The sequence below is a fragment of the Mesoplodon densirostris genome, chromosome 5, assembly GCF_025265405.1.
Source record: "Mesoplodon densirostris isolate mMesDen1 chromosome 5, mMesDen1 primary haplotype, whole genome shotgun sequence".
In the NCBI taxonomy this organism is placed as follows: domain Eukaryota; kingdom Metazoa; phylum Chordata; class Mammalia; order Artiodactyla; family Ziphiidae; genus Mesoplodon; species Mesoplodon densirostris.
The window spans coordinates 11,910,521-12,049,242 of record NC_082665.1 but is presented as its reverse complement, the minus strand read 5'-3'; the positions used below and the strand labels follow the sequence as shown (position 1 = coordinate 12,049,242).

Genomic DNA, 138,722 nt, shown 5'->3' with positions numbered 1-138,722 from the left:
AGCAGATCCATCAAAAGTCCCCAGAATAGAAAAACCACTATTTGAAATAATTTGACATTTTTTAATAGAGACAACATGGGGGAAAAGATCAGAAGTTTGTTGAGCCGTTCAGTATTTTTAAGTTTCTTTCAATAATGTGAGGGAGAGATCACCATGTTTTGGGTTCTTAGCGCCCCTGATTGTAATCTGGGGCTAGTCTTATGACAAGGGAGAAATTAATTCTCTTCCCCAGTTCAGCTCTTCCTCCCTGAAGGAGGCGTGACAAGAGGGCTGTCAAGTTGTACACACGTAGATGCACCTGACTTGGGAGAGAAGGAAAGGAGATACCCCATTATTCATCCAGTCCCTGCCTAAACCCCTCTTCATATGTTTGAGGAATCTCCATCTTGGCAAGTGTGAAGGGACTCAAAATGCCACCTGCTCATTTCCAGCCCTTTTTAAGGGCTCAAAATGCCACCTGCTCTTTTCCAGCCCCCTTGCTGCTGGACTATAGGCATATAACCGGGGCTCCAGCCCAGCTTTCAGTTGGAAGATGGGGAGGTGGGTGCAGGGCAGCAGTAGAGGCAGGGGTTCTGGCAGAAGCATCCAGTAGCCAGGGAGAACTAGCATCAGCAACAGACTAGGTCTGATTTGGACATTGTTCCTGCCTGCGTCCTCCCGAGGCTGTTCCTCCAACCCTTCCTGAGATTCTGTGAGCTCCCCGAGGTCAGGTTGAGACCCTCGTTTCCTACTTCTATCAGCCAGAGTCAGTTTCCAGTGGTTGCAACTAAAACCCCGAGCAGGCCTCCAAAAGCAAAACAGAGTGGATGTGGATCTCCCAGTCCTAAAAGCCCACCCAGGCGGGCACAGGAGCTGACCCGAGGTGCTGCCCTGGCCTGCCCCATGTTTTGTGTTGTGGGAGTGGAATCAGAGGCATCTCAGCCACCAGGCTCTCTAGCCACACTGAGAGATGCACTGTCCACTGTCTGAGTGCCTCCGCCCTCCCCAGGCGTACATCCCCAACTCCCACCACTGATTGATGGATGTTTGCTGAGGTCTCCCGCGTATTCCATCCTCCTCATGACTCCGTGTGTCTCTTTTTTTTTTTTTTTTTTTTTTTTTTGCGGTACACGGGCCTCTCACTTGTGGCCTCTCCCGTTGCGGAGCACAGGCTCCGGACGCGCAGGCTCAGTGGCCATGGCTCACGGGCCCAGCTGCTCCGCGGCATATGGGATCTTCCTGCACCGGGGCACGAACCAGTGTCCCCTGCATCGGCAGGCGGACTGTCAACCACTGCGCCACCAGGGAAGCCCCCGTGTGTCTCTTGATCGCCTCTTTAATGATGAAATCTGCTCATGTCTCTGCACGATGAATAAGAAGGAGACATGTCTACCATTTGGCCCCCAAGATGTCAGCAGTCTCAGGGAACTACATCTAGACTTCCCTGTCCCGCAGGGTGGCAAGTTCCCTGACCCTCAGATGAAGTCAACTAAAATGCTGGATGTTATGTTTAAAAAACAACACTTCAGATGTTTCCTAGCAAGGAAGGAAGGAATATTCAGAGGCCGAAACCTAGAGAAGTTTGTCAAGTACCACCTTTCACCTTGAGGGCATTTGACAAACCCTGTAGATTTCAGCCCCTCACAAGGACTCAGGGGACAGAAGAGAAAGCTCTGGGCTCACTCAAGGTGGGGCGTAAAGGAGGCCTCCCCATAAATCTGAAATCCCAAAGAGCGTCCGCTACCCTGTAAAAGGTGAACCAGGAATAAGTGAATCCCATCCCACCCTTATATCAGTTTCCTGTGGCTGCCATAATAATGTGTCACAAAATTTGTGACTTAAAGCAACAGAAACTTATTCTCTTACAGTTCTGGACTTCAGAAGTCCAAAGTCAGTATCACTAGGCGGAATTTAATGTGTCGAAAAAGGCTTCAGAGTTTCTAGGGGACAACCTGTTCCTGCCTCTTCCAAATGCCGGCATTCCTTGGCTTGCAGCAGCATCAGCCCAATCTCTGCCCCATAATCATATCACCTGCTCTTCCTCTGCATGTATGTCTCCCTCTGCCTCTCTCTGATAGAGACACTTGTCGTTGCAGTTAAGGCCGCCCCAGATAATTATCCGGGATCACTTACCCAACTCAAGATCCTTAATTTAATCACATCTGCAAAGAGCCTTTTCCCAAATAAGGTCACATTCACAGACGCCAGAGACTCCGACCTGGTACCTTTGAGGGTCATTATTCAGCCTACTACACACCCTCCCCAGGGACTACAAGCGAACCTTTTTGGTTTCGGTTTTATTTCTGAGTGGAGAGGCAAGATAGTATCTTTCCTGAGAAGTTACAGTCTCAAAACTGTAGGTTTGTAGCCCCAAATCACACTTTCTGGGTGGTCAGATAAAACTTCAGCATTGGGCTTCCCTGGGGGCGCAGTGGTTGAGAGTCCGCCTGCCGATGCAGGGGACACAAGTTTGTGCCCCGGTCTGGGAAGATCCCATGTGCCGTGGAGCGGCTGGGCCCGTGAGCCATGGCCGCTGAGCCTGCGCATCTGGAGCCTGTGCTCCGCAATGGGAGAGGCCACAACAGTGAGAGGCCTGCGTACCACAAAAAAATAAAACAAGAAACTTCAGCATTAACTGTTAGAAATCACAAAACCCAAAAAGAAAACATCACAAGCAAGAGCCAGCAGAAACAACAGGCAGCTCAGCCAGATCCACCAACCCTTCAGGTACTGACATAAACACTCGAGAATAGACAGTGTGCTGGGTGCAGTCAAAGAAATGTAAGAAGACATTGATAACATCAGGACAGCACAAGAGGCTGAATGGTTCATAGGAACGCAAATCTCAGTAGCTTTGAGAACAAAGACTTCTTTCTCACTTATTTTGTGTATGGCTCTCAGTCAACTGAGGGTCTGTTCTTATCTCAGTGACGTCTTTATTCTAGGATCTAGGCTGAAGGACCTGCCAAATGGGGAGAGAACTGCCAGCCCCACAATAGTCCTTAGAGCTTCTGCTGGACATGGAGCATGCCACCGCTTTCCACTTCCTTTGGCCAAAGGCATGGCCAAGTGAAACGTCAGTGGAATGGGGAAGTGTACTACTCCCCAGGGAGGAACTGCAAGTCACACGGGAGCAGTCGGGACTGTATGACTCCCTCACAAGGAAGAGAGAGGATAGCTGGGAGCAATAATTACAATCCACCACAGACTAAGAAACGATCAAACAGATTTGGGGGGAGGGGGTTGGTTGGAGGGGGGAAGAAGTAGAGGTTGTGGTAAACAGACCTCTGGAAATGAAAAATATAATACAGTTGACCCTTGAACAGCACACGTTTGAACTGTGCAGATCCACTTATACGCAGATTGTTTCAATAAATACATACCACAGTGCTACACAATCTGTGGATGTGGAACCATGGCTCTGAGGGCCAACTGTAAAGTTATATTCGTGAATTTTTGACAGTGCAGGGTTTCAGTGTCCCTAACCCTCACATTGCTCAAGGGTCAACTGGAACTGATATATAAAAGTCAGAGGATGGGCTTAATAGCAGATTAGGAAATACTGAAGTGAAAATAAATAAATTGGACAGAAAGGGGAGCATATTAGTCAGGATTCAGAGAAACAGAGCCAATGGGATGTGTATGTTTGTGTGTGTGCACGCATGTGTATATATATAGAGAGAGAGCGCGAGAGAGAGAGAGAGAGAGAGAGAGAAAGAAAGAAGAGAGAAAGACAATTATATTAGGGAATTGGCTCATGCAATTATGGAGACCGGCAGGTCCAAAATATATAGGGCAGCCAGAGACCCAGGGAAGGGTTGACGTTTCAGCTGAGTCCAACGGGCAATCTGGAGACAGAATTACTCCTTCCCCTGGGGACCTCAGTATTTTCCCTTTCAAGGCCTTCAGCAGATTGGATGAGACCCACTGACATTACAGAGGGTAATCTGCTTTACTCAAAGTCTACTGATTGAAATGTTAATCTCATGTAAAAAAAATATCTTCAGAGCAACATTCAGACTGGTATTTGATCAAATATCTGAGTACTATGGCCTCACCAAGTTGACAAATAAAATTAACCATCACGGGCTTCCCTGGTGGCGCAGTGGTTAAGAGTCCGCCTGCCGATGCAGGGGACACGGGTTCGTGCCCCAGTCCGAGAAGATCCCACATGCCGCAGAGCGGCTGGGCCCGTGAGCCATGGCCGCTGAGCCTGCACGTCCAGAGCCTGTGCTCCACAATGGGAGAGGCCACGTCAGTGAGAGGCCCACATACCCGAAAATAAATAAATAATTAAATTAAATTAAATTAAATTAACCATCACTAGGATGGTAGATCTGAAGTGATTATCAAGGATGCATTACAGAGAAACATAAGAATGGAAAATATGAAGGTTAAAATATAATATATATGAGAATAGAGCGAGATGATCTATTACATGTCTAATCACAGTCTCAGGAGGAGAGGTGAGAAAAGATGAGGCAAAAGCAATGTTTGAAAAGATAATGACTGATGAAAGATACGAGGTTACAAGCTCAGGAATTCCAATAAATCTCTAGCTGGATGAAGAAGAAACCACATCAGGGTGAAACTTCAGGGCATCAAAAACAGAGAAGGCACATTACCTTCAAAGAAAGAACAATTAAATTATGGATGATTTCTTGATACAAATGAACTTATTTACAAAACAGAAACAGACTCACAGACTTAGAGAATGAACTTATGTTTACCAGCAGGGAAGGGTGGGGAGAAGGGATAGTTAGGGAGTTTGGGATTGACATGTACACACTGCTGTATTTAAAATTGATAACCAAAAAGGACCTACTATATAGCACAGGGAACTCTGCTCAGTATTATGTAACAACCTAAATGGGAAAAGAATTTGAAAAAGAATAGATACATGTATATGTATAACTGAACCACTTTGCTGTACACCTGAAACTAACACAATGTTGTTCATCAACTATACTCCAATATAAAATAAACAGCTTCAATAAATAAATAAATGATTTCTCAGCAGTAGTAAAAGCCAAAAAGTGATAGACTACCTTCCAAGTGCACCAAAATTTTTGTCAACTTTGGACTGTATATCCTGCAAAAAATCTTTCAGGAAAAGGGATAAAATAAAGACTCAGACAAACAAAAGTTGATGACATTTGACGTAAAAAGATCTTTTTGGATAAAGATCTAAGGGATATATTTCAGGCAGAAGGAAAATATTCCCAGATGGAAGTTATGTAAGAAGAAATACAGCAAAGAAACTGGTAAATATATGAGTAAATCTAAACGACTATTTTCTGTATAAAACAATAATTATATATTCTGGGTTTAAAAAACAACTAAAACACAGGGAGGAAAACAATTGAAGATGAAACATTTTAAGGTCCTGTTGTGTTTCAGAGGAGAATAAGATGAATCTGAGCCATGGATAAGTTAAGTATTAAAATTTCTAGAGTCACCTCATTACTAGAGAAGTGGTTCTTAATTGGGGAGGGGCAGTTTTGTCTCCCACAGGACATTTGACAATGTCTGGAAACACTTCTGATTGTCCCAACTGACATTAAGTGAGTAGAAGCCAGGCTTTGTGATACTTTACATTTATTATCTTACTTATTCTTTGTGGCTGAACCTTCCACAGGACCCTCTGAAGCCGTGTAACAAAAGCCCAAGGCAGGCTGTGGGACCTGCACTAAGAGTTCATCCCAGATGTGTGACAAGGACTGTGGCCTGGGCCTTGCTGGTGCTCAGGGTGGATTCTGTGGCCTTTCCAAGTCTCTAGAGCCTGGCTATCTTGAGGAGGATGTGGGCAACTGGCTGCTGAGGCTGCAAACTTTGCAGCTAGAAAGTGAAGAAGGAGGGGAGAATCTCACCAGTGAGAAAATGTCCAAGAACTCTGAGACTGGAAAGGGATGCAGCAGGTCATCTTGTGGGCCACCATGAAGACATTGTAGCAGAAACATATGTCCTGTTTGTTTGAAAGGCCCCCTGAGGGAAGCCAGCATGAGCCAACTTCCTGTCACTCCCAGCCCTCCCCTTGCTGTTTTCTTCTGGAAGCCCAGCCTTGTGAGAGAGGAGCTCACTGCACTTCCTCACGGGCACTTCCTACCCTGCCCTCCGACACCAGACCAGCCTCCAGGTCACCCTGTTCCTCCTCACCACTGTGGTTCTCAGCCACAGCTGCCAATGCAGCCACCTGGCGAGCTTTAGAAGCGTCAATGCCAGGTCTCACACTGACCAAACAATTCCGGTTCTCTGGGATGGGATTCAGGCATCCTAGGTTTTAAATCTCTCCCAGGTTATTCCAGGGAGTGTGCAACCAAGGTGCAGATTGCTGCTCTGTCAGAGCTGGTGTGAGAGGTTGTAAGTACTTGTTACCCTACACTCCCATCTGTCTTCCTGTTCTTTAGCCTTCAAAGGCATCACTCTTGCTTTTAATACCCAGCTAAAGGATCCACCACCCCTCTCCACTTTTACCTGAAGGTCAGAAGTTATTTGGGGTTGTGAACATCTCTGGGAAATATGTTCATGGCAGAAAACTTTCCCTCCCAGCACTGCTCCAGGCTTCTGAGCTGCTCACCACTGGCCATCTGGGAAGTAATTCTCCCTGTGGCTACCCCTTTCTCTGTGCTAGCACCTAACACAGTACCTAGTACTAAGAAGTGTCTGCTAAAATAATGGATAATAAGAAATGGTAAACTGAAGGCTTCTTGAATACCTGGTAACTACACTGAAGATCAAACAGAGACTCATTAACACATGCAGATGAAATAGAACTAATTATGTTTAAGTAAGTTAACAGAACACAAAACATATGCAAGAGAAAAATAAAATCAGTGAAAATATTCCAGATAAAAGAAAAAGGTTATATTCTATACAGTTGTCCTGACTACTTTTAAATTGAGTTGAAGTTGTTTGTCACCTTCAACTGTATATCAAAGGTCACTCAGAATTTTACAGCATCTCAATTCTATTCCCCATTTTTAATATTTTTATTTCTTGTTGCCAAAAGTGCAGCCCTTATTTTAGTTAGCAGCAGAAAAGTGGGTTAGAAATTATACCATCAGTAGCAAACTTTGTTTTAATGTTAAAAGTCATCTTTGAGCACAAGGACCAATGGTGGAGTATTTTCACCAAATGAGCTCTTTTTTTTTTTTTTTTTTTTTTTGTGGTATGCGGGCCTCTCACTGTTGTGGCCTCTCCCGTTGCGGAGCACAGGCTCCGGACGCGCAGGCCTAGCGGCCATGGCTCACGGGCCCAGCCGCTCCGCGGCATGTGGGATCTTCCTGGACTGGGGCACGAACTCGCGTCCCCTGCATCGGCAGGCGGACTCTCAACCACTGCGCCACCAGGGAAGTCCCAAATGAGCTTTTAAAATTTAGCTCTCTGAAAGAAAGAAATGGAGAACTGTAATAAGGATGGACCAAATACTGTGGAAGAAACTTAAGGGGTTTTTTTTAAAAGAAACTTAAGTTTTTTAGAAGTCCTGTTTCAAAGGACAGAGAAGGTAGCAAAGTAAAAAGACACTGAGGTCACCTCTTCCCATGGGCACACCCAAATTACAACTATTTACAGAGCAACTATCAATGAGAACAACCTGAAGACCAGCAGAAAAGATTTTCCACAACTAAAGATATAAAGATAGAACCACAGTGAGACAGGTAGGATGGGTGGAGACATTGTATAGTGAAGACACATACCCCACTATAGGCAATCTACAAATAGGAGGATAACAATTGTAGAGATTCTACCCAAGCAGGGAGGGGTCTGAGCTCCACATTGGGCTCCCCAGGCTGGGGGGTCCTGCACTGCAAAGATGAGCCCCCAGAATATCTGCTTTTGAAGGCCAGTGGGGCTTGCATACAGGAGAGGCAGAGGGCCATCAAAAACAGAGACTCTCTTCCTAAAGGGTGTGTGCAAGTTCTCACACTCTCCAAGACCCAGCACAGAGGCAGTGATTTGAAAGGAACCTGGGTGATACCAACTTGCTGATCTTGGAGAGCCTCCCAGAGAGGCAGGAGGACACTGGGATTCTCCACGGGGACATAAACACTTGTGGCAGCCATTTTTGGAACAGACACTGATATTGGCAAGCACCATTTTAGGGTCCTCCCTCTAGCCTATTAGTGTTGGGGGCTTACCCACCCACCAGCTGGTTGGCATCAGTCCCACAGCCACCCAGGCCAAGCAGCCAGTCACACCCACTTGTAGACCAGCCCTGCCCTGCATCCAGCTGCCCTAGAGCCTGGCCCCACCCACCAGGGGGTCCAGGACCAAGTCTCACTGACCAGAAGGCCAGCACTAGTCCTGGAACACCCTGGGATCCACAACCAGCTACCTCAGGACTCAGCTTCACCCACCAGCACATCAGCACCAGCCCCAGGACCCACAGCCAGCCACCCCAGAACCCAACTCCTCCCACCAGTGGGCTGGCAGCCACTGCATGAGGCAGGGCCTGGAAGCCCCAACTACCAGCTCACCCCCAGTAGTCAGCCCTGCCACAACAGAAGAACCCATGCGGCTCACATGGAGGACACCCCTAGAGCAACAGCTCTCATAACCAGAGGGGAGTGTGCTGCTGGGCCCCACAGGACATCTCCTATATAAGGCCACTTCTCCAAGATCAGGAAACATAGCCAAGCTACCTAACACATACAAATAAACAAAGAATTAGGCAAAACAAGGCAATGGAGGAATATGTTCCAAATGTAGGAACAAGATAAAAAGCTAGAAGAAGAAATGCGAATCAAAACTACAATGAGGGGCCTCCCTGGTGGCGCAAGTGGTTGAGAGTCCGCCTGCCGATGCAGGGGATACGGGTTCGTGCCCCGGTCTGGGAGGATCCCATATGCCGCGGAGCGGCTGGGCCCGTGAGCCATGGCCGCTGAGCCTGCGCATCCGGAGCCTGCGCGTCCGGAGCCTGTGCTCCGCAACGGGGGAGGCCATAACAGTGAGAGGCCCGCATACCGCAAAAAAAAAAAAAAAAAAAAAAAAAACTACAATGAGGTATCACCTCACACCTGTCAGAATGGTCATCATCAAAAAATCTATAAACAATAAATGCTGGAGAGGGTGTGGAGAAAAGGGAACCCTCTTGCACTGTTGGTGGAAATGTAAATTGATACAGCCACTATGGAGAACAGTATGGAGGTTCCTTAACAAACTAAAAATAGAACTACCATACGACCCAGCAATCCCACTCCTGGGCATATACCCTGAGAAAACCATAATTCAAAAAGATACATGCACCTGATGTTCATTGCAGTACTAGTTGCAATATTCAACAATAGCCAGGACATGGAAACAACTTAAATGTCCATCAACAAAGGAATGCATAAAGAAGATACGGTACATATATACAATGGAATATTACTCTGCCATAAAAAGGAATGAAATTGTGCCACTTGCAGAGACATGGATGGACCTAGAGACTGTCATACAGAGTGAAGTAAGTCAGAAAGAGAAAAACAAATATATATTAACGCATATATGTGGGATCTAGAAAAATGGTATAGATGAACTTATTTGCAAAGCAGAAATAGAGACACAGACATAGAGAACAAATGTATGGATACCAAGTGAAAGAAGGGGGGAAAGGGGGGGTGGGATGGATTGGGAGATTGGGATTAACATATATACATTACTATGTATAAAATAGATAACTAATGAGAAACAGCTGTATAGCACAGGGAACTCTACTCGGTGCTCTGTGGTGACCTAAATGGGAAGGAAATCCAAAAAAGAAGGGATATATGTATATGTACAGCTGATTCACTTTGCTATACAGCAGAAACTAACACAACATTGTAAAGCAACTATACTCCAATAAAAAAATAAATAAAAATTTAAAATTAAATTGAAAATAAATAAAATTTTTAAAAATTAAAAAAAGGGGCTTCCCTGGTGGTGCAGTGGTTGAGAATCTGTCTGCCAATGCAGGGGACACGGGTTCGAGCCCTGGTCTAGGAAGATCCCGCATGCTGCGGAGCAACTAGGCCCGTGAGCCACAACTACTGAGCCTGCACGTCTGGAGCCTGTGCTCTGCAACAAGAGAGGCTGCGATAGTGAGAGGCCCTGTGCACTGCAATGAAGAGTGGCCCCTGCTCTCCACAACTAGAGAAAGCCCTCGCATAGAAACGAAGACCCAACACAGCTAAAAATAAATAAATAAATAAATAAATAAATTTATTTTTAAAAAATTAAAAAAAAACAACCTAGAAGAATAAATAAGCAAAGTGGAAATACACAATCCCAATAAAGATTTCAAGGTAATGATCATAAAGATGATCAGCAAACCCTGGGGGACTTCCCTGGTGGTCCAGCAGTTAAGACTCTTCATTCCCAGTGCAGGGGGTCCGGGTTCAATCCCTGGTTGGGGAACTAGATCCTGCATGCCGCAACTAAGAGTCTGCATGCCACAACTAAAAGATCCCACATGCTGCAACTAAAGATCCCCCATTTGGCAACGAAGATCCCACTTGCTGTAAATAAGATCTGGAGCAGCCAAATAAATAAATAAATAAATAAATATTTTAAAAAAACAAACCTCTGGAGGAGAATGAGTGAACACAGTGAGAATTTTAACAAAGAGTTAGAAAATATAAAGAAGAACCAAACAGAGCTGAGGAACACAGTAACTGAAATAAAAAAATACACTAGAAGAAATCAACAGTAGATTAGATGATACAGAGGAATGGATCAGCAAACTGGAAGTAAGAGTAGTGGGAATAACCCAAGCTGAACAGAAAAAAAAAGAAGAAAAAGAATTTTTTAATTAGGATAGTTTAAGAGACCTCTGGGACAACATCAAGCATATTAACATTTGCATATTAAGGGTCCCAGAAGGAAAAGATAGAAGAAAGGGGCAGATAACTTATTTGAAGAAGTAGTAGCTGAAAAATTCCCTAACCTGGGAAAGGAAACAGACATCCAGGTCTAAGAAGCATACAGAGTCCCAAACAAGACGAACTCAAAGAGGTCCACACCAAGACACACTGTAAGTAAAATGGCAAAATAAAGAGAGAATCTTAAAAGCAGCAGGGGAAAAGCAACTAGTTACATATAAAGCAACTCTGGTAAGGCTATCAGCTGACTTTCAGCAGAAACTTTGCTAGCCAGAAGGAAGTAGCATGATATATTTAAAGTGATGAAAGGAAAAAACCTATAGCCAAGAATACTGTACTTGGTAAGGATATTATTCAGATTTGAAGGAAAGATAAAGAGTTTTATACACAAGTAAAACGAAAAGAGTTCAGCACCACTAAACTGGCTTTATAAGAAATGTTAAAGGGACTTCTCTAAGCAGAAAAGAAAAGCCCACAGCTAGAAATATAAAAATTATAAAAAGAAAAATCTCATTGGTAAAGGCAAATATACAGTAAAGATAGTAGATCAACCACTTATAAAGCTAGTAGGAGGTTAAAAGAAAAAAGTATTAAAACCATCTATATGCACAATAAATAGTTAAGGGATACACAAAACAAAAAGATGCAGTTTGAGGTCAAATACATTAAACGGGGGAGGAGGGAGTGAAAATGCAGGGTTTGGCGTGTATTCTGATTTAATAGAGCATCAAATTAAAATAATTTTATATATATCCTTATGGTAACCACAAACCAAAAACCTTTAATAGATACCCACAGAAAAAAAGAGGATGAAATGCAAACACAACACCAAAGATAGTCATCAAATCACAAGGGAAGAGAGCAAAAGAAGAAAGGAACAAAAAAGAACTACAAAAACAACCAGAAAACAATTAACAAAATGGCACTAAGTACATAGCTATCAATAATTACTTTAAATGTAAATGGACTTACTGCTCCAATCAAAAGACATGGAGTGGGGCTTCCCTGGTGGTGCAGTGGTTAGGAGTCCGCCTGCCGATGCAGGGGACACGGGTTCTTGTCCCGGTCTGGGAAGATCCCACATGCCGCGGAGCGGCTAGGCCCGTGAGCCATGGCCACTGAGCCTGCGCATCCGGAGCCTGTGCTCCGCAACGGGAGAGGCCACAACAGTGAGAGGCCCGCGTACCGCAAAAAAAAAAAAAAAAAGACATAGAGTGGCTGAACAGATACAAAAATAATATCCATCTATACGCTGCCTGCAAGAAACTCACTTCAGATCTAAAGACACACACAGACTGAAAATGAGGGATGAAAAAAGGTATTCCATGCAAATGGAAATGGAAAGAAAGCCAGGGTAGCAGTACTCATGTCAGAAAAAACAGACTTTAAAATAAAGACTGTAACAAGAGATAAGGACATTACATAACGATCAAGGGATCAATCCAACAAGAAGATATAACAACTGTAAATATATATGTACTCAACATAGGAGCACCTAAATACATAAAGCAAATATTAAAAGACATAAAGGGAGAAATTGACAGTAACACAATAATAGTAGGGGACTTCAATACCACATTTACATCAATGGACAGATCATTCAGGCAGAAAATCACTATGTAAACACTGGTCTTAAATGACACATTAAACCAAATGAGCTTAATATATAGAACATTCCATCCAAAAGCAGAATACACATTCTCTTCAAGTGCACATGAAACATTCTCCAGAATATATCATGTGCTAGGCCACAAAAGTCTCAGTAAATTTAAGAAGACTAAAATCATATCAAGAGTCTTTTCTGACCACAGTTCTATGAGACTAGAAATAAACTACAAGGAAAAAAATGCAAAAACCACAAGCACATGGAGGCTAAATAATATGCTATTAAACAACCAATGGGTCACTGAAGAAATCAAAGAGGAAATCAAAAATACCTGCAGACGAATGAAAATGGAAATACAATGATCCAAAATCTATGGAACATTGCAAAAGCCATTCTAAGAGGGAAGTTTATAGTACTAAACCCTACCTCAAGAAACAAGAAAAATCTCAAATAAACAACCTAAACTTACACCTAAAGGAACTAGAAAAAGAACAAACAAAACCCCAAAGTTAGTAGTAGGAAAGAAATCATAAAGATCATAGCAGAAATAAATTAAAGAGAGGCTAAAAAAAATAGAAAAGGTCAATGAAACTAAGAGCTGGTTATTTGAGAAAATAAACAAAATTCATAAACCATTAGTCAGACTCATCAAGAAAAAAAGAGAGGGCACAAAACAATAAACTCAGAAATGCAGTTACAACAAACACCACAGAAATAGAAAGCATCATAAGAGACTACTACAAACAATTTTACACCAATAAAATGGACAACCTAGAAAGAATACATAAATTCCTAGAAATGTATAGTCTCCCAAAACTGAATCAAGAAGAAATAGAAAATATGAACAGACTGATTACCAGTAATGGAACTGAGTCACTAATCAATAAACTCCCAACAAACAAAAGTCCAGGACCAGGTGGCTTCACATGTGAATTCTATCAAACATTTAAAGAAGAGTTGACGCCTATCCTTCTCAAACTACTCCATAAAATTGAAGAGGAAGGAATGCTTCCAAACTCATTCTCCAAAGCCAGGATCACCCTGATACCAAAACCAGACAAAGACACCACATGCAAAAAAAATTGCAGGCCAATATCCCTGATGAACATAGATGCAAAAATCCTCAAAAAATATTAGCAAATTGAATTCAACAATACATTAAAAGGATCACACACCATGATCAAGTGGGATTTATGCCAGGGATGCAGGGATGGTTCAATATCTGCAAATCAATCTATATGATACACTACATTAACAAATTGAAGAAGAATAATCATATGATCATTTCCATAGCTGCACAAAAAGCTTTGGCAAACTTCAACATCCATTCATGATAAAAATTGTCAACATAGTGGGTATAGAGGGAATATACCTCAACATAATAAAGGTCATATATGATAAGCCCACAGCTAACATCATACGTAATGGTGAAACGCTGAAAGCATTTCCTCTAAGATCAGGAACAAGACAAGTATGCCTACTGTCACCACTTTTATTCAATATATTATTGGAAGTCCTAACCACAGCAGTCAGACAGGAAAAAAATAAAAACAATGCAATTGGAGAGGAAGTAGTGAAACTGTGACTGTTTGCAGATGACATGATACCATACGTAGAAAATCCTCAAGTTGCCAACAAAGAACTACTAGAGCTTATCAATGAATTCAATACAGTACAAGGATGCAAAATTAATACATAAAAATCTGTTGCATTTCTATACACTAACAACAAACTTTCAGAAAGAGAAATTAAGAAAACAAACCCATTTAGAATCACAGCAAAAAGAATAAAATACCTAGGAATAAATTGAACTAAGGAGGTAAAAGACCTATACTCAAAAAACTATAAGACAGTGATGAACGAAATTGAAGACAACACAAACAGATGGAGGGGTATACCATGTTTATGGATTGGGAGAATCAGTATTGTTAAAATGACCATACCACCCAAGGCAATCTATAGATTCAATGCAATCTCCATCAAAATACCAATGGCATTTTTCACAGAAGTAGAACAAACAATTTTAAAGTTCGTATGAAAATATAAAAAACCCTGATTAGCCAAAACAATTTTGAGAAAGAAGAACAAAGCTGGAGATATCATGCTCCCTGATTTCAAAAGGCACTAGAGTCATCAAAACAGTATGGTTAAAAAAAACAAAAACAGGGCTTCCCTGGTGGCGCAGTGGTTGAGAGTCTGCCTGCCGATGCAGGGGACACGGGTTCGTGCCCCAGTGCGGGAAGATCCCACATGCCGCAGAGCGGCTAGACCCGTGAGCCATGGCCGCTGAGCCTGCACGTCCGGAGCCTGTGCTCTGCAATGGGAGAGGCCACAACAGTTAGAGGCCCACGTACCACAAAAAAAAAAAAAACAGTATGGTGCTGGCACAAAAACAGACACACAGATCAATGGAACAGAATAGAGAGCCCAGAAATGAACCCACACATACATGGGCGATTAAGGAGGCAAGAACATACAATGGGGAAAAGACACCCTCTTCAATGAATTGTGTTGGGAAAATTGAACAGCTACATGCAAAAGAATCAAACTAGACTACTTTCTCACACCATGCACAAAAAAAAAAATCAAAATGGATTAAAGACTTAAATGCAAGGCCTGAAACCACAAAACTCCTAGAAGAAAACATAGGCAGAATGTCCTTTGACATCAGTCTTAGCAATATTTTTTGGATCTGTCTCCACAGGCAAGGGAAACAAAAGCAAAAATAAACAACTGGGGCAACTTCAAACTAAAAAGCATTTTCACACTGAAGGAAACTATCAACAAAACAAAAAGGTTGCCTACTGAATGGAAGAAGTTATTTACAAATGTTATATCTGATAAGGAGTTAATATCCAAAATATACAAATAATTCATACAGTGCAACATCAAAAACAAACAAATAACCCAATTAAAAAATAAGCAGAGGACCTGAATAGACATTTTTCCAAAGAAGACATACAGATGGCCAATAGAAACATGAAAACATACTCAACATCACTTATCAGCAGGGAAGTGCAAATCAAAACCGTGAGATATCACCTCACACCTGTCAGAATGACTATTATCAAAAAGACAAGAAAAAACACTGTTGATGAGGATGTGGAGAGAAGGGAACCCTCATGCACTGTTGGTGAGAATGTAAATTGGTACAGACACTATGGAAAACAGCATGGAGCTTCTTCAAAAAATTAAAAATAGATCTACCATATAATACAGGAATTCCACTTCTGGATATTTTTCCAAAGAAAACAAAAACACTAATTTGAAAAGATATATGCACCCCTATGTTCATCACAGCATTATTTACAATAGCCAAGATATGGAAAAAACCTAAAGGTCCATTGATAGATGAATGGATAAAGATGATGTGGCATATATCCAATGGAATATTACTCATCCATACAAGGAATTAAATCTTATCATTTTTGACAACATGGATGGAACTAGAGGGTATTATGTTAAGTGAAATGAGTCAGACAAAGAAAGACCAATACCATATGATTTCACTTTGATATGGAATCTAAAAAACAAATGAACAAATATAACAAAACAGGAACAGACTCATAAATACAGAGAACAAACAGGTGGTTGCCAGAAGGAAGGAGGCATGGGGATGAATAAAATAAGTAGGGGAGATTGAGAGGTACCAACTTCCACTTACAAAATACATGAGTCTTGGGGATGAAATGCATAGTATGGGAAATATAGTCGGTAATATTATATTAACTTTACATAGTCATGGTAACTAGCTCTATCATGGTGATCACTTTGTAATCTATATTTGTAGAGAAATATAGAATCACTATGCTGTACACCTGGAACTAACATAGCATTGTAGGTCAATTATACTTCAATTTTTTTAATTAATATTTTCCCTTTCTTTTGCTAGCCTTCCAGAGATTCTATGTAGAACTCATGGCTAGAAAATATGGTCTTAAAGAATGACAACAGATTGCACTTGCCAAATAAAACAAGAGAACGACACACAGATGGTTTCTATTTTAAACCAGAGGAAGATTTTGTGGCTGATCACAATGCCAGCAGACTCCAGGAAGCTGTACAGAGAAGTGATGCTAGTGGTATTTGTGCAAAGAACACAGGAAGTTCCCAGCCAAACCCTAAGTCACATTAGTGGCCCTCCTCAGTCCTGCCCTAGCATCCTGTGTGTACTGCAACTTCAGCATTTAACAAAAAATAAGTAACAGCTTTACTGAGATACAATTCAGATACCATACAATTCACCCATCTAAAGTGTAGGGTCCGAATTTTTTTTGTATATTCACAAGGTTGTATGGCCATCATCCCTATTAATGCAGAACATTTCTATCACCCCCCAAAGAGGCCTCCTATCTGTTAGCAATCACTCCTTATTCCTCCCACCACCTCCCAGCCCTAGGAAACCACTAATCTACTCTCTGTGTCAATGGTTTTGCCTATTCTGGACAATTCATGTAAGTGGAATGATATCGTATGTGACCCTTTGTGACTGGCTTCTTTCACTTAGCATGTTTTCAAGGTTCTTCCATGCTGTAGCATGTAGCGATACTTCATTTCTTCTTATTGCTGTGTACTATTCCATTGTATGGATTTACCACATTTTGTTTATCCATTTATCAGCTGATGGACAGCTGGGTTGTTTCCACTTTTTGACTAGTATGAATAATACTGCTATGAACATTTGTGTAGAGCAGGTTTTTGTGTAAACATGTGTTTTCAGTTCCCTTGAGTGTATCACCAGGACTCGAATTGCTAGGTCTTTGGACAATTTTATGTTTAGCTCTTTGATGAACTGCCAGACTGTTTCCCCAAGCAGTTTAGCACCTTTTAACATTGTCTTTTCACAGCGTTGGTTTCACACGGTTAGCTATTAAAGTGGTGGCACCATATCCTTGTCTTCCCCAGCACTTAGAACAACAAAGGGGCTACTAGATGGTTGCTGAGACTTCTGCCGATTTAAAGTTCTCTATTCTTTAGGGCCCATCAATCCACTAATGACCTTTATACTCACGGTGAGACAGAGAAATATTTCTTGGTAAAGCTTTACATGCTTTTATTCCCCCTCCCCAAGCTAACTCGGCGTTACCTCTTCCTTAATTAGTCTCTTTCCTCTTATAATTTCTGCTGCCAGCCCTTGGCTGGTCCAGAGCTGTCAGGATTTCTTTTCATGGGCTCCATGGCTTCATCTGCCTCATTCGTACTCAGTGGGAAAAGTGATGGGGTGAGGGGAGTGTAGGCAACAGGATCTGTGTCTAGGCTGGGTGAGGGGATTAAGGGAGGGGGAAGGGAGGAGGGAATGCCCAAAAATTGAATCCAGTGGATTCGAGAGATATACACTATTGATTCTCCTTGAAGAGGACAGAGAATAAACATTCAAAGAGAGGATTGCCTGGTTAGCTGGCTGTATATATCAGTATTGGATAAAGTTCATTAGTACTTTTTCAACTAAATATCTCCAACTCCCCAAAATCTCCCTCAACTCAAATTATCCTCTGGGCCATGGTTAACCGATTCTCTACATTATGAGTCAAACTGGAGAATTTCATGATCTGAGGACCCTGATCTACTCATGGGCTCCTGGTGCTTCCTTCGCCCTCATTCCACTGGCGCCTCTCCAAGCCTCCCCACCCGTATTTCTCACTGGTTCACAGTGAAGTCGGCTAAGTCTTCTAGCCTTGGAGGCCAGAGCTCCTTCCAAAGGGCCCTTAACTATGCTCATCTCTGGCTTTGATTTGCCCAGCAGCACGTTGTCACCCCATCTGTGCTTTCCTGTCTGAGTCGCTTTGATGGTGGAGCCAGAAGCAAAAATAGCAGGTAAATAGTTTTGCTTCCTCTTGGTTCTCCATTTACAAAACCCCTTCTACCCAAAGCAGAAGGCGTGCCCCTCTTTGTTCTTCCTGCTGCAAATGTGGCTTCTCAGAAGCTCACGTCTCGAAGATACTTGGCTCATTCTGGTGCTGTAGTCGCGCTGGCACTCCCGTTAGCAGGTTCTAGTCACTAACACTTGCCTGAAGCTGTGTGCCCACCCTGCACCTTTAGAATGGATCCTCTTTGAGTCTGAGCTCAAAAAACATTAATGGGTGAACATTATTTAGTTACACTCCTCTTCACTTTCATGTATTGCCTCTTCCTCTACTGGGACTTGGTGACAGCCTTAATTTGTTCTAAAACATTTGGAAATGACCTTCTTGCGGTCTACGATTTCAGCATCTCTCAGCTTTCCCATGACTAGACCATCTTCTCCACTTTGTCCACTTGGGCATCATTCAATCATTCAATTGTGGAATTATTCAAGCAGCAGGATGGGGTAGGGTAGGGATGGGATAGACTGAAAAATAACCCCCTGAAAAGATATCCAGGTCCTTACCTCTGGAACCTGTGAATGTGACTTTATTTGGAAAAAGGGTCTTTGCAGATGGGATTAAGGTCAAGGTCTTGAGATAAAGACATTATCTTGGATTATCTGGGTGGGCCTTAAATGCCCCTACGAGTGTCCATATATGAGAGGCGAGGGGGGGGGATATTCTGTGGATAGGAGAGGAAGAGGTGATGTGAACACAGAGGCAGAGATTGGAGTGACGTGGCCACGAGTCAAGAAATGTCTGGAACCACCAGAGCTGGAAAGAACAGATTCTCTTTCAGAGCCTCTGGAAGAGTGGAACCCTACCAACACCTGGATTTCAGGCTTCTGGTCTCCAGAACTGTGGGAGACTGATTTTTGTTGTTTTAAACCACTCAGCTTATGGTAATTTGTCAAGGCAGCCACAGGAAACTAACAGAGTAGTGAATGGCTCCCTTGTTTTAATCTGACCAGTTATAACCTCTTTTTTTGTTTTGTTTTGTTTTTCTGTTTTTTGGGAGGTTTTTTGTTTTTTTAAACATCTTTATTGGAGTTTAATTGCTCTCCAATGGTGTGTTAGTTTCTGCTTTATAACAAAGTGAATCAGTTATACATATACATATGTCCCCATATCTCTTCCCTCTTGCATCTCCCTCCCTCCCACACTCCCTATCCCACCCCTCTAGGTGCTCACAAAGCACCGAGCTGATCTCCCTGTTCTATGTGGCTGCTTCCCACTAGCTATCTATTTTACATTTGGTAGTGTATATATGTCCATGCCACTCTCTCACTTTGTCCCAGCTTACCCTTCCCCCTCCCCATGTCCTCAAGTCCATTCTCTAGTAAGTCTGCCTCTTTAATCAAGACAGTATGGTACTGGCACAAAAACAGAAATATAGATCAATGGAACAGGATAGAAAGCCCAGAGATAAACCCACGCACCTGTGGTTACCTTATCTTTGATAAAGGAGGCAAGAATATACAATGGAGAAAAGACAGCCTCTTCAATAAGTGGTGCTGGGAAAACTGGACAGCTACATGTAAAAGAATGAAATTAGAACACACCCTAACACCATACACAAACATAAACTCAAAATGGATTAAAGACCTAAATGTAAGGCCAGACACTATCAAACTCTTAGAGGAAAACATAGGCAGAACACTCTATGACATAAATCACAGCAAGATCCTTTTTGACCCACCTCCTAGAGAAATGGAAATAAAAACAAAAATAAACAAATGGGACCTAATGAAACTTCAAAGCTTTTGCACAGCAAAGGAAACCATAAACAAGACCAAAAGACAGTCCTCAGAATGGGAGAAAATATTTGCAAATGAAGCAACTGACAAAGGATTAATCTCCAAAATTTACAAGCAGCTCATGCAGCTCAATCTCAAAAAAACCAACAACCCAATCCAAAAATGGGCACAGAAGACCTAAGTAGACATTTCTCCAAAGAAGATATACAGATTGCCAACAAACACATGAAAGAATGTTCAACATCATTAATCATTAGAGAAATGTAAATCAAAACTACAATGAGATATCATCTCACACCGGTCAGAATGGCCATCATCAAAAAATCTCCAATCAATAAATGCTGGAACCTCCATACTGTTCTCCATAGTGGCTGTACCAATTCACATTCCCACCAGCAGTGCAAGAGTGTTCCCTTTTCTCCACACCCTCTCCAGCATTTATTGTTTCTAGATTTCTTGATGATGGCCATCCTGACTGGTGAGAGGTTCCTTAAAAAACTAAAAATAGAACTACCATATGACCCAGCAATCCCACTACTAGGCATATACCCTGAGAAAACCATAATTCAAAATGAGACATGTACCAAAATGTTCATTGCAGCTCTATTCACAATAGCCCGGAGCTAGAGACAACCTAAGTGTCCATCATCGGATGAATGGATAAAGAAGATGTGGCACATATATACAATGGAATATTACTCAGCCATAAAAAGAAACGAAACTGAGCTATTTGTAATGAGGTGGATAGACCTAGAGTCTGTCATACAGAGTGAAGTAAGTCAGAAAGAGAAAGACAAATACCGTATGCTAATACATATATACGGAATTAAAAAAAAAATGTCCTGAAGAACCTAGGGGTAAAACGGGAATAAAGACACAGACCTACTTGAGAATGGACTTGAGGATATGGGGAGGGGGAAGGGTAAGCTGTGACAAAGCGAAAGAGAGGCATGGACATATATACACTACCAAACGTAAGGTAGATAGATAGTGGGAAGCAGCCGTATAGCACAGGGAGATCAGCTCGGTGCTTTGTGACCGCCTGGAGGGGTGGGATGGGGAGGGTGGGAGGGAGGGAGATGCATGAGGGAAGGGATGTGGGAACAGATGTATATGTATGAGTGATTCACTTTGTTATAAAGCAGAAACTAATAAAAAAAAAGAGAGAAAAAAATAAAATAAATAAAAAATAAATGCTGGAGAGGGTGTGGAGAAAAGGGAACCCTCTTGCACTGTTGGTGGGAATGTAAATTGATGCAGCCACTATGGAGAACAGTATGGAGGTTCCTTAAAAAACTAAACATAGATCTACCATATCACCCAGAAATCCCACTACTGGGCATATACCCTGAGAAAACCATAATTCAAAAAGAGGCATGTACCACAATGTTCATTGCAGCTCTATTTACAATAGCCAGGACATGGAAGCAACCTAAGCATCCATCGACAGATGAATGGATAAAGAAGATGTGGCACATATATACAATGGAATATTACTCAGCCATAAAAAGAAGGGAATAAAGACACAGACTTGGGCCTCCCTGGTGGCGCAGTGGTTGAGAGTCCGCCTGCCGATGCAGGGGATACGGGTTCGTGCCCCAGTCCGGGAGGATCCCATATGCTGCGGAGTGGCTGGGCCCGTGAGCCATGGCCGCTGAGCCTGCGCATCCGGAGCCTGTGCTCCGCAACGGGAGAGGCCACAACAGTGAGAGGCCCGCATACCGCAAAAAAAAAAAAAAAAAAAGACACAGACTTATAACCTCTTTTTAATGTTTAAAATGGGGAGGAGGACAAGCAGCTGATTGTATGGGAACCTGACAGGACCCTCTCCTCAGCAAGGTACTAACCTGAGGACTGACTGCCTGCTGTCTTGTATCCTGAACTCTAGTTCAGACAATGCTCAAGCCAATCCACTCCCTGGGGGGAAAAAATGGGAAAAAAAAAAGTCTGTTTCATGCAACAAAGACTCAGTGTGATTTTTCTCCCTGAGTCAAGTCCACGTTCTGTCTCCTGGCTACCTCACCACTCGTGTCTGGGCCAAGAAGACATCAAACACGGCCTTAGTTTCCACACCCATCAGAACTCTTCATTCAACAGCCACTAACGTACAGGCTGGCACTTTATGAGCTGGATTATTGCCCTGGGTTTGTGACTAAAAATATGCCCAGAAGGTTAAAACCATGGGGATAAAGTCTCTGAACAGGAGAAATCTGGGCAAAGACAGACTCTAGATTGGATTGAACAATTCTACAAAAAACAGGAAACCCAAGGCAGCTGAGACTTCCTTTCCTTTGAGGGTGACAGTGTGCACTTGCCCTGATGGAGCAGGAAGGAGTAACAGCCAATCCTGTGGGCAGGCCCTGTTCTAAGCCCTTCTGCATTTTTATTTAATTCCCACAACAGCCCTATGAAGCAGATGCTATTATTTGCCTCACTTTTCAAATGTTGAAACCAAAACACAGAGAGGTTAAGTAACTTACCTGAGGTCACACAGGGAAGAAGTGACAGAGAAGGGATTTGAAGCTAGGTGGTCTGGCTCCAGAGTCTGTGGTCTTACTCACCTGTGCCAGGCAGGCTCTGAGATGGTCACCCCTGTTCCCCATCTCTTGGTAGTCACACCTTTGAGTAATCCCCTCCTCTTGAGTATGGATGGTACCTATGAGTTAATAGAATGCGGCAAAGGGGACAGGATGCTCCTTCTGTATTTAGGTTCCCATCTTTCTGGCAGACTCTCTGTAGTGCCTTCTCAGCTTGCACCCTTTGAGGGTAGAAGAGCCCACATGGGGACTTCCCTAGTGATCCAGTGGTAAAGAATCCACCTTCCAATGCAGGAGACAAGGGTTCGATCCCTGGTCAGGGAACTAAGATCCCACATGCCGTGAGGCAACTAAGCCCGCACGCCACAACTACTGAGCTCGCGTGCCTCAACGAGAGAGCCCACATGCTCTGGAACCCGCAGGCCACAACTAGAGAGAAGCCCGCGCACCACAACAAAAGCCTGCACGCCTCAATGAAGATCTCACGTGCTGCAACTAAGACCCAACGCAGGCAAAAACAATTAAAATAAATAAATAAAATAAATATTTTTTTAAAAAAAGAAAAGCCCACATGACAAGGACCTGAGGCGGCCTCCAGTCACTAGCCAGCAAGGACTTGAGATCTTCAGTCTAACGGAGGTAGGAGGTAGATGGAGCCCTGGGCTGGACAGCTGGTGTTTGTCAAATGGAGTAAAATTGAAGCTTTGTTTTCCCTAGACACTCTAAGGACAAAGTTAGTGGCAAGAGCTGATCTCTGCTGAAGTAAAGAGATAAGATGACCACTACAGAGGTCAAGGAAAACTTCCCTGGCTGCACATGCTCAGCAAGGTTCCTTGGGGATCAAAAAGGGAGGGGTGCCACCCCATAATAGGTGATGTCAAGCCTCCCACAGGCCCCCACGCTGGAATCCATCTTGGCGGAAAGATGCACAGGCAGATGGGGGAGGACCCTAGGACAGGTCAGCGGTGGGAAAAGAAACAAGATAATTGGCCAAAGGTAAACAAAGACCCGGAAGCACCGCCCTATATAAATGATTTAACCGCCTCTTTACTGCACCCCTCATTCAGGATGTCCACACCCTTTCTCTCCATGTGTGTATTTCTGCCTTGCTTCTGACTTAAATATGTAAACTGTTTCTCTGTGTGCTCTCCCATATGTTGTGCTGTGTCTCTAATAATAAACTGTTTACCTGTTTTTACAGTTTTTGCCTCCTTGAAACTTTCTTGCTTTCAAACAGGGGCAAGAGCCAGGGCCACTTTGCTTCTAGCCTCTAGCCCCTGGTGGTCTAGCGGCTAAGATTCCTACTTTTTCATCCAAGCTACCCAGCTTCAATTCCTAGACAGGGAGATAAGATCTCTCTTCAGGACCACTCACTGCTCTCTCTCCAAGATCATAACAGCCCTAAAGAAACTAAATTCTGCCAACAACCCTGTGAACTTAAAAGTGGATTCTTCCCTTACAACACAGGGAATACAGCCAATATTTTAAAACAACTATAAGTGGAGTCTAACCTGTAAAAATTGTGAATCATGATAGTGAACACCTGAAACTTATATAATATTGTACGTCAACTATACTTCAATTAAAAAATAAAGAAAAAGTTGATTCTTCTCCAGTGGACCCTCATCCTGGCTGACACCTTGAGAGACCCTAAACAGAGGAGCCAGCCAAGCTCTGCCTGGATCCCTGACCCATAGAAATTGAGATAATAATGTTGTTTTAAGCTATTACGTTTGGGGTTATTTGTTATGCAGCCATAGATAACTGATACAGCCCCCTGGGTTTGAGTCCTACCTTAACCAGTCACAAGGCCACTGACCATGCACCATCCTGGGCCTCAAGTTCCTCATCTTCTCAGTGAGAGATGGGTTCGTTTCACTCATTCACTCAACAGATATTTACTGAGCAACTATCTGGTGCAGAACCAGAACCAGAACCAGATGCAGTTCTAGGTGCTGGAGATACAACACAGAAGGAAACGAGTCCCCTCCTTCTTAGGACTTATATTTTAGTGAAGGGAGATAGATGTGATAGTTAATTTTATGTGTCAACTTAACTGAGTCACAGGGTGCCCAGATATTTGGCTAAACATTGTTCTGAGTGTGTCTGTGAGGATTCTGGATGAGATCAACACTTGATTAGGTAGACTGAGTAAAGCAGGTCGCCTTCCCCAATGTGGAAGGGCCTCAGCTAATCCACTGGAGGCCTGAATAGAACAAAAGAGAGAATTGATTCTCTTTGCCTGACCGTTTTCAAGCTGGGTTATGGGTCTTTCCTCCTGTGCCTGGACTGGAACTTACATCATCAGCACTCCTGATTCTCGGGCCTTCAGGCTTGTATTGGAATTATACCGTGAGTTCTCCTGGGTCTCTAGCCTACAGACAGCAGATCGTGGGACTTCTCAGCCTCCGTAGTTGCATGAGACAATTCCTATAATAAATTTTTTTATGTATATATACATACATATATACACATGTATACAAATATACACACATACATATATATGTGTGTGTGTGTGTGTGTGTGTGTGTATTATATCCTATTGGTTCTGTTTCTCTAGAGAAATACAGTAGACAATGACAGACATGTAAATGAGTCATATGGCAGGTTGCTATGGGGAAAAGTAAAGCCAAGGATTGTGGACAAGGAAAGCTGGGAGGCAGGAGGGAGATCACAGATGACCTCAGTAAAGATGAGACATTTGAGGAAGAGACCTGAAGGAGGTGAGGGAGAAAGAGCTGCAGCTGTTTGGGGAAGAGCATTACCAATAGAGGAAACAGCAAGTGCAAAGGAGCATGCTTTTCATGAGCAAGGATGGGCAAGGGGGCCAGTGTGGCTACAATGGAGGGACCCGGGGTTGGGGGGGGGGAGAGAGGAGACACAGGAAGTCCTCCAGGTACCACAGCCAACAGGTAATGGACTGAGACCCGGAAGGTCTGAGTCCAGAGCCTGAGGTCTTAATCACCACCCTTCCCTGCTTCTCTTCCTGAGGATGCCCTTTTGCAATGCCTTGCAGGTAAGAGGTAGGCGATGATTATATTGCAGGAGTGGGAGGGAGATCCCAGTCTTTTTCTCTACACACACACACAGAAACTCTCTTCTCTTCCCTCCATTTAAGCCTCTATTAACTGACTGGCTCCAGACCACTATACAACTTACTTCCAGTGTCTGCTGGGAAGCTCAGAGTCAGTATTGGACTTTCAAGTTTCTTCCTCGCTGTGTGTTAAACAAGAGTCAGTTGCTATAGTGCCAAGTTGCCTCTCACATATCTTGATGTTTTTGCTCCGTTTGAAAGAAACAAACCTGGAAATCAAAAGTGATTTCTAGGATGGTGTGGTTTGTGCAAGAGTGACAATGTGAAACTCCACTCAGCAATTCCATGCTCGACAGAAAGGCCTCAGCCCCTCATCGTGAAACCCAGCCAGTTGGACATATTTATTTATCTCCATGCTTCCCCTAGGAGGGCAAGCAGACCTCAACTCAAATCCTAGCTGCGTCATTTTCCAACCAACCACCTTGAGGACGTAAGGTGTCAAGAGTCTGCTTCCAAGTGCAGAAAACCACAACCCAAGACACATTAACAGAATACAATAGCAGAAACCCACATGTACAATAGCGGAAGAAGAGAAAAAAGAGACAAAAGATGTTGACAGATATTTGGAATCTGGAAAGTCAATAAAGGAACAGCACCTAGCAGAGTAGAGAGACCTGAAAATTAAGTATCTCAGGAAAGGGCTGCCCATGAGAACCCAGCCGGTTAAGAACAAGGAGCCCCCAGAAAATTTCCAGAAACAGAAGTGCCAAGCACCCCAGAGACGGGACCATGGGACGAAGTTGGAAATGGGGGAGCTGGTCGTGTGTAGGGCAGTTTTTAGTCCCTCCAGGTCCCCTCCCAGCTTGCACATAGTCAGCCACCCTTCTTCAAATCCCCCTGGCTTATTCTCTTCAAAAAATTGAGAAGTTGGGGAAGTTAGGAGATATATATATGTATATATATATATATATATATATATATATATATATACATATATATATATATATATATATACATACATATATATATATACTTTTTTAGATTCTTTTCCACTATAAGATATCAAGTATAGTTCCCTGTGATATACAGTAGGTCCTTGGTTATTTATTTTCTATACATTAGTGTGTATATTTTCATCCCAAACTCCTAATTTATCCCCCTCACCTTTCCCCTTTGGTAACCATAAATTTGTTTTCTATGTCTGTGTGTTATTTCTGTTTTGTGAATAAGTTCATTTGTATCATTTTTCTAGATGTCACATGTAAGTGATATCATATGGTATTTGTCTTTCTCTGTCAGAGCTTTTTAGATTTGGAGGATCACACGTAAGTGCTATGGACAAGTATTTATTGCAGAGTTTTTGTAACAACCGTGTCAAGGTCATGACATTACAGTCACAGCTCTGATGGTCTTGGCTCATCATAGACTTTCTGAGGCACAAAATTGCTGTGCTTGTGATTTCAGTTAAGGTTCCAGTTAATTCTCCACACTTCTCAGGGCACCACAGAGATGCGTTTACCTGCTTTCCCCCCCGGGAAAGTGGTGCTTCAGTGATCAGAGAAACTCACATTAGTTGCTCTTGGTAGAGACCCAGGGAAAAAGTCCTCATTTAGACTCCATAATTGTGAATGAGTTGGCCAGGTATTTGGGAAGAAAAAAACTACTATTGCTTTTATTCTTTTTTCCTGGAATTATTAGATTATGGTGATGGAAGGAGACGTTTCTGAAAAGAGAATCTGCAACACTTAAAAAATACTGGAATAGCAATTAAAAGAATGTATTTGAAGAATTACTATGGAACGAAGCTTTAAATACATACACTGAAGATGAAATTTCCACTGAATAAGTGCTGCTATAAATATCTACTTCAAAGTCATTAACCGATACCTTAATATCGAAATTCAAGATAAACTTAAGTTCACAGCATAATTTTACACAAAGTAGTCCTATTGAGACAGGACTGTTTATTACACTATTTGTACTCCAAACACATCCCAAAATGAGTTAAAATTTCTCAAGAAAGGTCAAGGGATATATCAAGTACTTCCCATGTAAGAAATAACAAGTTTGGATTTTTTTCCAAGCTAGAAAACATATAGTTTTTTTTCTCAATAAGCAAATAATGGGACATAATTCAAAATCTGTATCTGATATTCCTAGATGATTCCATATTTAGTAATATCAGCAATGTGCACCACACCCACACACATACACATACAACAGAGAGTTTTTAGAAATCACAAAACATCTCTTTTACTGAACATCTAAATTTAATTTTGAGGTCGAGACTTTTTTGCAAAGTACCCTTATAAATCGAATTAAGGTTTTTCACAGCTTTTTGTATGTTTGTTTCTCTTTTTTTAAAATTTTTTTCTGTTTTTTTCTTCCAGTTTTGTTGAGATTATAAACAACATACAGCACTAAGTTTCAGGTGTACAGCATATATTTGACTTACATCATGAAATGATGATTTGACTTACATCATGAAATGATCACAATAAGTTTAGTGCACATCCATCATCTAAACACAAAGTAAAAGAAATAGAAAAAATATATATATTTTTTTCCTTGTGATGAGAATTCTTAAGATGTACTCTCTTAACTTTCATATATTGCATACGACAGTACTGTAAAATTCATCATGTTGCACATCACATCCCTAGGACTTATTTATCTTATAACTGGAAGTTTGTACCTTTACTCCTGCATCCAATTCCCCCTCCCCCATCACAGCTTTTCTCCCCCTGCAGCACTTCCCTTGGCTCAGTGTATATTATGTATCACTGTGCAGAGAGGTGCTCTTGAACCTGGGTGCCCCCTCTCCCTCAGTCTCTGCTCCCTGGCCCAGGCCGTCATGAAATCCGCTCTTCTTGGGCTGAAATACAGAGACCGACACAAACCAACAACTAAAGACAAAGTAACAGCACAACAGCACGTCAACCACAAGGAGGGAGAGGGGGAAGGCAGGGTGGAGGAACGGAGAAGGGAAAGACGGGGAAGGAGATGAATGGAGGAAGAGCAATTTTGTTTGGTCCATTGGTTTTCCCAGGTTGAAATTTCTGAAACTGTGGGGATTAAAACGGGGTAAACGTCATTAAAAAACAATGAACAGCCATATGATCCAGCAATCCCACTCCTTGGTATTTACCCAAAGGAGCTGAAAACTTATGATGTCCACACAAAACCCTGCACACCTATGTTTATAGTAGCTTTAGGCATAATTGCCCAAACTTAGAAGCAACCGAGACCTCCTTCAGTAGGTGAATGAATAAACAAGAAAATCCAGACAATGCAGTATTATTCAGTGCTAAAGAAATGGGCTATCAAGCCATGGAAAGACATGGAGGAAACTTAAACACGTATTACTTAGTGAAAGAAGCCAATCTAAAAGGCTACATACTACATGATTCCAACTGTATGACATTCTGAAAAAGACAAAACTATGGAGACAGTAAATGGATGAGTGGTTGCCCTGGTGGGGGAGGGGAGGGGGAGGAAAAGAGGAACAGGCAGAGCACAGATGATTTTTAGGGCAGTGAAACTATTCTGTCTGATACTATAATGGTGGATACGTATCACGATACATTTGTCAAAACCCGTCAATATACACCGAGTGAACTCTAATGTAAACTATGAACTTTGGGTGATAAGGATGTGTCAGCGTAGGCTTATCAGTTGTATCAAACGGACCCTCTGTGTGGGATGTTGGGGGGGAGAGGCTGTGCACGTGTGGGGACCGAGGGTACATGGGAACTTTGTATTTTCCAATCAGTTTTGCTGGGAACCTAAAACTGCTCTAAAAAATAAAGTTCATTAATTTTTTTAAAAATCAATGAACATCAGGAAATAAGTTTAAGGGGAAAAGGTAACTGCAGAATGACCTTAGTGAATCATCTCATATTCTTGCCTCTAGTGTAGGGTTTAATCAGAGCTCTAATTATCAGGGCAATTGGTGGACAAGGACTAGCTTGCTCATCATTGTATTTCTCCCATCCTCTAAAGGCTCTCAATACATGTTTGCTTTCTCCCATGTAACTGAGGAAGCTGAAGATTTGAGGGATGCTTTTGAGTCAAAAAGCCAATACGTGCTACTGTTCACCAGTCACTGGACTATCATTTAGACTTGGAATAAAGGTGTGTTACCTGCAGATGAGTTTAAAAACTGCCAAGGGGCTGGAGGGAGGCTGGCATGAGCCAAGGATGGCTTAATGCACACTGGCATTACCCAAGGACAGGTAGATAACATGACATTTCCTAGAGCCAGAACACCCATCCTTTTTAAGACTCTGGTGTTACCAGAGAACCCTGGTGAATGCAGCAGTAGTCAGAAGCCAGCTTACTTTGGATTTTAGGAAGTCAAGACTTAGCAGTCAAGAGGAGAAATTACTCTTAAGAAGGAGACAACCATTTCCAGTGTGTGACTATCCCCAGGCCCCTGTGGAAGTGCAAATTACTAACACAGAGAAATCAAAAGCACCAGCACAATAACTGAACATGCACTGTGAAAATTCTCTGCCACCTGCAGTGCCTTCAAGTGCTTATTGTAAGCTGTCCTGGGAGGGAGATCTGCCTGGCCAGGAGTGTTGCTGGCTGCTTTGTACATATCCTAGGGTACTCGTTGAGTAGACCTTGGTTTTCTTGGAAAACTAGAAGGCAGACCTCTGACCTCTAACCTCTAACCAGGTTATCCTTATAACTGATCTCAGTGGTATTTCTTTTTCAAAAAACATAAATTGTGGCAAATGAGTGATGTTCTCCATAGTACTAAACTTCAGCTGTCACTGATTGTGTCTACATGTACAGGATAAAATATTTATGTCCACTAGCAGCTCTGTGATAAATTGTCTAAGAGCCACAGCAAGAAACAGGAAAAGCTGATCATAAGAATTTCCCAGACAGGTACTTCCCTAGTGGTCCAGCGGTTAAGACTCCATGCTCCCAATGCAAGGGTCCTGGGTTTGATCCCTGGTCAGGGAACTAGATCCCACGTGCCGCAACTAAGACCAGGCGCAGGCAAATAAATAAATAAATAAATATTTTTTTTTAAAAAAAGAATTTCCCAGACAGAAAGGAAAAGGCCAGCAGGGAGGCTCCCCGTAGGCTGTCTTAGTCACTCAGTGACAGCAGTCAGACTCTCTCCTGTGGCTCAGCCCAATGACCAGCCCAGGGCCACCATCCTCTGATGCCTTCCTGCCAAGAGCACCCCAGACCCACGTTTGGTACTGAGCCTTAAAAACCAGATTTCCTTTGGGAAAAGCTGGTGACTCCCGCAGTAGAATATTCTTGAAATTAACTGAATTCGTTCTGACATCAGGAAGAGGTGACCCCACACACCCCACTCAGGTCTCTTCCACAACTCCACATCCTTAAAAAGGACGAGGGTGCAGCAGAGAGCAGCAGGGCTGAGGCTGGAGAGGAAAGCAGGATGGAGAGGGAACCCAGGGAAGAAGCCTGTGCCCAGCATGGAGGAGCTTGGGTTCTACCTGAGTCATCGTAGGTCCACATCCTGCAGGCGGTGGAGGGGCTGTGGGAGAAGCCAAGACTGGAATGGGAAAGGCAGCAGGAGGTCCTCACTGTAGCCAGGCTGGAGATAATGATGGCTTTTGGTGGAGGTGAGGGCAAGAAGGCAGGGGAGGGATATGAGGAGGCAGAAACAGCAGACTGAAAGGGAGAAATCTAGGCTACAGCCCAGGCTTCTGGCTTTAAACAGCTGGAAAGAAGCGGGTGCCATTTCTTTCTCTTCCTGCTACTGGGCAGCACCAGCTGATGGGGAATCGCTAAGGTTGTTCTACTGAAAACGTGAAATTGCCCCAAGCGGGCTGCCCTGAAAGGCCCCATTATCTTGACTGTACTCACTGCCCTGGAGGCCTTGGGTGTCCCTGAGGTCCTGAGCAGACACAGAGGTAGAGGCCTCATTATTGTAAGTCTTAATGGTTACTAAGAAATAAAAATCATTTTATAAAATAAAATCGCTTCCTTTCCAATCCCGGCTGGGCAGGATGGCTCCTGCAAAGAAGGTTGGCGAGAAGGGTCGATCCGCCATCAACGAGGTGGTGACCAGAGAACACACCACCTACATTCACAAGCGCATCCATGGAGTGGGTTTCAAGAAGTGTGCCCCTCGGGCACTCAAAGAAGTCTGGAAATTTGCCATGAAGGAGATGGGAACTCCAGATGTACGCATTGGCACCAGGCTCAACAAAGCTGTCTGAGCCAAAGGAATAGGGAATGTCCCATACCGTATCCATTTGCAGTTGTCCAGAAAACCGAATGAAGATGAAGATTCACCAAACAAGCTCTATATGTTGGTTACCTATGTACCTGTCACCACTTTCAAAAATCTACAGACAGTTAATGTGGATGAGAACTAACTGCTGATTGTCCAATAAAGTTATAGAACTGCCAAAAAAACCCCACAAAACTATCTCGGTCCATTGAATTGACTGTAATTATTCAACCCAAACCAGGTCCTTCCTAGGACACGCAGTTGCAAAATGGCTTATATTGATTGCATCGTAAACACTCACATAATTTGACATAGTCTTTTATCAGCCTCCACTTTCAAGATAAGACCTTCAAACAGCATTATTTTTCAAAGAATTACAAGACTGAGGACATTAAAAAAAATCACAAGCAAAACTGACTGTTTAGAGCCAATAACCTGGGCAGGGTCTCAATCAATGAACAAAGCCTATCCAAAAAAGATAAAGAACTTATTTTGCCTGGACAGGATCCCTTGGATGGCAGATCTAAATTTCCTGTTCCTGGTTCTGAGCTTTCAACTGATAAGCTGTATTGGTCATCCTAACAGCTTACTGAAGGTCACTCGGATTCTCCAGGTCAGGCAAAGGAAATTGTAATCTGATCTATCAGTCAGGGATCTAGCAGGAAAGAGATGGAACATTCCAATAGAGCGATTGAAGAGGGTACGATTGAAGGGACAATTTATAGTGGGGTGGGCAAGGGTAAGGGAAACCAACAAGAAAGAATACAGTAGCATAAGGCTAGCAATAGTGGGAAGAGTTTTGTGTTTTTTTGTTTGTTTGTTTGTTTTTTGGCTGCATTGGGTCTTCGATGCTGCTGCAGGCTTCCTCTAGTTGTGGCGAGCGGGGGCTACTCTTTGTTGCGGTGCGCGGGCTTTTCATTGTGGTGGCTTCTCTTGTTGCGGAGCACGGGTTCTAGGCACACGGGCTTCAGTAGTTGTGGCTCGTGGGCTCTAGAGCGCAGGCTCAGTAGTTGTGGCACACGGGCTTAGTTGCTCCGTGGCATGTGGGATCTTCCCGGACCAGGGCTCGAACCCGTGTCCCCTGCATTGGCAGGCTGATTCTTATCCCACTACTAGCTCTAGGCCTGGAGGGAAATGGGAGGAACCATGACCCCAGAGAGAGTACGGATGAGCAGCAGGGTCTATGGCCAACCCACAAACCCTCCAGGAAGGGATCCCACCTCAGTGTCCCCCACCCTCCAATCTCAGACTGATGTCTCCCACTGGCAGAACCCAACCAGAGTCAGAAGGTAAAGGGCTCCGTTGATGCATTTTATACAAAGTGTCTCCCAGGGAAAACAAGGAGCAGAGTGGATCTGGAGGGGCAAATGGAGGGCTCCAGCATCCCAGGGAAGCAATATGAAAAAGAGAAAGTAACATTAAGAACAGAGATCATGGAAGCAAATTTAGATCCATGGCATTGGCATTTTTGCCAAACAAAAGTTTTGATAGCTTTATATTGACAATTTTGTCATCATTGCTTTCATGTGTGTCAGATTATTAAGATGTTTAAAGCATTTTAAACTATCTCATAATTTGGCTTATAATTTTCAAGTTTTCATTTGGAACAGTTTAACTGACTGAGATCACTGTTAAAATGTTTGGGGAACTCTAATTTGTAAAATTCATGTTTTTTGATATAATAATTGTCTAAGCAGAATGTGAATATTTAGATAATTGTTAACTGTTAAAAAAAACAATTTAATGTGGGTTCGTATCAGTGTACAAAAACCCTTGGACATTAAAATTTTTTAATGGGGTAAGTGCAATGTCATTATGAGCCAGGAGGGAGGTAAGTGCCAGGTGACCTTGCAAATCTCCTTTCTGATTCTGTCTTGGGTCAGCCCCAGAGTCTTGTTCCAGAGCCCAGAACCTGAGGTCTTATTTGTATTGTTGTGGGTAGAAGAACTGGGGCTTTCAAGAACCTCAAAGGGAGTAAAAAGACAAATAATCCAATTTTAAAATGGGCAAAGAGGGGGACTTCCCTAGTGGTCCAGTGGTTAAGAATCCGCCATCCAATGCAGGGGACACAGGTTCGATCCCCGGTCAGGGAACTAAGTCCCAAATGCCTCAGGGCAACTAAGCCCACGCACCACAACTACTGGGCCCATGCGCTCTGGAGCCCGCACACCACAGCTAGAGAGAAGCCTGTGTGCTGCAATGAAGAGCTCGTGCTCCACAACAAAAGATCCCACATGCCGCAACTAAGACCGGACACAGCCTAATTAATTAATTGATTGATTAATTAATTAATTAATTAATTTTAAAAGCTGCTGCTCTAAAAAAAAATGGGCAAAGAATCTAAATAGACATTCCTCCAAAGAAGACACACAGTTGGACAAGATGTACATGAAAAGTTGCTCAATATTATTAACAATCAGAGAAATACAATTCAAACCACAATGAGATACCACTTCACATCCAATAGGGTGGCCATAATTAAAAAGACAGATAATAACAAGTGTTGGCAAAGATGTGGAGAAATCAGAACTCCTCTTCTCTGCTGTTAGGATTGTAAAATGATGCAGCTACTTCAGAAAGCAGTCTGGCAGTTCCCTAGACAGAATTACCATATGACCCAGCAATTCCACCTTAGTTATATACCCAAGAGAAATGAAAACATGGGCCCATTCAAAAACTTGTACATGAATGTTCACAGAACTGTTATTCATAATTGCCAAAATATAGATACAACCCCATATATCCATCAACACATGAATGGTAAATAAAATGTGGTATATGCATACAATGGAATATTAGTTGGCCACAAAAAGAAATGAGGTACTGATACAGGCTACAACACAGATGGACCTTAAAGCATGGGAAGAGATATGGGGATATATGTATAGCTGATTCACTTTGTTATAAAGCAGAAACTAACACACCACTGTAAAGCAATTATACTACAATAAAGATGTTAAAAAAAAGAACCAATAAAAAACAATTATAACAAACAAACAAACAAAAAAAGCATTATGCTAAGTGAAAGAGGCCAGTCACAAAAGACCACATTTGTATGATTCCATTTATATGAAATGTCCAGAACAGGCAAATCCATAGAGACAGAAAGTAGATTAGTGACTGCCTAGGGCTGGAAGTTGCAGGGGGAAATGGCAGATAATTGCCAAAGAGTATGGGGTTTTCTAGGGGAGAGAGGAAAGTGTTCTGGAATTAGGTAGTAGTGATGGCTACACAACTCTATGAGTATACTAAAAACCATTCAGTTGCACAAAGTGAAAAAAAAAAGTCTCAAAAGGGCTCAGGGTCACTGGTCTAAATAAGTTTGGGAGGTTCCCAAGCTGAAGAGCAGGGGTCACGTGCCCATAGGGCTGAGATCACATGGCGTAGTTGGGCCCATGAAGCTCTGCCTAAAGGTAATTTGCATTTTTGAAAAGCTAATGGACTTTTTTTTTAGAGCAGTTTTAGGTTCACAGCAAAATTGAGTGAGAATACAGAGTCCCCTCCCCCGCAACCACACACAGCCTTCCCCACCATCAACATCCCACACCAGTATGGCCCATTTGTTGCAATTGATGAACCAATATTCACCCATAGCTATTAACCAAAGGGTCCACTCTTGGTGTTGTCCATTCTATGGGTTTGAACAAATGTATAATGACAGGTATGAACCGTTATAGTATCATACATAGTTTCACTGCCCTAAGAATCCCCAGTGCTTCACCAATTCATCCATTCCTCCTCTCTCACCCCTGCAACCACTGATCTTTTTATTGTCTCCTGTAATGTGGCCTTTTCCAATATATCATATAGTCAGAATCACACAGTATGCAGCCTTTTCAGATTGGCTTTTCTCACTTAGTAACATGCATTTGTTTCCTCCATGTCTTCTCATAGCTTAATAGCTCATTAGCACTAATAATAATATTCCATTGTATAGATGGACCACAGTTTATTTATCCATTCATCTACTGACGGGTGTCTTGATTGCTTCAAATTTTGGCAATTATGAATAAAGCTGCTATACACATTCGTAGGCAGGTATTTGTGTGGACATAAGTTTTCATCAGTTTTAAGTAACACTCTACATGCCAAATACTTGGTTTGTTTTATAAAACTCACCCCTAGTTTGGAACCCCTTTCCCAGAGGCTTCAAGAACCTGGCACAGCTAGATAAGCTCACTCTTCAAAAAAAGGCAAGAAGCTAGTAATTATTTGACCCTCAGGGTACGCTAGTGTTACATATGACCTCACTTGCTCCTCACCACCGGCCTCAGATGGGTGCGTCTTACAGATGAGTAAACTGAGGTTTGGTCCTTCCATTTCTGTGTATTATCCAGTGTTCTCTTAGAGTCTTGGACTCTCGGTGCTGGAAGGAGCCTTAGACATTGCCTAGTCGAATCCCCCTCCCTTTATATATGAAGAACCAAAGGCTTACAGACTCAAGGACATGGCCAAAATCTTGGAGTAATCCTTTCCTCCTCTAGTTCTCTCTCACCCCAAAATACAATCCATCACCAAGACATGTATTATTTACCTTCAAAATAGATTCAACGTGCAGCACTTCTCCCTACCACCATTGCTTCTACCTCAATGAGGCCTCCCTCACCAATCACCTGGATTACTATAAGACCTTCTCAACAGGTTTCTTTCTTTCTTTCTTTCTTTTTTTTTTTTTGCGGTACGCGGGCCTCTCACTATTGTGGCCTCTCCTGTTGCAGAGCACAGGCTCCGGACACGCAGGCTCAGCGGCCATGGTTCACGGGCCCAGCACATGTGGGATCCTCCCGGACCGGGTCACGAACCTGCATCCCCTGCATCGGCAGGCGGACTCTCAACCACTGCGCCACCAGGGAAGTCCCCTCAACAGGTTTCTTTACTTCCTCTCTAGCCCCCCCATCCTATACTTGAATCTTTATACAGCAGCCAGAGGGAGCCTTTTGAGTCATAAATTCATTCCTCTGCTAAAATCTCCATAATGGCCTCCATTTACTCAGAATAAAGGCCAAACCCTTCCCGGAGCCTGCAGGCTCTACAGACTACCTCCCTGGCTCCTTTCCTCCGCACCCCTCCCTCTCCACACTCCAGCTCTCCCAACCTCCTTGCTATGCCTGCGACATGCCGAGCACATGTATGTCTCAGAGCCTTCACACGTGTTCTCTCTTATGCCCAGAACGCTCTCTGTTTACACAGCCCTCTCTTCATGTCATTGCATTTCTGCTGCAATGTCTCCCCTTTGGAAAGATCTTCCTTCTCACTGTCTCTTGTCCTGCTTTGTTCTTTTTCATAGCATGTATCATTACTTGACCTTACATTATTTCAATTCCGTTCAACAAATACTAGTTCACAGAGTTGTCTGTATCCACACTAGACTATAGGCTCCATGAGGGCAGAGACTTTGTGTGTCTTGTTCAGTGCTGGATCCCCAACCCTTAGAACAGTACCTAGTACCCAATAGGTGCTCAAGATCTATTTGTTGGATGCATGCATGAATGAATGAATGCATGCCCAGTAAATGAGTGGCAGACTCAGACCCAGAGCTGAGGTCTTCTGTGTCCCTTGACTGGTTGATTCCCATCTTTTGGATTCTTAGACATGATAGGTACACAATTTGGAGTCAGCACATGTAAACTTTCTTAAACTCTTCCATTTGTAGTTAAATTATATCTGTACCCATAACTAGGACTTGTACAGCATCTTTTTCCCCATGTGGAAATGTAAGCACCTTCACGTTGATTGTTTCTCATTCATTCTAAAATGCAGAATTTATGGCAGGAATTCTACCCCCTCATTGCTTTCTCTCTCCTTCCCATGACCCTATGCTCCTGTTTTTATCCTAGGAGTCTGCCTTGTATTGGGGTTCCTATTACATGAGTCAGACGTCCCTTCTCTATTGAGCTTAGAGGTGCTGCTGGAAGAAGCATCTGAGAAACTCAACCTCAGGGGCTCTGGGAGAGGGAAGGTGAGTGCCTGCTGTGGAAGGGCAAGCGTCACATTATAGTTGAATCTAATGCACCACATGCAATGTTTTTCTTTTTCTTTTTCCTCCAACTGAGGTGAAATTCACATAACATAAAATTAACCTTGTTGAAGTGTACACTTCAGTGCCATTTAGTACATTCACGATGTTGTGCCATCACCACCCATATCAAATTCCAAACCATTTTCATCGCCCACACCCAGTAAGTAATCACTCCCCATTCCCCCTTCCCCCAATCCCTGGCACCCACCAATCTGCTTTCTGTCTCTGTGGATTTACTTATTCTGGGTAGAGTTCATATAAATGGAGTTATACAGTATATGCCCTTTTATGTCTGGCTTCTTTCACTTAGCATGACATTTTAGAGGTTCATGTACATTATAGCATGTTTCAGTGCTTCATGCCTTTTTATGGCTGAATAATATTCATACATACGCACACACACACACACAGCATTTGTTCATTCATCCATTGATGAATATCTGGGTAGTTTCAGGCAATGTTTTTTGGAGCGTGTCTGTAAAGATAAAGCTAAGATGGGAATCTAGTGCTTTCTGACTAACAAAAGAACCTCCACCGCAGTGATGAATTGAAATAACACAACACTGTTTCGGTCGGTCAGTTGCTGCGGGAACAGATTACAGTGGTGGGTTAAGTATCATTAGTGTGTTTATTTACAATGTTCGAAGCACATACCATTTCCAAAAACAAACATACCTTATGTATTTGTCATCAAATAAATTACATTTCTCCACAAAGCCTTCTTTCTTTTTTTTTTTCATCTTAACTCAGTAAACCTAAGGAGAAGGTTTGTCATAAAGGCAACACGCAAGATGGCATTGTGTGGTATAAGCCAGAAGACCTTTGACCCTCCTGGTTAATGATGTTTCATATAAAACAGCCAATAACCTTTTTCGTATCTTGCTCTTTGATGGAGCAATTGAAGGTTACAGGGTTTCTTATTATAGAAAATTGTAACATGTTTTATGATTACGGTCCTTCAGAGACAATTTCTGCTTAAGACACATTGTAGGCGTTAACAAGCAGCTACACCTTTGCTGCTTCCAACTCAGGGAGTGTCTCCAGCACCTGCTCCTTGCTCCTCAGAGCTGCCTTGCCCCTGCTCTCTTGTTCGTCCTCTCCAACCTGCCTTGACCCTCTGGGTCTCCACCATGCACAGTTAAGCTCTGCTGGTGACCCTCCTGTTTGCTGGCCACACCTGCCATGACCTCTCGGCTGAGGTCTTTCCTCTTCTCTCTCCACCCCGTTCTGGCATCAATTTTCCACCTTCCGGAAACACTGCAGTCCACAAACTCCTTAGGGGACTTGATTCTTTATTCTGAGAAGCACAATGAAAATGCATCAGACTTAAGAGAGAGATCAAAGCTTTTCTTTCAAAGCCTATCACTTTATGCAGGTAAAAAAGCGTCCCGAAAAATTGGAAACCTTGTGACTTTTGACAGAAACTGAACTGCATTTGCAATATTTTTGGATATATTAATTGTTACACCTGAAAATAATGAGATTGCCGATTGCATTTAAAATTCAATGAAGTAGGTTAATATTTTACTGGGATAAAAGAACTGCTTGTGAAATATGCTAGCCTGATACAGAAGAAAATTCTGAATATCCTATCATCACTAATAAGAAACTTTGAGTCCTGTAGATACAAAGGACTACATACAATACTGAAGATTCCATAATCACATGGAAAACTACATAAATTGTGTTAGAAGATTCCGTGAAAGGAACAGAGATTAAGAAATATAATCATCTAAGCTAGGATGGGAAGAACATCAAAATTCCTTAAAGTAATGATTTTCAAAGTATGTTCTCTGGACAACAGCAAGCACCTGGAAACGTATCAGAAATGCAAACTCTCTGGTGCCACCCCCGACCTATTGGATCAGAAGCTCTAGGGGTGAGACCTGTATTTAAATCTGTGTTTTAACAAGCCCTTGGGTGATTCTGATGCACACAGAAGTTTGAGGACCACTCCCTTAAATGATACATAAATGGTTAATTTATTACAAAATTTGCAGATTTCTGTATTATTGTGACTTCTTATTTTGCAGGAGTCAGAAAGTACCCTACGGTGGTGGAGATGAATGGATGTGAAACTCCAACAAGAGCAGAAGAGATTCTTTATGACAGCTGAGGTCTATCCTCCAACCCATCTGGCAGGTTTGTGTTCTTTGTGGTTTAACAGTCTTAGAGACATATCTGCCACATTCTGGGTACCTGCATTCTTCCTGCCATTAGCAGGGGCAAATACATTCTAGGAAGCACAAGAGTAGAAATCTGTTCCTCCTCACGAGACTCTCTTAATGGACTTTTGGAGAGAGAAGAGTGGGGCTTTTGCTAGAAGTAGAAATGGGAAGGGTGTCAGCTTTTGGCTCACATTACAATCTATCTTAATTGGATTCCCTCCAGAAGAAGATCCTGAGGTGATGATTGAGAGCATGTAGTTTTCCTGGAAGGTGCAAAGACAAGAGCAGAGGGAAGATGATACAGGAAAAGGAAGACTTCCAACAAACCAGCTATCAAAGAAAATCTTAATCCCATGGAGAAGCTGAGGAAAGTGATGCAGAGCACATTCCTCAGAAGTATCCTAGCCAAGGAGTAAGGGAAGTGGGGTACATATACCGCTATATATATCATTCCCAAGAGCTTCTAGCCTGCATCCAACAAAGGTATAGGTGCTTGCCATTAGCAGATGCTGGCTGATGTACACAGACAAGTAAAGGGAATCCTAAGGGTCATGGATCACCAATAGCGTTGGTATATGCAAGGCCAGACAATAATGTCTGGTCCTGATTCTAGGATTGGAAAATGAGGACTCAGTCCCTGCTTAGGGTGGAGTTTTATTTTGGTTTATTCCTGAAGCAGCAAATAAGCTCTGCAAATGATCAAAACAAAATAAAAAACAGGTGGGTACACATGGCTCTCAACGGCCTCCCTTGTGACTCACTTTCACAATTCTGTGCTCTCAGCAGTTGTACTGAGAAGAGCCTACTGTTGTGGGTTCATAACATTTTATTACCTCTAACCCAGACACAACTTATTCTACTAAATAAGACATCAGTTATAATGCTCAAGAATCATGTTTTTTTTATAAATTTATTTATTTATTTTTGGCTGTGTTGGGTCTTCGTTTCTGTGCGAGGGCTTTCTCTAGTTGCGACGCACAGGGGCCACTCTTCATCGCGTGGCCTCTCACTGTCGCGGGCTTTCGTTGCGGAGCACAGGCTCCGGACGCGCAGACTCAATAGCTGTGGCTCACGGGCCTAGTTGCTCCCCGGCATGTGGGATCCTCCCAGACCAGGGCTCGAACCCGTGTCCCCTGCATTGGCAGGCAGATTCTTAACGACTGCGCCAACAGGGAAGCCCAAGAATCATGTTTTGTGCATCTTGAAAGAAAAAACCAACCTTTGACCTTTTAAATAAATAGATGCCTAAAGATTACCAGACGATGAGAAAACCAGCAGCATAAAAGAGAAAGACAAAGCTAAGCAAACAGAGCAAAGTGACTCTTGGAGAAATAGACTACTGGAACAGAAAAGAAGGTCACGAAAATCCAAGTTCTAAAAGATTTGAGGTGTTGGTGGATCCATAAAACAAGAACAGGGTGCTACTTTAAAAAAAATCAGAATAATAAAGTGCTTTTGAAAATTAAACACACAATTGCAGAAATAAAAATTTCAGTGGAAGTCAAATAAGTCCTCCAAAACCAAGGATAAAAGTACAAAGGGATAAAAAAAAAAAAAAAAAAAACAAGAGTGAACAGATTAAGAGACATCAAGGGTCAATGAAGAAAGTAAAACTTCCTACTGATAAGAAGAGAACAGAGAAAATGGAGAGGAGAAAGTATCTGGAAAGCAATACAATGATGGGACTCTTGGTTCTGGATCTATATCAATACGCAGCTCAGGACAGTGATCCTTGAAACAACCGAGATAAGCTCTGTGATTGCCCAGGCTGACTTTCTGGAGAGAACTGCCAGGAATCAGCACAGAGAGGAGGAACCCAGAGCCCTGTGGGTTGACTAGATGGAACTAGGAATCCACAAAGGCTGAAGCAGCTAGATTTCACAGGGCAGAAGTACAGGGTATAAAATCTGGATATCAGGAGAGAGATCTAAGTGGAAGACAATTTTGGGAACCACCGGCATAAATGACAGCCAATGAACTCATGGAGGGGAAGAGACCACGAGGGGAGATTGCTTAAAATGAGTAAAAAGAGGGGTTAGGACAAAACAGTGCGGGACACCAATATTAAGTAAAAAGCAGTGGTGTGGGTTTGCGATGGAGTTGAGAATGGCCAGAGAGACAGAAGGAACAGCAAATGAGTGTGAAATCATGAGACCCTGAGAACAAGGGAACAGGGAATGATGTGGTATATATATTCAATGGAATACTACTCAGCCATTAAAAAGAATTACATTTGCAACAACATGGGTAGACTTGGAGGGTATTATGCTTAGTAAGTCAGAGAAAGACAAATACTGTATGATATCACTTTAATGTGGAATCTAAGACACACAACAAACTAGTGAATATAACAAAAGGGAAACAGACTCACAGCTATAGAGAACAAACTAGTGGTTACCAGTGGGGAGAGAGAAGGGGGGAGGGGCAAGAAAGGGGTAAGGGATTAAGAGGTACAAACTGCTATGTAAAAAATAAATAAGCTACAAGGGTATATTGTACAGCACAGGGAATAGAGCTAATATTTTATAAGAACTATAAATGGAGTATAACATTTGAAAATTGTGAATCACTATATCAAAAAAGCAAACAACCCAGTCAAAAAATGGGTAGAAGACCTAAATAGACATTTCTCCAACAAAGACATACAGATGGCCAAAAAGCACATGAAAAGATGCTCAACTTCACTAATTATCAGAGAAATGCAAATCAAAACTACAGTGATGTATCACCTCACACTGGTCAGAATGGCCATCATCAAAAAGTCTACAGGGAATTCTCTGGCAAACCAGTGGTTAGCGCTCTGTGCAGCACAGGTTGGATCCCTGGTCGGGGAACTCCTGAAAGCCACATGGCACAGCCAAAAACAAAGTCTACAAACAATAAATACTGGAGAGGATGTGGAGAAAAGGGAACCCTCGTACACTGCTGGTGGGAATGTAAATTGATACAGCCACTATAGAGAAGAGTATGGAGGTTCCTTAAAAAACTAAAAATAGAACTACCATATGATCTAGCCATCCCACTCCTGGGCATATATCTGGAGAAAACCATAATTAGAAAAGATACATCACCCCCAATGTTCATTGCAGCACTATTTACAAAAGCCAAGACGTGGAAGCAACCAAAATGTCCATCAACAGAGGAATGGAAAAAGAAGATGTGGTACATATATACAATGGAATATTACTCAGCCATAAAAAAGAATGAAATAATGCCATTTGCAGCAACATGGATGGATCTAGAGATTGTCATACTGAGTGAAGTAAGTCAGACAGAGAAACAAATATACGATATTTCTTATACGTGGAACCTAAAATAATGGTACAAATGAACTTATTTACAAAACAGAGTCGCAAATGTAAAAAACAAACTTATGGTCACCAAAGGGGAAATGTGGTGCAGAGGGATAAATCAGGAGCTTGGGTTAACGTACACACACTATTATATATAAGATAGATAACCAACAAGGACCTACTGTATAGCACAGGGAACTCTACTCAGTATTCTGTGATAACCTACATGAGAAAAGAAATGAAAAAGAATGAATATATGTATACGTATAACTGACCTGAAACTAACACAACATTGTAAATCACCCCTACTCCAATAAAAACTTTTTTTTAATTGTAAATCACTATGTTGTACCTCTGAAACGTATAATACTGTACATCAGCTATACTGCAATTTTTAAAAAATTAATAAATAAAAAAGAAAAAGAAAGAAAGCCTGTGACACTCCCTTGGTTTCCCTTTTTTCTCTGGATGCCTCTTCTGGGACCCATTTGTAGATTCTTCTTTTCCTTCCTGAATTTATGTGCCTGTGTTCCTCAGTTCTCTATCATTCTCATTCTATACACTTTCCCTCTTAGGGACCTCATATGCATGCATGGATTCATTTAATAAAATATAAAGCTGATGACTACCAAATCTATTTTTCCAACTCAGACCTCTACATGAAACATTTACCCGCTAAAGCAGGTAATGTGTCTCAACATAAACTCATTGTCTTTTCCACTCTACTCTTCACTCCTCTTCTATTTTCTCTCTTGGTGATGGGTTCACTGTCAAGTCATTCTTTGAAGTGGAAACCTAGGAGTTATCCTTGTTGAAAGAAATAATCAATAAACAATCTATAACTTGAATAGAAAATAATTTCATTTGAGCCAAACTGAGGACTATAGCCTGGGAGACACAGATTCAAGAAGCACTTGAGGGCTTCCCTGGTCGTGCAGTGGTTGAGAATCTGCCTGCCAATGCAGGGGACACGGGTTTGAGCCCTGGTCTGGGAAGGTCCCACATGCCGCGGAGCAACTGGGCCCGTGAGCCACAACTACTGAGCCTGCGCGTCTGGAGCCTGTGCTCTGCAACAAGAGAGGCCGCAATAGTGAGAGGCCACGCGATGAAGAGTGGCCCCCGCTCGCCGCAACTAGAGAAAGCCCTCGCACAGAAACGAGGACCCAACACAGCCAAAAAATTAATTAATTAATTAATTTAAAAATAAAAAAGAAGCACTTGAATTGTGTTCTGCTGGACTACAGAAAAGGGGAGGCTTATAAAAGCAAAATTATATAAGTTTGTCAAGAATTATAATTGGAACTGGCAAGAAGTAAGGGTGCTTGTGAAGCAAGGATTGGTTGGGGTCTGAAATGGTTGCATAGTTACAAGGGGAGACCTCGAGACCAGAAGGTTGCAGCTGGCAGCCGCTAACAGATACTGTTTTGAGAATGGCTGTTGCTGTCCTTGAGTCTGATACAGTTCAGAAAATTCAAGTTCTCAGTAATGCAGGAACATGTCTGAAACCACATCCACAATGACCACCCAGTTCCATTTTGAATGGTTGAACTACAGCTACTCCATTTTGAGTTTTAAATGCATTCTCTTCTTTAATGGTTAAAGCAGATGTCCAGTGCATGTTTAATAAGCCACAAAACAGGCTGTTCTAGTTAGCATAAAGTTAAGCCAGAATGAGTTCCCCATATCTCAACATGTGAAAACGTCTTCCATCATCTTCAACTACAACCTCTTCCACAACTAATTAGCAAAAGATAGATGCTACTCCCTAGTATTCACTAGCTCCTTACCTTATTCATGACTCCAGTCCTACCTTAAAGGCCATCCCTTTTATCCTGGCCTAACCAACAACCCTATTTTAAGAAATATTTCAGCGGCGCGGTCTGCTTCGACCGGTCTCCCGCGGAGCCGATTAAGCGCGGACGCCAAGCCCAGCCCGCCTCTGAGCGCCTGCTGCGGGCGTGGCGACGCCATGGAGCGTTTTGATAAAGCGGCTCTGAACGCGCTGCAGCCGTGCGACTTCAGAAATGAAAGTTCATTAGCATCCACTCTGAAGACCCTCCTGTTCTTCACAGCTTTAATGATCACTGTACCTATTGGGTTATATTTCACGACTAAATCTTATGTTTTTGAAGGCGCCTTTGGGATGTCCAATAGGAACAGCTATTTTTATGCTGCTATTGTTGCAGTGGTCGCCGTCCATGTGGTGCTCGCCCTCTTTGTTTATGTGGCCTGGAATGAAGGCTCAAGGCAGTGGCTGAAGGTAAACAGGATTAAAATGAACATCACCTTTTGATAGCATTAAACTGATTTTTTTTAAATGGTAAATGCGTCTGGGGTATTGATGATTTTAATAAAGTTGAAAGAACATGTTAAAATCAATCTTATGGAATCACGTTTGACTAGTGTAAATTTTGATCCTTCTAAAACAATGGTTTGTATCATCAGTTTTAACTGTATGAGCCTCTCATTTGCAAATGAGAATTTGGAAAAGTTAAATTGGTTACAAATAAGTATGTGAAATTAGTTACACATTATTCTGGGAAGAATTTGATTATCTTACAACAAAACAAAATTTTATAGCATTTTGTCTTTTGGTTGGCTTTGAGTTTTACTCCTCTGGATATATTCAGATGTACGTAGTGGAGCAAATCTAAACTTTATTTTTCGCTGGAACAATTTTCCTGACTATCATGAAAATACCAGGTCATTGGATTTTGGGTTGTAAATGCGTATTGGAAATTGCTTAAATTGTGGACACTGGAATTAATCTGAATGTCACTGAGAAATTTTGCATAAAGTAATCCCTCGTCAATAGAAATCTTTCATGACTATTTCATGGGGAAACTAGGCTGAATCACACCCATTCATGTAAAAGGACGGGGTTTATTGAAGAATGCAGACAGCTAAGCAAAGAGAGCTACCTGCCTAGGCACCCAGCTTACTCCCTAAAGGCCCCTTGCAGGCCAGCCTCCTGCTTTCAGACAAACTCTGTAACGATCTGCTTTGCTCTGGTCATTCAACAATGAACTTATGCTTTAATTACAAGGTTGTGTAAACTCCCTTTAAATTTGTTTTTCCTACTTTTAAATAATGTATATGAGTGAATTTACATTTAAATGTGTTCATTTTTGCATACTTAGGGAGTATAAACTATCCTGAAAATAGATTATTTTTATCATCCAGGAAGTATTCTTGGAATTTCTAGTCTAGTCTTTTAAATCAGTGCCGTTATATCCCAGATACATCAATAGATAATGTATCTAAGTTAGATAATCCTTGAGGTCCTTTCTGATAGAAAAAGACCCTGTGGTTTTACTTTCGTATCCTTGGTCTGTGTTCTTTCTAGCCACTTGGTACTACTTGTGTGCAATCTAAAAACACACCCCAAAAAAGTGCATATTAAAACAGGAAGAAAATTTAAATTCCCTGTAATGTTGCCACCTGGAGATAACCACTATTTTGGTTTACATCCTGTGTGTATTTCTTAATGCTAGTTTGTTACACACGAGAAGTTTGGTTTAAGTTCAAATTCTGCCAATTTTACCTGGCGGCTATTTGCATTTTTTCAGATGAGTGATTATTGGCCATTTTCTTAAAAAGCACATTCTACCTTTACTCTTTTTTTCTTTTTAAATAGTAATAGCTTTCATTTATTGAGTCTTTTTTTTTTTTTTTTTTTGGCATCTTTGTTGGAGTGTGGTTGCCTTGCAGTAGTGTGTTGGTTTCTGCTTTGTAACGGAGTGAATCTGTTATACGTGTACATGTGTTCCCGTGTCTCTTCCCTCTTGCATCTCCCTCCCTCCCGCCCTCCCTATCCCACCCCTCTGGGTGGTCGCAGAGCGCCGAGCTGATCTCCCTGTGCTGTGCGGCTGCTTCCCACTATCTATTTTACGTTTGGTGGTGTGTGTATGTCCATGCCACTCTCTCACTTTGTCACAGCTTGCCCTTCCCCCTCCCCGTGTCCTCAGGTCCATTCTCTAGTAGGTTACTCTTTTAACTAGACATCTCCTTGTACAAATTTCCTGTCATTGATAATCCCTAATACAATGGCCCTTGTTGTGAGTGTTTGCCATCACTGGTTTTGTTTGTTCACCCCTACTTTTGATGTTGAACTGGACTAAAGGAGTAGAGAGGTAGGCATAAAAGCAAAGAAGGCATTTGTGTTTATTTAATTGTTGAGAAGAAATAAAAGATTATTGTAGGACTATTTTTTATTCTTGCTTATAGTTAAATGTTATCTACAGTTTAAATGTCTTAAGTAGTTATTCTAAATGTAAAATGTTTTCTTAAAAAGACTACAGTTTTGGTATAAAATTCTACAAATTTAATATGAAATTGTAGGATACTCCAGATTGAGTCTAGTGTACTGTATGGTAGATTTCTAGATGATCCCCTCTTTAGATGCCTTGTTGTACTAAAATTTGTCCACCTGATTTCTTTTTCTATAACGTCAAGGTTTTTCTTGTACTTTTGGGACTTATGCTATTTGTAAAACGTTAATGTCCAGTGTTGGATTGTTTTGTTTGATTTCAGATATGCTGAGTAGATAACATGGGTGTGTTTCTGCAAGTATTTAAACTGGGGATTCATGCAAAAGCAGATGTAATTTCCTCTTGGAAAAGGTACCCAGCATTTGAAAGTTAGAATCGGATGCTAAGGTTGATGTTTGGGGTTATTACAATATAGACTTGTTTTCACACCAGTTAATATTTTCTTAGGGTTTTAACTGTTAACTGAGTAGTTTGCTGCTGTTGAAATAACATGGTATTTGACAAATAGATTTATTTTTCAAGATGTCTCAGTGATTTCCTCTTGTACAATGTATATACTTCAGGGTGTATAGAAAGGAAAGCTACAATTGAGCCCTTATATAAATGTTATAAGGTAGGAATATGTTCACTATTGTTTGAAAACTGATTGTAAGAAGAACCTCAATTAGGGAGTGTAGCTTGAAGTGTCAGTACAGGCTACTGATTTAACACATGACCTTCTTCACCTCACCTCCCATTTTGCCCCCCAGAATATAATCTTTATTCTCATTGTGCTAAAAAATGAAAAGTCTGCTGTAGAATGCATCTGATGTCATTAGCTCTTCAAGTGGATACCATTTTACATGTGACAGCAGAATTCAGTTTTGAATTGCTGAAGAAATTTAAACCCTCCATAAAAAAGAAAAAAAACCAACCTGCGTTTCATGGGAATCTAACAGAAATACACTGTAAGATTATTTTCATCATAAAGATCTCATCAGCTTTGCCACCCCCCAAAAAAGAAATATTTCAGTCTCCCACTGTTCTCTCTAACTCACTCTCCACACTGATGCCAGAGTGTTTCTACTGGAAAATTGGATCAAGTTATTGCTCCTTTTAAAGAAATCCATTTAGATATTCTCCATAGCCTTCAATTTCAAAATTAAACCTCTCAACTTAAAAAGGGTCTAAAAAAAGAAAAGAAAGAAAGAAAAGGAAAGAAGAGCTGCAAGTTCAGATGCATGTGAGATTTTGGTGGTGAGAAACTAAAGTCTGATCTGTGGTTGCTTGAATTTTCCAAGAAAGTAGGAGTTGAATGGGACATCTGTTGAAAATGAGAAGTGGTGGGGCAGAGATTTGCAGTGAGTGCAGAAGGTTTTAAACGTCAGCCCAGTTGAGGTTAGACAAGAAAGTTTTGATTTTGGGGTCACATGATCCTTCAGAATAGCAGACCTAGATCTTCCCCCTGAGCCTTTCTGAAATAGAAAATACAATAACCACAATGGCCAGGGGAAAAATTAGCCAATATTTATTGAACACCTTGTGCCAGATTCTGGTGTTGGGGTTCAGGGAGGGTCACCCCAAAATATGCTGATGGCACGTTGATTATTTTGTATTGAAGTTGTTTGAGAAGCAGTGGATGCAAGAAGAAAATTGACCCTCCTCTGTCCCCGTGAAAGCAGGAAATAAATCTTCCATGTGAAAGGTGCACTCCCTTGCATCTGGAAGTAGGACACCCTTATCACAAGAGATAGGGAATTCAGGTCCAAGAAGCCTATATAAACCAACTTTGTTACTTCTTGAATTTACTACCCCAAACCCAAACTCTGTTTAATATTTATTTATTTATTTGGCTGTGCCAGGTCTTAGTTGCAGCAGGCAGGCTCTTAGTTGCAGCTTGCAGGATCTAATTCCCTGACCAGGGATCGAACCCAGGACCCCTGTATTGGGAGCACAGAGTCTTAACCACCAGACTACCAGGGAAGTCCCCCAAACTTTGTTTAGATTCTTCACTAATTAAGCACCCAAAACTAAGTTTCTTTGTCCTGACAATTCCTCACAAATTTATTATTTCTTTATCAAAAAAGTATAAAAGCTGCCTGCTTTGGCCACCTCTTAGGGCCCGTTTCTATGAGAACTCCATATATACAAGTTAAAATTTGTTTCTTTCCTCCTGTTAATCTCTCTAGTGTCAATTTTATTATTAGTCCAGCTGCAAGAACTTAAGAAGGGAGGGGAGGGGGAAATTCCCTCCTCCCTGACAGTTGGTAAGCCAGCCAAGAGACTGGCCAGACCCCTGCCACCCCAAGGCTGCTACAGCTGAGAGATCCTGAGACACCTGACAAAGGCCAGCAGAAGCTAAGATTTCTTATCACGTCAGCCTCCCAGATCTCTGCCTGCAGGGTCTGGTTGAAGAGAAAGTGGTGGGAGTCCCTTTTCTCTCTCTCTCTTTTTAGATTAGCAGGAGATTAGTTTTGGAGCTAGTTCCTTGTGACACAGAGCCTCTGGCATTTGGTAAATGAGTACTCTTGCTTTTTATTGATTCTGTCCTCCCAGATGGCCACTGTTTTTCTTTGTCTCTATCTGTTGTGTCATTTGTCAGAAGGAGGAAGAACGATAGGGCAGAACACATGCGTAGGCCCTATAAGCCTGCCGTTCAAGCAATAGTAGAAGTCTTCCCCCCAAGATTAATTGGTCTAAGGTCAAATTATATACTCAGAAGAATGGGGAACATCCAAAAGCCTTTGTTGAACGTTTTATACAAACTTTTCAAAGACACACCGCACTGAACCCAGAAGCCCCAAGAACACAGGAATCTCTTCATATCTGCTTTAGTGGGAAATTTTCTCCCTGTTATAAAAAACAGATTCAAAATAGTGCGGTCAGTTGGTCTGGGCAACCGCTAAGCTAATAATGGAAGCTGTAGCTCAATTCTTTGAAAATAGTTTGCAGGAATGTCGGCGGGGGGCGGCGGGGGGAACAGTTAAAAGCAAGAGTTCTTGCTTTGCAACTGGAATCTTTAGAAAAACAAAAGCATGATTCTAAGAGCAACTCCACACCCACTCAGAGCTCTTCCTATTTGCCTCCAGACAATTGCAGATACTGTAAGAAATCCAGACATTGGAGGAAAACCTGTCCTGCACTTAAGAGAAAGGAAAGTTTAAGAAACAACCTCTCTAGGTCCTATTACTCCCAGGTTCATGTTTCTCCTCCTGACAGACAATTCCCCCTCAAATGACAGTATCAGCGGATCCTTAGTTCAACCCCAAAAGCCTACCATTTTTTTAATAGATCCTTTTTGGAGTACAATTACTTCACAATACTGTGTTAGTTTCTGTTGCATAACAAAGTGAGTCAGCCATATGCATACACATGTCCCCATATCCCCTCCCTCTTGAGCCTCCCTCCCACCCTCCCATCTCACCCCTCTAGGTCATTGCAAAGCACCACCCAGGCTCTTTTAATTAACCCTTCCATCATCTTCCATTGTTGTAATACTGTAAATCCAGCTACTTCATGCCCCCTCCCTGGTGATGGAGAGCCTGATTCCATTCCACATGATTGCCTTGGAACTACAACAATGGTCTCAAAGCCACAGGAAGATCTCTCAGACATCCCTTCGGACAACCAAGACTAACTTCTATTTTGTGATGGCTCATAAATGAAATTTCGAGAGAAACATAATAACTAGTTATGCCATGGGTTCCCCACATGAAACACCTGAAGCATAATCTTTGCCCACTGTCAAACCAGCCCAAGCTGCTGAGCTTGTAGCTTTTACTAGAGTGTGTACATTAGAAAAAGGGAAAACCACTTCTCTTTTGGAGTCTGCCATGTTGTTGGCTCAATTTGGAAATCCCGTGGATTCTTAACCTCTGCAGGGACTCCTATTGCTAATGGGCATATAATTGCTGCCCTATTACAAGCTATCCACTTCCTTTCTAAAACTGCTATTGTTCACTGTTCAGCCCACACTGAGAAGACAGATTCTATAACTTTAGGGAACAATAGGGCTGGCAGAGCAAAACGGACCCCCTTATCCTTTCTTCAGCCAGTTTTTAAACCTGCCTTCATCCCTGACTGATAATAATTATCAGGCAAATGTCCCACAATCTGGAAAAAAAACAAATAAAACCAAAATGGTACCAGACAATTATGAGATGGATTAGACATTGAGCCAAACGAACTTCCCATAGCTCCTTTTCTTTTGACTTTTTGATTTGCACTTCTTTAATTAAAACAAAAGTTTTAGTGCCCCCATCTTGGTTTCTAAATACTATTTCCCACTAAAAGAAGCCTGGGCCCCTTGGAGAAATGGTTGATTTCAGGGCTGGGGCAGGAAAAATATAAAATGAGCCTAGAACATTTTATGCCCAAAGGTAAAGAAGTGCTCAAAAAAAAAAAAAAAGATGGGATGTATCGAAAGAAACAGGAGCCAGCTTGAAATGGCTCCCCCTGGCCAAGACTGGAACAATTTGAGCACTAAAATAAAAAGGGTGAATAGCTGGAGTACAGGGGATTTGGGGAGCAGTAAAACGATTCTTTTTTTAAAAATAAATTTAATTATTTATTTATTTTTGGCCGCATTGAGTCTTCGTTGCTGCGCGTGGGCTTTCTCTAGTTGCGGCGAGCGGGAGTTACTCTTCATTGTGGTGTATGGCCTTCTCATTGCAGTGGCTTCCCTTGTTGTGGAGCATAGGCTCTAGGTGTGCAGGCTTCAGTAGTTGTGGCACGTGGGGTCAGTAGTTGTGGCACACGGGCTTAGTTGCTCCGCAGCATGTGGGATCTTCCCAGACCAGGGCTCGAACCCATGTCCCCTGCATTGGCAGGCAGATTCTTAACCACTGGAGCAGTAAAACTATTCTGTGTGATACTGTAGTGGTAGGTTGATATTAACCATTTGGCAAAACCCATAGAACTATACAACACAAAGAGAGAACCCTAATGTAAACTATGCATCTTAGTTAATAATAATGTATCAGTATAGAATCATTAATTGTAACAAGTGTACCATACCATTGCAAGATATTAACAATAGGGGAAACGGGGTGGGGGGGATGGAAGGGAATATATGGGAACTGTCTATACTTTCTATAGAAAAGTATATTCTACAGTATATTCTAAAAGTATATCTGTCTATTTTTCTATAAATCTAAAACTGCTCTAAAAAGTGAAGTCTAATAATTTAAAAAGTTTTTAAATAAATAAGGATTGGGACTTCCCCGGTGGCTTAGTGGTTAAGAATCTGCCTACCGGGCCTCCCTGGTGGCGCAGTGGTTGAGAGTCCGCCTGCCGATGCAGGGGATACGGGTTCGTGCCCCGGTCTGGGAGGATCCCATATGCCGCGGAGCGGCTGGGCCCGTGAGCCGTGGCCGCTGGGCCTGCGCATCCGGAGCCTGTGCTCCGCAACGGGAGAGGCCACAACAGTGAGAGGCCCGCATACCGCAAAAAGAAAAAAAAAAAAAAAAAAAAAAGAATCTGCCTACCAATGTAGGGGACACGGGTTCGAGCCCTGGTCCAGGAAGATCCCACATGCCTTGGAGCAATTAAGCCCGTGTGCCAAAACTACTGAGCCTGCGTTCTAGACCCCTGATTCCAATCATGAAGAAACATCAGACAAGCCCAAATTGAAAAGCATTCTGTAAAATAATTAGCCTGTATAAAAAAAAAAAAAAAAGTCGGTGTTGTGAAAGACCAAGGCCAGGTAACTGCTCCAGATTAAAGAAAGCTAAAGTTCAGGGAAAAAGAAGTTTGTATGCATACTTGTATGTGTAGACAGAGATGACAAATACAACAAAGTATCATCAACTTGGTGAATCTGGGCAAAGGGTACGCAGGAGTCCTCTTACTATTTTTGTAACTTTTCTGTAAGTTTGAAATTATTTCAGAATAAAAAGTTTAAAAACATGTTTTATGGAAAAACTGCAAGTGTAACTGATGCTGAATTTCAGCCTCTGCACACTGGTGCTGGATGAAATCTTGGAGACAGGGTTTTGGGTGAAGTAGAAAGAAATAGCTTTATTGCTTTGCCTGACAAAGGGGACCACAGTGGGCTAAAGCCCTCAAGCCTGTGTGTTCCGCCCTGCAGGAGGTAGTGAAGAGTCTTATAGTGTTCAAGGAGCAGGGTGTGATCAGCTTGTGGACATTCTTCTGATTAGTTGGTGGTGAGGTAATTGGGAGTCAGCATTATCAACCTTCTGGTTCCAACCGGTCTGGGGTCTATGTGCTTGTGGGCAACATACAGTTAACTTCTTCCACCTGGTGGGGGTTTCAGTATCTGCAAAACAGCTCAAAGGATGTGGCTCAGCATATTATCTTTGGCCCTTGAGAAGGAACTAAAGGTCCCTGACTCTGTTTAATGACTAAACTATTATTATTTTGCCTTGCTTGACTTTCTTTCTGCATTTTCTCACTTCTCAGGTCAAATTTATTCTTTTTTTTTTTTTCTTTTTTTTTGGCGATACACGGGCCTCTCACTGTTGTGGCCTCTCCCGTTGCAGAGCACAGGCTCCGGACGTGCAGGCTCAGCGGCCATGGCTCACGGGCCCAGCCACTCCACGGCATATGGGATCTTCCCGGACCGGGGCACGAACCCGTGTCCCCTGCATCAGCAGGTGGACTCTCAATCACTGTGCCACCAGGGAAGCCCCAAATTTATTCTTTGACTAAAGTTTTTCTACAGACAAAAGTCAGGTGGAGGACATGGAGGGGCGGGAGTAGGGTCTATTCTGGGAAGGCCTGATAGGTTCCTGTTCAGTTACATAACCTCTGATGGATCATTTTGACTTGAATAAAGGGGGTGGAGGGGAAGTTCTAGGTTAAGGTTACAGAGCTAGCACCACACAGGAAATTAATTCATGTTTCATCCAGAGACAAACTATCACAGCAAACAAGTTGAAACTGAAGTGCACAAAGTACTACAGGGTGTCACGCCTGTGGTAATTTTTAAAAATTCAATCCAATTTTATTAAGATACAATCCAATCTTTACAATTATTGTATTAAGATGGGAAAAAATCATGAAAGTCTTCTGTGCCATTCAACTGGTTTTACAAAATATATTTACTGACCTTTCTTTAATAAGTTTAAAACATTAGCATGTCATGTAGCAATACTGAAAAACAAAACAAAGCATTAAATCCATTAAAATTGCTTTTATTGTGAACAAATGAAAATCAAAAGAAACTATACAGGTATTCACTAGATATAATTCTTGCATTTTAAAATAGATTTGGAGGACTTCCCTGATAGCACAGTGGTTAAGAATCCACCTGCCAATGCAGGGGACACGGGTTCGAGCCCTGGTCCGGGAAGATCCCACATGCTGCGAAGCAACTAAGCCTGTGCTCCACAACCACTGAGCCTGTGCTCTAGAGCCCACAAGCCACAACTACTGAGCCCGCATGCCCAAACTACTGAAGCCTGCATGGCTAGAGCCCGTGCTCCGCAACAAGAGAAGCCACCGCGATGAGAAACCCACGCAACCCAACGAAGAGTAGTCCCCCCCTCGCCGCAACTAGAGAAAGCCCGCACACAGCAACGAAGCCCCAATGCAGTCAAAAATAAATAAATAAATTTTAATAAAATAAAATAGATTTGGACATATTTCCACTTGAATGTGATTTGTGTTGCCAAAAATGCTATGTGCATCTCGAGCTGCCCACCAAAGTGGAGGGAAATTTTTCAACATATTTTTAAAATATTTCGAATGAAATGTTTCAGTCCATGAAATACTTTGGGCCCATTGTTCTATTCCAACTAGTTTGCAAGAACAACTTTTGGACGGCAGGAAATAAAAACTTTAATGAAAACCATAAGTCGTTGTCAAGGCTTTTAATGAGAGTATGATTAATAAGTTCAATCAGGAACTTCCTTCTTCCATGTACAGCCACATAGTCTCATCTGGTATTTTTCCATCTATGACCTCAATGGAAGCAAGACACTGACATACTCACAACCAAACCTAAAATTTTATGAATCACAAAGTAATAATCCAAGGTTTTTAAAAATGAGGGCTAACAACTGGACAGATTTACTAAAAATCATTGTTCACTTGAAATGGGTGAATTTCATGGTATTCAAATTACACCTCAGTTGTTTATAAGGCAATATTCAAGCGCATAGTTCTTTACCAAAACTCATTTTACTTTATAATTGAGCATTAAATTGTCTTGTTCTTATAATTAACAGTTACGCCTTTGACTACTTATTTCATCATTCGTCCTTTACATTCTCCCTTTTGTGTATTTTATAATGTACATAATCTATTATTAACGTACTTAAATAACCATTGAATAATGGACTCAAATTATTTACTGATAAGGGCGGATGATCAAAACAGCTTAGGGACCTCTGTTCCGGACACCACCCCCAAGGCCCAGACGCCGTCACGATCCTCTCCAAGGGACCCGTGCTGACCCGGGCCAGGTCGCTCAGAAAACGGGAGCTCAAAGTGTCTAGGCTTAACTCTGGACACGCCTACCCTTCGCGGCCTGACCCGCTCGGAAGCTTCCTCATTTCCTTCTCCCTTAATTCCCAAGCCTCCCCAACGCCGCTTTTCCAGGCTCCCTTGTCCGCTACCTGGGCCGGGGAGGGCGAGGGACGAGAGCGCCCGACAGTGGCCTCCGGCTGCTATTAGCGGGAAATGAGGGGGCAGGGAGGACGGAGGAGCGGACGCCAGGCCGCGAGGCTTGCGCAGACGCACTGGCAAAGTTCCGCGTTCCTGCCGGGGGGCAAGGCCTCCGCTTAGACACGGTCTTCCCGGAACCCGAGGGTGCACCGCGAGTGTGCAGTCTCGGGGCGGAAAGAGGGGTCGGGGGGAGGGCAGCGGAGGCTGGGCTGCCCACCGGTGTCCCACGCGCGTGCGCGGACGGTGGCACGCGCGCAGAAGGGACGGCGCGTGCACGGGAATCGGTGGGCAGCAGGGCGGGGCGACGCGGAAGTGGGCTCGGTGAGCTTGGGGCACAGGCCGGGGGACAGACAGTTCGCCCAACCTTCCTTCGCGCCGCCTCGTCCTACCTGCGGTGGCAGAAGATGTGACGGGAGGGCTGCCGGCGGCCCGCGGACGATGCTCGCGCTCCTGGGCGCGATGACCCTGATGCTGGTCGCTGGGGCGCCGTGGGTGTTGCCCGCAGCCTCAGGTGAGAGATAGGGTTCCCTGGGGGCGGGGGCTGGGCGCGAAGCTGGACAGCGGCGGCGTGGGAAACCTCGGACCCGGGAGGGACAGAGGTCCTCTCTGGGAGACCTCTGGTTGTCCGTGGTCGCAGCGCTCACATTGAAACCGACTTGGGCTCAAAAATTAAACGAGAGAAAGTGATGTTCAAGATCTTTCCACACCGCTTGCTTGGGGGCGCCCTGTGCCTGTTCCCTGGGCTCCTACCCCGCGGGGCTGGGTGTGGGAGAGCTTTGGTGTCGAGTTTGTTTTGAAAAATCCGGCAGCTCGACTGGACTTTTTAATAATAAACAAGGCTTTGGCCACGAGCTATGTGCTGCTGTTTCTTCAATTTAGTAAACTTTAGTTACTTGGTCCCATGTGGGAGGGGGATAAGGTTTGCAAGCATTTCTCTGCCCTCAGGATTCGTACAATCTAATAAAAAATAATAATAAAAGAAAAATACAAAGCCCAAATACAAAGGCTGGGAGCCACCAAGCTAATTTGCTGCCTTTCTTAACTTAGCTGGGATGCATGGAGGAATGGCACCTATCATACGGTTGACTTTGTAGCGAGAAGGGGGACTCGGTGTCCCCCCTTCGTCTTTGTAGGCCCAAAGACAAACAGGGCCTAGCAGCTGAGAGCAGGAATCCGGGAGTTGGTGAGGCTGCCTAGTGGGCTTAAAACACCTGTTTGTTTAGCAAAGCATATCCTTATTTTCTGGGGTACGTGGTATCCTATCTATCTTGTCCTAAAAAATAAAACAGCCAGTTAGTTATTTTACTAGCATAATGGGTTTCTTCCAGAATAGCAGAGGAATTGCAATTTGGGACAAGCAAGTTAGGTCAAAAACCTTAGGCAATTCCAGCAACAAAAAGAGAAGGTTACTTTATAGAGAAAAAGGAGGAAGTTGGGTGGGGCTGTTTTGAGAGAAAGTCCATTGGAGGAAAGCAAGAGTTCAGGATGGTGCTGCTTTTCCCATTGGCTGGGCTTGTTGCTGGCAGAGGAGAATTCTTCCTCCTGGGGTCTGGAATTGATGGTGAGTGAAAGTGCATGAAGGCTCCAGCTTCTGGCCTCCTGACTTCATTTTAAATGATGTTTCCTTTATTCTGTTTCACACCTATTTCTCAAACTCTTCCACATACATGATATATAGTATATGGGTACTAGGGTACTGGTATAACCCCTGGTAATTTCTTTGGAGTCTTTTGTTCATGGAAATTTTGCCTTAAACTCATGTTTGCTTCCATATAAAAAAACTTTCCCCAGAATTTTCATGTAAAATTAACATTCCAGGAGGGTGTTCATTAAGATCACAATTTTAATCTAGATTAGAGGAGAGCTAAAATAAACTTCATATACAACTGGCATTTATTGCCCTCTTAACTGTGTACCAGGCACTACTCTTAGTGTTTTAAAGGTATGAACTCATTTAGCTTTCAGAACAAAGCTAGGCACTGTTATCCTCATTTTACAGAGGAGTGGACTGAGGCCATATAGCTAGCCAGTGCTTTAGGAGGAAATCAAACCCTGAGAATCTGGCCTCAAAGCCCTGGGGCCTAAGGCTAGACTTTTTCTAAAGGTCACACAATTTAGTTCTTGATTATCCACCTATATGTTAAGGGCTTAGTTATCTTTCAATTAACTAATCTACTTTTTTCTCAAAGGAATAGCAATGTTGAAAACTAAATGAAATGTTAACCCTAACTTGAGATCATAATGTTGCTCTATGTTTCAAAATCATCAAACTGTTCCTACTTTCAAACCTAGTAAATGCAACTCCGGGATCCTAGTCTAAGAAAACTATCCAAAATATGGGAGGAAATTTATATCTGTATAGATGTATGTGTCTGGATTTATGTCAGACTTAAAAATATAGTAAACCATGGGACTTCTCTGGTGGCACAGTGGATAAGACTCCGCACTCCCAGTGCAGGGGGCCTGGGTTCGATCCCTGGTCAGGGAACTAGATCCCACATGCATGCCGCAACTAAGAGTTTGCATGCCACAACTAAGGAGCCTGTGTTCTGCAACTAAGGAGCCCATGTGCTGCAACTAAGGAGCTGGCGAGCCGCAACTAAGGAGCCCATGAGCCACAACTAAGGAGCCCACCTGCCGCAACTAAGACCCAGCGCAACCAAATAAATAAATAAATACTAAAAATGTATATATATAATAAACCATTTCTAGTCATCAATATGAATGTGAAGGGTTGAAGCAACCAATTGTATAAATAGAAATATTGGATTAAGTACCCTTTTATATATTTTACATGCTAAAGGTTGAAATAAACTATTATCAAAGGGATATTGCTAATACTAATAGAACAAAATCTATGAACTCTAAAATCCTATTTAATAACTATTTCCAAGTCCCTGTCCATTTATCAGTCAATTATTTGTTTGTCTTCCAAATGCCAAGATGCCTCTAACTCCAGGGTCTCCTTCCCTTAGTAGCAGAAGGATGTCATCTCTGAGGAAATACCTGGCTCTACCCCCGGTATCAAATTGCTGCATCCTATCTCAGGGCCCAGAATTACTAGAATTAGAATATTCTGGGCTGGAGACTACAAATGCCATCAGACCTTTTGTTAACCCCATAAACCCAGTCACTGTCCTTTGGCTGCATAGAATCTCTAAAATTCCAACAACTGCGATGGGGATTAAGTTTAGAGTGGGATACAGGGGAGTAATTCTATTCGGTGATGAAGTCTCAGAGAATAGGGGTGTAAAATAGAAAATGTGGGTGGGGAGACTCAATGAGTTCCTCCCCAAATTAAAAGGAAGAACCAGAAAATGTTTCCTCAGATGTCTCCCCTTTTGACTCCATACCGTAATATCTCTAACTGGAAAGTAGAGGCAGCAATCCCAATAAATAAAAGTTCTATACAAGGACCTCTTTAGTAGAAGGTCTGTGAGGAGATAACATCCTTGTCCTGAAGCAGAAGTAAAGGCTAGAAATATTGCAGGGAAAAGAGTAAACTTAAAAGCTGGTCTTTTAAAAATTGTAATTTATCATCATGAAAGATCAGTCCTTTGTGATATGGAAAAAGTTCCTGTGAACTCAGCATTAGTCCGAGGACTCTGAAGAATGCAGGTTAAGTGTGAAGCTGTATATACCTTGCCTTAAGGAACTTCCAGTCTGGTTGGAGGTTGTGTTTAACATAAAGAACCAATTTTTTAAAATAAATGTATTTATTTTATTTATTTATTTTTGGCTGCGTCGCATCTTCGTTGCTGTGCACGGGCTTTCTCTAGTTGCGGCGAGCAGGGGCTACTCTTCATTGTGGTGCGTGGGCTTTTCTCTAGTTGTGGCGAGCAGGGGCTACTCTTCATTGCGGTGCACGGGCCTCTCATTGCGGTGGCTTCTCTTGTTGTGGAGCACGGGCTCTAGGTGCGTAAGCTTCAGTAGTCGTGGCATGCGGGCTCAGTAGTTGTGGCTCGCGAGCTCTAGAGCGCAGGCTCAGTAGTTGTGGTGCACGGGCTTAGTTGCTCCGCAGCATGTGGGATCTTCCCGGACCAGGGCTCAAACCTGTGTGCCCTGCATTGGCAGGCGGATTCTTAACCACTGCGCCACCAGGGAAGTCCCAAAGAAGCAATTTTTTTAAAGACATCTTCAATCAGCAAGTTTTGAGAGCCTGTTAGATGTCGGGTACTGTGCTGAGTACATCTACTTTAGTGTGAAATTGAGTGGTGCAGATTCATGATGCAACGTGTAAAGAAAGAGCATGAGCTGCAGTATTTGAGGAAGGTTTTCTGTTAGGGGGCAAACTTGAGCTGGGTCTTGGAGGATTTGGGTGGTCAGAGAGGAAGAGAAACGCTATTTGGAGGGGCCAAAAAGGAAAAATCAGAAGAGAGGGCATCCAACTGGTGGAAGATTTGTACTAGAAGTATAAGAAATAAAGGGGGGGAAAAAAAGAAATGGCAAGGCGGGGTTATAAATTAGGAGTATGGGAGTAACTGATACAAACTACTATACATAAAATAAATAAGCAACAAGGATTTACTGTATAACACAGGGAACTATATTCAGTATCTTGTGATAACCTAAAATGGAAAATAATCTGCAACATGTTATATAAAACTGAATCACTTTGCTGTACACCTGAAGCTAACACAATATTGTAAATCAACTACACTTCAGTTTTTTAAAAAAGCATAAGAAATAAAATAGGTCTCTAGATGGAAGTCCTTAAAAATAAACAGAAGGGTTCAGACTTGATACATTCAGTGGTCAAGACCTTTTCAGATTCCTGTAGGGCTTGGGTGACGTGATAAACTTTTATATCTCTATCGATTTTGTTATGTGAATGTTTGGTTCCTATGAATAGTTGTCAGCTCTGAAACCACATCTGTTCAGCTCTCTATCGGAGTATATCCCTCTCTGAACATAGTATGCGAAACCAAATTGAGGCTGTTAAGCAGTCCAACCCTGTATCCTTTACATCAGTATCACTTCTAAGACCAAAGAAAAATACTATTTTTATACAGAGACTTTTTTTCCGAATTAAAAGACAATGCTTACCTTTTTATGATTTATTTTTTCTACCTTTATCGAGATATAATTGATATATAATATTTGCTTTTTATAGATTTTAAAAACTCAACCAACTCTCTCGAATGCAGAGATAGAAATAATTAGCACCCTCCCCATCCTGAGAGCAAGCACTAGGTTTTTTTAGATTTTTGTATATACTTAACTTTTATATTTTATATTTAAATGTATTCATTCTCCAATCAGTGATGTGAAGAATAACATTTTAAAATATATAAAATATCTATAGTATGTATATAAGTATATATGTATAACTATCTTCTTTCTTATTGCCTTGACAGGGGGAACAAATCTAAAATCTCCTGAAAATGGCAGGGTCTGCATCATTGATGACAGCTTTATCCTGAAGTGGAACAGCAGCAGTGAGTCTGTCAGGAATGTGACTTTTTCAGCAGAGTATAAAATGTACGTTACTCTACTTATTGATTTGCTGAATAATTTTTACCATTTTAACACCATAAATTTTTTTTTCAGATTTAGGAAACATTTGGTTTTTCCATTTTTTTAAAGAAAATATATGGCTATTTTGCATAATATTTATAACTTCATTTCTACAAATAGAGACTCAATCAAATTCATCTTTGGGTATTGAAGCAAGAGATTTTGGGGACGAGGCTAGCAGACAATTTCTGTAGTCCACAGCCATACCTTCTCTGTTCTGTATGCTCCAACTTCTTTAAATATAAATTAGGGGCTGACCTAAAGCATACCTTGAGGATATGGGAGAGTGCCCCTAAAGCCCTAGCCACTGTCTTGGAATAGGCTTCTGTGGTCAGGCTTTCCTCTTGTCTCCATCATACACAAAGTTTTAATTCTAGATACACTTTATAAACATCAGTATATTGGACCCTGCCTTCCCACAGACTCAGTGTTTCTGGTGTTTCTGCCTTTTCCCTAGTGCTAACTTTCTACTTAATGATTGCCAAGAGGATAGGCAGACAGAGAGTTGTGGACGAAGGGGTTATAGAAGGAAATACCACTCAGGAAGTATAGTACTTTGCTTTGGGTTCTGGGACCCTGTCTGCTAACCATGATCCCTGTCCAAGAAAGAGCAGGCAGGAAATCAGGCAGTGAAGAAACAGGGTGTAGGACCTCTAGAACCAGGATTCCACCACTTCAGCCACAGCCTGGTTGTTCTCCAGTTGATGGTTAGTAATTTGTGTGTGTATATACAGTTGACCCTTGAACAATGGCGTGGGTTAGGGATGGTCACCCCACCCCACCCCCATCCCATGCAGTCGGAAATCTGAGTATAACTTTACAGTAGGCCCTCCATATCTGCGGTTACGCATCTGTGGATTCAACCAACCCTAGATCGTGTAGTGCTGTAACGTGTATTTATTGAAAGAAATCTGCGTGTAAGTGGGCTCACACAGTTCAAACCCATGTTGCTCAAGGGTCAACCATATGTATGTATACACATACACACACACACACACATATGTGGCTTTTCTCAGAGCCGATAATTTAACAGTTTTCATCTTTAGAGATTTTCTTTAAATTGAACTTTGAGTTTTGTTACCAAATTTGTTCTTTGCCTTAGTTCAGAATGTTGTTATGAAACAACTATTTTAGGTATAATAGAGATTATTTCAGATTCCTTTATTTAAAATTACCCTTGTAGGGGCGTCCCTGGTGGCGCAGTGGTTAAGAATCCGCCTGCCAATGCAGGGGACATGGGTTCAAGCCCTGGTCCGGGAAGATCCCACATGCCGCGGAGCAACTGAGCCCATGCGCCACAACTACTGAAGCCTGCATGCCTAGAGCCTGTGCTCCACAAGAGAAGCCACCACAATGAGAAGCCCCACACCGCAACAAAGAGTAGCCTCCCGCTCGCCGCAACTAGAGAAAGCCTGCATGCAGCAACGAAGACCCAACGTAGCCACAAAAAAAAATTAAATTAAATTTTTAAAAAATAAATAAAAATAAATAAAATAAAATAAAATTACCCTAGTAATAAAGAACAGAGCCATAGACGGTGCTCTCGTGTTCTTGTTCCTTCACACGTTCTGTCACTTCTACTGAATTCTCCAGTTCATGATAATCTGTCGGTTCTGACTTTAGTATCCAATGCACTATTTCAGTGTGTTCTTTCTCTATTCTGTTCTCTATTGTTTATTCTGCTAGCCTTATAAACAATTGCCTTGTAAGAACATGCCAGGTCACAAGTTTGGGGAGCCAGTTTAGCGGTTAGTGTGGTGTAGTGTTATACGAACTTGATCCAGGGTACTTGGGTTTAAATCTATCCTCTGCTACTTATTCTCTCTGTCACAGTTTCCTTATCTGTTAAGTAAAGATAAAAAATTAGTATGATCATATGTAATTTATCATTCAAACCAGGATACTTCTGAGAGTGAACAGAAGCACTTGATTTTAGATAAAATGGAACAATAAGCTTAAACCAGGACAGTCCCCGGCAGACTGGCCTGGGACACCCCAGTGATGAAGCATCTAACTCGGAAGGCTATTATGAGCGTTACACAATTGTGTATCAAGTGTACATAACAGTGGTGCGGAGAACGTGATCAACCAAAGTGTAGTTAATATCAGCAGCAGACATATTTTTTTCCATATAGTGTTTCTCAGAACATTAGAAATATCACTGGTGATAAATGATACACAGACACATAAATAAGCTACTGGGATACCAGTGCCTGTAGAACATACGCTTATCTAAGACGTCAGTGTTTGTGACTTATATCTAAAATGTATTATGGGGACTTCCCTGGTGGCACAGTGGGTTAAGAATCCACCTGTCAATGTAGGGAACACAGGTTTGAGCCCTGGTCCGGGAAGATCCTACATGCCACAGAGCAACTAAGCCCACGCATCACAACTACTGAGCCTGCGCTCTAGAGCCCACGAGCCACAACTACTGAGCCCCCGTGCCACAACTACTGAAGCCCGCGTGCCTAGAGCCCGTGCTCTGCAACAAGAGAAGCCACCGTAATGGGAAGCCCGTGCACCGCAATGAAGAGTAGCCCTCGCTCGCTGCAACTAGAGAAAGCCCGCGCACAGCAACGAAGACCCAACACAGCCAAAAATGAAAATAAATTAATTAACTAAATAAATGAATGTATTTAGTTAAAATAAATAAAATGTATTATGACGTATGTAGTGTGCAGTCTTCATTCAACAAACACTGAATGCCTTTTATGCCAAACACTCTTCTGGGTACTTGGAATACATTAGTGAATAGGAGAGACAGATGGCATGAAGTTTTATTATGAAACTGGTTTTATGAAATGAATTTTCTATTGGTTACACATTTATTTTCAAGTTATATTTCTGTTGTGATCTAAACACTGTATAAGATAAAGTTTGTTTGTTCTTTTAAGAAAATATAAAAGTAGCTACCACTGTAGTAGCTCCCTTACATGCAAAAGCAGTTGTAATAGTGGGCAGCTGCATCTCCTGGAGCAGGGAAGACAGATGTAAAGAGTGAGGGTATGTTAAAACCATATCAAGGCTTAGTTTTAAATTTTTTATAAGGTTTTCTGTTGAGTATAATAAAAGTTCTCCATATAAATGGACCAGAAATGCTTTACTGGCTTTTTGCCTGGAGCTCATTTTATTTTGACCCTCTATGCACCTGATTTAAAGAGGTCTATGTACCGTACCCACTTCCCAGACTTCCTTAATCTCCTAATTTCTCTGGAATTATATTTTCTAATAAGTGACATTTGAGGGGAAAAAGAATCTGAATTTTTGGTTTAGATTTTTAAAGTCTGGATTTAAAAAAAATAGATTCTGTTGTGGAGGAGTTTCTCAGGAAGATTTGCATTTAAATCAAGGTATCATTAATGCCAACTCTAATCTCAAAGCTCAGATAGGTAAAGAAGGGGAAACTCGCCAGGAATGAAGTGTATATGGTAGTGTATATTATTGGTAACTTTTTTTTTTTTTTTTTTTGGCTGTGTTGGGTCTTTGTTGCTCCACGCAGGCTTTCTCTAGTTGCAGCGAGCGTGGGCTATTCTTCATTGCGGTGCGCGGGCTTCTCATTGCGGTGGCTTCTCTTGTTGCGGAGCACAGGCTCTAGGTGTGCGGGCTTCAGTAGTTGCAGCACTCAGGCTCAGTAGTTGTGGCTCGCGGGATTAGTTGCTCCATGGCATGTGGGATCTTCCCAGACCAGGGATAGAACCCTCGTCCCCTGCATGGGCAGGCGGATTCTTAACCACTGTGCCACCAGGGAAGTCCTGGTAACTTTTTTAAGATGTCTATTTTTTGAAAAATAAGGTAGACTTGAATTGGAGTCAGCACAAACATTATTTAGATATCATCCCTAATTTCTATTAGCTTTTAATAGAGAGCATCCTTAGCTTTTTATTAAAGATGCTTTAGGGACTTCCCTGATGGTCCAGTGGTTAAGACTACATGCTCCCAGTGCAGGGGGCCTGGGTTTGATCCCTGGTCAGGGAACTAGATGCCACACGCATGCCGCAACTAAGAGCCCGCATGCCACAACTAAAAACAAAAAAAAGATCCCGCATGCTGCAATGAAGATCCCCAGTGCCACAACTAAGACCCGGTGCAGCCAAATAAATAAATATTTTTAAAAATAAATTAATTTTAAAAAATAAGCATGCTTTAGCATCTTTAAAATGAGGTCTACAATATTACCCAAAAAATAAAAATCAGCTAGTGCTAGAACTATGAATTAGGCTTGACAAAAATGCCTTCTCAGAGGATAGTTTCTCTCTTTGGTTTAAGGCAGACAGGGCTTACCACAGGCAGAAATTTTGAAATCTAATGTTTGTTTTCTGTCCCTCACCTTCACTTCAGCCTCCTGTCCCCTTTGTAGCAACATGTCCTTTCTGTTTAAGGCACTCTGTGCCAACTTAATTTCTTCACATGCTTAAAAAAAATCTAATATCACTCAAACTTTTTTTTGTGTGTGGTATGTGGGCCTCTCACTGTTGTGGCCTCTCCCGTTGCGGAGCACAGGCTCCGGACACGCAGGCTCAGCGGCCATGGCTCACGGGCCCAGCCGCTCCGCGGCATGTGGGATCTTCCTGGACCAGGGCATGAACCCATGTCCCCTGCATCGGCAGGTGGACTCTCAACCACTGCGCCACCAGGGAAGCCCTCTACATTGAGAAGTTTGTTAGTTTATGTTAACATTTTAAGTTCTTTATTTCTAGTCATGTAACAAAGGAATTATAGAGATCAGTAGGCAGAAGGAATGGTTTGGTTTTGAGAAGAGCAGAGGAAATTCTCAAACCATACTGATTCTGAGGTCTTCCTTAGGGTTAGTAAATCTCTTCATAGGGAGAGGTCAGAAGGGAATCATCAAATCCACTTCCCAAATTTTCAGTAAGGAAGAGAGGATCCAGAATACAAAGTAGTTGGCCAAAAGTCACACAACTATCTTTAACAAAGCCAACAGTAAGTCCACTTTTATCTTATAGGTTCTTCCTTTCTCTGCTTCTTTGAAATCCTAATGCATTAGGATTTTTTACATTAAAAAGTTAACTATATGTCAGAATTATTCCATTGTATAAATAATAATTTGGTATATATGTATTGAAAAAGAGTAGAATGTTACACACAAAAATATTGTCAGGACATTAACTCAAGTAGAAGAAATAACTACTTACACTAGCTTTATAATGTTAATGTAAGTAGAAAACATGTTTGTCACTCTTGTATTTATAATGTTCGTTCATTCATTTGCTTTTTTATCTTGAAGACCAGGGATGGATAATTGGAAGAAATTGCCTGGGTGTCAGCATATTACTAGTACCGAATGCAACTTTTCTTCAGTCAAGCTTAAAAGTGTTTATGAAGAAATTGAATTGCGCATAAGAGCAGAAAAAGGAAACAACACTTCTCAATGGCATGAGGTTACGCCATTTATACCATTTCAAAAAGGTAAGAAGTTGCCAGCTGAATTACATTGTATTCTTTATTAAATATTGCCAGAACAACTCTCTTCCCAAGCCCATTCATTTGCATGATATAAAGTCTCCCATCTTTAAAAACAAACAAACAAACAAGGATTCCCTTAAACCCGTATCTCCTTCCTGCTATGGCATCATTTTCCTGCTTTCCCTACGGTGCAGGGGTCCCCAGACCACCCCTTCCACCCCGGGCTGCACAGCAGGAGGTGAGTGTCAAGAGTGTCGGGCGAGCGAGCGAAGCTTCATCTGCCGCTCCCCACCACTCCCCACCTCACCCCACCACTCCCTATCGCTCCTCACCGCTCCCCATCTCTCCCCACCGCTCCCCATCTCTCCCCACCGCTCCCCATCGCTCCCCACCGCTCCCCATCTCTCCCCACCGCTTCCCATCTCTCCTCACCACTCCCCACCGCTCCCCACCACTCCCCACTGCTCCCCACCACTCCCCATCTCTCCTTACCGCTTCCCATCTCCCCACCACTCCTCACCACTCCCCATCTCTCCCCACCACTTCCCATCTCTCCCCACCACTCCCCACCACTCCTCACCACTCCCCACCGCTCCCCATCTCTCCCCACCGCTTCCCATCTCTCCCCACCACTCCTCACCACTCCCCATCTCTCCTCACCGCTCCCCATCTCTCCCCACCACTTCCCATCTCTCCCCACCACTCCTCACCACTCCCCACCACTCCCCACCACTCCCCACCGCTCCCCACCACTCCCCACCGCTCCCCATCTCTCCCCACCGCTTCCCATCTCTCCCCACCACTCCCCACTGCTCCCCATCTCTCCCCACCGCTTCCCATCTCTCCCCACCACTCCTCACCGCTCCCCACCGCTCCCCATCTCTCCCCACCGCTTCCCATCTCTCCCCACCACTCCTCACCACTCCCCACCGCTCCCCACCTCTCCCCACCACTCCCCATCTCTCCCTACCACTCCCCATCGCTCCCCACCGCTCCCCATCTCTCCCCACCGCTTTCCATCTCTCCCCACCACTCCCCACCGCTCCCCATCTCTCCCCACCGCTTCCCATCTCTCCTCACCACTCCCCACCGCTCCCCATCTCTCCCCACCGCTTCCCATCTCTCCTCACCACTCCCCACCGCTCCCCATCTCTCCCCACCGCTCCCCACCGCTTCCCATCTCTCCCCACCACTCCCCACCACTCCCCACCGCTCCCCATCTCTCCCCACCGCTTCCCATCTCTCCCCACCACTCCTCACCACTCCCCACCGCTCCCCATCTCTCCCCACCGCTTCCCATCTCTCCCCTCCACTCCTCACCACTCCCCACCGCTCCCCATCTCTCCCCACCGCTTCCCATCTCTCCCCACCACTCCCCACCACTCCTCACCACTCCCCACCACTCCCCACCGCTCCCCACCACTCCCCACCACTCCCCATCTCTCCCCACCGCTTCCCATCTCTCCCCACCACTCCCCACCACTCCCCACCGCTCCCCATCTCTCCCCACCACTTCCCATCTCTCCCCACCGCTCCCCACCGCTCCCCATCTCTCCCCACCACTTCCCATCTCTCCCCACCACTCCTCACCACTCCCCACCACTCCCCATCTCTCCCCACCACTCCCCATCGCTCCCCACCGCTCCCCATCACTCCCCATTGCTCCCCACCATTCCTCACCACTCCCCATCGCTCCCCACCGCCCCCCATCACTCCCCATTGCTCCCCACCACTCCTCACCACTCCCCATCGCTCCCCACCACTCCCCATCACTCCCCATTACTCCCCACCACTCCTCACCACTCCCCATTGCTCCCCACCGCTCCCCATCACTCCCCATTGCTCCCCACCACTCCTCACCGCTCCCCACCGCTCCCCACCGCTCCCCACTGCTCCCCACTGCTTGCATTACCACCTGAACCATCCCCTCCCATCACCGCCGCCCCCACCAATCTGTGGAAATATTGTCTTCCACAAAACTGGTCCCTGGTGCCAAAAAGGTTGGGGACTGCTGCTATAGTGGTTGTTCTCAACGTGTGGTCTCCAAGACCCTTTCAGGAGGTCTATAAAGTCCAAACTATTTTCTTAATAATTCTAAGACTTACTTGTCTTTTTCATTTTGATTCTCTCGTGAGTGTACTCTGGAGTTTTCTAGAGGCTGTTTGATGTGAAATGGTGACTGACTGAATGCAGAAGTAGGTGTGACACACAGCTGCCTTCTTTATTAAGCCAGACATTAAAGAGATTGGAACAAAATGTGAAATAGCACCACTTTCCTCACTAAGCTTTTTGGCTTGTTTGTTTTGGGAAATATAGTCATTTTTTATCACAAATATTTTTTATCACGTAGTGGGTTTTATCATTACTATTTTTTAATGAATTGATATTTTAAATTTTTATCAATTTTAATGTTTAACATGCCAAATATTCAATGACATAGCCCATGTAGACAAAAGCTCTTTAGGACCCTCAGTTTCTCTAAGAGTGTAAAGGAGTCCCAAGACCAAACAGTTTGAGAACCACTGTCCTATACCAAAGCTCACACAAGAATGATCTGTACCCCCTCTCTGTACACTTTCCCTCCTACGCCCTCTTCAGCCCTCTCCATTTGAGCTTTGTTCCCCATCACTACCCTAAAACTACTCTGGCCAAGGTCACCGTGACCTCCACAATGCCTAGTGGATTCCCCGTCCTCTTCCGGCCCAGTTCCCCTGTGGCATCGGCGTGATCATCACTCCCTTCCTGGAGCCCTTCCATCTCTGATCTCTAGGGCGCTGCTCTTTCCTGGCTCTCCTCCTGCTCTTTGGTTGCTCCTTTGTCAGTTTCTTCTCATCCCCCAGACCTTTAAATGTTGCACAGCTGCAGGGCTCAGTCTGCAGGGCTTGGTCCTTGAAGCTCTTCTCCTACGCACCCTCCACCAGGAATCGTATGGCTTTCAACATCATCTGTGCTCTTGGCTCCCCAAATTGTATCTCTCCAGCCCCATTCCTTCCCCTTACCTTAGACTCATATCACCAGCTCTCTATTCAGCATCTCTACTTAGAGGTCTACAAGTCGTCTCAAATTTAAAATGGCCAAACAGAGCTCTTGATTTTCCCCCTCCAGACCTGCTCTTCTTGCAGTGTTTTTCATCTCGGTTAATGACATCACCTATTTATTTGCTCAGGCCAAGAGCCCTGGCATCACCTTTGACATCTCTTTCTCGCATGCAACATGCAGTCCATCAACAAATTCTGAGTCATCAACCTTCAAAGTATATCACGAATCGGATCCCTTCTCACTTCCACCCCTGCTACCAGCGTTCGCCAGGCCACTTCCGTTTGTCACTCCAACTGCTGCAGTAGCTTCTCTGCCTCCTCATACATCAACCAGGGTGATCTTTCCCGGATGTGAATCAGGTCTCAGCAGTCCTCCGGAGACTACAGGCTCAGACTACAGAGTTCTGCCTGTTACCTGGCTTCTAGCTGCCTCTCTGATCTCATTTTCTACCACTCAGCCATTCGAGCGCCCCCTCCTGTCTCTTGAAAATGGTGAGCACACTCCCATCTCAGGGGCTCTGCCCTTGGTACCCCCTCAGCTGGGGATGCTTTTCCCCTCGAGACCTGCATGACTGCCTCCCTCACCTTGTTCAGGTCTCAGCTCAGACGTCTCGGGGAGCCTCCTCCTCACGAACTTACCTAAGACAGCTCTTGCTGCCATTCTCTGTCCCTTTATGTTACTTCATTGTTTCTTATAGCACACGTGACCTTATAACATTATATGCATTTGTTTATTTGGGATTTTTGGCCACACCCCTCACTAAAGTGTAAGCTCCATGAGGGATTTTCTCTGTTTTATATGCCAGGCACATATTAAGTGCTTAGAATTGTTTGTTGTATGAATGTTTTGGCTTGTATTAGTGAACTTATATAGTAAATGTTTTTATTTTTACAGCTCAGATTGGTCCTCTAGATGTACATTTAGAAGCTGAAGATAAGGCAATAATAATAAACATCTCTCCTCCTGGGACAAAAGATAGTATCATGTGGGCTATGGATCATTCCAGCTTTATTTATACCTTAGTTATCTGGAAAAACTCGTCAAGTCTAGAAGTAAGCGTTATTTTTATCTTTGTTTGATGTGAGAGAAGAATGACATGAATTCATTCTAAAACTTGACTTTTTACTTTTTTAAAGAACAGACTTCTTTTTTTTTTAATTATAGGAAAGGACTGAAACTGTTTATTCCAGAGATAAAATTTACAAACTCTCACCAGAGACTACTTACTGTTTAAAAGTTAAAGCAGAACTACGTTCACCAAGAAGAGTTGGTTTCTATAGTCCAGTGTATTGTATAAACACCACAGGTAAGGAGGAAGTCTTGCTTCAGATTCAATACCTATGTATATAAATTGGCAACCTATCAATTTTGGCATTTTTCCAATAGTTGCTAAAGCTTATGTGATGGTTTAATAGACATTAAAACAAAAGCATTCTAACAGCATTTACGTAAGCAACAAATGTTATTTGGGATTTTTGTCTCAAGTAAATAGTAATGAAAATTTTGTGTAAAATCCAAGTATTTTCTAATGAAAAAAAACTGTTTTTATTCAGAATCCACAAGAAAGGGAGGTAGTTGCTAGAAGAACAGTTAGTCTTCCAAAACGTTTACCTTTATAGATGAAATGTCAAAATATGAAAGCATCCTGATACATTTAACCAGTGACATCTTGCCAACAATTAAGGTTTAAGGGCAGGAGCTTGGATTTATTACTTTAATTATAAGTTTAATATAAGTTTGTTTTTAAAATCAAACAGTATAGAAGGGTTTAAAGGTTTCCTCTCCTGCCTCCTGACCCCCTGGTAAATTCCATTTACCAGAGATAAGTATCACCATCAGTCTGTGTACAACCTTTCATACTTTTTTCGGGGCTTATATAAGTATATACTTGGACTTACAGTTTTGGGGGTTTTGTCTTTTAAATTAAAAAATAAGGTCCTGCCAGATATATTTTAAACTTGCTTGTTTAACCCAATATATTGAGGCTCTCTTTTTATGTCAGCACATATAGATCTATCACATTCTTTTAAATGGCTGCATAGTATTCCCTTGTGTGAATACACCATAACTTATTTAGCTGTTACATCATTATGATAAAACTCAAGCCTTTTATCTTCTTGCTCATGCTGTTAGGAATTCTAGCCATCTGTCATCTCACTAGAGAAAATGTGTGTGTTTTTTGTGTGCTCTTTGTCTTCTAGAGAAACATAAAGTGCCTTCACCAGAAAATATACAAATCGATGCTGAAAATCAGGTCTATGTTCTTAAATGGGATTACGCATATGAAAACACGACTTTTCGAGCTCAGTGGTCCCAGTAAGTTCTATTCCATAAATGTCCTTTTGCAGTTTATTTTGCCCAGTTTGTTAGGTTTCTTTTCACTCTGCTTCAGCCACCTGCTGCTCCGTGCACACGTGTGGCCTGATGGAAAGGTGGTTGTGATATACTGGAACTGGAGTGTTTAATTCTAGTCCCAGGATGTCATTGAGCTAATCACTTAACTTCTTTGGGCCTCAGTTTCTTCACTTGTTGTAAAATGGGTATATTCTAATAACATCTAGTGTTCTTACTGGCCCTCTTTTTTTTTTTTTTTTTTTTTAAGATGTGATTCTAGTTGCATGTGCTATTTCCTCAATCTGGAGTACTTGACACATGGCCATGATCTTTTCTTCAGAACCCACGTCTTCCATGAGTCCTTGAAATGATCTGAGTCCAGTCACTCTGTCTTGTTCAATTCAAGTTAGCCTTCCCATTGTCTTGATTATTTTAGTGGCTTTGGCAGATTTTTTAGTGATTACTTTAGTGGGAAATTAAGAAAGTTGGAGAGAACTGTGCTCTATGTGACTGAGTAGAGACCAGCCAAATATGAGTGAAGCTTAGCACCACATGAGTGGAAGAGGACTGCATATAGTTTATACTGGTTGGAAAACTGTAGGGGAGTAGAGAGGGAGAAGAGAAGAGGATAATCAAGTGGAAGGTGAGGTGGACTATGGGGAGAGAAGGGCCGGGAAAGAAAGAGATACTGAGGATCGAGGAATAGAGGGACCAAAGGCAAGTATAGGTAAAGCAGGAAGGGAAGAGTGAGAGGAAAGAGACTAGAAAGACACAGAAAACATGAGGGAAAAGGGAAGTCAATACTGCTGTGATTGACTACTTTCAACCCTTTGGTGTTAGTTCCGAAGCAATAACAGTTTGTATAATAAACGCTTTCATGTCATACACGCCCTTACAGATATACATATATACATACACACACACGCACACACTGATCAGGAAACTGTACAGGAGTCTTTTATGTATTCTTCACTTTCAAAAGCATGTTAAACAGTAGGGCCACAGACTAGACAGGGATGGGGGTTTCTGATGGCTGGTCTCTAAGTTTCTTTTGGGTACTTAGCACACTGTACAAAGCACTGAAGGAGTCGTAAAGGTACAGCAGAATAAAACACATGGTGCTAGAAATCCGAAGCAGTTATCTGCCTTTGCATAGCAAAATGTGATTTAGGACTGAGGAGTGGAGTACAGATTATAAGGGTTACAGAAGTCGGAAACGTAAAGGTGGATGGGGCTGGAGAGACCAAAGAAGCCCTCTGGAAGGAGATGCAGTGTGAACCAGGCCTTGATTGCTGAGTCACATATTTTTAAACGACAAGAGAGGGCATCCCAGGCAGGGGCTACACACAGGGGAAAGCTCAGGATAGGATGAGACAAAATTAGGTCGGGGTAACGAGGAGCTGTTCATTTCCCATTGCTCTGTAACAAACTACCACAAACTTAGCAGCTTACAACACACTGTTTATTATCTGTCCGTGACTTCGGGTCAGGAGTCCAGGCGTGGCATAGCTGGGTTCTCTGCTCGGGGTCTCGGAAGGCTGCAGTTCAGGTGTCAGCTGGGGTTCTGTCTAGTACAAGCTGTCTCGTGCCGTCTCCTTAGCTCATGTGGTGGTTGGCAGAATCCATTTCTTGCAGCTGCAGAACTCATGGTGACCTGCTTCTTGGAGGCCATCAGGAGAGAGAATCTCTGTCCTCTAGACCCTCTTTTAAAGGGCTCATCTGATCAGGTCAGGCCCACCCAGGATAGACTCTCATTTGATGAACTCAAAGTCAACTGGTTTGGGACCTTGATTTCATTTGTAAGATCCCTTCACCTTTGCCAACTAATGTAACCTAATGAAGAGTTCATGGATCCTGCCCACACTGAGGCGGAGGGGATCATGTAGGGCTTGTGCACCAGCGGGTAGGAATTTGGGGGGCCAGTTTGGAAATTTGCCGACAAGAAGGGAGGACCTGCTTTGAGAGTAGCAGAACATTTGGGCCTGGGAGAGCAATGAGAGGGAACATTGAATTAATAGGATGGCATAAGCTTAGGCTTAGCCTCAGACTGCCCTGGAGGCATTTGAGTGCCATTGGGAGTTTTGTGTTGAGGGATGGGTCACGTGAGGCCTGTGTTTGAGGAAGGTGAAGGTGGCCACATTGTGTGTGGTGCAGCGGGAATAAGGAGACAAGACAGACAAGGGGACAAGTCAGGAGGCTGTTACAGTTCCAGGCGTGAACTGAGATGCTTGGGGCTGTTGGTTTCCGAGCAGCTTACTTAACCTCTCCAGGCCCAGTCTTAATCTGTGCAGACTTGCTCTTAGGACACTGGTGTGTATCTCTGATACAGCACTTACCCACAGGTGTGCTGGTACATTTAGCAGCTGGCTTTCCAGAAGGGAAAAGCCTTATCTGTAGCATTTGCCAGTTTTTATAATATAACTACTCCTATTACGGCCACTGTCAAGCTCCCAACAGCATGTCACTGAACATGCATCTGGGAAGATGCACAGTAAGCCCTCCGTCATATAGCGTTTCCGCTGTATAGACACGATAGACGTAAATAGCCTTGAGCATAGATAATAAAATGTAGGAAAATAATTAGGACAAGATGAGTTTTGAGTATTTATTACTTTTGTTTTTAATACAATTTATTTATTTGTAAGTTTATGTAACTTAACTTTTAATAATGGCTGTATTTAACAACTAGCTGGCAGCATTCCCAACAACTTAGCAGTTGTTTCTGTGCACCGGTACGAGCCAACTCTAACTCACCAATACCTTATCACACTCTGGAGCAAGATCTTTGGTTTTCTTTTGTGAACATGTCTCTTCCACCATCCTGTGAGTTTCCTGAGGGTGAGGACCGTTTCTCTCTGTAACTTTAGCCCCTAACAGAGTGTCTAGTGTATTATAGGTATTCAGTAAATGTTTACTAAATTAACGTGTTTGGAATAAAAAACATTTATTTGTCTTAAAAGTGAGTTTTTAAAAAGGATCCCTGGGAGTCATTCAGACAAATGGAAACAAGTACCAAACTGTGAAGATGTCGCAACTACCCACTGTGTGATTCCTCAAAATGTTTTCCCAGAAGGAATTCACCGTATCCGTGTACAAGCATCTAATGGAAATAACACATCTTTCTGGTCTGAAGAGAAAATATTTAATACTGAAATGAAAAGTAAGCCAATAGTTTTTACTTTACATTGTAATTCTCCAATTTGGTGCGAACTCTTAAAATTGTTTTTTAGTCTAATTTGAACTTTGTGTCTTCACACATTTTTTCTAGCTATCATATTTCCTCCAGTCATTAGCATGAAATCCATTAATGACGACTCACTGCACGTCTCTATCGGTGCTCCAAAAGAGTCTGAAAACAAGTCTGTGAACCAGCCTTACCTGCTAATTTATGAAGTTATTTTTCGGGAAAACACTTCAAACGCTGAGGTAAAAAGACTATGTAGTATAGGTTTATAATTTAGAGTTATAACTGTGGTTTGGGTAAACAAAGCTTGCAGTTAAAATTCTAGGGAAATTTTTAAACTTTAAGACTATGTGATTAACTCAGATATTTACAATAGGAAGAAATGAGCATTTCCCATGTTTTACACAGTAAGAGTTACGATCCACCTGCATCTGGGCCCCAGTTAGTTGTTGTTGTTGTTATTGTTGTTTCTTTGGCCACGCCACCTGGCATGCAGGATCTTAGTTCCCCGACCAGGGATGGAACCTGTGCCTTCTGCAGTGGAAGCTCGGAGTCCTAACCACTAGACTGCCAGGGAAGTACCCCCTCCCCCCCAGTTAGTTTTTAAAATTCAGATCCTGAGTTTATTCCTACTCAGTTAGAATCTCTGGGGGTAGAACTCAGGAATTTGTATTTTTAACAGGATTCTCAGGTATTCGTGAACCAGGGTTTCTCAGCGCTATTGACATTTGGGTTGGCTGATTCTTTGTTGTGGAAGCTGCCTTGTGCATTATAGGATGGCTAGCAATACCGTTGGCCACTACCCACTAGATGCCTGTAGCGCTCCCTCCCGGTTCTGACAACCCCAAATACCTCCAGATACCGACAAATATCCCCTGGGGGTAGGGCACCTCCAAGAGGGCAAAAATTGGTTTTTAGGGCGCAAAAGAATCTTAGCTGTTACAGTGGTTCGTGACCCTCCAGGAGGAAAACCTGCCTCAAGTGTTCAACTTCGCCCAAAAAATCTTATTCAACTTTGTAAAGGGGGAGGGATTAGGAAAAAATGGTCTAAAAAGTCTCCTTAGGGGAGTAGTCATGACAAAAGGGTTGAGAAACACTTGTTTAAACCCTACAATTCAAAAACCACTGACAAAGCTCATATACATCAGATAATCCACATTATTCCTAGATCACTTTTCCCTGTGGAATTACAATCAAGGAATCAGCCTTTAAAAATCTTGTGCAAATAAGTTGGTAAATTCTGTAACTTCATTTTCTGTTGAAAATCTAAGAAAATTCCAGCGACTTGGCTAGTTTCATTTTAACTATCTGAACACTCTGTAACCATAGCAGAATTTAGCCCTATTGAGCACTATGGTTAGTTCTCAGTCATCCCTAGATCAGAAAGATCTAAATTTGTGTCTCAAGCCCCCAAATTGTGTAACCTTAGGCAAGGCGGTTAACTGCTAAAACTTTGTTTCCTCTCCTCTAAAGTGGTGGTGGTCATTGTAACTTAATTTTTTTTTGTTTTTCATTGGGGTATAGTTGTTTTACACTGTTGTGTTAGTTTCCACTGTACAGCGAAATGGAGTTCCCTGTGCTATACAGCAGGTTCTCATTAGTTATCCATTTTATACATATTACATTGTAACTTAATTTTTTTGAAAGGATGTTTATAAGGTTTAAAATGAGGTAAAATATATGAAAATACCACATTGCTTGACAAATAGTAGATTCAATAACTTTTTTTTTTTTTTTGGCCATCCTATGCTGGGTAACACATCAATAATTACAATCGTAATAACAAGTCAAATTTATTGAATACTCATTGTGTATCAGGTACTGAACTAAGTATTTTACATGAATCGTCTCAATCATTCTTCAACCCTGCCAGACAGTTTGATTGATTAAATTACTATTCAGCGAATACTTGGGATGGAATATTCGTTACTGCCGCCCTGATACTAGGCTGTAAACAGTGGAATGGGAGTGGATGTGGTGTGAGCAGAGGCCTTAAGTGCGCATGCATTCTTCTCCCATTTGTCAAGAGGAAAGCAAGCTCCACGTGGTCTCTGGCCCCAGGCGGATAGGAGACTGTGGAGCAGACCTAAACCTGATCCACGGCCTCAGTGAGTGTTCCCCCAGCACTTTGGGACACTCACGAGTAAGAAAAACAAATATCTTTTGAGCCACAGGCTGTTTTGTTACACAGCATTGCACAACATTATTTTGTTGGCCTTGTAATATTTTGTTATACAACATTATTGTGGCAATAGCTGACGAATACAAATAGGAGTAATAATTGTCCTCACTTTACAGATCTGGGAGTAGGGCCCAGGGAACTTAAATAACTTGCCTAAGCCCATGTAGCTGTGAGTGATATCTTGCTACAGGCAGTTTGAGGCCAGAACCTCTGCACTTAATTGTTCTGCCACTAAACAGAGATAACATGATGGTGATTAAACCAAACCAGTATGTACTTATAAAATAAATTAGAGTTGTCTTAGGAAAATATTCTTTTTTTGGCAGAAGCCATGTTTAACTTTTGAATTTGGTTATAATGTGTTGTCCAAAACAAATTTATATTTCTCAAACACATACCAAGTGTTTGGGAGAGGCCAATCTTAGCTTGACTATTTAAGGAATTCAGAAAATAGATATTCCCTATATGATTTCTTGGGGTTCTAAATTTTATCAATGATTTACTTATTTTTTTATAGAGAAAAGTTGTAGAGACAAGAACTGATTTTACTTTTCCTAACTTGAAACCGCTGACTGTATACTGTGTGAAAGCCAGAGCAGTCACTGAGAATGACAAGTGGAATAAAAGCAGTGTTTTTAGTGATACTGTGTGTGAGAAAACAAAACCAGGTCAGAACCTTTTATTGTATCTTTTCTTTTTTAATGTAACAAGACTTAATAAAAATAACCAATTCATTGAAACTTGTAAAATATTTTCTTTTCACCACAAACATATAGAGAATATTTTCTTCATGAACTGTGTGAGTACTTCATGCCGAGCCTTCCAGTTTTAGAAAATATTTTTAATACTCAACTTAGTTCAGTGGTTTTTGCATGCTTTATATTTCATGCATATCTGCATAATTAATTTCCTTTTATTATGACTCTTAGAATTTAATGAGACTATTTTAATTTTTTATAGAATCCTTAATATAATTATTATGTGGAAATCCCTTAATTAGTTCAGTTGTGAATTTTTTTATGTTATTGTTGGTATTATTTAATAGAATGTATATTTCCTTTCACGTGGCTGTATTTGTTTCACACAAACTGTCAGCAGTCTTAATGTATTTGTGTGTCAAAACCTATATAGATGCTAAACGCCATTTATTTGTTTTTAGGAAATACTTCCAAAACCTGGCTTATAGCTGGCATCTGCACGGCATTATTTTCTCTCATTGTTGTCATCTATGTTGCAAAAGTCCTCTTGAGATGCATCAATTACGTGTTCTTCCCATCAAGTAAAACTCCTTCCGCTGTAGATGAGGTATGTTACTTTTCTTTTCAACAGTTAACTGGATTTTTCTTAAAATGAATGGGAAATATGTTTGATTTCAACAGAATATAAATGTTTTCTTGATATTCAGAAAATAATACAGACTGATTTGGGTTTTTTTCTTCAGAGTTTCAGAAAATTAACTTTAGAAACAGTCATTTAATAGAATATAACATGGAATAGTAAGGTGTGTCCTTAATCTCATATTTTTCTGGCAGTTTGGTTACTGTGGCACTTGTTTTACCACTGAAAGTCTATATTCACAAAAAGATTAAAACATTATCATCAGTGCAAAAACTGTATTCTGTGGATAAAATCACAGAAAACGAAATAGCAAAACACAAGTTTCCTTTCACAGCACCTCGGTGTTTTGGTTGGCATAGTTAGTAAAGGCACTGAGTGGTGAAGACCAGAGTGTGGACACCACCCTGGGGGTGGTGGGTTCACTGGAGCAGCTTCCACGCTGCCTGCCCTGTTTCAGGTTCCCCAGGCTTTGGAGCTAGAGACCTGAAGGTGAATTGTTGATGGGCTGTAGTGTATTTGGACTTACTGGCTCTGTGAACTTGAGCAGCTCTCTTAAGGGTACTTGAGCAAGTGCCCGTAGACTGTAAAACAGAGCCAGTGGTACCATCCTGCAGAATTGGGAGGGCCAAAGGAGATAAACCAGAAAGGCCTAACACTGTACAAACGTTCCATAAATATGAACTGTTTTACTCTTTTATGCCTGAGTTTTTTAATATCATTTCTATATACTCTTCTATTCAGAGCTGTTATTTAAAGAGCTTAAAACTATCAAGTTACAATAGCTCTTTATTCTTAGTGGGACAGGGAAAAATTAATTTCTCCCTGTGCTTTTTCTGGGTATTTGTGGATTAGATACCAAAATTTTTATTATGTCAAAATAAAGGGCTTCCCTGGTGGCGCAGTGGTTGAGAGTCCACCTGCCGATGCAGGGGACACAGGTTCGTGCCCCGGTCCGGGAGGATCCCACATGCCGTGGAGCGGCTGGGCCCGTGAGCCATGGCCGCTGAGCCTGCGCGTCCGGAGCCTGTGCTCCGCAACGGGAGAGGCCACAACAGTGAGAGTCCCGCATACCGCAAAAAATAAAATAAAATAAAATGTCCCAAATCCCAGTGCTCTCCCTTTCCTTCCTCACCCACACTCTTCCACTCCCCACCCCTGATAGCACAGTGGACCTTTCTCAGGGACTCTTCATATAATTCCCAAAAACAGTACTAACATGTACATGACCTCACTAGTGATGGTCTTATTCCAAACATTATAGTGCAATCGATATGCTCTTAGCTTGCTTTTTAATATGCATGTCAAAAGATAGGGTTTCTAGATAGCTTAAGAAACCACAGCTTATTAGAACTAGAAAACTAATTTTTGTGATTTTAAATAATCTGTTTCTGTTCTTTCCCTTTTGAATTAGTATTTCTCTTCACAGCCAGTAAGGAATCTACTCCTTTCCACTTCTGAGGAACAAACGGAAAGATGTTCTATAATTGAAAATGCAAACACTATTACTGTAATAGAAGAGACTAATCCAACTGATGAAGATCACAAAAAGTACAATTCCCAAACTAGTCAAGATTCGGGAAACTATTCTAACGAAGACGAAAACAGTGGAAGTCAAATAAGTGAAGAACTTCTGCAACAGGAAACTGTGTGACCAGGAATGAACTCTAAAATATTAGGGGGTCTCGCGGGAGTTGCAGTGGGAACCTGGGCTCCTTGCTCCTCTCAGTAACTAGCAAGAGACTCTTTGCTTGTGGGGGAAGAAAGAGCATCTTCAGTTAGTAGGTCCTAAAAACACAGGCAAGCACTTAAGTATTTGAAAGGAATTTGGAGAAGAGTTTTCTACATTCTTCTCCATGTGTAAGGTCTTGAAAGACCTGTCATGGGACCGCCCTGGATGAGAGGAGTTAAATCCAGAAGGTGCCCTCTGTCTTCCTAATGATCCCCTAAGCACCACCGTGCGTGCCGTCGTGTGGTAAGGGCGGCGCTTGCGTTCCCATCAGCTGATACCGTCGCCGTGCTGCCACTGCTGCTGCATGTACCATCTGTCGCTTCTCCATCCCAGTATTACAGTCCGTTATTTTTCAGGACATATTTAGAACATTTGGTCTTTTCTTTGGACACGAAAGTAGGCCCTTTGGAAATGTCTTTAGAAAAGCCTGAATACTACCATCACTTGGTTTTCTGAAAACGTAGCTTACTCTGGAAAACAGCTGCAGATGCCAGAAACATGGTGTGGTCCTTACAGTTTTTTCAGGGGAATTCTATCCGTTTTACCAATTACACTGGCTTCTACATCACAGTTACCTATCCCTTCTAGGGTTTAGGATTAAAACCAGAAAATCTTTTGCTATATGTCCATGAAGTCTTCCTGATTCAGACCATTGGAACAATAGCTTCTGATTACAGTGCGTAATCACTAAAATTACAGAGAAATGGGAAACTATCTGAGTAGATAACTTACTATTATCTTTTAAGATATGAGAGTATGTGACATTAGTCACAGTGGATGTAAGAAGTCTTGGGACCAGAAAATGGTACTGAGAGAAGAGAGAGAGTAAGAAGTAGAGTAATTCAGTAGGAAAGAAGCAGGTGGCTTTAGCGAAAAATAAGAATAATGTGTGTAATCAGCTGTTGATTACTAACATCCTGAGGGTGGTTTGTTTTTGTGGCTTATCTGTATCGTTTCTAACACCAGGCCAGCTTCTCTACGCCATCTGGAAGTATTCAGGTACCCCTTCTGCTCAGCCTACATGCACTCAAGAAAATGCAAATTATTTATTATCAAGGTGTGGGAGGAAATGTACCTGGGAAGAAAACCTAATTTTTAAAATATATAATGCCTTTCAAGGGCATCTATAGCTTTTTTTTTTTTTTTTTCTTTTTTTTTTGCGGTATGCGGGCCTCTCACTGTTGTGGCCTCTCCCGTTGCGGAGCACAGGCTCCGGATGCGCAGGCCCAGCGGCCATGGCTCACGGGCCCAGCCGCTCCACGGCATATGGGATCCTCCCAGACCGGGGCACGAACCCGTATCCCCTGCATCGGCAGGCGGACTCTCAACCACTGCGCCACCAGGGAGGCCCTATAGCTTTTTTTTAAAATGATTCTCTATTTGGGATTATTCATGGAGATCCTGCGGAGGAGGGAAGTGTAGGAATTCTGGTGGCCTCTGAGGCCGGGTTCTCAGCTTCAGTCGTTGCAGAAGGACCAGTGAAAGGGAAGGGAGATGAAGCTACCCAGAGCATCACGGCAGGCCAGTCTTATTTACACAATGGTCCGCTGTGGTCTTCTGGGTAGAGGAAAAGGTTGAAAGCAGCTGCCCTGGGAAGGGCTGTGACGCTCAGCACGTCCTCTGCAGAGCACACTGTGTGCTTCCCTAGACCTTGGTCCAGCTCCCAGGGGAGCATACAGTATGGGCCAGGGATCCCCGCCAAGGCAGTTCTCTGCTGCAGAATCCCTACAGGGACCCACGCACACCTTTGATCCTGCTGACCGGAGGCCTTTGGTTCAAAGCAGATCTGGGTTGGCCCTTCGCTTGTAAAGGCCCTGTCAGTGGGAATTTGCCTCTGTAGTGAGGAAGTGAGGAACATGCCAGGACCCTGTCAGCCCAGGCTTCCACGCTGTGTCAGTGCGACAGGCCTGGTCAGCACGCAGGCCCGGGATTTACCAGAGGAAGAAGGCTGCTTCAGAATGCACATCCCAAAAGGAAACAGCGCCTTCGTGGGATGTGAAAGAGGGAAAACTCGGGCATTAGGATGAAAAGACACCACAGAAGTCGACAGGTCCCTGGATGTGGGAGTCTGTGTGTCTTTGGGGTTTAGGACCCCCTGTGGTTTTCAGCGAACAAGCATCTGAGCAGCAGCGAACAAAAAACCCTCGATTTTGCCTTGTCTTCTGACCTAAAAATGCAATTCCATTCCATTCTTCATTGTGGTCCACGTGTAGCTTAATCAGGATGTGCTTACTTGTAAAGTGACAAGTATTTTTTCTGAAGAATAGTTTACTTGGAAATACCATATACTTGGGAGCACCAATAAACTGCCTCAGAACTACAATATTGATAGTTCTTGGAGAAGCTGGATAAAACCTACGCATTTATGTAAAAGATTTGTATCATTACAGCCAGAAATAATGTATTAATACATAATACAGATTAACATAGGTAAGTGGTGACGTACGTCTGTAAACATACATGCATACTTATACCTACACGTGCACATGCATGCTGTGGGCCATACTCCAGCAGGACAGCCATAAAGACTTAGCATAGCTTCTAGTTAGAAAAGTATAAATGCTGCTCGAGAACTATGAACTAAAGAGTCTGAGCAGAAATTTGCAACCTATAAAAAAGTTATTTCAAAAATATAATTCAGGGCTTCCCTGGTGGCGCAGTGGTTGAGAGTCCGCCTGCCGATGCAGGGAACACGGGTTCGTGCCCCGGTCTGGGAGGGTCCCACGTGCCGCGGAGTGGCTGGGCCCGTGAGCCATGACCGCTGAGCCTGCACGTCCGGAGCCTGTGCTGCGCAACGGGAGAGGCCACAACAGTGAGAGGCCCGCGTACCACAAAAAAAAAAAAAAAAAAAATATATATATATATATATATATATATATATATATATATATATATAATTCAGAGTTCGTATCTTTTCCCCAAGCTGTGACCTTCAAAGCAGCCTCTGATTGCTCCTAAGAATTTGGAGAGTGTACAGAAACTTTGCCTACCTGCCCGCTCGTCCCGGTAACCCTTTGACTACCTGACATGTTTGTTTTGTGGTGTCTGTCTGCCCCCCCCAGGGGACCGGAAGCTCTGTGAGAGCAGGAATTTACTTTTACTTGTTACTGTATCCCCAGCACCTACCACAGTGCGGTGCCTCACACCTAAAAAGTGCACAGGAAATAATTGTCAAATGACTGAAATCTAAAATTGGAACCAAATGGGTGTTTCTGACACTGTTTGTGTGTCTTGTTGAGTTGTGGAAGGACACAACCATGTTTCCAATGTTTCTACGCAGTGAGCTTTGTATCTTATTTCATTCGTACTTTGTCCTAACCCCCATTGCTGTTTTTTAAACAGTTTGTTAAAACAGTTTTCTGTAATAAACGCTGAAGCCAAAAGTGTTGGGTTTTATGGTGGTTCTGCTTGAACTGATTAAACATGCATCACAGGAGTGGCAACTGCTGTCTTCACAAGGTATTCACAACCGAGGGGGCTGGCCCCTGTACCCGGTGTGCGCGTGCCCAGCGTTGGTATCCTGAAGGGGGCCCCACTGCCGTCACCGCCCCACGGAGCTCCTGGACAGGGAGCTCTCTGCTTGCCCTTTGCATTTTCACAGCCTCAACTTTAGACTTGGCCGGAGCACAGCCTTGACCCAGTGAGTCTGCAGTGTGGTGCAGACTCTGCTCTGTCGAACTACACTGCTTCCTTTTACCAACATTTCTTCTCAGGACAAGCTCTTTATGGAGACTCCCTAGTCCCACATGTAAATTGATCTGCCTTCTAGACACGTTTGAATCTGAAGTTAAACACCACTGACGTTCAGGCTGGGAACACTTCATGTGTTTTTAGTAAGCTTCCTCAAATTTTTTTTCAAACTGTAGAGGGAAGTAAATATGAGTAAATTCATCTCTGATGCCCGGAAAACCCCTTGTTACTTAACAGTAATGACAAATACCAGTAACATCCAGTTTTTTCACCTGAGTGAAAAAAATGCAAGAAGAGAGAATTTGATACGTCTTTTATGGAAAGGATATACCTTCCCTTCCCACGTTCTGTACCCACTAGAACTCATGTTGTAGCAGAAGATATCTTCTGGGTGCGGAAGTTGTAATTGATGCAGACCAAGAAAAGAAAAAGTGGGCAGCGTCGATATGCTGGCTTAGAAGAAGGTCTTGGGAAGAGGGAGGAAATGGAGAAATTCTCTCAGGAGCAGGTTGACATTAAACATTTCTCCTCACAGTGACTGGCCACTCCCGGTCCTCCGTCCCCAAAGTTCCTGGATCCATCAGAGAGAAGGCGCTGAGGGGAAAGGGAATGACTGAAGAAGAACATTTTCCTATCTCTCCAGTAGAAAGCTGGTCCATATTTTCCAAAAGACTGGAATTAGTCCTTAACTGCATAACAGATAGCAGAGTGCCTTTTGTGTACTATTGTCTGTTCCCAGATTTTATAAGGCTTTAATACCCTGGAATTTAACTTGTAAAAAGAGCTGGAGAATTCCCCAGCGGTCCAGTGGTTAGAACATGGCTCTTTCACTGCAGTGGCCAGGGTTTGAAGCCTGGTCGGAGAACCAAGATCCCACAAACAGAACAGCGCGGCCGGAAAAAAAATGATGATTGGGCTTCCCTGGTGGCCCAGTGGTTAAGAATCCACCTGCCAGTGCAGAGGACACGGGTTCGAGCCCTGGTCCGGGAAGATCCCACATGCCACAGAGCAACTAAGCCTGTGCGCTACTACTGAGCCTGCGCTCTAGAGACCGCAAGCCACAACTACTGAGCCCACGTGCCACAACTACTGAAGCCCACGCGCCTAGAGCCCGTGCTCCACAAGAGAAGCCACCGCAATGAGAAGCATGCTCACTGCAATGAAGAGTAGCCCCCGCTCGCCGCAACTAGAGAAAGCCTGCACACAGGAACGAAGACCCAATGCAGCCAAAAATAAGTAAATTTTTTTTAAAAAAGATGATTATGAATGTTTCAGAATAAAAGTGCACCATCCACTCTGAAATCTTCCTAGAAGACCTCCACCGTGTACACATGTAGAAGTCGCCTTTGTGCCCATCTTACCTTCATGTCTGTCCAGCAAAGACATTGCCCTAGGAGAGACTTTATAGCATTTGCCAACATATGTATCCCCTTCTGCTAGATAACACGCTCCATGAAAGCAAGGACTAGCTTTTTTTTTTTTTTTTTAACTTTGTAGCTGACACTTGGTAAGTGTTTAGTAAGTGATTAAGTGGGCATTGAATTACATACATTGACTGGATTCGCCACTAGGGGAAGACAAGTCATCCTATTTAGGTTCACAGCTAGCTGGTATTTTCGAAATAGATTCCTAAACCGCTGTGTCATGAGGAAACACAAAGAAAGCAAGGTGTTGCTGAAGACGGTGTATACCGTTTAGAGTTGCTAGATTTAACAAAAATACAAGACACCCAGTTAAATTTAAATTGAATTTTAATTTCAGGTAAACAATACATAATGTTTTAGTATAAGTCTGTCCCAAATATTGCATGGAACATAAACTCAAAAGTTTTTTGTTATTTGTCTGAAATTACAGATGGGCCACAAAGATGATTTCTACATGTCTATGTGACAGAATTCATTTAGAAGATTTCAAAAATTGTTTTATACTAAAAAATTCATAATCATCTCTATGTAAAATGCCAGAGTATTCAAAGCATTGTACAGCAACAAAAATTTTTTAGTAATATCCCATGCAATACTTGGGACACACTTACACTAAAACATTATTCATCTGCTTATGTGAAAGCATAATTCTAATTTTGTATTTTAATCGGGCAACGCTGGGGATGTTAAGTTTCAAAAATACTACTAGCCCTCCCAACACCCCCCAAACCAATATAAATAATGTTTCATACAGAAATGTATACTAGCTTCATCACACATAACATGTTTTATTCACAATTTAAAACAATGTTTAAGGGACTTCCCTGGTGGCGCAGTGGTGAAGAATCTGCCTGCCAATGCAGGGGACACGGGTTCCATCCCTGGTCCAGGAAGATCCCACATGCTGCGGAGCAACTAAGCCCGTGTGCCACAACTACTGAGCCTGCGCTCTAGAGCCTGCGAGCCACAACTACTGAGCCCGCATGTTACAACTACTGAAGCCTGCACACCTAGAGCCCGTGCTCTGCAACAAGAGAAGCCACCACAATGAGAAGCCCACGCACCACAATGAAGAGTAGCCCCCACTAACTGCAACCAGAGAAAGTCAGCACACAGCAACGAAGACCAAACGCAGCCTAAATAAATAAACAATGTTTAAGAGAGTCAACATTGCAAACATTGCAAGCCAGAAAAATGAATGCCAGTCTAATTCTGTCCCAATATGAAGGCATTGAGGGAGGCAGCTCTGTGGAGTGGGGACCTTCTGAAGAATCTGGCCAGCTACCAACTTCCGCTCACTTCTCAGCTGGCTCTGTTCACATGTTCTTTCACATCACAGTTACTCGCATGCTTGTCTTTCCTGCCGGACTGTGAGCAACATGAGGTGAAGGGCTATATTCACTTGTCTTTGGTTCCTCAGGCCAAATGGTGCCCAACATACCATGAGTTGTTGCTCAAAAAAGGGATCTGTTGAATTGAAATGGATTCACTGTTTCATTTAGAGTTATTTCTTTCAGATCACTCTCCAAGAGTAGGGTGACTTGGTCAAAAAGCCAGAATAGGACTTCCCTGGTGGTCCAGTGGTTAAGACTCCACCCTACCTAAGCTGGGACGAAGTGAGTGGCATGGACATATATACACTACCAGATGTAAAATAGATAGTTAGTGGGAAGCAGCCGCATAGCACAGGGAGATCAGCTCGGTGCTTTGTGACCGCCTAGAGGGGTAGGATAGGGAGGGTGGGAGGGAGACGCAAGAGGGAGGAGATATGGGGATGTATGTATATGTATAGCTGATTCACTTTGTTATACAGCAGAAACTAACACACCATTGTAAAGCAATTATACGCCAATAAAGATGTTAAAAAAAAAAAAAAAAGACTCCACCCTACCAATGTAGGGGGTATGGGTTCGATCCCTGATCAGGGAACTAAGATTCCACATGCCACACAGCGTGGCAAAAAATATATATATATTTTTTTTTGCCAGCTGAATTACTGCCTTCCATGTATTGGTCTGCCTTTCTTTCTTGCCCACTAGACTGCCTTCCTTCAGGGCAGGGACAACCTTCTACTCTACTCTTTTCAGCACCTCCATGTACTGACCTCTTCCTAAGAAATCAGTAAACGTAGATGAAGAAATGAACCTCCAGGCTGCCCTCCACTGCACTCTGTGCCAGCTCAGGAAATGGATCCATCCTTTCGCTCAGACTGGAAACCCACAAGGTGTCCTTGACCCTTCCTTCCTCCTCACTCCTTATCCAATCCTTCCCCAAGTCCCATTCCTTCCACCTTCTCAACTGCTCTTGAATCCTTCCGCTTCTGTGTCCGTCACCCCTGCCCTAGTCTACGCCACCATCTGGTCCCCACACACCACCTCCTAACCGGTCCTGCTCCTCTCTTGTCCTTCTCCAAGTCATTCTCCTCACAGGAGAGAGTGGCCCTTTAAAGACAATATTTGGGACCTATCAGGTGCTTTCCCATTGCTCTTAGGTTAAGCCCTGAATCCTTTCCTCGCCTAATGTGGCTCCTTTTTCCAGCCCGACCTTCCCGGCCTTACTCTTGTTCCTTGAACTGTTACTCTCTGACTAGGCTGTCCTCCTGTTATAGGCCCCTCAGCACTCCGTACTTTCACATCACCCTAGAAAGAACTCGTATAATGACCTTTCCCCTATTAGACTGCCAGCTCCTTGGAGGCGGGGGCAGTGACACTCTTGCTCACTACAATGATCCCAGTGCTCAGCATCACACCTGGTACAGGGTGGAGCTTAATACATGTTTTTAAGTGAACGAATAAATTACATGCCTTTACTTGTACGCATGAATCCAACAAATGGCCTGGAATAAAAGAAATTAGAAACTCATGGACAAAGAGGTCTAGGGAAGGGGTAGGTCTGGGTGCCTATTACCAGTGCTCACCAGAGAGCTTCCACCATGGGGGAGCCCTGGGCCACTGGGTGGAGAGGCCCACTCATCCTATAGAGGTCAACCGGTCTCCATCTTCAGCCCCCATGCTGTTTGCACAGTGTGCCCAGGACTAGAGCAGCCATGAAAGAAGCTATGCACGGGCCCAACAGCCTGGGCTCCCTGTCACCAAGGCTGGTCGTTCAACCCCACATCAGCCTAGATGGATGCTGACTCCTACACAGTAATATCCTCCATCCACCCATGCTCCAGGCATCTGACCACTTCCACCTGGAGGGCTAGCAATTCATTTTACTGGGATTAATGCTATTCCTTACATGCCCGGCAGTGCCTTAGTCCCCATCACCATCCAAAGGTCAAAAGAGTGGGTGGCATTTTAGTGTCAAAATAGCTATGCAGAAGCTACACTTCCCAGAATTTCCTTCGCTGTATTGTTGCAGATTAGCAGCCCCCTGGGAAGCAATTTGCCGAAGATGTTTAAGACAGAGGCAAGCATCCATCATGGCATTGGGCAGCTGGGCACATGGTTGTTGACTCGCTTGCTTGACTTGCTGGTGTGGGACAGCAGCTGGTCAGTTCACGTTCAGCTTTCCTTCCTGACAGCATAACTGCCGAGGGTCTAATCCCTACGATAAATATCAGTATTAGTTTTCCGTTGCTACTCTAACAAATTACCACAAACAGTGGCTGAAAAGAACACAAATTTAGGGACTTCCCTGGTGGCGCAGTGGCTAAGAATCTGCCTGCCAATGCAGGGGACAAGGGTTTGATCCCTGGTCCAGGAAGATCCCACATGCCGCAGAACAACAAAGCCCATGCGCCACAGATACTGAACCTGTGCTCTAGAGCCCACGAGCCACAACTACTGAGCCCATGTGCCACAACTACTGAAGCCCATGCGCCTAGAGCTTGTGCTCTGCAACAAAGAGTAGCCCCCGCTCGTTGCAACTACAAAAAGCCTGCGTGCAGCAATGAAGACTCAACGCAGAAAAAAATAAATAAATATAAATAAATCAACAAATTAATTTTTTTTAAAAGAGCACAAATTTATTATACGACTGAGTTGTAAGTTCTGTGACTCAGAAGTCCAAAATGGGTCTCACTGGGCTGAAATCAGGGTGTCACCAGAGCTGTGTTCCTTTCTGAAAGCTGTAGGGGAGAATCATTTCCTTGACTTTTCCAGCTTCTAGAAGTCACCCATATTCCTTGGCTTGTGGTCCCTTCTTCCATCTTCAAAGTCAGCAACAATAGGTCAAGTTCTCACTTGGCATTGCTTGACCTCCTCTTCTGCCTCCCCTTTCCACATTTAAGGACCCTCGTGACTACCTTGGGTCTAACCAGATAATCCAATTTTAAGGTCAGCTGATAAGCAACCTCAATTCCATTTGCTACCCTAATCCCCCCTTTGCCATCTAAACTAATGCATTCACAGTTTCCAGGAATTAGGATGTGGACATCTTTTGTGGGGGGTATCATTCAGCCTACAACAATACGTTATTCTACGTCATTCAGGGTGGTTCTGCTTCTCTGATTGAATCCTGACACATTGCCTCAGACCAAGGGTTCCACTTTATGTCAAAGCAGGTACAACAATGGGCACATGATCCTGGGATCCAGTGATCCTACTGTATGGAACATCACCTAGAAGCTACCAGTCTGATAAAACATTGGGATGGTCTGAAACACCACAGCTAAGGCACCAGCTGGCAGGTGATTGCTGAGGTATTGAGGTGTTGGTCTCTGATAGGTAGAATTCAAAGGTCTGGGAACCAAGGGATGGAAGTCTAGTGGCATCTCTCACCATCACTCCCAGGGTCCCCCTGGGGAATCTGCACTTTAGGTTTGGGTGGACTAGAGGTCTCAGTTTCCTGATGGGGATAAGGGGGTGTTTTGCAAAAGGACATAGGACTCCACTAAACCTGAGTCTGTGGCTAAAACTTAGTTATTTTGAGCTCCTCATGCCAGTAGACCAGAAGACAGAAAAAGGAGATGCTGTAAAGGCAAGCGTAATTCACCCCAATTATTATGAGGAGATACAACTACATAATGGGACAAGAAGGAGTGGTTCTGAAACACAGGGAATTCCCTGAGGCGTGTCTTCATGCTTCCATGCCAAGTCATGACTGGGAATGGACAATTACAGTAACAGCCTGATAAGGGCACAGTCATGGGGGTACAGATCGCTCAGGGATAAAGTCTGGGTCATCCCACCAGGCAAGCAACCCAGATCAGAAGTGCTGGCCTAGAGTGAGGAGAATCTCAAATTGGTGGGAGAAGAAGGAGAAGACGAGTGTCTATTATGGCCTCAAGAACATCTTCAGAAATAGGGACTGTCCCTCTAATCTCCCTATCATGACAATTTTTAAAATTCTTTTTTAATCGTGACCAGCCATCACCTGGAAGAACCAGTTACAGCATGAAGTGAGTTCATGTGGGGCAAAAATTGTTCTGATGGTATAAGGGTTAACTATAGCAGATGCTATTGGTGCCTTCCCATATCTCCTTTGCATTTAATGTTTCCAAGCCTGAGGGAACTTCCAAATCTCTAGTTTCCAAAGCGCATTTTACCTGAGGATTGATGAGAGTTGACATCAAGGTAGAGGCCAGAGATGCTGTTAAATATCCTACAATGCACAAGACAGTGAAGAATAAATTTTAGGATCAGCTTTTCGATTTCTGCAAAAGAGCCAGCTGAATTTGATAGGAGTTGCATTGAATCTCTAGACCAGTTTAGGGGAATAGTGCCATATTGACAATACTAAATCTTCCAATCCATGAATATGGGATAGCTTTCTGTTTATTTAGGTCACTTTTAATTTCGTTTAATATTTTTTAGTTTTCAGTATGTAAGCCTTGTATTTCTTTGGTTACATTTATTCCTAATTGTTTTATTCTTTTTGATGCTATTATAAATTGAATTGTTTTCTTAATTTAATTGTCAAATTGTTTATTGCTAGTGTATAGAAACAAAATTATTTTTATATTTATCTTGTATCCTGTAACTTCACTGAATTTATTAGCTCTTTGTTCAGCAAGTTTTTTATTTGTTTGTTTGTTTGGGTGGGGTTTTTTTGGTGGATTCCTTAGGATTTTCTATATTCAAGATTACATCATCTGTAAATAGAGATAGTTTTACTTCTTCCTTTCTAATCTGGATGCCTTTTATTTGTTTTTCTTGCCTAACTGCCCCAACTAGAACCTCTAATATAATGTTGAATAGAAGTGAAAGAATGTCCTGTTCCTGACTTTAGTGATAAAGCTTGTGATCTTTTACCATTAACTATGATGTTAGCTGTGGGGTTTTTTGTAGATGCCCTTTATCAGATTGAAGAAGTTCCCTTCTATTTCTAGTTTGCTTTGTGTTTTTATCATGAACAGGTGTTACATTTTTGTCAAATGCTTTCTCTGTGTCTGCTGAGATCATCTTTTTTTTTTCCTTTATACTATTAAAATGGCACATCACATTGGTAAGTTTTTGCGTGTTAAACCAACCCACAATCCTGGGATAAATCTCACTTGATCATGGTGTATAATCCTTTTTACATGTTGCTGGATTCAGTTTGCTAGTATTTTGTTGTGGATTTTTTTGCATTTATATTCATAAAGGATATTGACTTGTAGTTTTCTTCTGATGCCATTGTCTGGTTTTGGTATCAGGGTAATGCTGGCCTCATGGAATGAGTTGGGAAAGGTTTCCTTCTCTTCTATTTTTTGGAAGAGCTTATGAAGGATTAGTATTCATTTTTCTTTAAATGTTTTGCAAAATTCAACAGTGAAACCATGCTGATTTGAGCTTTTCTTTGTGGGAAGTTGGATTGTAATTGCCTTCTTTGGCATCTCCTAACACTGACAATTTTTAAATTATAATATTCCTTAAATATGTGTGAATTTAAAACCAAATATAATCTTCAGTTTGTAGCTCTCATACAACCACAAAACCAAATCAAATTTATAAGTGAATTCTAATCAAAACTGAAAAACAATAAAGTTAAAGCAAAAACATTAATTCAGTATTTAAAATAATGTTATTTTGATGAAATTAAATTGCCACTGACAGAATGAATCTTGTCAGAGAGAAGGTTCTTCTGAATTCAGCATGGCTTGTCTCCCATGCACCCTATAATTAACCAATTTAGTCATTGCTTTTTTTAAAGATCCAACTACCATGACTCTCTGATTGTACAGTATGGTTAATACCATTTGATTACATTTTTCTGGAATAGAACATATTAAGTCTGTCTCTGTTTAGGTCCTATTGTCTGGAAATGATCAAAATACTGCTAGTATATCTCAAGGAGACCCTAAACACAAACACACAATTAGGTTTATTCTGATGATTCCAGAATACGCTTATATTAGTTTTTTAAAGATTACCACCAAAGTGAAGGCAGATTCTTAAATTTCTGTAAGCGAATTAGGATACCCTACAAATAAACCTGTAATTTGAAAAACACTGGCTTAAAACTTTTCTTAAATGGTGTGCCTCAATCCTTTCTAAAGGGCTTCATGGGAATCCTTAGGCACTGTTACCCTCAGAAGATAGTTCCTCAAAGTATGGTTACACAGGGAACTTCGTGAAGTTCTTCTATTTGTGAATGCCTCATCTTGAACAAGGAGGAAAGGAAAGAAAAAGTAAGAATCTTGTGCTGGTCACCACGACCTGCCCCAGAAATGGTTTGGTTGTTGGTTTTACTAAGCAAGATAAAGCAATTGAGCAAATACGTAACCACCACCTCCTTTACGACAACCACCTTTGCCTTTTAATAAGGAGGACTTTGTAGTAAATGAATCATTGAGAAGGAAGCCCCACATCCGTAGAAATACCCTTGGAGAGGATGGGAAGAAGTAGGCCCTGCTTCAAAGCTGAGTTGGACCTGAAAGGAGACGGCCCTGGCCCCTCCTGCACACTCTTCTGGCTGAGTTGGTTCTGACTCATCCTCTTTCACCTCTTGAACAAGCTACTGAAGACGGGGGTGGTACAGAACAGTCAGAGCTATTACCCAAGACAGATAGCTAACACTGTAGCTTCTCCTGCCCCATCACCCCCAGGGGGAGGCCAGACCATGCCAGGTACAACTTTGAGGTTATGGGTAGAGGGCAGCTTGGGGACAGAGTTTGGTATCACTCCTTCCTTCTTTGTCTACTGAACCCGATAAAAATTTTGACTATACATATGCTCAAGTGATCTTTGACAAGGGTACCAAGGCCATGCAATGGGGAAAGGACAGCCTCTTCAACAAATGGTATTGGGAAAATTGGATATCCACATGCAAACAAATGAAGTTGGACACTTACCTTATACTATCTACTAACTCAAAATGTATTAAAGACCTAACTGTAAGACCCAAAACTATAGAACTCCTAGAAGAAAACGTAAGGGAAAAGCTTCATGACATTGAATTTGTCAATGATTTCTTTTTTGGGGGGGTGGATATGACACGAAAAGCACAAGCAACCAAAACACAAATAGACAACGCAGGTAACATAAAAGTTTAAAATGGCTGCATATTAAAGAAGAAAATTAACAGAGTGAAAAGGCAACCTACAGAAAGAAGAAAATATTTGCAAATCACATATCTGTCAAGGAGCTAATGTCCAGAACATATAAGGAACTCCTACAACTCAACAACAACAAAAAACAAATAACCTGATTTAAAATGGACAAAGGAGGGACTTCCCTGGCAGTCCAGTGGTTAAGACTCCATGCTTCCACTGCAGGGGGCATGGGTCCAATCCCTGGTTGTGTTAGGGGAAGTACTGACTGAAACCCCCCACTCTGGCCAGGCAAGATAGCAACCACTTGCATGAGTTATCTTACAACAGGAGGTCCTGTAAGGAATGCAGAACTAACAAGCTACCACCAACTGGAAGAATTCAGGAAAGGTCAAAAAGAGAGAGGAGACGCCAGTCCATATGTCCCGCCATATGTCCCGCCAACCTCCCAGAGTTCTTCTCACTGGAATCCATCTTGGCTGAGTGATGCGCACGCCACCAGGAAGGATCCTGAGTCAGAATGATTGGCCAGAGACAACCTGGAAACTAACCCGTTACTGTAAAACCTGAGACTGCAAGCCCCATGGCAGAGCGGTTCTCCTGGGTTCCCTTACCTGCTGCTCTCTGCCCGGGTGCCCCTTCCCAGTAAAATCTCTTGCTTTGTCAGCACGTGTGTCTCCTCGGACAATTAATTTCTGAGTGTTAGACAAGAGCCCACTCTCAGGCCCTGAAGGGGTTCTCCTTCCTGCAACGGCTGGGGAACTAAGATTCTGCATGGTCAAAACTAAAGTTAAATTAAAATAAAATAAGACAAAGTATTAGATACTTCAACAAAGATGTACAAATGACCAATAAGCATATAAAAGATGTGCAGGGCTTCCCTGGTAGTGCAGTGGTTAAGAATCTGCCTACCAATGCAGGGGACACAGGTTTGAGCCCTGGTCCAAGAAGATCCCACATGCCATGGAGCAACTAAGCCCGTGTGCCACAACTACTGAGCCCACATGCCTAGAGCCTGTGCTCCACAACAAGAGAAACCACTGCAATGAGAAGCCTGCATACTGCAACAAAGAGTAGCCCCCGCTTGCTGCAACTAGAAAAAGCCTGCGTGCAGCAATGAAGACCCAACGCAGCCAAAAATTAATTAATTAATTAATTAATTTTAAAAAAAGAAAGGTGCACAACATCACCGATCATTAGAGAAATGCAAATCAAAACCACAATGTGAGGGCTTCCCTGGTGGCGCAGTGGTTAAGAATCCACCTGCCAATGCAGGGGATATGGGTTTGACCCCTGGTCTGGGAAGATCTCACATGCCGCAGAGCAAATAAACCTGTGCGCCACAACTACTGAGCCTGTGTGCTGCAACTACTGAAGCCTGTGCACCTAGAGCCTGTACTCTGCAACAAGAGAATCCACCGCAATGAGAAGCCTGTGCACCACAGCGAAGAGTAGCCCCCATTCACTGCAACTAGAGAAAGCCCGTGCACAGCAATGAAGACCCAACACAGCCAAAAAAATAAATAAATAAAATAAATAAATTTAAAAAAAACCCACAATGTGATATCACCTCACAGCCATTACGATGGCCACTATCAAAAAACAACAAGAGACTTCCGGGTAAGATGGCGGAAGAGTAAGACGCGGAGATCACCTTCCTCCCCATGGATACACCAGAAATACAGCTACACGTGGAACAACTCCTACAGAACACCTACTGAACGCTGGCAGAAGACCCCAGACCTCCCAAAAGGCAAGAAACCCCCCACATACCTGGGTAGGGCAAAGCGGAGAGATCCCCACACAGAGGATCGGTGCCGAGCGGCACTCACCAGCCCGAGAGGCTTGTCTGCTCGCCCGCCGGGGTGCGCAGCGCTGGAAGCTGAGGCTCGGGCTTCGGTCAGAGCGCAGGGAGAGGACTGGGGCTGGCGGCGAGAACTCAGCCTGAAGAGGGCTAATGTGCCACAGCTAGCCGGGAGGGACTCCGGGAAAACTCTGGAGCTGCCGAAGAGGCAGGAGACTTTTTCTTCCCTCTTGGTTTCCTGGTGCGCGAGGAGAGGGGATTAAGAGCGCTGCTTAAAGGGGCTCTACAGACGGGCGCGAGTCGCGACTGAAAGCGCGGAGCCCAGTGATGGGCGTGGGACGCTGGGGCTGCTGCTGCCGCCGCCAAGAAGCCGGTGTGCGAGCGCAGGTCACTGCCCACACCGCCCTTCCGGGAGCCTGTGCAGCCCGCCACTGCCGGGGTCCCGGGATCCAGGGGCGGCTTCCCTGGGAGAACGCACGGCGCGCCTCGGGCTGGTGCAACGTCACGCCGACCTCTGCCGCTGCAGGCTCGCCCCGCACTCCGTGCCCCTCCCTCCCGCCCGGCCTGAGTGAGCCAGAGTCCCCGAAGAGGCTGCTCCTTTAACCCTGTCCTGTCTGAGCGAAGAACAGACGCCCTCCGGCGACCGACACGCAGAGGCGGGGCCAAATCCAAAGCTGAGACCCAGGAGCTGTGAGAACAAAGAAGAGAAAGGGAAACCTCTCCCAGCAGCCTCAGAAGCAGCGGATTAAAGCTCCACAATCAACTTGATGTACCCTGCATCTGTGGAATACATGAATAGACAACACATCATCCCAAATTGAGGAGCCAGGAGTCAGTGCTGTGCCTCTGAGGTGGGAGAGCCAACTTCAGGACACTGGTCCACAAGAGACCTCCCAGCTCCACATAATATCAAACGGCAAAAATCTTCCAGAGATCTCCATCTCAACACCAGCACCCAGCTTCACTCAACGACCAGCAAGCTACAGTGCTGGACACCCTATGCCAAACAACTAGCAAGACAGGAACACAACGCCACCCATTAGCAGAGAGGTAGCCTAAAATCATAAAAAGTCCGCAGACACCCCAAAACACACCACCAGACGTGGACCTGCCCACCAGAAAGACAAGATCCAGCCTCATCCACCAGAACACAGGCACTAGTCCCCTCCACCAGGAAGCCTACACAACCCACTAAACCAACCTTAGCCACTGGGGACAGACACCAAAAACAACGGGAACTACGAACCTGCAGGCTGCAAAAAGGAGACCCCAAACACAGTAACATAAGCAAAATGAGAAGACAGAAAAACACACAGCAGGAGAAGGAGCAAGATAAAAACCCATCAGACCTAACAAATGAAGAGGTAATAGGCAGTCTACCTGAAAAAGAATTCAGAATAATGATGGTAAAGATGATCCAAGATTCTATTTCCCAGATCCAAAATCTTGGAAATAGAAGAGACAAAATGCAAGAAACAGTTAACAAGGACCTAGAAGAACTAAAGAAGAATCAAGCATCGATTAAAAACATAATACATGGGCTTCCCTGGTGGCGCAGTGGTTGAGAGTCTGCCTGCCGATGCAGGGGACACGGGTTCGTGCCCCGGTCCGGGAAGATCCCACATGCCGCGGAGCGGCTGGGCCCATGAGCCATAGCCGCTGAGCCTGCGCGGCCGGAGCCTGTGCTCCGCAGCGGAAGAGGCCACAACAGTGAGAGGCCCACGTACCGCAAAAAAAAAAAAAAAAAAAAAAAAAAAAAAAACATAATACATGAAATACAAAATACTCTAGATGGGATCAATAGCAGAATAACTGAGGCAGAAGAACGGATAAGTGAGGTGGAAGATAAGATAGTGGAAATAACTGCTGCAGAGCAAAATAAAGAAAAAAGAATGAAAAGAAGAGAGGACAGTCTCAGAGACCTCTGGGACAACATTAAACGCACCAACATTTGAATTATAGGGGTTCCAGAAGAAGAAGAGAAAAAGAAAGGGACTGAGAAAATATTTGAAGAGATTATAGTTGAAAACTTCCGTAATATGGGAAAGGAAATAGTTAATCAAGTCCAGGAGGCACAGAGAGTCCCATACAGAATAAATCCAAGGAGAAATACGCCAAGACACATATTAATCAAACTGTCAAAAATTAAACACAAAGAAATCATATTAAAAGCAGCAAGGCAAAAACAACAAATAACACACAAGGGAATCGCCATCAGGATAACAGCTGATCTCTCAGCAGAAACTCTACAACCCAGAAGGGAGTGGCAGGACATAATTAAAGTGATGAAGGAGAAAAGCCTGCAACCAAGATTACTCTACCCAGCAAGGATCTCATTCAGATTTGATGGAGAAATTAAAACGTTTACAGACAAGCAAAAGCTGAGAGAGTTCAGCACCACCAAACCAGCTTTACAACAAATGCTAAAGGAACTTCTCTAGGCAAGAAACACAACAGAAGTAAAAGACCTACAATAACGAACCCAAAACAATTAAGAAAATGGGAACAGGAACATACATATCGATAATTACCTTAAATGTAAATGGACTAAATGCTCCCTCCAAAAGATACAGATTGGCTGAATGGATACAAAAACAAGACGCATATATATGCTGTCTACAAGAGACCCACTTCAGACCTAGAGACACATACAGACTGAAAGTAAGGGGATGGAAAAAGATATTCCATGCAAATGGAAACCAAAAGAAAGCTGGAGTAGCAATTCTCATATCAGACAAAATAGACTTTAAAATAAAGACTACTAGAAGAGACAAAGAAGGACACTACATAATGATCAAGGGATCGATCCAAGAAGAAGATATAACAATTGTAAATATTTATGCACCAAACATAGGAGCACCTCAATACATAAGGCAAATACTAACAGCCATAAAAGGAGAAATCGACAGTAACACACTCATAGTAGGGGACTTTAACACCCCACTTTCACCAATGGACAGATCATCCAAAATGAAAATAAATAAGGAAACACAAGCTTTAAATGATACATTAAACAAGATGGACTTAATTGATATTTATAGGACATTCCATCCAAAAACAACAGAATACACATTTTTCTCAAGTGCTCATGGAATATTCTCCAGGATAGATCATATCTTGGGTCACAAATCAAGCCTTGGTAAATTTAAGAAAATTGAAATTGTATCAAGTATCTTTTCCGACCACAATGCTATGAGACTATATATCAATTACAGGAAAAGAGCTGTAAAAAATACAAACACATGGAGGCTAAACAATACACTACTTCATAACGAAGTGATCACTGAAGAAATCAAAGAGGAAATTAAAAAATACCTAGAAACAAATGACAATGGAGACACGACGACCCAAAACCTATGGGATGCAGCAAAAGCAGTTCTAAGAGGGAAGTTTATAGCAATACAATCCCACCTTAAGAAACAGGAAACATCTCGAATAAACAACCTAACCTTGCACCTAAAGCAATTAGAGAAAGAAGAACAAAAACATCCCAAAGTTAGCAGAAGGAAAGAAATCATAAAAATCAGATCAGAAATAAATGAAAAAGAAATGAAGGAAACGATAGCAAAGATCAATAAAACTAAAAGCTGGTTCTTTGAGAAGATAAACAAAATTGATAAACCATTAGCCAGACTCATCAAGAAAAAAAGGGAGAAGACTCAAATCAATAGAATTAGAAATGAAAAAGGAGAAGTAACAACTGACACTGCAGAAATACAAAAGATCATGAGGGATTACTATAAGCAACTCTATGCCAATAAAATGGACAACCTGGAAGAAATGGACAAATTCTTAGAAATGCACAACCTGCCAAGACTGAATCAGGAAGAAATAGAAAATATGAACAGACCAATCACAAGCATTGAAATTGAAACTGTGATAAAAAATCTTCCAACAAACAAAAGCCCAGGACCAGATGGCTTCACAGGCGAATTCTATCAAGCATTTAGAGAAGAGCTAACACCTATCCTTCTCAAACTCTTCCAAAATATAGCAGAGGGAGGAACACTCCCAAACTCATTCTACGAGGCCACCATCACCTTGATACCAAAACCAGACAAGGATGTCACAAAGAAAGAAAACTACAAGCCAATATCACTGATGAACATAGATGCAAAAATCCTCAACAAAATACTAGCAAACAGAATCCAACAGCACATTAAAAGGATCATACACCATGATCAAGTGGGGTGTATTCCAGGAATGCAAGGATTCTTCAATATATGCAAATCAATCAACGTGATACACCATATTAACAAATTGAAGGAGAAAAACCATATGATCATCTCAATAGATGCAGAGAAAGCTTTTGACAAAATTCAACACCCATTTATGATAAAAACCCTGCAGAAAGTAGGCATAGAGGGAACTTTCCTCAACATAATAAAGGCCATATATGACAAACCCACAGCCAGCATCATCCTCAATGGTGAAAAACTGAAACCATTTCCACTAAGATCAGGAACAAGACAAGGTTGCCCACTCTCACCACTCTTATTCAACCTAGTTTTGGAAGTTTTAGCCACAGCAATCAGAGAAGAAAAGGAAATAAAAGGAATCCAAATTGGAAAAGAAGAAGTAAAGCTGTCACTGTTTGCAGATGACATGATACTATATATAGAGAATCCTAAAGATGCTACCAGAAAACTACTAGAGTTAATCAATGAATTTGGTAAAGTAGCAGGATACAAAATTAATGCACAGAAATCTCTGGCATTCCTATATACTAATGATGAAAAATCTGAAAGTGAAATCAAGGAAACACTCCCATTTACCATTGCAAGAAAAAGAATAAAATATCTAGGAATAAACCTACCTAAGGAGACAAAAGACCTGTATGCAGAAAATTATAAGACACTGATGAAAGAAATTAAAGATGATACAAATAGATGGAGAGATGTACCATGTTCTTGGATTGGAAGAATCAACATTGTGAAAATGACTCTACTACCCAAAGCAATCTACAGATTCAATGCAATCCCTATCAAACTACCACTGGCATTTTTCACAGAACTAGAACAAAAAATTTCACAATTTGTATGGAAACACAAAAGACCCCGAATAGCCAAAGCAATCTTGAGAACGAAACACAGAGCTGCAGGAATCAGGCTCCCTGACTTCAGACTATACTACAAAGCTACAGTAATCAAGACAGTATGGTACTGGCACAAAAACAGAAAGATAGATCAATGGAACAGGATAGAAAGCCCAGAGTTAAACCCACGGACATATGGTCACCTTATCTTTGATAAAGGAGGCAGGAATGTACAGTGGAGAAAGGACAGCCTCTTCAATAAGTGGTGCTGGGAAAACTGGACAGGGACATGTAAAAGTATGAGATTAGATCACTCCCTAATACCATACACAAAAATAAGCTCAAAGTGGATTAAAGACCTAAATGTAAGGCCAGACACTATCAAACTCTTAGAGGAAAACATAGGCAGAACACTCTATGACATAAATCACAGCAAGATCCTTTTTGACCCACCTCCTAGAGAAATGGAAATAAAGACAAAAATAAACACATGGGACCTAATGAAACTTAAAAGCTTTTGCACAGCAAAGGAAACCATAAACAAGACCAAAAGACAAGCCTCAGAATGGGAGAAAATATTTGCAAATGAAGCAACTGACAAAGGATTAATCTCCAAAATTTATAAGCAGCTCATGCAGCTCAATAACAAAAAAACAAACAACCCAATCCAAAAATGGGCAGAAGACCTAAATAGACATTTCTCCACAGAAGATATACAGACTGCCAACAAACACATGAAACGATGCTCAACATCTTTACTCATTAGAGAAATGCAAATCAAAACTACAATGAGATATCATCTCACACCAGTCAGAATGGCCATCATCAAAAAATCTAGAAACAATAAATACTGGAGAGGGTGTGGAAAAAAGGGAACACTGTTGCACTGCTGGTGGGAATGTGAATTGGTACAGCCACTATGGAGAACGGTATGGAGGTTCCTTAAAAAAACTACAAATAGAACTACCATATGACCCAGCAATCCCACTACTGGGCATATACCCTGAGAAAACCATAATTCAAATAGAGACATGTACCAAAATGTTCATAGCAGCCCTATTTACAATAGCCCGGAGATGGAAACTACCTAAGTGTCCATCATCGGATGAATGGATAAAGAAGATGTGGCACGTATATACAATGGAATATTACTCAGCCATAAAAAGAAATGAAATTGAGCTATTTGTAATGAGGTGGATAGACCTAGAGTCTGTCATACAGAGTGAAGTAAGTCAGAAAGAGAAAGACAAATACTGTATGCTAACACATATATATGGAATTTAAGAAAAAAATGTCACGAAGAACATAGGGGTAAGACAGGAATAAAGACACAGACCTACTAGAGAATGGACTTGAGGATATGGGGAGGGGGAAGGGTAAGCTGTGACAAAGTGAAAGAGCGGCATGGACATATATACACTACCAAACGTAAGGTAGATAGCTAGTGGGAAGCAGCCGCATAGCACAGGGAGATCAGCTCGGTGCTTTGTGACCGCCTGGAGGGGTAGAATAGGGAGGGTGGGAGGGAGACGCAAAAGGGAGGGGTTATGGAAACATATGTATATGTATAACTGATTAAATATGTTATAAAGCAAAAAATTAAAAAAAAACAAGAAACAAACAAACAAAGCCAGAAAATAGCAAGCATTGGTGAGAATGTGGAGAAATTGGAACTCTGTGCACTATTTTTGGGAATGTAAAATGGTGCAGCTGCTATGGAAAACAGTATGGATGTTCCTCAAAAAATTAAAAATAGAACTACCATATGATCCAATAATCCCACTTCTGTGTATATATCCAGAAGAATTGAAAGCAGGATCTTGGAGAGAGATTAGCACAGCCATGTTCATTGCAGCATTATTCACAACAGCCAAGAGGTGGAAGCAACCCAGCTGTCCATTGATGAATGGATGGATAAAGAATATGTATTGAATATTTACATATGATGCACCTCCTGCTGGAGGAGCACGTGACCATCTGTGGACTACTCTAGCCAAAAAAATAAATCCTCATCTAGGTGGATGGACCTAGAGTCTGTCATACAGAGTGAAGTAAGTCAGAAAGAGAAAGACAAATACCGTATGCTAACACATATATATGGAATTTAAGAAAAAAAATGTCATGAAGAACCTAGGGGTAAGACAGGAATAAAGACACAGACCTCCTAGAGAATGGACTTGAGGATATGGGGAGGGGGAAGGGTAAGCTGGGACATAGCAAGAGAGTGGCACGGACATATATACACTACCAAATGTATGGTAGACACCTAGTGGGAAGCAGCCGCATAGCACAGGGAGATCAGCTCGGTGCTGTGTGACCACCTAGAGGGGTGGGATCGGGAGGGTGGGAGGGAGGGAGATGCAAGAGGGAAGAGATATGGGAACATATGTATATGTATAACTGATTCACTTTGTTATAAAGCAGAAACTAACACAACGTTGTAAAGCAATTATACTCCAATAAAGATGTAAAAATAAATAAATAAATAAATAAGAAATATCTTTTTCAAAAAATAAATAAATAAATCCTAATCCAGCCTTAGATCCAATTACTAACTTACAGGAAGTATAGGGGACCAAGAAACATCCTACATACAGATGCAATTAGCAAACCCCAGACCCTGAGCATGTCTCCAAGACAAGTGGTCTGGTGTCATTAACAAAGCAAGTGCAAGGAAAAAGAGAGAGTTCATCTATTTTCAATTTTGACTTAAACAGGCAAACTTGAGAGAAATGGGGGGCGGGGGAGGATCATGACACTTATGAGACAATTAAAAAAATCAGCGCTAACTGCATTTTTATAATATGAATTATTAATTTAGTTTGGATGAGATAAGGATATCATGGTTTCCTGTATTTCGAAGACAGACTGAAATGTTTATAGATGAAGTTATATGATACCTTGGATTTAATTCAAAATATTACTGGATGAATGGGAGTGAGAGGGTAGTAGAAATGCAGTGCAATGCAATCACTGTAATGTATCAATCAGAAATGAAAAGTTTATTCCCTTACCTCCTACTGTCAGCATTTTCAGGGAGAACCTTGCTGCGGACTGCTGCCTTGCCCTCAGAGAACCCCTGCCTGGGGCAGCCCACATCTAGGGTCTTGCCCATGCAGGGCTGCCCCACCGTGAGACACCTCTGAGGGAGCATCCCAGCTTCTGCCTCCCTCTTCGCAGCCCTACCTCAGTCTCCTCCCTTGCACAGCGCTGAGCCTGAGAGCACTCTCACTAAGCCTCCTGCAAGCTAACCTTCATCTCAGCAGCTGCTTCCCAGGGAGCTGATTCTGCAACAAGATGAAACAACTTTGGCCATGAGTTTCTGAAGCTGGGTGTGGTGGGCAGAATTCAAAGATGGTTCCCAAGATCCCCACACCTGGTGTAAACACCCTGTATGATCCCCAGCCCTGTGAGGATAATGGATTTTACTCCCATGGTTAGGTTGTATTATAGAGCACAGTTGACCTTGAGATAGGGAGATTATCCTGGTGGGCGTGACTTCTGAGCCCTTTAAAAGCAGAGCGTTTTCTCTGGCTCATCATAGCAGAAGAGGAAGTCAGAAATTTGAAGCACAAAGATTCAACACCCTGTTGCTGGAGGGAAAGAGCCCCATGGCAAGGAATACAGGGGGCCTGTAGCCATTGGCTGACAGTCAGCATGGAAATACGGTCCAAGTCCTCAGTCCTACAGCTCGAGGACTGGAATTCTGCCAACAAGAAGAACAGGCTTCACGGAGGGTTTTTTCCCCCAGAGCCTCCAGACGAGAACTCAGTCCAGCCAACACCTTGATTTCTACCTTACTTTATGTTGAGCGGAGCACTTGACCACGCCTACTTGCTGTGGTCAACAAACCTGCAGGCTTAGGTATCGGGAGAATTCATCTTAAATGACCAATAGCTTACAGGATTTGAGTACATATTTACCCTGAATGACACGTGTTCATTTGATTTTATTAAAATCATAACCATATGGAAAATAATAGATACATTTAGATTTTTTTTTAAGAAACAGAGGATTTGGTCAAATGAAGCTTTTGTGTTGCATATTTGTTTTCCTTGGAAACTATATGGAGGGTGTACCCAAAAGCTTTCTTCTGTAACTGGCCCTGTACTAGCTGGTATCTGCCTCCTGTAACTTACATCTTTTTTTTTTTTTTTTTTTTTTTTTTTTGCGGTACGCAGGCCTCTCACTGTTGTGGCCTCTCCCATTGCGGAGCACGGGCTCCAGACGCGCAGGCTCAGCAGCCATGGCTCACGGGCCTATCTGCTCTGCGGCATGTGGGATCTTTCCGCACCGGGGTACGAACCCATGTCCCCTGCATCGGCAGGCGGACTCTCAAACACCACGCCACCAGGGAAGCCAGTAACTTACATCTTGATGATGATAACCATCAAGAATAAATACGTCAGCTGAAGACTGGGTCTTCCTAGTTCTGTTGCTGTCTGTCATTTCAGGGAAAGGAAGTTGAAAAAAAAAAGGCCAAGAACATTCTTTCATCCCACAAACCTCGATTGTGTACTGTATGTCCCCTCACCATGCAGGTCTCTTCATTACCATGTTCAGGGATCATCGACTTAGACTGATTACAAATTAAGATGTATACTACTTTTCAGTTGTCCATTCAGTTTTAAACAACTATTATGGAGAAGTGTGAATTTCTCTGATTCTTTGTTGGCCTCTTGGGCAATGGCCTGTTAACCCACTTCCTCAAATGTATACTTTTATTTTGAAAATTTCCCCTTGACTAAGCATGCAGTTATCTAGCTACACTTCCTCTAACGCAGGGAAGCTTATTTTTTCAAGTGTGGAACTCAGGCAAAAACTCAAATGCCATAAGAACAAATAACGTACTGAGTTCACTGTTCTCGAGCATGGGAATGGATGCGGCACAACATTCAGTTTTGCAATTAGGCACCAAATTGTGTGTCAGATGGACAGGAGCTTCAGGGTCCAGCAAACTGGTTCATATCCCTGTTCTGCCACCTACTGGCTGGATGAACTTGGGCAAACCGCTTCACCTCTGCCTGAAACACAAGTGCGCTGTATGTATAAGCGATCGTTAATTACAACACAGGTATAACATAATACATCAGACAGTAATAAACAGAAATTTGGAAGGTCACACCATGTCACATGGATGTGCTAAGATAAGCAGTTACTGAGCTAAGCAGTGATGGACGTACAGTTTTTAGGGCAATTTATGGGTTGCAGGATCATCTAGAAGATTCTGGAATCATGTGCCTGAGACACAGTATCTTTTATTTTATTACTATTTTTTTTGTGTGTGGTACGCGGGCCTCTCACTGTTGTGGCTTCTCCCGTTGCGGAGCACAGGCTCCGGACGCGCAGGCTCAGCGGCCATGGCTCACGGGCCTAGCCGCTCCGCGCCATGTGGGATCTTCCCAGACCAGGGCACGAACCCGCGTCGCCTGCATCGGCAGGCGGACTCTCAACCACTGCGCCACCAGGGAAGCCCCACAGTATCTTTTTTTTAAAAAGTCTTCTGGGAATTCCCCGGCGGTCCAGTGGTTAAGACTCCATGCTTCCACTGAAGGGAGACTCGGGTTCAATCCCCAGTCGGGGAACTAAGATCCCACATGCCGCACGATGCTGCCAAAAAGAATGTAAAAGTCTTCTGCTATAAAATAAGATATGCTTATGCTGATTTGAAACCAAATCAAACTTCCTGCCCCCTCAGTCTTCCCCTTCCCAGTAAATGGCAACTCCTTTCTTTCATTTTTTTGAAGCCAAAAAACATGTGCCACTCTCGACTCCCGTCTCACAGTCTATCTGTTGGGAAATCCCACCAAAACATCTCAGTCTGACTACTTTTACCCACTCCATGGCTCCCACCTGGTCTAAGCCACCGTCATCTCCTGGTAGATGATTGCATCGCTTCCTAGTTGACCTTCCTTCCTCCTTCAGCCCTTTCCCCTATTCCATCATTTTAGGTGACCATTCAGCATTGTAAGCCAATCACACTACTCATGGACTCCAAACCCTCCCATGGCTCCCTTCTTAAAGCAAAGTCCCAAATCCTTCCGATGATCTACGGGACACCTCATCACCCCTGTGGCTTCATCTCCCCCTTTGCTCCCTTCGCTCCAGCCACATTGGCCTCCACTGCTCCTCAGGCACACTGGGCATGCTCCTGCCTCAGGACCTTTGCACTTGCCAATTGCTCTGCCTAGCATGCACTTCTCCCATGCTAATCCCCATGGCTCACACATTCATTTCAGGTTTGTTCTTTTTTTTAAAATAAATTTATTTTATTTATTTACTTATTGACTTTTGCCTGCTTTGGGTCTTCATTGTTGTGCACCGGCCTTCTCTAGATGCAGCGAGTGGAGGGCTACTCTTCATTGCGGTGTGCGGGCTTCTCGTTGTGGTGGCTTCTCCTGTTGCAGAGCATGGGCTCTAGGTGCACGGGCTTCAGTAGTTGTGGCCCACAGGCTCAGTAGTTGTGGTGCATGGGCTTAGTTGCTCCCTTCCTGGACCAGGGCTTGAACTTGTGGCCCCTGCATTGGCATGAGGATTCTTAACCACTGCGCCACCAGGGAAGCTCTTCACTTCAGGTTTTGACTTAAATGTTATTTTTTCAGGGAGGCCTGTTCTGCTCACCCTACTTTAAATTGCAGCCCCCCAACACAAACACACATTTCCTAACCCCCTTCCCTGATTTATTTTTCTCTTTAGGAAAAAAAATTATCTTATATCTCTTAAATATTTTCTGTCTCCCCCACTAGAATGTAAGTGGGATAGAATTTTTGGTTTTTTCTTTTAATCTCTTTTGATCACTGCAGTATCCCCGATCTTAGAAATTACCTGGCACATCTACACTGTAGACGCTTACTAATAATTTATGGTTAAATGATGAATGAACAGATGAATGATCTATTCACTAAATGACAAAGTGTTAAGAGAAGCTAAAAGTGTTAAGCCCTATTTGTTGACTATACTTGGAGGGGCACGTAGGAGGGGAAATCAGACTGAGAGAAATAAAACCTTCTTTACAGAGATTTCAGTTTACTCCATGCCTTTGAAAACTCAAGCAAACACAGGCAGCCATGGCCACAGTCATTCTCCAGACTTCATCACTTTGACAAGAATGTTAAGTCAAACCCTTAATGAGCTCACATGATTAAAAATTAAACTTTGACTTTCCAATCTGGATGTTGTGGATTGAGTGTTTGTGTCTCCCCAAAATTCATATATTGAAACCTTACCCCTCACGATGGTATTAGGAGGTGGAGGTGTGGGGAGGTGATTAGGATTAGATGAGGTCACGAGGGTGGAGCCCTCATGAATGGGATTGGTGACCCTATACAGGTCATCAGAGAGCTTGCTTCCCCTCTTTGCTCTCCTCCAGGTAAGAACACAAGAAGTCGGCAGTGTGCAACCCGGAAAAGAGCTTCCACCAAAACTCAACACTGCCTACATCCTGATCTCGGATTTCCAGCCTCCAGAACTGTGAGAAATAAATTTCTGTTTCTAATCTACCCAGTCTATGGTGTTTTTAGTATATCAGCCCAAACTGACTAAGACACTGGGTGAAACTCTTTTTTTCAAGTGAATGTCTCAAGAGGAAAAATGATAAAAGAAGTTTAAAGGAAGTTAGCCAAGTAGCCTAGCTTTTCATCTGCTACGGGCTGAATTGTGTCTCTCTCCGTCCCTAAAAATTTAGATGTTGAGGCCCTAACACCAAGTACCTCAGAATGTGACTGTATTTGGAGACAGAGCCTTTGAAGAGGTAATTCCGGTAAAATAAGGTCATTAGGGTAGACCTTAATCCCATAGGACTGCTGTCTTTATGAGAAGAAGAGATTAGGACACATCTAAAAAATATCTTCACAGAAACATCTAGAATAATGTTTGACCAAATATCTGGGTGCCATAGCCAAGCCAGGTTGACCCATAGAATGAGCCATTATGTTATGCTTGATAAATTTTTGAATAGTTGATTGATTCATTAAAATGAGTTCAATTGGCTTAGTTTAAGCTATTGTCACTGAAAGCAAAAACACTACTTTAAAATACTTTCAAATTTCGGGGTTTTAAAAAAATAGATATCCATATTTTCTCTAACACTAATTGTATTTAAGGTGTTTTTAAGAGTTAAACAAAAATGAGCAAATATTCTGGACTGCAGTAGTGGTTGTACAACTCTATAAAATTACTAAGAATTATTGAATTAGACACTTAAGATGGAAGTTTTATGGTATATAAATTATACCTTAAAGCCTATTTTTTAAAAAATTAACTGGGCAATAAATGAACTGTTAGTCATAAAGCATTTCTATTTCATGAAAAAACATCCAAACAAGAGAATTCCAAGGCTGCAACAAAACTAGACTCCATAGTATTTCAACATAATTAAAATAAAGTCTGGGGACACTTGAAATATAGTACCGTGAAGAAAATTCGGACAGGCATAGAAAATAATCATTAAAAAAAAACCTTTTTTCTGTTTACAAAGGAAACAACTTCTTTTGTTATAAATTTGTATGGCACTGAAAATGTCCACTGCTTTGGGATAAGGGGACTAAAAAGCATCTTTTGGATTTAACCACAAAGAAGTCATGGGTCTCCTGGAAAAAGGTGGGTCTCCCTTCATGCTAGAAGAACATTCACACTGGGCTCCCACCAGTGTCTGGAGGAAGGAGCTTCCTTTCTGTCTCCTCTGGCAAAACCTTCCAGAAGACTCGGACACTATTGCTCACCTGGCCCCTTGTTTTCTTTCTTTTTTTTTTTCCATCCTACTGAAATTTCCCACCCTCACGGCACGACTGCGTCTTCCCAGCCTTTTGACATGTGTCAAATGAGACTCAATTGACCAAGGCCACTGCCTGCTCAGCTGACCTTCTGAAGGGCCCTGGACTATGTGAGGACACAGACACAGATATCCAGTCAGACCTACTGATTCACATGAGGCTCAGGGACCCACCTGTACAAACTTCACCCCCAGGTGGCAGCTCCTGGAAGGGAGACGAACTGGAGGAAGAGAAAGCACTGCCCCTTTGAGACATGCTCCATGAATGCAGAGGTCTGGCTGGTGGGCCAGAGTGCCAGAGAGGGTGGCAGATCCCGGAGATTGTGAGGTGCCTTCCTGACCACCCCTTGGGCCAACCTCTCAATCACCTGCTTCCCTCAGTGCCCAGTAGCCATCGGAAGATCAAGGCAGCACCAAGAGAAGCATGGGATCCTCTCTGCAAGGCCTGGCTGGCAGATGTCAGCTGTACAGTGTTGGGGGGGACTTGGAGGGAGGGCCAACAGCACACAGTAGGGCTCCTCCCAGCAGGCACAGCTCTGATGATATATGTGAGCCCTCATTCTCTGCTTCCCCATCTTGTCTGCCCTTTTTGCCCCATCCAGGAGCCCTAGAAGCAATGGCTAGGGAAAAGGAACCCTTGAAAAACTTAGACTCCCAGCAACATGAGTCATGGATTGTTAAGATTCCAGATTTGCTATAAAGGTGACACAATGGACACACACACACACACAACACACACAAGCTGTGTTGAGCCTGGGACATTCCAGAGATGCTGGTATATGGGAAAGTGATTTGTCTTCATATATTTATCATTTATCCAGCCACTTTAGCAAGCTAATAGATACTAGTAAAGCTTTTAACTGAGTCTCTTGAGTGTTCCAGAACAGCTGTTCTCAAAGTATAGTCCCAGAAACCCTTTCAGGAGGTCCGCAAGGTCAAAACTATTTTCATAATAATAACCAAGAGGTTATTTGCTTTTTTCACTCATTCTCTCATGAGTGTGAAGTGGTATTTCCCACTGACTGCATTACGTATGACAGTGCACCTGCTGAGTGCAGAGCAGACATAAGGACCCAGCTGCCTTCCAGCAGGCCTGAGGTTAAAGAGATCTGTGAATCTACAAAAGAGTAGCACTTTTCTTACCAGATGCTTTTTGTTTGGGAAAATATAATCATTCTTCTTAAGAATTCATTGCATTAACACGTAATTTTTTTTTACTTCTGAATGGCTTGATAAGTAAATATTTTAAAGGTTTTTTTCTCTGTCTTAATTTCTAATATGGTAAATATATATATATATACACATATCTCCCACATTTTAAAAAAGCCATTTTGTAAATTTTAAGAGGGTAAATGTTAAGAAGGCAAAGGGGTTCTGAGGCCAAAAGGAGAACTGCTGTTCTAGAAAAAGTATTACACTATATGCAAATAGTGGTGATTTTGTATTCTTATTTCTAGCAATTATATGTCTTTTTTAGTTTTTATCTTACTTTGTTAGCCAGAACCTCCAGAACCATGATAAATAATGGCCATGAGAGAGTGGGGAGCTAATTTCATTCCTGGATGAAATGAAAAGCCTCCTAATGTTTCCCAAAACCTGGTAGTATTTTCCAAGCCAGGTCCTGTTCTGGGAAATGTTGACAGGAGTTCTAAAAGAACAACAGTTTGGTATGCACTGCTCTGGTGTTTTGGAATTGTTTCAAGGGAAAGGTTTTTCTTTTGGTATTAAAAAAAAAAAGTAGCCTTTGATGGCTAGTTACTGTGTGATTTTGAGCAAATCTTTATACCTATCTGAACCTCAGTATTTCTCCTCTGTAAATGTGGCTATTGGACTGAATCGCTGCTTCTAATCCACGGTTGGTTGACATTAAAATCATCTGTGAAATCAACAAGGGAAAGCTTTCTTCATAGAAGAATTCCAGCCAATAAAGGCAAAATGAGTGAAAGAATCATACAATTCGCATTTTGCAACTCCCAGTGGTGTAACTGACTCAAGAAAGGCACACCAGTGCTTGTTAAAACCATTCAGTGAAAAGTTGGGGAGTGGAATATTTGCACGGTGAAAACATACTACTCCACTGACTGCTTGCTAATTGCAATGGCACAAATGGATCTTTACAGTGGACAGATCTGGCTGTCACGCCTTAACTGAGTGGTCATTAAAATTGAGACACACAGACATTATGGGAGCACTAATGTGATATATGTGTGAAATATTCTTGCCAAAATGTTAAACTTGAACCTAAGTGAGCCTTTAGACAAGAAGCAGACCCCAAATGTTTGGGGGCATAAAACTCGTAGAATCTTGGGAGTCCCTTTTTGAGAAAAAGAATACAAAATTTGGTGCAAAAGTGAACAGTTGTGTGGAATGAGAAAATAAAATTACAAGTTACAAATCTCAAAAAGGAATCAAATATCATGGACATCACAAAACCTATCACAAAACCTAGGAAAATAACACAATATTTGTATTAATTAACTGCCTGAGACATCTCTGTAATAGTTCCCCCCTCTGTTTTGCCTGTATGCACTTTGATCTATTCTGTAATATTTTCTGCAGAAGAGGGGTTCTCATCCTGGTTGTACAGTCAAGGTGTGGGTGCTCACCACCCACCGCAACTGACTCAAGAGACTTTGGGTACAAGCCTGGGCGTTGTTAGTCTTTAAACAGACCCAGTTATTTCTAAAGTGCAGCCAGAACTGAGAGCACTGAGCTGGGCCGTCTCTTGGCCTCCCACACCCCCAGTTATGACTTGTTCTAACTCACAAAAGGATGGCAAACAGAAGCTTGGCAAGAGACAGGAAACCAAAACCTCAGGGCAAAAATCAGCTCTGTGACACAGAAAACCCACATTTGAGCAAAAGAGACTAAGAGCGTCGAGAGCATCTGGGCTGTGTTGTCCTCCCTCCCCACCACCTCCATGCCTCAGAGACTCCTTCACAAAGAGCTGGTCTTGAAGCATAAACAGAGCCCATGGATACTGGGCCCACAGAGGTTACACAGCATGACTCTGGGCCCATTACACACACTGGTAGAATGTGTGACCCATCCAAGTTGACCTTCTGTACCCCACAGCTGTCCCCCCCATCCCCTGGCCTCCGTTAATCTATATTCTGTCCATGGATTTCCCTATCTTGTACATTTCATATAAAGAGAATCATACATGTGACCTCTGACTGGTTTCTTTCATTTAGCACAAGGTTTTCAAGGCTAATCCATGTTGTAACGTGCACACTTTGGGTTTTTTTTTTTTTTTTAGCTGTTTCTTTGTTTTTTGTTTTCTAATTGATCTCTCAAAGAACCAACTTTTGGTTTCATTGACTTTCTCCATTTTTCTTTTCTTTTTTAAATTTTATTTATTTTGGCCGCACCGGCTCTTAGTGTGGCACGCAGGATCTTCGTTGCAACATGTGGGATCTTTTAGTTACAGCATGCGGACTTAGTTGCGGCATGAGAACTCTTAATTGCACCATGAGAACTCTTAGCTGTGTCATGCATGCGGGATCTAGTGCCCTAACTGGGGATCAAACCCGCGCCCCCTGCATTGGGAGCGCAGAATGTTACCCACTGGACCACCAGGGAAGTCCTTGGGGTTTTTTTTATTGCTGAATAATTTCCGTTATACAGTTAGACCAGTTTCTTTATCCATCCATAAACTGATGGATATTTGGGTTGTTCCCATTTGGGGGCTGTTATGAAGAGTGCATTAGTGCCTACTTTTTAAAAAAATATTTATTTATTTATGTATTTGGTTGCACTGCGTCTTAGTTGCAGCACGTGGGCTCCTTAGTAGCAGCAGGTGGGCTCCTTAGTTGTGGCATGCATGTGGGATCTAGTTCCCTGAGCAGGTATCAAACCCGGGTCCCCTACATCGGGAGCGTGGAGTCCCATCCACTGCGCCACCAGGGAAGTCCCAGTGCCCACTTTTGATTCACACACAACCACTTCCCAGAAGGCACCCCACAATGCGCTGGTGGCCGTGTCCCTCATAGGCTGACCCAGACTAACACTCCTCCCCAATGACTTAGGCTCCAAGACCACTGTTCAGATCCCCTCGGTCCTAACCCCTTCAAGCACCCGGCCCTTAAGGTGTATCAGGACCCCCACTGATCTTTCTTCCATCAGCCTCAGTCAAGCTTCCCTGCCCTCCACCCATGAGATGGGCTCCAGTAACACTGAACTTCAAAGCAAAACAGGAGAGTCCCAGTCACTCTCTCTCGGAGCCTCCTTGGCATCTCTGTAAATCTGCATCTCCCAGGTTGAGGCAGCTCCTAATTTCCCCCACTGACGGCATCTAAGACCCAGGTCCTTGTCCAGTCCAAGGGGTCCTGCCAAGGTCCTCTCACTAACATTAGCATAATCCTCGGGAGTTTGCCTTGCATCTCTGTACCTTGCATCCTGACCTCAAAGTGGACCTCGAAAGAAATTCCAATTTCCACTACAAAAGGAGAAACTGCTCCAGCCCCTAATCTAGTGCTGGTTTGGCTTCACTAATCTTAAGATCCAGCCTCCTGCCCTGGCCCACGGGAGCCCTGTCACACATCTGTAATGTGACCCTATGACTCCAAGAGAAGACCATCTCAGGGTGAGAGAACCTGGGACTGTCGCCCAAAACTGGAGAGATCATAGTCTTGACTTCTGCAAATCGTTTGACCAGAGCACAAGATAAGGCAATCATTCATCCCTGTATACCCGGGACTTTCCCAGTTTCAGCACTTGAAATTCCCTCTTCTGAGGAAATGCCCCATCCCTGACTAACCAGGACAGTGGGTGCCCCTGCAGGGCCTGGTACATTTCAGCCACAACGTTGGCTAAAGACTGAGATGCAATGAAGCTTTGGGAAGGGGCACGCAATCCACACCGTGAGGAGGACAGCAGGAGATCAGCTGGGGTCACGTGGTGCCAGGAGGTTAACTGGCCCAATGAGTGTTAGGATCCCCATTTCAGAGACCAGCAAACTGTGGACTGGAGTGATTTGCAAGGCTAGTGAGTAACAAATCCTTGAAGGGAAGGATGCAAAGTCCAGCAATGGGCAGGGCCCAGCATCATTTTGAGCTGTTTTTTGTTTGTTTGTTTGCTTGTTTTGGCCGCACTGCACAGCTTATGGGATCTTAGTTCCCTGACCAGGGATTGAACCCAGGTGCTCAGCAAGTATGGAGTCCTAACCACTGGACTGCCAGGGAATTCCCTGGTTTTTTTTTTTAATTGAGATAAAACTCATATAACATAAAATTAACCATTTTAAAGTATATTATAATTTCAGTGGCATTTTGTACATTCACAATGCTGTACAACCACCACCTATACCTAATTCCAAAATACTTTCATCACCCCGAAAGGAAACCCTGTACCCATTAAGCAGTCACACCACACCCCTCCTCCCCAAGGTCTCCGGCAACCACCAATCTACACTCTGTGTCTATGGATTTGCCTATTCTGGATGTTTCATATAAATGGAATCACACAGTATGTGACCCTTTGTGCCCAGCTTTTTTCACTTAGCATAATGTTTTCAAGGTTCATCCATATTGTAGCACGTGTCAGTACTTTGTTCCATTTCACAGCTGAACACTATTCCATTATACGCATAGACCACATTTATTTATCCATAGTTGTTATGTTGTTATTGAAGGTCTGGGCTGAGCTCAGACTTGCCCTGAGCCCCTCCAGGGAGCAAGGTAGACCTCAGCAAACACCTGTTCTGGCTGTTGTTTTTAACCTCACAAGTAGGATATTAATAGGTTCTCACTGTAAAGCAAACAATACTCATTAAGTGATGAAACACCCGTGCTCTGAATGCCTTCCAGCAGTTATGAAGCATGGCTAGGTCTGCATACGGGGCACAGAGAGAGCTTGGTGATCACAGTCACGTGTTCGGCATCTTTCATCCCTCCTCCCCTGGTTCCTTCTCCACATCTCTAAACATCCCCAGGTCTTCCTCTATGTAAGAAAAATGACACAAATTTCCTGCAGCCCTACCACTTCCTGGGCTCACCACCGTGCCTCATCACCACACTTTTCTCGGCTTCCTCACACCCACTCATTGGTGAATCCCTCTCAGTTTGGCTTCCCTGCCTGCTGCTCTCTGAAAGCCACTGCTGTCCCCGGCAACCACACCCCAAGATGTGGTCCAATCTCTCCCATCTTTTTGCCCTGCAGCCGTGGACCCTGTTGACCAGCCCCCTCCTTCTAAGAACTCCCTTTGCTTCCCTCCTCCTCTGCCTTATTTGAGCTCCCATCTTATCCTGCTATTTGATTGCAAGACCCTGGAGGCAGAGTCTATGTTATCATTTTATGTCCTTTGGAATGTCCCGTGCCTAGTCAGTTCATCAGTATTTGTTGATGTGAAGTCGCTTGAGCTGTTTGTTTACATCTATTTCCAGAAGGAGAGTCCACCCATCCTTCTCTAAACTACCCTGCTTCTCAGCGACATGACTAAAAACCTCTCGATCACTCTTCTATGGGACTTTAGAATGTACCAATTATGTGTATAAAATGGAAGGGTACTCAACCATAAAAATGAACGAAATAATGCCATTTGCAGCAACATGGTTGCACCCAGAGATTATCAGACTAAGTGAAGTAAGTCAGAAAGAGAAAGACAAATACCATGTGATATCACTTATATGTGGAATCTAAGATATGGCACAAATGAACTTATCTACAAAACACAAACAGACTCACAGACATAGAGATCATACTTGTGATTGCCAAGGGGGAGGGGAGGTGGGGGGTTATGAATTGGGAGTTTGGGATTAGCAGGTGCAAACTATTACATATAGAATGGATAAACAACAAGGTCCTACTGTATAGCACAGGGAACTATATTCAATATCCTGGGATAAACCATAATGGAAAAGAATATAAAAGAGAATGTATTTATGTGTATAAATGAGTCACTTTGTTGTACAGCAGAAATTGAAACAACATTGTAAGTCAACTATATTTCAATTTAAAAAAATTTTTAAAAAAGAATGTACCAAGGAGACTCATTCACCAGGGTCTGATTCCTCGGCACCCTGAGAGGGGGTTTCAGCACATGCAAGAGCCTATGACCTTGACCTGAGAAGAATATATTTGATGTTTATGCAGTACTGGATGTATTCAAAAGGCTTCGAGGAATAGTCTCCTAAGTTTCTTGATGTTTGCTGTGCTTACTATTACTTTCACACTTAGCTAAGTAACCTTTGATACTGTGTGGTTATAACATAATAACCACATGTCACTTTGTCTTCTCAATCAATGGTGAAAAATCCGAAAGGCTTTAACCACTGGTAAAAGTGTCTTCTCACATCAACCACATAGCAGCACGTTGTATGATGTGAACCAGATGGCTATTTTCACTAAGCGAGTTGAGTACAAATTACAAGGCAATTGCAAAATTGCCTGGGCTCCGCTGAGTGTAGGTTAGCCAAAAAACATTGCTCTGGGAAGCTAATTCTCCTCTGTCGTCTCTTTCCTGTTATTCTTAACCAGCCCCTGGGCTGATTCCAGGATCTGTCTGATGATGCCATTAGGAAAGTCCCATCTGTGTTTACCTAAGCATGCTCAGGGCCTTCCCAGCTGCAATCATGCCTTCCTCCTTTGCCATCTGTCCTTTCCCCAGCTTTAGTGGAACATGCTCCTGGGAGGGCAGGTCCTGCCCAGTGGGTGTGTGGGGCAGGGAACTGGCCACCAGTATCAAGGGTTCGGGCGCACCTCCAGGCCACGGCTCTTCTCTCCTCTCCTGGCAGGAGCTCTCCCTGCCCTGAGAGTCTACCTTCCCCAGGGGACCTCAGGCCACTTCCCCACCCTACAACACCACCTCTGGGAAACTCGCTCTCCTCTTCTCCTGGCCCCCAACGGGGGTGACTCCTCTGAGTGAACCACCCACTGAGAAACGCGAATCCCCTCCTTTAAGAGTCATCTCTCTCATTCGACTCCTCTCCCCTCCTGGGAGAATTGTTGAAATCCTCAATAATTTCCAGGTCTTGCTCTGCCATTGTTGTTGGTGAAACTGACCCCAGAGTTACACTGAGAAATCTGTCCCAGGGGTCCCCCACGCCAGCCCGGAACCTTGGCATCTTTTCAGGACCCCCACCTCCTTCCAGGCAACAGTTAGGACTCTTTGGAATCCTACTGCTCACGTACCACATCCCTGTGGGGTGGCCCTGCCAGCTCTAAGGGGAGATGCTCTACGTAAAGAGTACCATTGACTGGCACCCAAGCCACCCAGTCTAAATCCCGTCCAGGGCCCGGAAGATAAAGGAGCAGCTCTCTGCTCAGGGGCAGGCTGGGCAAGAGGGCAAGATCGCGAATGCTGACCACGCTAAAGCCTTAGCCCGGGTCCACCCGCCAACCGAGGCCGTGCCGCTGTTTATAAACACCAAAGCATCATCAGGGTCTGTGCATTTTTAGGTCTCTGGAAACAACACCTCAGAACATGGGCTTCATCCAAATGGTGTGTGATGGCAGGTGAAAGAGGAGGCAGAATCATTCCCGTTGAAGATGATGTGAGAGGGAAGGTGAGGGACTGAAGACAATCAATGGGAAAGGTATTAGAAACAATCAGGGAATTTAATCATGGAACACCTTACGAAAGTAAGCTGTAAGAAGCAAATTTCCTGCAGAGGAACAAAAACCAGTTCATACAGACATCATGGCTACAATGGCCTATTATTCATCCATTAGAAAGAAGGAGAGTCTACCACGGATGACAACATAGGTGGACTCTGAGGACGTCGTGCTAAGTGAGATAAGTCCGAGAGAGAAAGACAAATACTGTATGATCTCACTCACCGGTAGAATCTAAAAACAAAAACAAAAAACAGTACAAAGAAGAAAAAAGAAAGACCTCATAGATGCTGAGAGGAGATTGGTGGTTGCCAGAGGCAGGGGGTGTGGTTGGGGGCATAATGGGTTAAAGGGGGTCAAAAGGTACACACTTCCAGGTATAAGACGAATAAGTCCTGAGGATATAATGGTAACTATAGTTACAGCATGGTAACTATAGTTAACAATACTGTATTGTACATTTGAATGTTACTAAGAGAGTAAATCTTAAAATTGCTCATCACATACACAAACAAAAATTTGTAACCGTGTGTGGTGATGAGTGCTAACTAAACCTATGGTGGTGACCATTCTGCGATATATACATATATCAAATCATTATGTTATACACCTAAGAGTAACACAATGTTATATGTCAATTATGTCTCAGTTTTTAAAAGATGACTTTCAATACCTATGCCTTCTTTCAGAAGCACAAACACATTAAAAAACACTGCCTATCAGAAAAATAAAATAATATAATGGAAGAAAAGGTCTCTTCTACAGTCACGGCAATAACACATCAAAAGATGAGAAGCAGGAACTTCCCTGGTGGCTGAGTGGTTAAGAATCCACCTGCCAATGCAGGGGACATAGGTTCGAGCCCTGGTCCAGGAAGATCCCACATGCTGCGGAGCAACTAAGCCCGTGTGCCACAACTACTGAGCCTGCACTCTAGAGCCCGCAAGCCACAACTACTGAGCCCGCGTGCCACAGCTACTGAAGCCCACGCACCTAGAGCCCGTGCTCTGCAACAAGCGAAGCCACCACAATGAGAAGCCTGCGCACCGCACCGAAGAGTAGCCCCTGCTCGACGCAACTAGAGAAAAGCCCACGCACATCAATGAAGACCCAACGCAGCCAAAAATAAATAAATAAATAAATAAATAAATTTTAAAAAATAAAATAAAATAAAAAGAAGCTCTTTAAAAAAAGGAAAAGATGAAATGCTGAGGCATAAACTTAGCAAGAACTAGAAGGGATTATTTTGAGGAATATAAAAGAAGATGAATAAATAGAAAGATCCACTTGGTTGTAAAATATGTCAATTCTCACCACATGATTTTCTAAATTCAGGACTATCCCAATTAAAATGCCAACAGTTTAAAAAGGACTGAGATCCTAACTTTATTCTTTACATAAATATGAATTACAATTAAATAAGTATGAAATGAAGTCCTAGAAGAAAACATGAATGGATCTGTTAACAATGTTAAACTACAGAATCCTTTTCTTTCTAAGGAAAAAAAATTCAGAAGCAGAAAGGGAAGTAATTATCACTTTACTTTAATTACATTAAATAATTCATTAATCGTTTTTTTGGAAAGTAACACATCCACAGTTCACAAAATTCAAAAAGAACATTTGTCTTTTTTAAAGGGTATATATACACACAAAAGCAATGCATGTTCATGTATTGAACCATCATTAGTGTTTTCTTGTGTATCTTTACGGAATATACAGTACATGCACAACCATATTTTTAAAATAAGAACGGGAGTGCACTATACACACTCTCATACCCCTAAGATTTTTCACTTGCTCCAAACAAGAGATCAACCTCTATCTGCCAATTTGGCTCTGACCCATTCATTTCCAGTTGTATAATATTTCGTTGTTCTGCATAAAAAGTATTCATTTCTATATGGGAAAAATGACCACAAACCAATTCAAAAGACAAACTACGATCTGGGGGACATATTTGCAACACACATGACTAAAGAGGGCTGATATCACTAATACAAATCAACTTTAAAAGGGACAATAACCCACGCAAAAAGAGGCTAAAGATGTGATCAGACAGTTCATAGAAAAGGAAACTCAAATGTTCTTAAACAAAAGGTGGTCAACCTCATTCATGGTCAAAAGATACAAATCTCACAAGTTTTCTTTTTCCTACCACATGGGCAAAAATCACCCAGTTTAATACCTTGGTGCTGGTAAGGCTGTAGGAAAAGAATGTGCCCAGTAGAACTGCCCACAGGTGATGTGAAAACCCTTCCTGTCCATGGGGCCCCCAGGCCTGGTTTCTGGCTCTTCAAGGATTCTGCTTCCTGATACCCTTTCAGACACTTGTTTTCTACTTGAACTAGCTAGGGTGGGTTCTGTTGTTTCCAATTTAGACCCTGACTTCCAATGTAGAGCCTCAGGTAAGAAGGGGATACCAATTTCCCCTTTAGAAGTTGGTTGACAAGATCCCCCAAGATACCAGGTACTGACGTGTGGTCAATGGGAGTGGTTGTCAGCACAGACGCACAACCTTTTACCTGGAAACCTTGGGCCAGTCATATTTTGCAGTTTGGGGTTTTAGAAAGGTGACATGCTACAGGTGATATCATGTAGCCCCTGTGGCAGTGTATGGGCCAGCACCCTGTAATCAAACCATTGATCATCCTCAAGGGAAATGTGTAACGTTCGCATTTTATGGCATAATTAAAGGGTATATATAGCTTCATGTTAACTCAGGTCATAAGTTACGAAAGCTTGTGATTTTCAGAGCTCTTTGGATTTTGGAATTGTGGATTGGAATTGTACACCTGTATGGTATCTACTATATTTTCCCACGGCCTAATTATTTTGTTCTGTGATACTTGGTTTTTTAAAATCCTTCAACACCAGCCTGAAATATGACATATCCAATTCTCAGTGGAGACAACTCTGGCTTCTTGGTACATTTCCACTCCTTATCAGCCCCAGTGACCTTTGGCCAGGCCGGTGGGGTGAGGCCCAGTTTGCGTGTGACATCACTGGGTTGTTGGTATTGCCAAGCCCAAAGTGACACTGGAGTTTTCCCAGTGTGGAACCACCTTAGGAGATCAGAACCACTAGCATTGAGTTGGGATCTTTTTCTATATGGGTCCTGGTCTGATTTCCAAGGGAGAAATTCCTAATTCACATCAAGGATGGAATATCTTTAGAGTTAAAATTCTCTCTCACTGAGGTTTTCTAAAAGGTAGAATTTGACTTCTGGAATATATAGATTGATCTGATGCCTCGATAATCATTGACTAAGCATTTTGCAACCCTATTTTAAGATCTTAAACATGGCATGCAATTTTTTTGTTTCTTTTTTTGCAGCTTGATTGAGGTATAATTGGTATGCTTTCTGCTGTGCACATTTGAAATATACCTTTGGATGAGTTTTTACATATGTGAAACCATCACCACAATCAAAATAACGAATATCCATCACCTCCAAAGTTTCTTCATTGTGCACAATTTTTAAATAAGGCATGCTGAGCTTATAAAGAAATTTAAAGTTTTCCCCCTTAGCAAACGCTTGCTTGTAAGGGACAAATCCAGGTGTTTGTCTCTATGATCTGGTTTATTTTCAAAAAGCAAACAAAACTCAAAAAGAAAAGTGCCCAGATTTCAATGGTACCAACAAGAAACCATATAATTAACTCTACCCTTTTTGTAATTCTATATCCGCCAGTTCAAAAAGAATCCAGTGTAATGTAAGGTGGTACCCTGGACTTAACTCCAGGAACAGAAAAAGAACATTAATGTGGAAACTGGTGAAATCCAAATAAAGTCTGGGGTTTAGTTAACATTAAGGTGTCAGTTTGGTTTCTGGGTTTTGACAAATGAAGATATTAACCTTAGGAGAAACTGAAAACAGGATAAGTGGCATACAGAATACTCTGTACTATCTTTGCATCTTTCCTGTAAATCTAAAATTATCCAAAATATACACGGTATATAAAATGAATCCAGTGATAGTTACTCAAAACCACGTTTTAAACATAAAAGATTTTATTGTACCTCTTGGACTTTCCTGGTGGCACAGTGGTTAAGAATCTGCCTGCCAGTGCAGGGGACACCGGTTTGAGCCCTGGTCCGGGAAGATCCCACATGCCGCGGAACAACTAAGCCCGTGCACCACAACTACTGAGCCTGCGCTCTACAGCCCGTGAGCCACAACTACTGAGCCTGCGTGCCACAACTACTTAAGCCCACACACCTAGAGCCCGTGCTCTGCAACAAGAGAAGCCACCGCAATGAGAATCCCATGCACCACAATGAAGAGCAGCCCCCGCTCGCTGCAACTAGAGAAAGCCCGTGCGCAGCAAACGAAGACTCAACGCAGCCAAAATTAAATAAATAAATAAATTTATAAAGAAAAAAAAAACTTGCATATGGGGGAGGGATACTTTGGGAGCATGGGATTAACAGATGCACACTACCATATATAAAATAGTATACACCGCCATATAGTGTATTTATTATTCTAAGCTGCCTTAAAATTCTACAGAACGAGGTATGGAATTTTTTTTTCTTATTGAGTTCTAGAAATCAGCTGATGTTTCATAGGTCCTGCCCAAGCTCAGCCAATATACTGATCCAGGTGACTGGCATTATTACATCAAACACCAGCTTTTCCTGGAAGTCTCAACTCTGGCACGAGCCTTTTCAAGGGGAATGTGTACCCAGAAAGAATTGTTAGTGTTGAGGAAGGAATTAAATGAAGAAGCCTGTTGTTCCCAGTAACGCTTTCTCTTCCTTACCAGTACAGTAAGTCCCATACATACGAACGACTTCCATTCCGAGAGCACATTTGTAAGTCCAATTTGTTCGTAAGTTCAACAAAGTTAGCCTAGGTACCCAAATAACACAGTTGGCTGTATACCCACTGCATTTACGCTTGCTTCCAGACATCCTGGGCTTGAAATAAAGATACTGTACTACTGTACTCTATAGAGTACTGTAAAGTACACAAAAGCACAACCACTTTTAGAGGATGCATGCACGTGACAATGTACGCCAGACACATGAACTAACTTACGTGATTGGACATGCGAACGCACATTCGCATCTTTGAAAGTTTGCAACTTGCAGGTCCGTATGTAGGGGACTTACTGTAGACCTAATGACTGGCCAGCACTACCCACATCATGGCCCAACGAATGCCCTTTTGCAAACAGAAAGTCATAGCTTATTTCACAAATGAGTGTATACAGATTACTGGAGAAATGCAGCCAATCCTTTCCACTCGCACCTGCTGTAACCCCAAGCTCTAGAAAACTAAGTTAATTCTTCTATCGCTTCTTTTTTTAAGGTAGGCTTTTACACCCACCAAGTTAACGGTGCACTGAGCTTAACAAGAAAAGGGTGAATGCCAGTCTTAGGGGGCAGAGCCCTGCAAGGTCCACAGCTTTCAGATTTTGAGAGAGAGGGAGTGTTGGTGTAGTGGCCAGCCTGGGGATGCCAGGATTTAGAGGTGTGGGTGTGCTGGGTGAGGGGGCATGCAAGGCTGAATTGGTGCAAGAGCCCAAAGCAGAGGTGCTAAGAGCAGCTACCCACCTGTCTAGTGTCATTCCGTGCAGCTCCTCTGGTGTGCTCAATAATGGCCCCCGAAGGTGTCCACATCGTAATCCCCACAACCTGTGAATATGTTACCTTACTGGACAAGATGGACTTTGCAGGAGTGATTAGACTAAAGATCTTGAGATGGGGAGATTTTCCTCGATTATATATGTGAGCCCAATGTAATCATAAGGGTCCTTATAAGGGATAGAGGGAGCAGGAGTGTCAGAAAAGAAGATGTGCCCATTGATGGATGAATGGATAAAGAAAACTGCAGTATATATACAACGGAATATTATTCAGCCATGAAAAAAGAAGGAAATCCTGCCATGTGTGACAACATGGATGGGCCTTGAAGGTACGACGTTAAGTGAAATAGGTCAAACAGAGAAAGACAATTACCATATGATCTCACTTATATATGGAATCTAAAAAGAAAAAAAAAGGAAGAAAGAAAAAAACTGAACTCATAAATACAGAGAACAGATTGGTGGTTTTCAGAGGCAGGGGGTGGAGTGAAATTTGTGAAGGTGGTCAGAAGGTACAAACAGCCAGTTATAAAATAACTAAGTCCTGATTATATAATGTACAGCATGGTGACTATAGTTAATAATACTGTATTGCAGACTTGAAAGTTGCTAAGAGAGCAGATCTTAAAACTTCTCATCACAAGGAAAAAATTCTGTAACTCTGTGTGGTGATGGATGTTAACTAGACTTACTGGAGAGATCATTTTGCAATATATACAAATATTGAATATTATGTTGCACACCTGAAACTAATATAATGTTATATATCAATTATATCTCAAATTTATTTTTTAATGAAAAAATTTTTTTTAATTTTTGGCCACATGGCAAGGCTTGTGGGATCTCTCAGTTCCCTGACCAGGGATTGAATCGGGCCCCAGCAGTGAAAGCCCGGAATCCTAACCACTAGACCACCAGGGAACTCCCGTAAATTAAAAAAAAAAAAAGAGATGTGATGTCAGAAGCAGAGATTGGAGAAAGAAAGGTTGAAGGCACTACATTGTCAGCTTTAAAGATAGAGGAAGGGTCCACAAGTCACGGAATTCAGGCAGCCTCTACAAGCAGGAAAAGACAAGGACACAGATTCTCCCCTAGAGCCTCCAGAAGTAAGGCAGCCCTGTCAACCTATAAGATAATATATATATATATTATTTTTTTCTTCGTTGTTGAATGAGGGTTTTTTGTGGGTTTTTTTGAATTTCATTTTATTTTTTTTATACAGCAGGTTCTTATTAGTTACCCATTTTATACATATTAGTGTATACATGTCAATCCCAATCTCCCAATTAATCACACCACCACATACGCCCCCACCCCCACTGCTTTCCCCTCTTGGTGTCCATACATCTGTTCTCTACATCTGTGTCTCAATTTCTGCCCTGTAAACCAGTTCATCTGTACCATTTTTCTAGGTTCCACATATATGCATTAATATACGATATTTGTTTTTCTCTTTCTGACTGACTTACTTCACTCTGTACGACAGCCTCTAGATCCATCCACATCTCTACAAATGACCCAATTTCGTTCCTTTTTATGGCTGAGTAATATTCCATTGTATATATGTACCACATCTTCTTTATCCATTCATCTGTCGATGGGCATTTAGGTTGCTTCCATGACCTGGCTATTGTAAATAGTGCTGCAATGAACACTGGGGTGCATGTGTGCATGTGTCTTTTTTTTTTTTTTTTTTTTTTTTTGTGGTACGCAGGCCTCTCACCATTGTGGCCTCTCCCGTTGCAGAGCACAGGCTCCGGACGCGCAGGCTCAGCGGCCATGGCTCATGGGCCTAGTCGCTCCGTGGCATGTGGGATCCTCCCAGACCGGGGCACGAACCTGTGTCCCCTGCATCGGCAGGCGGACTCTCAACCACTGCGCCACCAGGGAAGCCCCATGCGTCTTTTTGAATTATGGTTTTCTCTGGGTATATGTCCAGTAGTGGGATTGCTGGGTCATATGGTAATTCTATTTTTAGTTTTTTTGAGGAACCTCCATACTGTTCTCCATAGTGGTTGTATCAAGTTACATTCCCACCAACAGTGCAAGAGGGTTCCCTTTTCTTCACACCTTCTCCAGCATTTGTTGTTTGTAGGTTTTCTGGTGATGGCCATTCTAACTGGTGTGAGGTGATACCTCATAGTACTTTTGATTTGCATTTCTCTAATAATTAGGGACATTGAGCAGCTTTTCATGTGCTTCTTGGCCATCTGTACGTCTTCTTTGGAGAAATGCCTATTTAGGTCTTCTGCCCATTTTTGGATTGGGTTGTTTGTTTTTTTAATACTGAGCTGCATGAGTTGTTTATATATTTTGGAGATTAATCCTTTGTCCGTTGATTCTTTTGCAAATATTTTCTCCCATTCTGAGGGTTGTCTTTTCGTCTTGTTTATGCTTTCCTTTGCAGTGCAAAAGCTTTGAAGTTTCATTAGGTCCCATTTGTTTATTTTTGTTTTTATTTCCATTACTCTAGGAGGTGGATCAAAAAAGATCTTGCTGTGATTTATGTTAGAGAGTGTTCTTCTTATGTTTTCCTCTAAGAGTTTTGTAGTGTCCGGTCTTACATTTAGGTCTCTAATCCATTTGGAGTTTATTTTTGTGTATGGTGTTAGGGAGTGTTCTAATTTCATTCTTTTACATGTAGCTCTCCAGTTTTCCCAGCACCACTAATTGAAGAGACTGTCTTTTCTCCATTGTATAGCCTTGCCTCCTTTGTCATAGATTAGTTGACCATAGGTGTGTGGGTTTATCTCTGGGCTTTCTCTCCTGTTCCATTGATCTGTATTTCTGTTTTTGTGCCAGTACCATATTGTCTTGATTTTTGTAGCTTCGTAGTATAGTCTGAAGTCAGGGAGTCTGATTGCTCCAGCTCCGTTTTTTTCCCTCAAGACTGCTTTGGCTATTCAGGGTCTTTTGTGTCTCCATACAAATTTTAAGATTTTTTGTTCTAGTTCTGTACAAAATGCCATTGGTAATTTGATAGAGATTGCATTGAATCTGTAGATTTCTTTGGGTAGTATAGTCATTTTCACAATATTGATTCTTCCAATCCAAGAACATGATATATCTCTCCATCTGTTGGTACCATCTTTAATTTCTTTCATCAGTGTCTTATAGTTTTCTGCATACAGGTCTTTTGTCTCCCTAGGTAGGTTTATTCCTAGGTATTTTATTCTTTTTGTTGCAGTAGTAAGTGGGAGTGTTTCCTTAGTTTCTCTTTCAGATTCTTCATCATTAGTGTATAGGAATGCAAGAGAATTCTGTGCATTAATTTTGTATACTGCAACTTTACCAAATTCATTGATTAGCTCTAGTAATTTTCTGGTAGCATCTTTAGGATTCTCTATGTATAGTATCATGTCATCTGCAAACAGTGACAGTTTTACTTCTTCTTTTCCAATTTGGATTCCTTTTATTTCTTTTTCTTCTCTGATTGGTGTGGCTAGGACTTCCAAAGCTATGTTGAATAATAGTGGTGAGAGTGGGCAGCCTTGTCTTGTTCCTGATCTCAGAGGAAATGCTTTCAGGTTTTCACCATTGAGAGTGATGTTTGCTATGGGTTTGTCATATATGGCCTTTAAGATGTTGAGGTAGGTTCCCTCTATGCCCACTTTCTGGAGAGTTTTTTTTTATCATAAATGGGTGTTGAATTTTGTCAAAAGCTTTTTCTGCATCTATTGAGATGATCATATGGTTTTTATTCTTCAGTTTGTTAATATGGTGTATCACATTGATTGATTTGCATTTATTGAAGAATCCTTGCATCCCAGGGATAAATCCCACTTGATCATGGTGTATGATCCTTTTAATGTGTTGTTGGATTCTGTTTGCTAGTATTTTGTTGAGGATTTTTGCATCTATATTCACCAGTGATATTGGTCTGTAGTTTTCTTTTTTTTTTTTTGTAGTATCTTTGTCTGGTTTTGGTATCAGGGTGATGGTGGCCTCATAGAATGAGGTTGGGAGTCTTCCTTCCTCTACAATTTTTTGGAAGAGTTTGAGAAGGATGGGTGTTAGCTCTTCTCTAAATATTTGATAGAATTCACTTGTGAAGCCATCTGGTCCTGGACTTTTGTTTGTTGGAAGATTTTTAATCACAGTTTCAATTTCATTACTTGTGATTGGTCTGTTCATATTTTCTCTTTCTTCCTGGTTCAGTCTTTGCAGGCTATACTTTTCTAAGTATTTGTCCATTTCTTCCAGGTTGTCCATTTTATTGGCATAGAGTTGCTGGTAGTAGTCTCTTAGGATGCTTTGTATTTCTGCAGTGTCTCTTGTAATTTCTCCTTTTTCATTTCTAACTTTATTGATCTGAGTCCTCTCCCTCTTTTTCTTGGTGAGTCTGGCTAACGTTTTATTAATTTTGTTTATCTTCTCAAAGAATCAGCTTTTAGTTTTATTGGTCTTTGCTATTGTTTTCTTTGTTTCTATTTCATTTATTTCTGCTCTGATTTTTATGATTTCTTTCCTTCTGCTAACTTTGGGTTTTGTTTGTTCTTCTTTCTCTAGTTCCTTTAAGTGTAAGTTTAGATTGTTTACTTGAGATTTTCTTCTTTCTTGAGGTCGGCTTGTATTGCTATAGACTTCTCTCTTAGAACTGCTGTTGCTGCATCCCATAGGTTTTGGATCATCGTGTTTTCATTGTCATTTGTCTCTAGGTATTTTTTTATTTCCTCTTTGATTTCTTCAGTGATCTCTTGGTTATTTAGTACTGTATTGTTTAGCCTCATGTGTTTGTGTTTTTTATGTTTCCTTCCTTGTAATTGATTTCTAATCTCATAGCATTGTGGTCAGAAAAGATACTTGATATGATTTCAATTTTCTTAAATTTACTGAGGCTTGATTTGTGACCCAAGATGTGATCTATCTTGGAGAATGTTCCATGCGCCCTTGAGAAGAAAGTATAATCTGCTGTTTTTGGATGGAATGTCCTATAAATATCAATTAAATCTATCTGGTCTATTGTGTCATTTAAAGCTTGTGTTTCCTTATTAATTTTCTGTTTGGAGAATCTGTTCATTGGTGTAAGTGAGGTGTTAAAGTCCCCTACTATTATTGTGTTACTGTCAATTTCCTCTTTTATAGCTGTTAGCAGTTGCCTTATGTATTGAGGTGCTCCTATGTTGGGTGCATATATATTTATAATTGTTATATCTTCTTCTTGGATTGATCCCTTGATCATTATGTAGTGTCCTTTCTTGTCTCTTGTACCATTCTTTATTTTAAAGTCTATTTTATCTGATATGAGTATTGCTACTCCAGCTTTCTTTTGAATTCCATTTGCATGGAATATCTTTTTCCATCCCCTCACTTTCAGTCTGTATGTGTCCCTAAGTCTGAAGTGCTTCTCTTGTAGACAGCATATATATGGGTCTTGTTTCTGTATCCATTCAGCGAGCCTGTGTCTTTTGGTTGGAGCATTTAATCCATTCATGTTTAAGGTAATTATTGATATGTATGTTGCTATTGCCCTTTTCTTAATTGTTTTGGGTTTGTTTTTGTAGGTCCTTTTCTTCTCTTGTGTTTCCCAGTTAGAGAATTTCCTTTAGCATTTGTTGTAGAGCTGGTTTGGTGGTGCTGAATTCTCTTAGCTTTTGCTTGTCTGTAAAGCTTTTGATTTCTCCATCAACTCTGAAAGACATCCTTGCCAGGTAGAGTAATCTTGGTTGTAGATTCTTCCTTTTCATCACTTTAAATATATCCTGCCACTCCCTTCTAGCTTGTAGAGTTTCTGCTGAGAAATCAGCTGTTAACCTTATGGGAGTTCCCTTGTATGTTATTTGTCATTTTTCCCTTGCTGCTTTCAAGAATTTTTCTTTAATTTTTGCCAATTTGATTACTATGTGTCTCGGCCTGTTTCTTCTTGGGTTTATCCTGTATGGGACTCTCTGCACTTCCTGGACTTGGGTGGCTATTTCCTTTCCCATGTTAGGGAAGTTTTTGACTATAATCTCTTCAAATATTTTCTCGGGTCCTTCCTCTCTCTCTTCTCCTTCTGGGACCCCTATAATGTGAATGTTGTTGCGTTTAATGTTGTCCCAGAGGTCTCTTAGGTTGTCTTCATTTCTTTTCATTCTTTTTTCTTTATTCTCTTCCACAGCAGTGAATTCCACCATTCTGTCTTCCAGGTCACTTATCTGTTCTTCTGCCTCAGTTATTCTGCTATTGATTCCTTCTAGTGTATTTTTCATTTCAGTTTTTGTATTGTTCATCTCTGTTTGTTAGTTCTTTAATTCTTCTAGATCTTTGTTAAACATTTCTTGCATCTTCTCGATCTTTGCCTCCATTCTTTTCCGAGGTCCTGGATCATCTTCACTATCATTATTCTGAATTCTTTTTCTGGAAGGTTGCCTATCTCCACTTCATTTAGGTTTTTTTCTGGGGTTTTATCTTGTTCCTTCATCTGGTACAGAGCCCTCTCCCTTTTCATCTTGTCTACCTTTCTGTGAATGTGGTTTCTGTTCCACAGGCTGCAAGATTATAGTTCTTGTTGCTTCTGCTGTCTGTCCTCTGGTGGATGAGGCTATCTCTGGGTTTTCTTTAGTTGCAGCAAGCGGGGGCTACTCTTCCTTGTGGTGCACAGGCTTTTCATTGCGGTGGCTCCTCTTGTTGCGGAGCAACAAGAGACTCCAGGCGTGCGGGCTTCAGTAGCTGTGGCTCACGGGGTCTAGAGCGTAGGCTCAGTAGTTGTGGTGCACAGGCTTAGTTGCTCCGTGGCATGTGGGATCTTCCTGGATCAGGGCTCGAACCCATTTCCCCTTCATTGGCTGGCAGATTCTTAACCACTGCACCACCAAGGAAGCCCAAAATAATATATTTTTATTTTAAGCTATAAAGTTTGTGATAATTTGTTACAGCAGCAATGGGAAACTCATGAAGCCCCCAAGAAGAGGGGGTCCCAGGCAGGCCTCCACAGGGCACACGAACAGGAGGGGCCCTTGGTTCAACCATCTGAGAACTGAGGGTTCCCAGCCTGAGTCTGAGCATCACTGGGAATCTTTGATGGAAGGAATGAAGGCCCCCAGATCTGTCTCAACAATTCACAAAGCCCCAGAGAAGTCATTAATTTGCTCCCAGTAAGGCTTTTCAGGTGGGTTAAAACATTAAATTTCTTTACTTGTGGCTGGAATTGTACCCACGCTATGTGGCAATATGGTTCTGCCACCAGCAACGCTGACTAGCAACTTCTGAGTGACTGTAAAACAGGAATTGCATTATCCAGGACTTAGTTCATGCGGGGAGATTATGTTCTGACAGTACAAGCACAGACTTTTCAAAATGTGACTCTTGCTGTTCCGTAAACAATCTCCATAAAGTGAGAGGATCATCCATCAGACTGAGGCCAGGCGACTTATTCAGTTCAGTTCCTAACACCTGTTTTATGAGCTCTCTTATACACATTGTCATAGCCAGAGATCAAGACCCCTTGTCTTAGCTCGGGCTGCCATAACAAAATACCATAGACTGGGTGGTTTAAACAACTTAAATTATTTTCTCACAGTTCTGGGGCTGGAAGTCTGTGACCAGGGTGCCAGCATGGTCAGGTTCTGGTTAGAGCTCTCTTCCAGGTGTGAAATGTGAAGTAACATGGAGTTATTTATGTCAAGGGGTTTTTTAATGGAGGCAGGAGGCCATTAAGGAGTTTGGCCTTTACACACGTCCTCACCAGGTGGAACCATAAACTTTTGAATTGGGCAAACAATATAAATATGCTAACGACTCTGCAAGAACACCTAAAACTTGTCACAGTGGAGAACTCTTACTTGTTTAGCCAAGACTAGCTTCTGCCTCCACCTCTAATTAAACTTCTTTGTAGTGCAATCTTCCTTCTTTGCCTTTAAAAGTCCTTGACTTTCAGTCTCTAGCAATACCCTGGGCTGCTCCTGGAATCTGTATGCTCTGAATTGCCAGTCTTTGATCTCAAATAAACACTTTTTGCTTGATTATTGACTCCTATTTAGGTTGACACTGGCTTGCAGAAAAGTCACTAATCCCATCATGGGGGGCCACGTCCTCATGATCTCATCTAACCCTAATTAGTTTCCAAAGGCCCCACCTCCAAATTCCATCACAGGGGGCGGTGGGGGGGGGAGGGAGGGGGCGTGGGCTAGGGCTTTGACATATGAATTTGGGGAGGACATTCAGTCCATAACACCCCTCCAAAAACACACACAGGGAATGATGACCCTTGTTTCTCCCAGACAAACCAATATACAGTATACATCTGACAAGAGGTTCCAGTACACATTTTCCAAACACAAAGAGTAACAGTAATCAAATTAGAATACATGTTCAAAAAAAAATTCAAGTATATGTTTTAAAACAAGGGAAATCTCAGTAAACAAGGAAAAGAATATATCTGAAAGGATATTCTATAAATGTTTGCAAAGTAAAAGAGTTAGAATAATATGTGTTGGTTTTGTTTTGGTTTTTTTTAGTTTTCATTCTAAAACTTTAGTCATAAACCAGGCAAAATACAAAACTCACTAGTTTAGAAGTATCAGTTGGAATAAATTGTTTACTCACTCTGAAGTCTTTTATTATTTGTGGAAGTCTTTCAAAATCTGTATTTGCCTTTGGCAAGCAATTTTAAGGAGGCCGTGATTATTAAAATTTGGGCAAGAGAGTCCTTTTAGCAATTTGTGTTTTAAAAGTCTTCTTTTCCTTTTTTCTTTTTTTTTAGTTTTTTTTCCAAAAGATGTATTACAAGGACAATAAGCATTTATGAGTGTGAAATGATGAATTCTAAAATAATTAAGAATCAAGTAAAGAACAAAACCTTTTGGTGACTCAGTTATAGGCCAGCTAGGTGGAATAATACGTGTTTTTAACTTTTAGGATATGTAACATAAAATTCTTTTGATTATATGGGGCGAATTTCCCTCAAGAGAAATTACTGAAGAACCGGAGTCTGAGGGAACTCCTGGTGGTTCCTGGAGGTGAAATTTTTCATGACTTTTGGTTCAGAGAAGGTGTCTAGTGAAGGAGGCTTGGCTCAGGCTAAGTAACAGGGCTGTGAGGGAGGCTGGGACCTGGAGTTTTCTGGAAGGGGGAGAACTCCTAAGGCTGAGAAGTCCCCAGATATACCGAGGGTGCTCAAAAGGTGCTGAGCAAGACAATCACTGCCCTGACCTCACAGGCTTATAATGAGGTGGAGGGGTGACCTAGGGTAGGAGGGTGTAGGCTTGACTCCCGCTTTGCTAATGGTGCTTGTGGTGACTCATCAGGAGCTCTGCCTGCCACCTCCCAGCTGCACTGAGCTACTGCCTAGTCTGAGCCTTGTCTGTTCATGAACCACTCTTACTCATGTACAACCTGCCAGGTTTTTCCTGGAAGTCTACAGGACCCAGATGGAAAATTTAAACCCAGAAGGATAATGATATGATCTTAATCTCTACAGAAAACAGGAATCCTTTTGAATTTCTCTGAATTAATTACACAAACCCTGCCCTGAGAACCCGTGAAGACACCTCCCGCCTGCCCCTCGAAGTTCCCACTGGCAGCTTCCGGAAGCCCTGGGCCCCTTCCCTGGAACCATAGGGGCTTTCCCAGGGGACTCGCCAGGGGCAGGAATATTAAAGCTTTGGTATTTACCTAACATGCAGGCATAGCTTCTCTTTTTATAGGGGTTAAAAGGACCTGTACATTTCTTTCTCTCTGCCTACTCTCTCTCTTCTCCCTGCCGTACTTCTGGATATTATCCATCCCCTGTTTTACAGAGGAATGAAATGCAGAATGTCATGTTTTGAAATAGTTACTCTTGCAAGGGTCCTTCATAGGGAGGACTAGAGGAGAAAATAGTATGATTTTTTTTTTTTTTTTTTTTTTGTGGTCTGCGGACCCCTCACTGCTGTGGCCTCTCCCGTTGCGGAGCACAGGCTCCGGACACGCAGGCTCAGCGGCCATGGCTCACGGGCCCAGCTGCTCCGTGGCATGTGGGATCTTCCCAGACCGGGGCACGAACCCGTGTCCCCTGCATTGGCAGGTGGACTCTCAACCACTGAGCCACCAGGGAAGCCCTAGTATGATTTTTTGAATGGGGTTTTATGGTGCCCCACTGGGGAAGCACAAATGCAACACTTGCACGGAATTGAAAGGAGGGCAGTATGGCCTGTGATGGACACGGTGAGGAGACAGGACCCTGTCACTAGAGACCTGCAGTGAATGTGTCCTTTGACTTATATGCCAGTCCCTCCGACCTTGGTGCTCGAATTTCTTAGAACACTCCATCAAGGCCCCACTTAGCAATGCTCAGGGCCTATTTTGGGTTCAGAGCTCGTGCTGCTCTGTTTGAATCAATGGGGGTCACTCACCTACCTACACTTTGGGGGCGCCCATCTCAGCAGAGATCAACGGTGACATGAGATGGTGTTGAACAGCAGAAGATGGTAATCTGGGACAGCGACACAGTTCTCGGGAAGTGGAAGTTCAGACAAGAAATGGAGTTTTAGAATTGAGATTGTGGATTTGGGGAGTGGTGAGAGGTGAAGGAAGGAAGAGGGGTACATGGGTGGGGTGAACTGCATCGGAAGAGAAGTAGCACATTCATGGCTTTCGTGAAGTACATCTTCAAAGACTCACGGATGGTGGGGGGATAAATTAGGAGTGTGGGATTCACAGATATGCACTACCATACAGACAATAGATAAACAGAAAGGATTTACTGTATAGCACCGAGAACTATATTTGATATCTTGTAATAACCTATAATGGAAAAGAATAGAAAAAAAGCATATATATACACACTATATATATATATATATATATATATATATATATATATATATATATATATATATATCTGAATCACTTTGCTGTACATCTGAAACTAACACAATATTGTAAATCAACTATACTTCAATTAAAAAAATCCTTAAAGACTCACAGATGGAAGAGCAGGGTCCTGTTGGAGAGCCTCAGAAAGTATGATGGGGTGGGCAAAGCCAGGCCTGATTTTAGGAGGAAACTGAAATGTCAAGATAAGAAGTTTGGCCTGAGTTGCAAGGGGCTTTGGCGCTAGACAGGGCTGGCTAGGAGCTCACCACACCATGTATCAGCTGTGCAGTTTGGGGTATGAGCAGTCAGATTTTGATCAGAGAAGCAGAACCACTATGGAATGTGTGTGTGTGTGTGTGTGTGTGTGTGTGTGTGTGTGTGTGTGTGTGATAGGGGTTTGACCCTAAGAAATCATGGGAGTCGGCTACACAGTCTATGTGAGACAGACCCTTTTTTCTGTGGCTGGTGCTGGAGCCTGAAGTTCTCAGGGCAGGAGGTGGGGAAGAGAAGGTGGACGAGCGGAGGAGGATGCAGGGACAAGCCAGAACCATGAGTCTCTCACCATCTCCAAGCCTCCAGCAAGGTGTCCTGCAGGAAAAGCTGGTGTCCTTTGCCGGGGAGCTAAACATGCACCTGGCCCAGGAGACAGGGAAGCTGTAGCAGAGGGTCTGGCAGGTGCTGGAGGAATCTCGGGCCTGGCTGCGTCCCCGCCCTCCAGGCTGCGAGCAGATAAGCCACAGTGTTGTGAATTGCAGCAATGCCCCACTCCCTGCCCCAGTCTCCAGAGAGCGGAGGAATGTGGCTGCACCTTCACTTCATTTTTTAAAAAATTTATCTTATTTATTTATTTTTGGCTGCATTGGGTCTGCTGCGTGCAGGCTTTCTCTAGTTGGGGCGAGCTGGGGCTACTCTTCGTTGTGGTGTGCAGGCTTCTCATTGCGGTGGCTTCTCTTGTTGCGGAGCACAGGCTCTAGGCACATGGGCTTCAGTAGCTGTGGCATGTGGGCTCAGTAGTTGTGGCACACGGGCTTAGTTGCTCCGCGGCATGTGGGATCTTCCCAGACCAGGGCTCGAACCCGTGTCCCCTGCATTGGCAGGTGGATTCTTAACCACTGTGCCACCAGGGAAGCCCCTGCACCTTCACTTCTACCTTCCAAATCCTGTAAAAAAAAAAACAAAACCCAAACAACCCTTGGCCCATGCTAATTCAGAACTATGCAAGAAGGGAATTCTAGGAAATGCAGTTATGGCTTAGCTAAATTGATGCCCTACAAATCCACCGCAGGGCGAGTTACTAAATGCTCTGAGCCTGGGTCTCCTTATCTGTGAAACAGGAGTCATGAGGGCCCTAAGTGTGAGGGCCGAGTGGTGTAACACATGCAGAAGTACCCCTGGCCATCAACCAATGTTGGCTTCTTTCTCCACCCCTCATCCACCCTCCTGAAGGAGGCGAGGGGAGCACCTCTAGATTATTTGCATGAAGATCAACTAGTCAGAAGACAGCAAATTAACGGAAAGGAATGGGGTGATACAGGTTTGGTAAGGCTGAAGTTTATGTTTATATAAATTTGTAAAAGAGTACACAATTAAGAGCATAAAATTAGATACAAAAGTATTCATTTAGAATGAGAAAACAAATCACAAGTTACAAATTTTTAAAAGCTGCCAAATACCACTAACATTGCAAAATTCAGAAAAACAAAACATTTGTGTTAGCTCACTGCCTGACAAACCTCTCTAATACTCTTTACCTACATTTTTTTTTTTTTTGCTGTACGTGGGCCCCCCGCCGCTGTGGCCTCTCTTGCCGTGGAGCACAGGCTCCAGACGCACAGGCCCAGTGGCCATGGCTCACGGGCCCAGCCGCTCTGCGGCACGTGGGATCCTCCTGGACCGGGGCACGAACCCGTGCCCCCTGCATCAGCAGGTGGACTCCCCACCACTGCGCCACCAGGGAAGCCCCTCTTTACCTACGTATTTGATTGTGTAATCTTTGCGTCTACATACAACCTTTTCAAATCTGCTCTAGGGAATTCCCTGGCAGCCCAGTGGTTAGAACTCTGTACTTCCGTTGCAGGGGTCATGGGTTTGATCCTTGGTCCGGGAACTAAGGTCTTGCAAGCCGCTCAGCACAGCCAAGATAATAAAATAAAATAAAATAATATTAATAAATTTTAAGATACATAAAATATGCTCTAGAGAAAGAATAGAAAGTTAATTCAAACTTTCCTCTAGAATGATTTATCAAAATGTTTCTTCTTATTGACAATTTAGAAAAGTGTCTTTTAACTTCACAGTCTGCTGTTGCTACATCATGTCAAGACATTTCTCGAAAACACCAGAGTCACCCCAACACAGCCCTACAGGAGAAGTGTATTAAAGGAGAAGTCGAAGAGGAAAGAGACAGAGGTCTGAATGACTGTGGTTAAAATCTCTTACTTGGCAGATTTCACAGAAGCATACGACCATGTGAACACAGTGCGGGGAGCCCCTTCCATGGCCGTGGAAGAGGTTGTGGAAATGAGAGTCCCTTTCACACTTTTACTGAGGTGTAAGCTTTCAGCGGTTTCTCAGTGAATCTGCCTCCAAAGGAGAGCAGCTAGAGAAGGGAACCCACTTACAAAGATTATTTGCAATAAACGGAGCTACTGCATGGGGATCTGAGGGGGATCGATGGAACCAGACAAAGGGCAGTGGGTGCTAGAGATCCTTCGCCAGAAATGCCAGTGAGACTGTCTTCCTGTTCTCTTCAGATTGAGGATTCCGTAGAAATCAGAGTCATCTATCCACGACTTCACAGTCTCTCAGCCAGGAGGAAGAGGAAAAGGAAAGGCCAACCACGGAGAGAAGTGGCCTTTGGACAGTTACTTGCTTTGGGGATACTGTGTGCCTGAGGTGACAGCGGGATGGCCACCCAAGTGGCAAACTGGGTAGGCTCCTTTTAGTGCTTTGCCAGGAACTGTAAGGCAAGTGTAAACCCCCTACGTTTTAGCAGAGAAGAGCTCTGGAAGGAGATTCTCCAGCTGAGGAGAAATACTCTGGGGGTTTTCAGGTACCCCTCGAGGACCACAGGCTTATTGCCGCTGCCCCTGAGAATTCTACATCAAGGGAGATCCCAAGCCCTCCCTGGCCTGGGCTGAGACACATGAACTTGTGTCCTTTTCTTTAACTTGACTTTTTTTTTTTTTTTCCTGATTATAAAAGTAAAATATGCCCATTGGGGGAAAAAGAGAAAAACATTAAACAAACAAACAAAAAACCTGTTACCGTTCATAATCCCACACCCTATTTCACATCGGTGTTTAGGCACATTTCCTCCAGTCTTTCTCAATACGTCATTTTTGCAAGGACTCTGCTTTTTTCACAACATATGATCATGCCTTTGTCTTGAAAAACTCAAATTACCATTCAAATACTGCTAGATATTTCATCACATGTGTTTGCAACAGTAAGGAAATAAAATGCAAAAAGTCCAAAAGTAAAGCTGGATGTTGCCACACGTTACGTGGCCAACTAGCCCAGCAGGGCCCCCCAGCGGGACCGACGACCCTCTCCCTTCACTCTTGGTCTCCCCGCCCCATCCCATCCCCACGGCTCCCTCCCTTTCTTGCCCCACTTCCTTCCCTGCTGAACCTGCTTTATGGCTCATCCTGGGAGAACAGCAGAGACTCAGATCCTTGCTGGCATCGAACTGGAAACAGCGCAGACTCAGCCTGAGGGCAGGCATCC

The 138,722-nt window shown here is 42.7% G+C and overlaps 2 protein-coding genes and 1 pseudogene across 2 annotated transcripts; all 3 read left to right on the top strand.

The window, feature by feature from the left end:
* The first annotated feature begins 31,569 nt into the window (after window positions 1–31,569).
* On the top strand, window positions 31,570–32,008 carry LOC132490941 (large ribosomal subunit protein eL31-like; annotated as a pseudogene).
* Window positions 32,009–45,221: 13,213 nt separating this feature from the next.
* Window positions 45,222–45,577, top strand: LOC132491124 (vacuolar ATPase assembly integral membrane protein VMA21-like). The gene is given in 2 exon segments (XM_060099963.1): window positions 45,222–45,555; window positions 45,558–45,577. Coding segments are annotated over 2 exon segments (303 nt in total). The 5' UTR covers window positions 45,222–45,272.
* Window positions 45,578–56,276: 10,699 nt separating this feature from the next.
* IFNAR1 (interferon alpha and beta receptor subunit 1) lies at window positions 56,277–81,554 on the top strand. Its single transcript, XM_060098539.1, has 11 exons — window positions 56,277–56,692; window positions 61,539–61,662; window positions 66,947–67,128; window positions 71,059–71,216; window positions 71,329–71,470; window positions 72,366–72,480; window positions 75,459–75,658; window positions 75,767–75,924; window positions 78,382–78,532; window positions 79,024–79,169; window positions 80,614–81,554. Exons 1-11 carry the CDS (start codon window positions 56,620–56,622, stop codon window positions 80,851–80,853), a joined length of 1,689 nt encoding a protein of 562 aa, XP_059954522.1. The 5' UTR covers window positions 56,277–56,619; the 3' UTR covers window positions 80,854–81,554.
* Window positions 81,555–138,722: the final 57,168 nt, after the last annotated feature.

Bases quoted from the DNA above. Each gene is read 5' to 3' on its own strand.
- IFNAR1 (XM_060098539.1), top strand. From the start codon at position 56,620: ATGCTCGCGCTCCTGGGCGCGATGACCCTGATGCTGGTCGCTGGGGCG. The intron at 61,663-66,946 runs GTACGTTACTCT...TTTATCTTGAAG, and splicing joins TTTTCAGCAGAGTATAAAAT to ACCAGGGATGGATAATTGGA. The intron at 75,659-75,766 runs GTAAGCCAATAG...CATTTTTTCTAG, and splicing joins ATTTAATACTGAAATGAAAA to CTATCATATTTCCTCCAGTC.